The following is a 120,412-nucleotide window of genomic DNA, read 5'->3' on the forward strand; positions in this document are numbered from 1 at the left end:
CCCCAGCATTTTCATTGCCAACATATAGCTGAGATGGTTGACTTGTCCTGTCCTCTGTCATTTGATGGTTAGCGTTCTGATTCTGAAAGCTCGACTGGGGGGATCTCCAAAGAAACTTTGTGTGAGGTGTTCTCAGACCAGATTCTTGTATGCACTGGCGAGAACCGGGCCTGGAACAGTCCATCACCCAGATCAGCTGGTGGTTGCAATTGCTGGGTTGGTTCTGTTTCCATCCCTGTCTTCCACTGGAATCAATGGGTGTTTGCAGTCCAGCCTGGTTCTGCCCAGCACATACTCGGCCCTCGCTTAAGCCAGTAGGGGCTGCAGCCCAGCCGGAGCGACCCACAATAACCCCCACCAGGCCCGCCCCCTACCCTGGTTTGCCAGTATGTGTGGCAGACTAGTCTAGTCTGTCCCGCAGCCCCTTCTGATCTCATACATGTCAATGCATATGAGAACCATGTCCCATCTAAACAGCTCAACTATCCAGCTTTCACGGATGTTGTTGGGTCTCTGTCTAGCCACCCCAACCCCTGTCCTAGTTTTCGTGCCCTCCCATGGGGGGGTGGTAACCTAAGAGAGAGGAGTCCACTATTTCCCTCCCAGGCCACTCCCACTCCCGGATTATGCACTCTCCAGGTGGTTCTGTGGTTTAACTTGACAGAACTAGCCCCCAGTGCCAGCTTCTGCCAGCTGATGCCTAAACAACCCTCACCCACTCTAATTGTAGATTGCACCAGTAGGAATAATCAGCCCAGCCTGGTTCTTCACTGATCTGGTCTACATGAGGCCCACAGGTGCTGTAGCCCTGCCTAGTCTGGCTACCCCATCCCAGCCCACGCTGTCCAGTGGGAGTAGCTGTTCCGCAAGGGAACCACCCCTTATTCCCCTGCTGGTACTGCCCCCTCCCTTCCTGGTTCTCACGTGTGCCGGTTGGGTGCTGTAGTCACATCTGGCACAGGCAACCTCACCTTGGCATTCCGTATTGTGTACTGCTTTTGTCTCGACCGAACCTGGCTCCACTCACACTCTGTTCTGGTGTTCGGATTTGCCAGTGGGTGACATGAACTGATTCAGCCTGGTCCGCCCCCGACCCATGCCAAATGTATGCCAGTGGGACACATTCCATGACCTCTTGGCTGTATCCTTCCATGCTTCTTGTGCTTACCTGCAGGGTCTGTGTCCTGACAGAGGAGTTGCCCAGGCTCTTCCACCAGAACCCCTCCAAGTGCCAGATTTTGCGCATACCAGTCGGTCCATGAGCCAGCACTATTCAGTTCACCTCCTGTCCTAGCAGGAACAGTGGCTTTTCCTAGCTGGTCTTCAACCCATTCTGGTTCTTGCTGTTGGATGTTTCAGCCCAGCCACGGCTCATCCATACCCACATATGGTTCACAAATGCTTCAGTAGGGGTTGAGACCTAGCCTAGTCCATCCCACATCTACCCTGGTCCTCCAGAACACCAGAAGGTGTTGCAGTCTGGTCCAGCCTGGTGCGTCTTGTCCCAGTCCACACTTGTGCCAAGGGAGACTACGACTGCATCCTGGCCAGAACGCTGCCCCATTACAGCTTGTGTGCCCCTTGAGGGGGAACCTCAACAAAGCTAGAGAGTCCCCTAGGGACCCCCAACTGGGCCTGTTCCCAGCCATAGATCGCACACATGCCAGTGGTTGCTCTGACTCAGCTTGGCATAGCCCGTCACCTGTCGCGACCCCTGCCTTAGACACTGTGGCTCGGCATCCGTGTCTCATGCAGACCAGTTGGTGCAAAAACCTAGCTGGGCATGACCTGTGCTCCATCCTGGTTTCCAATCTTATTTGTGGCCTAAGGTTTGCCCGGTACTGCACGGTGCATCTGTTCCATCGCCTTTTCATACACACTAAAGCTAGCCTTATTCCTGTAAACCTTTGAATGTTAAGACCTCTCTCTCCCTCTTTGTAACTTTGCCTTTCAAATAAACAAAGTAAATCTTTTTTTAAAATTTGTTTATTAATTACATTGTATTATGTGACACAGTTTCATAGGTACTGGGATTCCCCCCACCCCTCCCCACTCCCTCCCCCCATGGTGGATTCCTCCACCTTGTTGCATTACCACAGTTCAGGTTCAGTTGAGATTCCTTCATTGCAAGCATATACCAAGCATAGAGTCCAGCATCTTATTGTCCAGTTAAGTTCAACAGCTTCTTAGGGAGACCTTCTCTGGTCTGAAGGTAGAGCCAGCAGATATCATCCAGATCAATTAAAAGCTCCAACATACCATCAGCAACAATTTATAACGTTACGGAAGTAATTGATGTAGTATTGAGTAACCAATATGTTAAAAATACATGCGAGTTCTTAACCACATCTTGTGTCTACTTCATTGACATTTCAATTTTAGTTTATATACAATGGGTTCTATACATCTCTGAGATCCTTGCTCAGGTGGTTCCGATAGTTCGCCAGTCATAAGTCCCTGCCAATCTCGCCATTCCAGGTACAATGAGGCTGGTGCAGAGTCCACTGACTGACATTGCAAACGCTGGGTTGGTTCTATTCTCAGCCCCGACCTCCACCAGAACCAATGAGTGTTTCAGTCCATCCTGGCTCTGCCCATCACACACTCGGCCCTCACCCAAACCAGTGGGAGGTGTGCTGGTTGGGTGCTGCGGTCCCATCCGGCACAGGCAGCCTCACCTTGTGTTGTGTACTGCTTTTGTCACAACCGAACCTGGCCCGACCCACACTCAGCTCCGGCGCTCAGACTTGTCAGTGAATGACACAAACTGACTCAGCCTGGTCAGCCTCCAACCCATGCCAAATGTATGCCAGTGGGACACTTTCCATAACCTCTTCTGGGTTGTTTACTTCCATGCTTCTTGTGCTTATTTGTAGGGTCAGTGTCCTGTCAGAGGAGCTGCTCAGGTTTCTTCATCAGACCTCCTCCTGGTGTCAGGTTTTGCGCATACCAGCAGGTCCATGGGCCAGCACTATTCAGTTCACCTCCTGTCCCGGCAGCCTTTCTTAACTGGCCTTCAACCCATTCTGGTTCCTGCTGTTGGAAGTTTCAGCCCAGCCACGGCTCGTCCATACCCACATATAGCTCATATATGGCTCAGTTGGGGTTGAAACCCAGCCTATCCGTTCCACATCTACCCAGGTCCTCCAGAACACCAAACTGTGCTGCAGTCTAACCTGGCTTGGTGCGTCAAGTCCCAGTCCACACTTGTGCCAAGGGAGATTACAACTGTGTCCCGACCAGAATGCAGCCCCATTCCAGCTCCTGAGCCCCTTAGTGGGAAACTCCACCCAGCCAGGGCTTCCCCATAGCCCCCCATCTGGGCCTGTTCCCAGCCAGTGTTAAGCTTGCCAGTGGTTGCTCTGGGTCAGCTCAGCACATCCCATAACCTGTTGCGATTCCTGCCTTGTCACCACCAGCCCTCCTAAGCCATCCAGTGGGGTCGGAGTTCCCACGGGGTTTGGCCCACACATCCCCAACACATTCTACCCCCGGATATGGTTCTCGAATGCCAGTCAATGTCATGGCCCTGCCTACTGTGACCACTCTGCTGATCTCTCATCATGTTAGGCAATGGGGACATCCTGCTGGACAAGCCCGGAATCTTGGCTCTTGAATGAACTGGTGTTTGATAGTCTGCATTGTAAAGTGATTACACGTTCTTCAGAGGAAGATTTACTGCTATTGAGAATCTTTAGGACTGATTCACGTCCCCAAAGCACTGTGGATTCAAAATGGAGCTACCCAAGCAGCATATCAGAGAACCAAAATCCCAGAATTCCCCAGCCGGGTGGCTAGCAGGCGGAGCCTGGCGCCAAATGGCGCATTGGCCCCCCGGGAGCCGCTCACCATGTGTACGTACGTGGTAGCAGGCGTGTGTGTTCCAGGCTTGAGATGCGCCCATCCCAAGGCCTTAACTCCCCAGCCCCAGGACTGTTCCTCCTGGCCCCTCCCCCAGCTCAAGCCGCATGGCGAGCAGTGGGAAGGCCCAGACCCGCTTTACATACCCCTGAAACTCACCCCCAAAGAGGGCAGTCGCCGGGGCTCCGGCAGGCCCTGGAGCCACTCACCGCGTGTAAATCTTTTAAAAGAAATGTTTTATTTGAAAATTAGAGCCTGGCACAATGGCTCAGGAGCTAAATCTTCACCTTGCACGTGCCAGGATCCCATATGGGTGCCAGTTTCGTGACCTGGCTGCTTCACTTTCCACCCAGCTCCCTGCTGATGGTCTGGGAAAGCAGCAGAGAATGGCCCAAAGCCTTGGAACCCTGCATCCATGTGAGAAACCCAGAAGAAGCTCCTGGTTCCTAGCTTTGGATCAGCTCAGCTCTGGCTATTGTGGTCATCTGGGGAGTGAATCAGTGAATGATGATCTGTCTCTCCTTCGCATAAATTTGATTTACCTTTCCTATAAAAACAAATAAAATCTTTTAAAAACCATTAATTTTGTTTGTTCAAATGCTGAAATAACTTTTCTGATTAGTCTGACTATAGTTCTAATGACTTTTTACGAAAGTCTAAAAGACCTTTTTCAAAAAGCTCAGAATTCCAGGGCCCGGTGTGATAGCTTAGTGGTTAAAGTCCTCACCTTGCACACACTGGGATCCCATGTGGGCACCGGTTCTAATCCCGGCAGCCCCGCTTCCCATCCAGCTCCCTGCTTGTGGTCTGGGGAAGCAGTCAAGGACAGCCCAAAGCCTTGGGATCCTGCACCCCTGTGGGAGACCCGGAAGAGGTTCCTGGCTCCTGGCATTGGATTGGTTCAGCTCCAGCCATTGCGGCTGCGTGGGAGTGATCGATCGGATGGAAGATCTTCCTCTCTGTCTCTCCTCTTCTCTGCATATCTGCCTTTCCAATAAAAATAAATGAATCTCTGAAAAAAAAAGAAAGCTCAGAATTCCAAACTGAGGCCCAAATCGAACATACCATTCTTTCTTCTTCTTTTTAATTTATTATTTTGGTTGGAAAGGAAGATTTACAGGGAGGAAAGATAGCAAGATCTTCTATCTGCTGGTTCACTTCTCAGATGGCAATGATAGCCGATCAGGAGCCAGAAGCCTGTCGGTGCAGGGTCTCAGTGACCTGGGCCATCCTCCACTGCTTTCCCAGGTCACCAGCACGGAACTGGGTCAGAAGTGGAGCAGGTGGGACCTGAACCAGAGCCCATGAGAGATGCTGGTGCTTGCAGGTGGACTGAGCCACTGTATCGGCCCCACATACTGTTACTTCTAAGAAGGCAACTATGGCTTGTCTGTCCTCATGATGGAGACGAAGGTCAGAAACATTTACAGGAAGCCTGCTTATATCCCACGGACTCTGCCAGGCACTTCCAAGTCATGGAGTTCAATTCAGGGTCCCTCATGGGTGGCTGGCACTCAGCTACTACAGACATGTTCTTCCAGGGTGTGCATTAGCAAGACACTGGAATTGGGAGCATGAGCCAGGAATTGAACCCCAGAATAGAAGTGTGTCAAGACTGATTGAACAGACAATGCGAAGATCCTTAATGGAGAAATGATTTTTATTAGACTATACTGCGACCATTATCCATGCTTTTAGCACGGCACACCTTGTCTAAGAACATAGACTTTTTTTGCTATGAGGTTATGTTTATTCTAAGATGTTTTTATTAATTACATTGCATTATGTGACACAGTTTTATAGGTACTGGGATTCCTCCTACCCATTCCCAAACCCTCTCCCCAACACAGATTTTTATATCCCAAAAAGCCAGGGTGACAAAGTTCTTGTTACTAAGGACAGAATATGCAAGCTTTTGTTAATCACTATCTTGGGTAGAACTAAGAGTATCTAGGGTTGGTTTTCCTGTGTTAATTATTGTTAAATATTGAAGAAAGCCAAAAAAGGAAGAGCAACATAGCCAAGCTGAACACGGGGAGAGAGATGGCCTTCGGGTTGGGGGTCTTCTTCCATCATTTACAGCCCATTTACAACCAGAGGGAGAAGGAGAGATAGCATTAGGACTTGGTTGCTCCGAGATACCTACCAGGTGTTCTTTTCCTGTGATTACTCTTAGTTCCATCACCTCCTCTGTCTTTTTCATTTTGCAGAATTACTTTGACTGCATGTCGATGATGAGTTGTGATTTGCAGTCACGCAATTTACCTCCAGACTACAGGAGAAAAGCAATACAAGCAAACAGAACTTAGTACAAAGTCTAAACAACAAAATAGAGCTAAGATTTCTCACAATCTAGTATGTCATGGGTTCATTTGGAAACCCCAATTTGAATACTTGAGCGTAAGAGCTTAGATGTGAAAGAACTGACAGGATTAAACCTTTGTCAGAGTAAACATTAGACCTGAGCAATTTAGTTAAAGTTTATAAACAGCTAACACAAAAAAGGCAAAAGAACGCATGAAGCTTCCCTGACAGCACAAAAATTGTAACCTAGATCAAAGAAACAGTGAGGGGCTTAGCACTAACATGAGGTTTGTAAGTCCACCACATGGACAGTTAAATACAAGCTTAACTTCAAATTTTCCATGGAGTGACATTTTGTCTAGCATTGACAGTTCTGAATTAAGGAGAATCTTTTGGGAGAGCATATGTAACATTTTAATCTATAATGATTTCAACTTACTTGAATTTAGGAAAGGCTAAAGCCATTTCTACATTTCGGGAGGTTGGATTCCCTGAAACAATGATACTTTATCAATTGATACAAACCCTAAGAGTCTCAGGAATACATATAGCCCAGAACGTAAGGCAGAAGAGCAAAAACACTGCTACAAAACTTACATGAATCACACTGTGGATGGCAAAGGATTTAAGTTAGTTGTGATTTACAATAACCTAGCAGTTTATAGCATTCTAGCAAACTTTCACAGAACTTTATGCACTTTAGAACAGTGGCAAGTAATTCAATAGATCCAAAGTTCTAACAAGCCATATATTGACAGTCGGAGAACAGAGGTCTTAGGCAGGTGAGCAGAGAAATTCCCAATAATTTAGCATGTGAGGAAGACTTAAACTGCATCAGAGCAGTTAAGATGTTCTACTCCTATAAAATCTGGCAGGAAACTTTAAAGAGAGACTGGCAAACACAGGCCTATAGGGAGCCTGACCAGTGTACAAGCTGAGCAGACAGGCCAACCAACTCTTTTTCCTGAGTACTCCAAACTTCTGGGGTCACTATCTGGACTCATGTGAGGCTCCTGAGAGATCATCATGGTCATTCTAAGAAAGAAAAGGGAGCCAAAACTAGAGCTGATGACAGAAAGCTGCTCTCCTGTGTCCATCCGGAAGGAAACTTACAGGCTTCCTTTTCATTCTGAGAACTACCTGGGGCTCCTGGGTACTGATCCAGTGCGTCACCAGACCAGGTGAGAGGGTCCTGGGCTGCTTCGGTGCCGTGTGGGAGACCCAACAGGAAATGGCTGACCCTGGAGTTCTCAGCCTTGGAGGGCAGTCAAATCTCCTGTGATCTCCTAGGCAGTTGGGACAGGGCCCTGGTGTCCTTTCTGACAATCCTTGGTGAAGTGTCCACCGTTTCTGCAGTGACAGCACTTGTGAAGCCACCAGGGGTCTCACTGGGACCAGGGATACAGACCTCCTCTTATCCTCCTGCTCCACTATGAGATCTCCTCCTGACCTGTGATAAAAGACCATGAGGCTACCTTTAAGAGGTTGTCCAGAGGTCTCAGGTCCTGCTGCAAGTCTCTGGAGCTTTCCTAAATGTCCAGGGCAGTTAAGAATCTGTTATCTATAAATGACATGTTAGAATCTTATTGGAGTATGCTGAAAGTTGGCTAAAGTCCTCGCCTTGCACATGCCGGGATCCCGTATGGGTGCCTACGAGTGTCCCATGAGGGTGCAGGGTCCCAAGGCTTTGGGTCATCCTCTACTGCTTTTCCAGGCTACAAGCAGGGAGCTGGATGGGAAGTGGAGCTGCCAGGTTATGAACCAGCACCTGTATGGGCTCCCAGCACTTGCAAGGAAAGGATTAGCCATTTGAGCCCTTGCAGCTGGCCCACAACCTTTCAGTCTTGAATAAATCTGCACTGAGAGGGGCCTCGCCAGGGACGGTGACCTTCACTCCGCACCCTGCGGTGCTCCAAGCCACCCACCGCGCTCGGCCCCGCGTGGGTGCGAGCAGGAGGACAGGGGCCCGTCAGGGCTTCCCGGGGTCGCGGACAGGGAGGTGGACCCGGAGGGGCGGCCAGGTCCGGGTCCAGCCAGGAGAGCGCGGATGCCCTAAAGGTCAGGCAGGGCGCTCCTCCGACACTGACGGACTCCAGGGCCGGGGCAGCGGACGCCTCTGGACGCTAGGTCACCGGCGGGACCCGCCAAGGTGCGCCTCGGAGGGAGCCAGGCTGGGCCCGTTACCTGCCGGGTGGTTGTACAACGGCCTCAGCTTCTCGGGCAGCATCAGCTCCACCTTATCCAGGAGCCGGTGGTAGGAGGCCCGCAGGCCTCGGGCGCCGGCGGCTGACGTGTCGGCGGCCGGGTGATCGCGGGCAGCCGCCTGGGAGCGTCGCCGGGTCCTCGTCCCTGACTGACAACGAAGGGCAGCTCGTCACCGTCCCCTGCCGCTTTACCGCAGGGTGCCCTTCCCGCGGCTCGCCTGGCGCTGGGCAAACCAGCCAGCGGCCCGCGCCCCGGGAGGGCTCAGGGGGCGGAGGCTCGGGGACGGCCCGCCCGGGTCCGCCTCCAGCCCTCCCGGGAGGGAGACCGGGGAGGAGTCCGGCAACAGGTGCCAAAAGGGGCCGCCTCCCCGAGTCAGGCCGGCGCCCCGCACACAGCGCGCGTGCGCAGGAGGAGAGGCCCGTTGCCATTGGCCCGCCGCGCGCTGTGGGCGGGGATCCGAAGGACCCGCCTCCTCCCCTTCCTGCCCCCGAGGCCATGTTGGAGAAGGGAAAGTGAAGCTGCACTCTCTTGCTTGACCCTTCGCCTGGGCTCTTGGCAGCCCGTAGTTAATATGGGCTTTTCGAACCTTCCTTGTCCCAACTAAGGTTGACGCGCGCAGCTCTGGCTTCCCTTGACTTGAGACGCGTGGAAACGACTACGACGCTCAGCGGCCCCCCTCTCTCTCCCGCTCTTCCATCCATAGGGAATCAAGGACTTGGCTAGAGGGACCCGAAGCCACTTTTCCAGGGTGAGGGCAGCCGTGACGTGCAGCCGCCTCAGTTCCCGGAGGTGGTCGTCCTCTCGCGAGAAGGGCTTGGCGGGGAGGGTGTCGGCCAGGGCAGAGGGAGGAGCTGGGCCGCCTCCTCCTCCTCCTCCCGGGGAGGGCGGCCGGGAGGGACTGTGGCTGCTCTCAGGCTGTGCGGGCGAGTCTGAGCCGGAGAGGATGAGGCGAGCTTGGGCCCCGGCGCGGCCGGCCTTCGGGGGCCGGGGCGCCGCCGCCGCCGTCTGACTCGCTGCGCCCGCGAGCTGCAGCGCGCGCATGGTGCCGGTGCGGCTCGGGTGTTGATCCGCCCGTCCCCTCCGCTCCCCTCCCCCCTCTCCTCCGGCCGGCAGAGCCATGTCTCGGGGCGGCTCCTGCCCACACCTGTTGTGGGACGTGAGGAAAAGGTCGCTCGGGCTGGAGGACCCGTCCCGGCTGCGGAGCCGCTACCTGGGTGAGCGGGGTCCCGGGCGGGGGCGCGTCCCCGGGGCTGTTGGAGGGGGGGACGGCGCCTCGGCAGGGCGCCCGGTGGGGCGTCCGCCTCCCCTCAGCCCGCTTCCCCCGCCGGCCGCGTGCCTCCCGCGGCCGAGCCCCCTTTGCAAGCTGCCAGCCGCCGCCCTGCCCGGGGATGCGCTCGGAGTCGGCGGCCGGGAGAAGGGTCGGGGTGGCTCGCGGCTTGGCACTGGGGAGCCAAAGTTGGCGCCCTCGCTCTTGTCCAGTGCCGGACACCCAGGTATGCGTGACCCGCCGAGGGCTTGGGGCGACCCGCCGAGGGCTTGGGGAGACCCGCCGAGGGCTTGGGGCGACCCGCCGAGGGCTTGGGGTGGCCCGCCGAGGGCTTGGGGAGACCCGCCGAGGGCTTGGGGTGGCCCGCCGAGGGCTTGGGGTGCCCCGCCGAGGGCTTGGGGAGACCCGCCGAGGACTTGGGTGTCGTCTGCGCCGTGTTGACCTCACGGCCCACAGGGATCGGTCCTGAGCCCTCCCCGCCCCCGTGCCCAGCGCCTTCCGACCCTGTAAGGTCGTGTCGGGTTTCGCGTTCCCGTTCGCACCCCTGGAAAACACACTCGGCATGTACTGTTTTAAGCGTTCTAAAAACAACCTGAGCGAACGCTGTCTTTGGGCTGTTTGGGACAACATGCTTGTCTGAGGATTCTGGGTCACGCCCGAGGCCACTCCTAAGTCACAGTTCTTTCCCTAGTGGACCCAGTAAGGGAGTCTTTCGTTGTTTTTGTCGCTTTTCTATTTAGAGATGTGGCAGGCAACATTAGATAAGATTTTTTTCTTCCCAAATTTTGTCGCTTCTTGCTTGGTAAGAAAGTATTTGTTGTTGTTGTGTTTGAGTTGGAAAAAACTGAGAATAGGAGAAAGTGAAATCTCTTTACAGCCAGCAGTTCTGGTTTGTCAATTTTTTGAAAGAGTTAACATTGATATATAAAATCCTTTCTGTTTTCCTAACATATGAATACATGCTCTTTGTCGAAACAAAGCAACAACAACAAAACCCCGATAAACATGAAGCAAAATCCCTGTGATCTCTTCCGTTCCTGCTTCACACCCCTGCCCTCAGAGGCAGGGCCTTCTGTTTCCCGGATAGTCTTCAGGATGTTTTCCTTTCCGTTCTGCAGGTGCGTCTGTGTGTGTGAAGAGGTAGAGAAGGTGCAGCTGTGGGTGATGGGCAGCCCTGAACCCACTGCGTCCGGTGGGAGCACTGCTTGGCTGCTTGCTGTTTACACTACACGTTAGAGATCCTTCCATGGCAGCAAAACTAGATCCAGGGTGTCTTTTAAGTTATTACACAGCATCTAATGGTACTTCTTAACAGTTTGTGGAAAATGGAATCAAAACATAATTTTGGTACAAAAAGTTTTGAAATTAAAAGCTCTGTGTCTTAGTGTAACATGAAAGCTGTGCTCATGGGGTATCTTCAGCAAGTTCCTGGAGAAGGCACCTCGTGAATAAAGGCCACAAATGTCAGGGTGTAACAAGCATACGTTTTTGACAGGCACAGGCAGCCAGAGCGCCCATCTGCTGGTTCATTCCCAGGCGGGGCCAGCTGGAAGCTGGGAGTGGGACTCCAGCTAGGTGCACTTGGGCACAGCCACTGGCCTGCGGGAGGCTGGCTTAGTGCTGGACGGGCCTAAGCCCAGGGTGCTCTCCTATGGGACTGAGTCGCTGGCCTGCGGGAGGCTGGCTTAGTGCTGGATGGGCCTGAGCCCAGGGTGCTCCCCTATGGGACTTGCTAGTGCTTGAACTGGTGGGTCAAATGCCTATGCCAATGCCTTTTAAATTGTGAATTCCAACGGTGAAGATTTTACGTAGGAAATTGTTTTCAGCACTTCATAGTGTAGGTGTTGTAATTGCTTTGTAGCTTGAATGAAATTCTGATGTATTTCTGTTTGCATTTCTGATAATGAATTACTGCTAAATTACAGAAAAATTGAGATGGAATGAAGGGAAAGATATTGCTGGTAACACATTTAAAATTTTTTTTGCCGTAGATTGTGTCTCTCTAGTAGTGCAGATTGAGTATCCTCGTTCTTGAAATCTGAAATGTTCTAGAATGTGATACTCTTTGTATGTGTGCCGCATTTATCTTCAGAAAGTTTTAGGTGTGGCCTGGCACGATGGCTCAGTGGCTACATCCTCACCTTGCAAGCACCGATATCCCAAATGGGCACTGGTTGATGTTCTGGATGCTCTGCTTCCCATCCAGCTCCCTGCTTATGGCTTGGGAAAGCAGTCCAGGATGGCCCAGACAGAGCCTTGGGACCGGACCCTGTCTGTGTGCGTGTGGGAGGTCTGGAAGAGGCTCCTGGCTTTGGATCAGCTCAGCTGCGGCAGTTGTGGCCACTTGGGGGTTGTGCCAGTGGATGGAAGACCTTTCTCTCTCTCTCTTTCCTATAAATCTGACTTGCTTGTCTAGTTAAAATAATAAATAAATCATAAAAACAGAGTTTCGGGGTTTAGATTTTTGGGTACAGGGTATTCCAGAATTGGTAAAATTCCTGAAATCGGAAACACCCTTCTTGTTTCTAACTGTCAGAGAAGGATACACAGTTACATTCAGGTTTTGTATTTAAGTTTATTAAATACCTCTTTTCACATAAAACAAAAATTATAGTGTATACAACTTTTTGTGTGTTTTGTGGGAATGGATTTCAGTAATTTCTTATATGTTATTTATCGAGGAGATGTGTGTTTATGACTGAAGTCCACAGGTTTCCCTAGTCCAGTAGAGTGCTACTGTAGACTCAGATGGATTCAAAAGCTAGTCGGGTTTCCAGGTTTTGTGAACTTGATCTGAATTCCAAAGTCGATTTAAAAAAAATTTTTTTGTTGTAAGAATCCAAGTCCATCTTGTAATCTAGTTGTAATGTGCTTTTGGAATTTAGTGCTTGTCATAATATGTTATAATTACATATTTCATTTCTATTTTGTAAAGTTTTAAAAAACAAACATGCTTTTTTTTTTTTTTTAAGGATTTATTTATTTGAAAGGCAGGGTCAAAGAGAGAGCTTACATATGCTGATTCACTCTGCAAATAGAAAAAGCAGGGCTGGGCTACTCTGGGCTGGGCTGGGCTAGGCTGGGCTGGGCTGGGCTGGGCTGGGCTAGGCTGGGCTGAAACCAGGGGCTTCTAGGTCTCCAACTTTGGGTATAGGGGCCAGAGCAGTTTGACCATCCTCTGTTGACGTCACCGGCACGGGAGCAGGGAGCTGGATGGGAAGTGGAACAGCTGGGACAAGGACTAGCTTTGCAGGTGGCTGCTTAATCTGCTGCCCTCTTATCTTTGCCCCAGATAAACATTCTTCATAAAAGAAACAGTTATTTCTATACATTTCTCATTTCTACTCCTTATTTCTCTTCTTTGGAACAGAACTGCCTACAACTAGAATACAATTTCTAACCCTTCTTAATTAACAAATGTGTTTGACAAAGTAATTTTAGGGAACTTTAAGAGAATTGTTTGCTATAATGTAAAAATGCTTGAATTATGGTTAGTCAGCCAGTGAACATTTTTTGCTGGAGCCTGAAAAGTCTTCCCATGTGGGGTGTAGGAACTCCTTCCTTTGAACACCATTAGAAGTCCGTATGTATGGAAATGGATACCTTTGTTTTAAATTACCCTCAGTGTGTTATGGCTGCATGCGCATTCTGAATGATAGAGTGGGGTGTTGCCAGGTTGCAGTATGTTCTAGAAGGTTTGTCTTCTGTCTTCTTGTAGTCACTGGAGAAAGCTACTGGAACATTTGTTTTTAGTTTCGGGATGTCAGTCCAGATTTTAAGAGGTGCAGTTTTAGTGGTGAAAAAGAACTCAGTTATAACAAACATGGAATAGGATGTGCTGACAGTCACTTCAGGAAATCCCATGTTATGTGTATTAACAGCCATAGACATGATGATAGGTCTGCTATGGACATTTTTTTTCATTTTGATATAAATTGAGAGTGCCCAGGAACTCCAGAAGCTTCTGGTAACATAGAACTTCTACAAAATGTTATAGTGTTATTTCATAGTGTTATTTTTAAAAAATATATGCATTTTGACTACGATCCACAGAAAAAATATGTTGACATGGCATCCCACGATACACACAGCTAAAATAAAACATTTTCAGATGTGAATTTTCTTTACTAGATGGAGTACATTTTATTTTCTGACTCTTCATGTTCTTTAAAATACTGGTGTTGATCCAGTAAATACCCACCAGGTCTAGACTGTGGTCTAGACTGTGTGTTGTTGCTTAGTGCTTGTGAGTGTTACTGACTTCAGGGTTAGGGTGGATAGTATTCACAAGTATGTGAAGCAAATTGAGGAGTTCTTAACACTGCTGGTGGCTGACAAAGTAGATATAAATAGCGAAACTATTTGTACTTTGGAAAAAATAACTAGAGTGGGGCGCTTTTAAATCCTCACGTGAGTAAATCCTTACAGTGGGCTCGCTGGGTTGTTTGGTAAGTGTTTATAAGCAGCTGCCAGGCTGTTTTCTAAAATGCTTCTACCACACTGCATTCCCACCAGTCGTGTCCGAGACTTCCAATTTGAGTTGCTCAGCTTTCTCATCAGTATTTGGTGTAAGGAATGTTCCTAATTTTAGCCTTTGGGGGAGGTGCATAAAGGTTTATCTTTGAAAAAATATTCATTTATTTGAAAGGCTGAGTTACAGAGAGAGATCTTCTATCCTTTGGTTCTCTTCCCAAATGGTTGCAAGGACTGTGACTGGACCAGTTGAATCCAGGAGCCTGGGACTCCATTCTGGTCTCCCATTCTGGGGGAGTGGGGGGCACAGGGATGCAGGTACCTGGACAGTTTTTTTTCCGTGTTCTGTCATTAGCAGGGAGTGTGTGAGAATAGCTGGGACTGGAACTGGTACCCACAGGAATGCTGATGTCACAGGCAGTGGCTTTACCTGCTGTGTCACAGCACTGGCCTGAGGACTGTTGCTTTCATTTACATTTCACTAATGATTACTTCTGTTGAATATCAGTTTTGGTCATCTGTATACATTGGTTATTGTTCAGGCGTATCTTTTTAGTATTGCAAGGAATTTTTATGTTTTTGGTACAAATCCTTAGGAAGATGGGTGTTCTACAATGATTCTCTCCCTGTTTGTGTCTTGTCTTTTCATAACAGGCTCTTTCATAGTTAATATACATTGTGTCTTAAGAATATTTAATCCAAGGTCACGGAATTTATAACTATGTTTTTTTTTTCTTGGAAATTTGCTGTTTAATTGTTTATACTTAGGCCCATGAACAGTTTTAATTTTTACTTATTGTGTGGCAGAAGGATCACATTTCATTTCTTTGCTTATGAACATGGAATTCATCTAGCACTGTTTGTGAATGAACTATCCTTTTCCGTTTGTGGAAAGAATCCACTGGCCTTATATGTGTAAATCAATTTCTCAGGCACATTGCATTGATCTGGGTGTCTTCCTCAGCCTGTATAGGTCATATTTCTACAGGGAGTGTAAAAGCCAGTTAGTCTGTTTCTTTGAACTGGTCTACCTGTGGTATTGTTCCTTCTCTTGTCCGCACTGTTGTGATTATTCTGTTCCTCTCTGTTTCCACATAGATTGGTTATTTATTTGAAAGGTACAGTTAGGTAGAGAGGGAGAGACACAAAGAGATCTTCAGGTGCTAGTTCATTCCCCAAATGGCTGCCAAGCTTGAGCTGGGCCAGTCTGACACCAAGAGTTTCTTCTGGGTATCCCGAGTGGATGAAGGGGCCCAAAGGCTTGAGCCATCCTCCCCTGATTTCCCAGTTGCATCAGCAGGAAGCTGGTTGGAAAATGGAGCAGCTGGGACTTGAACTGGCAGCCTGTATGGGATGCCAGCATTGCAAGCATCAGCTTTACCTGTTATGCCACAATGCCAGCCCATCCTGAAATATTTTGTTTTCAGTAGCAGTTTATTTTTTTATTTTTATTTTTTAAAGATTTATGTATTTTTATTGGAAAGTCAGAGATACAGAGAGGAAGATCTTCTGTCCGATGATTCACGCCCCAAGCGACTGCAGCAGCTGAAGCTGAACCAATATGAAGCCAGGAGCCAGGAGCTTCTTCCAGGTCTCCCACACAGTTGCAGGGTCCCAAGGCTTTGGGCCGCCTTGACTGCTTTCCCAGGCCACAAGCAGGGAGCTGGATGGGAAGCAGGACCACTGGGATTAGAACCGGTGCCCATATGGGATCCTGGCGCATGCAAGGCAAGGACTTTAACCACTATGCTATTGTGCTGGGCTCTAGCTTATTTTTTCAAAATCATATTTAATTGCTTTTCAGTTAAACATACCATTTATATATTTTTATTTTCACTTTATTTGTAAGGCAGAGTTAGAGAAGGAGAGACAGATCTTCTATCTGCTAGTTTAGTTTTTCTTTTTAAAGATTCACTTTATTTTAATTGGAAAGTCAGATATACAGAGAGGAAGATCTTCCATCCATTGATTCACTCCCCAAGCAGCAGCTGGAGCTGTGCTGATCTGAAGCCAGGAGCCAGAAGCCTCTTCCAGGACTCCCATGTGGGTACAGGGTCCCCAGGCTTTGGACCGTCCTCTACTGCTTTCCCAGGCCACAACAGGGAGTTAGCTGAGAAGTAGGGCCACTGGGATTAGAATTGGCACCCATATGGGATTCCGGTGCGTGCAAGATGATGACTTTAGCCGCTAGGCTCTCATGCCGAGCCCTCGTTTAGTTTTTGTTTCCTAATAGTTCTCAGAACTTTGGGAATTTTACATAGATGATTATGTCAGTGTACATCTTTTTAAAATGAATTTAATTATTTGAGAGGCAGAGCAACAGCTCCCATCTGCTTGTCCCTTTCTTCAGTGTCTGTAGTGGCTGGGTGGGCCGTACCAAATCTGGAAGCCAGGAACCCAATCCAGGTGCTCCGTGTGCGTGCCAGGGGACCCAGTACAGTCAGCACCTGCTGCCTCCCAGGACACACATTCACAGGCAGTTGGACTCAGTACCAGAGCCTGGACTTCAGCCAGGTGTTTTGGGCATCAAACCAACTGCGAGTCCCCAGCCGCCATATTGTGTTTGTTTGGAAGACTGACATGGAGAGAAGGGGAGCCGTAGGCAGAGATCCATCCGCTGGGCGCTCTCCAGGTGGCTGCAGCAGCTGGGGCTGGGCCGCCCCAACCGGCAGCCAGGAGCTTCTTCCCCATCTCCCATGGCGTGGCAGGGACGCCGGTACTTGGGCTAGCTCCTCCTGATCTTCCCAGGCGATTACCAGGCAGCTGGATCAGAAGCGAAGCAGTTAGAATGGGCGCCCGTGTGACGCCAGTGTCACAGGCAACTCCAGCCACCTCTTCAACAATTTGATTTTGTCCTTTTCACCTCTATTTTCTGTTTGTTTGTAATTGTACTGGGCAGGACTCTGATAGAATTGGATGAAAATAGTATGGATGTCTCTGTTTTATTCATGTTTTAGGAGGAAAACATTGTCTTTCACTGGTAGCTGTTATTTTTCTTACAGGTTTTTTTTTTTTTTAAGGTATTTATTTATTTAAAAGGCAGAGTTCCAGAGGGAGGGAGAGAGATTTTTCCATCCTATGATTCACTCTTCAAGTGATGCAAACAGCATGCTGGTCCTAGCTGGAAGGTTTTTGTGGATGCTTATTTTTTAATATCAGACTCAAGAATATACTTTCTATTCCTAAGTTTGTGGCTGTTGAATTTTGAGAAGGTTTTTTTCTGTGTCTGTTGAAATGATTTTACTCTCATTGACTGTTAGTTATTTGTTAACATGTGGGTTGGCCTCTTTGTGTTGAGTCAAATTCCATTCCTGGTCCGAGTCCCATTTAATTTATGATAAATCATCCTGTACATAACATACATTGTCAGAATATTTTATCTGTGTTCATAAAAGATACCAGTGAATACTTTCTTGTAATATTTTTTATCCATTTTTGGTATCAGGATAATGCCAGTCTCAGAAATTAGTTGGAAAGAGCTGCTTATCTAAAGAGTTTGTATAGAATTGAAATTATTCTTTCTTGAAGGCTTGATAAATTAATAGTTTTTGTGGAAAAATTTTATTTTTATACTTAAGAAAAATTTCTGTCATAAGGTAGTATATAGTGGGGTTGGGGTGGTGGCTTGGCAGGCCAGTTCTCGGCTTGAGGCTCCAATATCCTACATAGAAACCAGTTTTGGTCCTAGCTGCTGCTGCACTTTCCATCCAGCTCCCTGCTAGTGGCCAGGGAAGGCAGTGGAGGATGGCTCAAGTTCCTGTGCCTTTGTGCCCACAGGGGAAACCTGGAAGTGGTTTCTGGCTTTGGATCTACTCAGCTCATCCGTTGCGGCCATTGGGGAACAAACCAGTAGAAGGAGGTTCTGTCTGTCTGTCTGTAAATCTACCTTTCAAATAAAAATAAATAAACCTTTAAAAAATATGTGCAGCAGTTACAAGCAGTAATACAAAGAGATCCCATGAATCCTGGAGCCAGGACTTCAAATGGTAACGTCTTCTCTCAATGCGTGGGCAATCATTGTTGCTGGCAGGTAAAGCTGCGGCCTGTGATGCCATCATCCCGTATCCACACCAGTCTGAATCCTGGCTGCTCTCTTGTGATACAGTTACCTGCTAATGGCCTGGGAAAGGCAGTGGAAGATGGTCCAGGTGTTTGGGAGCCTGCCATCTGTATGTGGAAGACCTGAAAGATGGTCCTACTAGTTCAGGCTGACCCAGTACTGACTGTTATGGCTACTTGAGGAAGTGAACCAGCTGATGGGAGATTTCTCTCAGGCCTGGGGTGATAGCTCAGCTGGCTAATCCTCCACCTTCATGTGCTGGGATCCCATATGGGTGCCAGCTCATGTCCTAGCTGCTCTGCTTCCTATTCAGCTCCCTGCCTGTGTCCTGGGAAAGCAGTAGAGAATGGCCTAAAGCTTTGGGACCCTGCACCCACATGGGAGACCCTGCACCCACATGGGAGATCCAAACGAAGCTCCAGGCTCCTGGTTTTATATCAGTTCAGCTCCAGCTGTTGTAACCATTTGGTGAGTGAACCAGTGGATAAAAGATCTTTCTGTCTGCATCACCTCTCTGTAAATCTGCAGTAAATCTGCTTTTCCAAGAAAAGTAAGTAAATCTTCTTTTAAAAAAGATTTCTTTCTCCGTTACTGTGACTCTTACTTTCAAATAAATGAATAAGTCTAAAAAAAAAAATTACAAGAAGTAATAGTATTTAAATAGAGATGTTTGAAAAAAGAAGAAATAATTTGTAATTCATTCAGATTTCACTAGTGTTACATACACTTATTTTTGTGGACTTATGCTTTTATTACAGTGTGATTAGCCTAATAGTTTTAATTGATTTAAAAAGAGTAATGTTCACTTTAATTAATGTATTTTAATTTGTGTGGTCGTTGCACAGAAAAGAGGGGCTGGCAATGTAGCAAAGCAGATGAGGTGGCTGCCTGCAATGCCAGCATCCCATAGGAGTGTTGGACTGTATCCTGGCTGCTCCACTTTCGAGTCAGCTGTTTGCTACTATGTCTGGGAAAGCAGTGGAAGAGGGCCCAAGTGCTGTGCCCCTGTCGCCCACGTAGGAGACCCAGTTTGAGTTCCGGGCTCCTGGCTTCACTCTGGCCAACCCTGGCTGTTGGAGCCGTTTGAGGAGTGACAGGATGGAAAAAATCTCTTTCTCCCTGGAACTCTTTCAAAGAAGTAAACCTTTTTTTCTTTTCCCTTCCCTTCTTTTCCTTTGAGATTTATTTATTTTACTTAGAAAGGCAGATTAATAGAGAAACAGAGACACAGAGAAAGATCTTTTCTCCAGTGGTTCCCTCTGCAGATGGCCACGATGGCTGGAGCTGAGCTGATCCAGAGCCAGGAGCTGGGAGCTTCTTCTGGGTCTCCAACGCGGTTGCAGGGTCCCAAGGCTTTGGGCTGTTCTTGACTGCTTTCCCAGGCAGCAGAGTTGCAAACTTAACCCATATGGGATCCCGGACTCTTGTAAGGGGAGGATTTAGCCAATTGAGCCATAGCACCATGTCCCTGAAATTGACTTTTAGCAACAACTGAACTTCTGTTGAAATCCATCCAGATTGTTGGATGTATCAATAGTGTATGCTTTTTTACTGTGGACCAGTAGTATAGCATGTAATTGTTTCCTCTTTGTTTTCCCTAAAATTTTGTAATTTTACTTTTATGTGCAAGGTTTGCTTAGAGTTAATTTTTTTTTATGAGGTGTGAGGTGTGAAGCTGACGTTTAGGCTGATGTTCATTTTTGATACTTTGGATGTCCATTTACTGCAGCTTCATTTACTGCCAAGGCTGCACTTCTTTCATTGAATTGCTTTTACAACTTTGAAAAATTATTTGAGTACATAATAATTGTAATTCTTAGTTCAGTTGATCTGTGGTATCTGTTCCTCTGTAAAAACCATGTCTTTTTTAAAAGATTTATTTATTTTTATTGGAAAAGTGGATATGCAGAGAGGAGGAGAAACAGAGAGGAAGATCTTCTGTTCGTTCGATGGTTTACTCGCCAAGCAGCCGCAACGGCTGGAGCTGAGCCAATCTGAAGCCAGGAGCCTCTTCTAGGTCTCCCAAGTGGGTTCAGGGTCCCAAAGCTTTGGGCCATCCTCAACTGCGTTCCCAGGCCACAGGCAAGGAGCTGTATGGGAAGCGAGGCCGCTGGGATTAGATCCCATGTCTATATGGGATGAGGATTTTAACTGCCACACTATTGCACCAGCCCCCCCCCTTTTTTTTTTTTAAGATTTATTTATTTGAAAGACAGAATGATAGAGAAGGAGGGTTGAAGAGCTCTTTCACTGTTGGTTTGCTGGTTCACTCCTCAAAGGGAAACAGTGGTTGCGGCTGGCGCAGGCAAAGCCAGGAATGAAGAACTCCATAGGGGTGTCCCACGTAGATGGTAGGGGGCCAAGAGCTTGGGATGTCATCCACTGACTTCCTAGGTGCGTCAGCAGGGGGTTGGATCAGGACAGGAGCAGCTGTACTCAAAACTAGCTCTCTTATGTGGGATGCTTACATTGTGGGCAGAGGTTTAACCCTGTCTGTAGCTTTTCACAGTAGCTTTTCACAGTAGCTTCTCACATTGGAGTAGAGTGATTGCTTATACTTGACTCTTTCTCAACATTGTTTGAGATATTCTAGATCCTGTTCCTTTTCATGTGATTTTTAGGATGAGCTTGTCTGTATCTCCAAATAACTTCCCCAGAGTCTCACGGGTATTGATTAGATTAGAGGTTTCCTTGGAGGGGTAGAGATGGGGGCGTTGATAGCATTGCCATGCTGCATTTCCTAGTCCATGAACATGGTACATCGGTCTTATTTATTTTGTACTTTTTTTTCATCACCATTATGTAATTATCAGGCTATAGATCCTTAACATGTGTTGTTAAATTTATGCCTTATTGTTTAATTTTCTTCAGAGCAATTGTAAATAATACTGATTTTAAATTCAGCTTCCACATGTTCATAATATGAAAATGTGATTGTTTTTTATATTGATTATGTAACCTGTGACCTTGCTGAACTGCGTTATTAGTTCAAATAATTTTTTTCAGGTGTATCCCTGGGGAAACTGTATCTAGACAGTAATGTCACTTTCCAAAAGAAGCAGCTTTGTTTCTTTGTATCCAGTCTGTGTGGGTTTAGTTTCTTGGGTTTGTATTGGCCAGAACTTCCTGTATATTTAATTGTATTGTTGAGGTAGGCATCGTTGACTTGTTCCTGCTTTTATGTGGGGAGCATTCAGTCATTCACTGGTAAGTACATTGTGAGCTGTGGGTTTTTCATTTTTATTCATTTGAGAGGCAGAGAAAGCTCTCATTCTGTGGTTAATGCCACAAATGCTTCTCGAGAGCTGGGGCAGAGCCAAGCTGACGGGAGGAGCTGAGAGCTTAGTCCAGGTCCTCCCCTTGGTGGCAAAGAATCTAATGACTTGAGTCACTACCTGCTGCCTGCCAGTCTGCACTGCCAGGAAGCTGGCGTCGGGCTGGAGGTGGACATTGAACCAGGCCCCACAGTGCCGTGGTGGTACCTTCACTGCTGTGCGCTTTTTAATATATGTTCTTTATTAGGGTGAAGGTGTTTCCCTCTGTTCTGAATTCAGAGCATCTTGCTGAGGAATGGGGTTATTACTCAGATAAATGGAAGCCACACAGAGGTGTTATAGGGAGTTAACTTTCTGTAATTGTGGGAACTCATTAAATAGACTTTGTGAGGCTGTTTGCTTCATATCTGATTCTAGGGTCTGACATCCGCATGGCAGTTGGGAACGGGAGGAATTGTTAAGTTGGGGAAGTACGGGTAGGCCTGAACGCGAGAAGGTGAGTTGAATTCTCCTGGGACACGGAATCCTTGTCAGTTCGCGCTGACTACAGCATAACCGATGTAGCTATTCTGGAGGAGAAGTCAGCATCGTTTGCTGACCGAATGCACAGCAGCAGATATGCAGTTAGCCCGGTAATTAAGGAGGCCAAAGGGGGATCCAGTGAAAAGTGAGACAGGCTTAGGTGCAGCTTGTTCCAACAAGGCGCGGCTGCAGATAAGCAGTGATGTTTGGGGATGTTTGGGGTTCCCCACCCCTACCTGGAGGACAGGCAGTTTGTGCCCCTCCCTGGGAGCAGTCAGCCTGTCTGAAGCAGGACTGTGAGGGTTTCCTGCTTGACTTTGCGCAGACCCTGCTTTGCAGGGTTTCCGTTGGTGGCTTACAGCTTCGGCTTCTCTGGGAGAATGGCCTGAATCACGAGTGACGTCTCATCCCTGTGCTCTCCCAGACCAGGGCCTTCTCGAGTCTTCTGCCCTGTTCTCACTGCCTCCTTTGAGAACTTGGAATTCATCAAAAGGGCTGGTGACTGCCTGCGGCCAGGCAGAGATTCTAGATTATCTCTTTGCCATGTGGGCTTTTGGCTTTTATTTTAACTTTTGCTGTTTTTTTCTAACATTCTTCATTGGTAGTTACTTCTACATCCTCTGTCAAAGATGAAAATTGCTTTCAAGAAGAAAGCAACTGACTGTGATAGGTCATAAAAAAAGATGATTGGATTTGCTGATCAACCAAGATGTTTGCAAACAAAATCAAGGGGGAGGTGGGAGAGCAGAGACTGCTGTGGTTGGGATGTCCACGTGCTCCAGGACTGTCCATGGAAATCCTTGTTCCCTGAGCGCTGATAGCGAGATTAATTGGATCACAAAGTTAACGCATTATAAAAGCTTGTTTGTTGGCTCCTGCCATCTGAAGGTACAGCAAGAAGGTGCTTTGTAAAGGAAAGACCCTCTCCAGGCTCTGAGCCTGTTGGTTCCTTAATCTTGGATTCCCTAGCCTCCTGTACTATGAGAAGTAAATTTCTGTTGCTTATTTGATACCCAGCCTAAAATATTTCATTGTAACGATCTAAACGAACTGAAGGACAGTTCACAAAAGTGAAGACCCGGGGGTGAGCTAGGGAAAGCAGCGTATGCAGCTGACTGGGAAGTTTGACATTGGATAGTATCTGAGGGCAGAAGGATTAGGTAAAACAAAATAAGAATTTTGTGAAAGTGCCTTTCCATTTCTCCTTCTTAGTGTTACTAGCCTGACATTTTTTTCTTTGACCAGGAAGACTTTAATGAATTTATAGTTTTTTTTTAAATTGTCTCTTTTTATAAAGTAATAACTTAAAAGAATCTCACAGGTACATAGAGAACTGTTTTATTTTTTAAAGATTTATTTATTTGAAAAAGTTACAGAGAGATGGAGATCTTGCCACCTGCTGGCTGAGGCTGGGCCAGGTAGAAGCAAGGAGCCAGGAGCTCCTTCTGGGTGTCCCCACGTGGGTGGCAGGGGTCTGAACACTTGGATCATCTTTTCACTGCTCTTCCCAAGCCTTTAGCAGGAAGCTAGATCAAAAGTGGAGCAGTTGGACTTGAACCTGCACCCATATGGGATTCCAGTGTTGGCAGTGGCTCAACTTGTTACATTGCCTGGGACCCTGAGACAGAAGGGCCCAGTGTGGACCCTGAAGTGCACAGTGCCTGCTGTGCTGTGGACAGAAAAATCCTTTGCCTCCAAGGAGTCTTGTGTCTCCTGCCACCATCTGCAGAACTGTGGTGGGCTAATTGGCTAGCTTTGCAAATAGGCCAGACCCATCGTAGTTTTTAATAGCATTGGGAAACTTACAGTTTTTACCTATGTTGTCTTTTAGCTTATAGAAGCACACTCTGTGGAATGTGTGGATTGGATAGTTTTATCTCCAGAGTCACATAGAAAAATGTTTTTCAGGAGTTTTTGATTGTGTCATATACTTGAGATCATATGTACAGATCTCATGTATTCTCTCATGTTAAACATCCCATGTTCCCCAGACCAGTATGACCAGAGCCAGATTGTCAAATCTAGACTTTAGAAATTGGGGACAAGATGGGCCCGGCAGCGTGGCCTAGCGGCTGAAGTCCTCGCCTTGAAAGCCCCAGGATCCCATATGGGCGCCGGTTCTAATCCCAGCAGCTCCACTTCCCATCCAGCTCACTGCTTGTGGCCTGGGAAAGCAGTGGAGGACGGCCCAATGCTTTGGGACACTGCACCCGTGTGGGAGACCCGGAAGAGGTTCCAGGTTCCTGGCTTTGGATTGGCGCGCATCGGCCCGTTGCGGCTCACTTGGGGAGTGATTCATCGGACAGAAGATCTTCCTCTCTGTCTCTCCTCCTCCTCTGTGTATATCTGGCTATAATAAAATTAATAAATCTTTAAAAAAAAAAAAGAAATTGGGGACAAGAAATGTTTCTAATATTCAGTGTTTTAATGAGTTATAATTGCTGTTAACTTGTTAGTTTGCTGCTTTGTTTATTTTCATTCTGTAATTTCGCAGGATTGCCAAGCTTATATTTGGCCAAAAATAATTTCATCAAACTTTTTATCTGTGTGGTGCAGTTAGCGTATTTTTAAACCTATAAATCAGATTTGAAAGTTAATTGTGCACCACCTGATTGAAGAAGAACTTTGCTGACTTCTTGATATTTTAGAAGCTCTTCGTTGGCTGGTTTGCTCCGCAGGCAGCCACAATGGCCAGGACTGGTTCAGGCTAAAGCCGGGAGCCCAGAAGTCCATCTGAGTCGCCCGTGTGTGTGGCTGGGGCCCGGGGTTTGGGCTGTCTTGTGCTGCTTTCCCAGCACAGCAGCAGGGAGCTGGATTGGAAGTGGAACAACCGAGACTCAAGCCAGTGCTGCACAGAGTGGCTTGTACTGTGCCACAGTTCTGGCTCCTGACCTGGTGTATATATCTTCCATCACAGAGGGTGGAGATCTTGCCTCATCTTACCGTTGTATTTCTAGCTCCTGGAATGCTACCTGGAGGAGTGTACTCAGTACGCGCGTTGAATGAGTGGATGGATGAAGCGCTGTTGGATGTTCACTATGGTTCAGATTCTGCTAAGCCTTTTCTGTCCTTCAATCATTGAATTCTTACATTAGCCACATGAAGTTAATACTCTTGCAGGGAAATGAAGCCCCTGGAAGTTAATTTGCCGAGTGTTGCTCAGTTTCTAAGTGGCGGAGCCGGAGTTGGAGCCAGCATTTGCCTTGTTTTGCTAGGCCCGGGGCTCTTCAAGTGTTGGACTTTGCTCAGCATAGATTGTGTGGTTTGTTTATCTTGCTCTCTCTTTTTTGAAACAGGAAGAAGAGAATTTATCCAAAGACTAAAACTTGAAGCAACCCTAAATGTGCATGATGGCTGTGTAAGTAGTAGTTAATTCTTTATGAACTAAGAAGGCCTTCAGTGTTTAAAGTTTGGTAAATTGCTCCAGAATTTACAAAAGAGATAATGAATAACTAGTAAATTGGGAGAATAAAGTTTTACATGAAAATATGGAAGAGTATATGCAAGAATGTTTGAAGTACCGATAAGTTTTCTAACCTTTCAAAGGTTTCTCTCATTCACTGCTCGGTGAGGTCTCTGGTGAGCGCATCTCTCTAGATGTAATAGTCATTTCTCAGAGACTGTAGACGTCGGTGAAGCACAGCATTGTATTATTGTTAATGTTGTTAATGTATCTGAGAGGGAAAGAGTACTCCCGTGTGCTGGTTCATCCCTCAGACGCCCAGAGCAGCTGGAGCTGGGCTGGGCAGAAGCCAGGATCTGGAAATTCATTTCGTATTTCCTGCATGAACGGCAGGGTCCCAGTTACTTGGGGCATCACTGCTGACGCTCAGGGTTTGTAATAATAGGAAGTGAGCGTAAAGAGCCAGAGCCAAGTGTGAACCTGTGTACCTCGATACGCTGCATGAGGATGGCCATGGTGGATGCCCCGTACCTACATGGAGACCTGGAATATATTTGTTGATATCTACAGAACTTGAGGGGATTTTAATTGGAATTCACTGAGTCTGTACCAGGTTGGAAAGAATTGACATCTTGAAAACATTGAAACTTCCTAACTTTTAACATGGAATAGCTCCCTATAAAGTTACTTCTTTGACAGTTTGGTAGTTTTCTTCAGGGATCCTGTACATAGAGTATTGTATTTATATCTAAGTATTTAAGTTTTGCAATGTAAAAGATAATGGATTTTTGTATTTAAAATTCTTCTTCATTTTCTATATAAGAAAATGATTGACTTTCGTTTATTAGCCTTTACCTGCTATATGGCTGTCATCACTTGTACCGGAAGTATTTTTGTCTTTATATTTCCTAGTTTGATAATGTTAGCATCTGTGAGTAAAGGTTTGATTTCTTATTTCCAAATCTTCATACCTTTTCTTGTCTTAATGTGTTCGTGAGAGCTTCCAGGAGGACAGTGTTAAAAAAAAGATGTGTCTTGTTCCTAATGTTGGTGGCAGGCTCCTAGTTTCTCACTGTTAAGTATGATAATTATAGGGTTTTTGTAGAAATTCTTTATTGAGTTGACATATCTACTTTGTTCCTAATTTGCTTTTTAAATCAGTCACCAATGGATGTTAGATATGGTCAGATGATTTTTCTGCATCTGTTGATAATGATTGTGTGATGTTTCTTCTTCGGTTTGTTGATGTTGAATTGGCTTTGTATGCTTGGAAGAAAACCAGTTGGTTGTGGTGTATGAATCTTGTTACACAACGCTCGGTTTGATTTTCTGATATTTTATTAGAGGTTTTTGTATCCATGTCCATGAGAGACACTGAGTTATAGCTTTTTTGTAATGTCTGTGGTTTTGTTATTAGGTTAATGATGGGTTCATAGGCTGCATTAGGAAATAATTCCCTCTGCATCTCTTCTCAGAGATTGTGGACAACTGGAATAATTTCTTTTAACCTGCGGTAACCTTTGCCAGTAAATCCACCTGAGCTTTGTACTTCCTGTTTGGAAAGGTTCTTAATTGTTAATTCCACTCTTCTAGTGTGCATAGTGCTGTTCAGCTGGCCTATTTACTCTTTTGTAAATGTTGGCAGGTTGTGTCATTGAAGGAATTACTGAATTAGTCCATTGTGTTTAGGTTATCAAAAGTGCTTCTTATTTCAAAAGATTAATCAGTAATTCTATTCTTTTTTTAAAAAAATAGTACAGTGTGATTTTTATTTTTATTTTGAAAGGCAGAGTTATAGAGAAAAGAGAAAGAGAGCTTTCATCTACTGGTTCATTCCCAAAATAGCCAGAATGACTAGAGCTGAGCTAGTCTGAAGGCAGGAGCCAGGAGCTGCCTGAGTCTCCCTTGTGCGTGCCAGGGGCCAAGGACTCGAGCCATCCTCTTCTGCTTTCCCAGTCCATAAGCAGGGAGTCTGACTGGAAGTGGGAAGCTGGGATAAAGCCTGCACCTGTATGGGATGCTGGCACTGCAGACAGCTTCTTCTACTTTTTTTTTTTTTTTTTAATCTTAAAGATTTATTTATTTGAAAAGCAGAGTTACAGAGGTGGGGGGTCTTCCATCTACTGGTTTCTCACCCAAATGGCCGCAGTAGCTGTGGCTGGGCTGAAACTAGAATCCAGAAGCCTCAGCTCAGTCTTCCCCGTCGGTGCTAGGGCCCAAGTACCCTGGCCATTGGCCGCTGCTTTGCTTGGCTCAGAAGCAGGTAGCTGAATCCGAAGTGCAGCTGCTAGAGTTTGAACCGATGTGCACTGAGTTGCCTGTGTTGCAGGGAGCAGCTTAACGTCCTGTGCCATAGAGCCGACCACTAGTTCCATTTGCCAAGTGGACATGGTCTTGTTCAGATCCTTGATCTAGTGTTGAAGGTTTGACAGATTGCATTATTCCTGGAATTAGTGAGTTAGTCCAGTGTGTCTGGGTTATTAGACAGCTGGGGAAGAGAATTCTTCCTTTTAGGGCCCATCGTGATTCCCTTTTTTCACTTCCAGTGCTAGTAATTTGGCCCTTTTTCTTTATTTTATTTTGTTTTTAATATTGTTTATTTGGTCGAGAGGAATGGCCATGTGGACCTTTGCTTAGGGTGGGGAGCGTCAGGTATGAAGGAAGGTGGGTGGGACAAATGTCAGGTTTTTGTTTTTTTGTCTTCCTGTGTCCGCAGGGGAGGAAGGGGAGAGAGCTATTTCTTGCTGTCAAACTATGCCAGCACCCAGGGATGGAGGACAGTCATTTGGTGTCATCTTAGAGACCCCTGTGTGGGGAAGAGTGTTCCGAGGCTATTACCCGATGGTTGCTGTAGCCCTGAGATGGTGTCAGCTTTGTTGCTCCAGGGTTGAGAAAATCTTGTCGAGGTCTACTGGTTGACAAAGTCCACCTTAGTGCATCCGCAGACCCAGGAACAAGCTGCAAAGGGTGGCCGGAATTGTCCAGCCTGTCCTGCTTTCCAACCTCTGACGAGGCTGTTGATGTCCTTGCTGGCCAAGATTTGCTGGCCGTCATGCCCCCCATGTGTATCTGGACCTGCATCTGTGCGTGACACAGGCATTAGCAACTGAGGAGGCCCAGTCCTGATACATGCACTCCAAGGTTGGACCACATATCCTGTGATGTGTGGGACAAGTCCCCTACAGAATGTGTCCCCAGATCTTGTTCTCTCATGTTCTAGTGGTGCTGTGGCCCAGCCTGACATCGTGTGCTCCCTGCTCTGACACTCAAGGGTGGGTACTGTGGCCTAGCCCAGCCAGGCATGCCCACCAGCCCGATGCAAGCACCAGTGGGTGGCAGGTGATGCTGTTAGCCCAACCCAGGCTCCCATGTCAGAGGTGCCTAGCCCTGACTCAGACATGCCCTCAGTTTACCAGCTCTAAACCACTTGGTCTCAGCTCCCTTGCTTACCTGGGAGTGAAATGGCCTGGTCTGTGGAAGACCCCAGAAATAATTTCTTCCCTTTCAAATGTCCTGATTTGCTCTCACTCTAGTAAGTCCTCAGGTCCCACTACTCTGGGCAGGCTGCTGCCCCCCACCCCACCTGGGGGCCGGTGTGGCATGTCCCAGTCCAGAGTTCTCAGAGTTCCTGCCTTCCACACTTATTTTTAAAAGAATAAACAAATAAACAAATGAAAAGCAACTATGCTAACATTGGTATAGCTAACAAAAATTTGGCGTTAACCAGGTCCAGAATTCCCACCACTATTGGCCACTCGTCTCCCAGCAGGGTAACACTTACCTAGGTACAAGGCAACTTAGGCAGCTGCCCGCAGCTGAGGCGAAAACTAATATAAACTTATTATAGTTTGTAATGCGTATGTCCAACTAAACCAGGTTCTTTTTCTTTCAAGTAATTGCACCAACTGCAAGGTAGTGTACGTATAAGATAGTCCTAAGTCTTCCTTCTTATACCTTGTATTATTGCTCTCACTCATTTCACTGATTTGGAAGAATACATATAATTGTATTTTTATATGTGGTATATTTATAAGCAACCAAAATTGAATGCACTTTTGTTATTAGCATATTAACAGCAATCACTGATCTTTTAGATTAGTTCAGTGCAGTACCGTTACTGGTTCCTCCTTTGGCACACTCCTTTGTGTAGATCCAGATATCTGGTCTACATTTGTGGGAGGTGGTTCTTTTTTTTTTTTTTTTAATTTTTTTTTTAATTCATTAATTACATTGTATTACATGGCACAATTTCATAGGTACTGGGATTCCCCCCCCTTCACCCCAAACCCTTCCCCCCAAACCCTTCCCCCATGGTGAATTCCTTCACCATGATGCACAACCACAGCTCAGGTTCTGGGATTCCCTAATTGCAGGCTCACACCATACAGAGTCCAGCATCCCACTGTCCAGTCAAGTTCAACGGCCTCTTAGGGAGGCCCTCTCAGGTTTGAAGGCAGAGCCAGCAGAGCGTCACCTCTATCAATTAGAAGCTCTAACATATCATCAGCAACAGTCCAGGTAGGATGAGGCTGGTGCAGAGTCCACTGATTGACATAGTCCATCTTAGAGTTTCCCCTTGTCCAGTTTTCCGCTGGAAGCATATAGCTGAAGTGGTTGATTGATCTACTCCATCTTCCATCTTTTCTTTTCTTTTCTTTTTTTTTTTTAAAGATTTATTCATTTTATTACAGCCAGATATACACAGAGGAGGAGAGACAGAGAGGAAGATCTTCCATCCGATGATTCACTCCCCAAGTGAGCCGCAACGGGCCGGTGCTCGCCGATCTGAAGCCAGGAACCTGGAACCTCCTCCGGGTCTCCCACGCGGGTGCAGTGTCCCAAAGCATTGGGCCGTCCTCCACTGCCTTCCCAGGCCACAAGCAGGGAGCTGGATGGGAAGTGGAGCTGCCGGGATTAGAACCGGCGCCCATATGGGATCCCGGGACTTTCAAGGCGAGGACTTTAGCTGCTAGACCACGCCGCCGGGCCCCTTCCATCTTTTCTTGGTTAATGTTTTGATTCCTCCATTTTGTTCAGGGGAATCCCCAAAGAAACTTTGAGGCATTCCCAGTCCAGGCTGTGGGAGGTGGTTCTTACGAATTTCCTAAGTGTGTGTTTGGCTGAGAAAATGTTTATTTCTCCTATTTTGAAATAGAGTTTTTCAGGGTAAAGAATTCTGGATTATATATTTTTTTCTCTCAGTGCTTTTAAGCATTTTATTGTACTCTCCTTGTTTATATGCTTGCTGAGGACAATTCGCATGTAGTTTTGTTCCTCTGTAGGTAAAGGCTTTCCCGCCCCTGTTGGTTTCCTTCAAAATACTTTCCTTATCTTTGATTTTCTGCAGCTTAAACATGATAGCCTAGTCAAGTCTTTGGATGTTTATTCTGAACGTTCCCTGAATCTGAAAACATGTATTCTGAACATTTTTTCTGAATCTGGTTTGGTTTGTGACATTAGTTTGGGGGAAATTCTGTCATTGTTTCGGATGTTCTGTTCTCTTCCCTGTTTCTTCCCCTTCTGATCTTTCCATCGCCCGTGGTTACACCTGTCCTAGGTTTCCCACATCCTGGGCTGTTCTTCTGTGCTCCAGCCTTGTTTTGTTTGGGAGGTTCCTATTGATGTGTTCCTGATGTTGGAGATTTCTTCCCTCGGTCATGTCCGGGGGGCTCATATCACATCAGAAGCATTCTTCAGCTTTGTTACAACTCTTTTTTGTTCTTTCTTAGAATTTCCATCTTTGTGCCTGCCCTTTCGTGCTGTTGAATTGGTCCATTGGAGCCCTTAGCAGGTCCCTGTTAGTTGTTCACATCCCCAGTCTGGAAGCTCCAGGAGTCCTGGTGTGTTTCATGCTGATGCCTGTCCTGTACCTTCAAAGTGTATTTTTTGTCTTTTAGTATTTCTTGTGATTTTTTTTTTTCGCTTAAGGCTGGGTGACAGACCAGATAAATGGAACTGATACAAATAAATCTTGGAAAAATGTATAATTAAAGGTAAAGAGGTAGTATTTTATCATTTTGTTTCTAGACCTCTGTATGTTTTATTTTTAAAAATTTATTTTATTTATTTGAAAGAGTTACAGAGAGGGAGAGATGTAGAGAGAGTGAGAGGTCTTCTACCCAAGTGGCCACAACAGCCGTTGCTGAGCCAGGTCAGATCCAGGAGCTTCTTCCAGGTCTCCTGTGTGGTTGGCAGGGCCCACATGCCTCGACTATCTTCTGCTTTTCCCAGACCTTTTGTACGGAGCTGGAATAGAAGTGTAGCAGCAAGGACTGGAACCGATGTCCCTATGGGATGCCAGCTCTGCGGGTAGTGGTTTAATTTGCTACGACACAGTGCCAGCCCACGGATCCCTGACTCTCAGTGACCCTGTGCCTCTGGCCTGTGAACCTCACCATGAGTTTTCATTGCCTCCCACCTTCTTACCCGGGAGAGGGTGGGGACGTGGGCTGGAGTTGGGAGGGCTGGAGCAGGTCAGTAAGGCTCTGCACATCGTTATAGGTTAAGCTGTGGCTAAACAGCTTCTCCTGACAGCAGACCTTAGTAAGTGTAATAGATTAGTGGGTTTCAAAATGGCTCCTTTATCCTGCTTGAAACACAGGGTGTTTTTCTCTGGAACTGACTGTGAGAGCCGCTAGAGGCCCTGGAGTTAAAGCAATACGGACCCTCGCATAATCCAGAGTTGTCCTTTGGGCCCTCCCCCAGATCCCCAGTCACAGCGCAGAGCTTGCTGTGACACTACTTCCCGCAGAGGTTTCTACATTCTCTTCCAGGAGGCCGAGCTTCTGTATTGATCTGTCGCACTCATTCTTTTTATTTCTTTTTGAAGATTGAGTTATTTGACAGAAGAGTGACATGGAGAGAGGGAGAACAGAGAAAGATTTACATCTGCTGGTTCACCCGCAGATGGTCCCAGGAGCCAGGACTGGACTGGGCTGGACTAAAAGCCAGAAGCCGAGAACTCTATCTGGGTCTCCCACTGGGTGGCAGGGACCCAGACTTGGGCTGTTTCCAGTCTTGCCAGGTGGATTAGCCGGGAGCTGCATTGGGAGTGCAGAGTCTAGGACTTGAATTTGCCGCTCCATGCCAGTCCTATTTGCTTCATTTTGGTAGAAACGGTGTTTCTATGTCGTTATTGCTCCAAGGGACGTAATAGGAATTTTTGATTTTGCAGTTTGTTCATTTTTTTTGCTTGTTAGTATGGTGTGGTAACTTCTAGTCTTTATACATGTATAACTACTAACCAGAAGTCTTTTTTTTTCAATAAAGAAACTTAAGTGCTTTTTATTGTAATAATAACCTTCTTAATGATATGAATTTTGTACTGTCAGGTAAGTGAAATATGGCAATCTCCCTTTGATGCCTAATTTGCTCATATTTCTTTTTTTATTTTTTTTGCTTCCCTTTTAGGTTAATACAATCTGTTGGAATGACACTGGAGAATATATTTTATCTGGCTCAGATGACACCAAGTTAGTAATTAGTAATCCTTATAGCAGAAAGGTAAAGTAATTAAAAAAAATCTACATTTAATGAAAAAAACCAAGAAGGTAGAGAAAGCTTAAATGATTGTGGAATGGGCATTTATAATGGCTTTTTATCTTTAATAAAGTTAATGATATAAATATAATTCAGAGGTTAATACATGGAAATTCCTTAGTTTCCTTAAGGAAACAGTTTTATTCAGCTTTAGTTTCCAGAAAATTAAAGCATGCTTTATTTTGTCCAAGTGGTTAACAGTGGTCCCAAGTGACATTGTCTCTGTAACACTCTTTGGGGGAAGAAGACAATGTGATTTTTTTTTTAAAGCTCCTGGTACCCAGCTTTGGAGGAGCTCCGCTCTGTCCATTGTGGCTGATCCAAAGCCAGGAGCCAGGAGCTTCTTCTGGCTCTTACATGTGGGTGCAGGGTCCCAAGGGTTTGGGCCGTCCTCTACTTGGTTTTCCAAGCCACAAGCAGGGAGCTGGAACAGAAGTGGAGCAGCTGGAACACAAACCAGCGCCCATATGGGCTCCTAGCAGAGCAAAACTCTAGCCACTAGGCTATAGCACCAGACCCCCTTTAGAATAAAGGTTGCTCGGTAAATGAGTTATCTTAGTACAGTAATTTATTTATAGAGTGATATGAATAACTTTTTCATGCGAGGATGAGGGCTCTCTCCGTTGGACACTTTGTTTTTGCATGCAAGAGCACTTAGATGGAAATACTCATACTACACGGAAGAATTAATGGCATGCACTGTTTTGAGTGTGAGTCATAGTTTTCTAAATAGCTCGAGTTTGAATCTCAGTGAGCCTAGTGCAGTCTTGGCTGTCGTGGTGCATGCATTCCTGTTATGATTAGGAACACAGTCATTTTTCTGTATCCAGGAGGGACTGGTTCTGAAATGATATCGTAGTTGCATATAACTTTCAAAAAAATTTTAAATGTCATTCCTTCTCTGTAAATATGCCTTTCAAATAAACAAATAAAGGCATAGCAACAGAAATGGAGAGTTCAAGAGATCTTCCGTGTGTTAGTTCATCTGCACATATCCATGGCAGCCAGGGCTGTGCCTGATAAAAGTCAGTAGCTAGGAACCCCACCTATTGGGGCCGTCCTTCACTACTTCTCTAGGCATTTTATCCAGGAGCTGGATCAGAAATGGAGTAACTGGGGCTTACACTGGTGCTCCAGTATGGGATGCTGGTGTTGCGGGTGGCATTTTTCGCTCGCCTGTGCCCCAACACAGGCTCTTGGTAAATTGAATTCTAAATAGGATTATGTTTTGGTTTTCATTGGCTCTTAGCTTCTGAATTCATGTTGTAGAGGGTATATTTAACTATTTTTATGTCAGTCAGAACATTATACATTGGCAACCAGAGTCTTTTTTTTTTTCAAATTTATTTTATTTTTATTTGAAAGGAAGAGTTGCAAGGAGAGAAAGATCTTCCATCCGCTGGTTCACTCTCCACATGGCCAGAGCTGAGCTGATTGGAAGTTAGGTGCCTGAAACTTCCTCCTGGTCTTGTACGTAGGTGCGGGGCCCAAGGACTTGAGCCATCCTCTGCTGCTTTCCTGGGCCTTACGTGGAGAACTGGGTGGAAGTGGACCAGCGAGAATTTGAAACTGTGCCCCTATGGGATGCTGGTACTGAAGACAGAAGCCTAGTTTGCTAAGCCATCGTTGCCGGTCTGCTCAAAATCTTTATTAAAAAATATTGGTCTTGCGGGATCAGCTGTTTATGTAGTTCTCATTTTTCATATTTTAGCACTTAAGATGCTTGAGCATTTGTTCTTCACCTTTGAAAGATCACACTGAGACTGATTAGTAGGTCATCCCTTTGTTTCAGTAGCGGTTGTACTTACTTTCCCTCGATGCTTTAAAGTTCTACTTTTCTTGGGTCAGTGATAACTAGGATAACCTTTTTCTTACAATAGAGAAAACTTCCTGGAGTCATGTGTAGGTAAAAGGCTTTTTGATAGTCATAGCATCTTTTTTTTTTAGGATTTATTTTATTTTTATTACAAAGTCAGATATACTGAGAGGAGGAGAGACAGAGAGGAAGTGGAGCTGCCGGGACCAGAACCAGTGGCCACATGGGATCAAGGCGAGGACCTTAGCCACTAGACCACGCTGCTGAGCCCGATAGTCATAGCATCTTAACTGTTAGCGGTTTATAAGGCAGTCATCTTGGTGTCAAATGCATGATGTTTGGAAGACCTTGTTTTCTCCTTTACTTATTTTCTAAAGAATGACATCACATTGATTGATGGATGTAGTTCAAATACATATATTTAAATACATCTTTAAATATGTAGCCTGAGGCAGGCTAGCTTTATAAAGAAAAGTGAGGAAGAAAAGTGGTTCCTTTTGGCTGCTGTTTTCTGGAGGTTTGCAGTCCCATTCTAGGCATGCCGCATTTGTGGGTTGTACTTTTGCAGACAGGGTCCTCCAGTGGGAAAGGGCATCCCATGACTTAGGACTCTTCAAACTCCTGCATGCTTTTGGGTGCCATATCGTATTCAGATGACAGCAATGTGTTTGATAAATCCAAATTTGATATAGGAAAGAAATTTGAAGTATTTTAGTGTTATTATTTGAGTGGGAGAGACACAGAAACAGAGGTCAGAGGTAACTTCCGTCTGCTGGTTCACCCTCCCTATGTGTAAAAGGTGGAACTGGTCTTAAGCTGGGTCTACGAGCCAGGAGTTGAGTCTAGATCTTTTGCATGGCTGACAGGAGCCCAGTGACCAGAGTGATCACTGCTGCCTTCCCTCATTGCATTGGCAGTAATCTGGAGTCAGCAACCAGAGATGGGAATTCAGCCTGGACATGGGAGTCTTAATTGCTAGACTGAATGCCTGCTTCTAGAATTTTTTTTAGATTTTGGAACATCAGTAGTACATTATATAGGAAGGTAAGTCTTTTGCTTATGATTCGAAGTTACTTAATTTTTTAAAGACTTTTTTTGTTTTTTTAGAAAGGCAGATTTATAGAGAGAAGATACAGAGAGAAGGTTCTTCTGTCTGTTGTTTCATTCCCCAAATGGTTGCAATGATCAGAGCTGAGCTGATCCACAGCCAGGAGCTAGGAGCCTCTTCTGGGTCTCCCATGTGGGTGCAGGATCCCAAGGTTTTGGGCAATCCTTGATTACCCTTCTGGGGCACCAGCAGGGAGCTGGATGGGAAGTGGAGCAGCCAGGACATGAACTGGCACCCGTATGGGATCCTGACACCTATGAGGCATGGATTTAGCCGGTGCCAGGCCCAAAATTACTTAATCTTATGCTTTGTCTTCATTTTTTAATCCTTTGAACTAATGTGAAAATTGATTGCACAAAAATTTTTGAAATTCTTACATTATAGATTTGAGTTTGGGTGAATCACTGTTAATGTGTTTAATTATTAATATTTAAATGGAGATAACATTTATTTATTTATTTATTTAAAAGGCAGGATGATACAAGGAGAGCAAAAGAGAAACCTCCCATCTGCTCTTCACTGTTGAAATGCCTGTAGCAGTTAGGGTGTGTCAGGCTGAAGGCCGGAGCCGGGACCTCATCCGGATCTCCCACATGGGTACTGGGACTCGACGACTTGAACCATCATCTGTTGCTTCCCAGGCATACTAGTCGGAAATGGGATTGGAAGTGTAGTAACCAGGACTCAAACCACCACTCTGATACGAAATGTGCGTGTCCCAAGCTGCAACTTAAGTTGCCGTACCATGACATTGGGCCCTAACGTGATTATATTTTAATTATGTGTAGTACAGAATATGCACAGCACACTAAGGTCCCCAAAGTACTGTCCTTTGTGGACTCTTCTCTTGACTTTTGTTCCCCAATATTGTCATATTTAAAACTCATTTTTTATGAGCTTTTTTAGATATATGTTGTTATGTTCTTTGTAACTATTATTACATTTATTTACATATTGTGCTTATACTGTTACTGCTTTGAGATAATGCCAGTTTTATTTTGCCTGTTACGTAATTGATGCCCAATAAAATGTTTTTCTTTGTCCCTACCTCATTTTTTAAAAATATGGAGCCTGGTGCTGTGGAATAATGGATAAAGGTATTATGTCCAATGCCAGAATCTGAGCTGGACCCCGGTTTGAATCCTGGCTGCTCTATTTCTGATGCAGCTCCCTGTTAAGCACGTAGGAAAGCAGTCGAAGATGGCCCAGGTGCTTGCTTGGTCCCTACACCCATATGGGAAACCCAGATGATAGTCCTGGCTCAATGAATTGGTGGATGGAAGACTGTCTCTGTCTTTCTGTTAACTCTACCTTTCAAAAAAATAAATCCTTAAAAATTATGAGCCTTTAGATTTTATTGATTGTATAACAATGTATCACTGTTAATATTCTTTGTGGTGTTCATATGTATCCCAAATTTGTTCTGTGGAACATTTCAGGCCAGGCTTGTGTTCTGAGACATGTCTAGTGGTTTTTAATTCATTTGTTTTTAGTGCAGCTACTGAGCTGCTTACCTTGTAGTGGATTGTGGAGGTATTCTATAGTTTATTGAGCTAGCCTGTATTTTACTACCTAAACAGTAACTCACTAAGTATCACTTACTTATTTTATATGTGTTATTGGAATTCATGCATACATACATATTTATTTATATTTCAAGGTATTCCTGGGAATATGTGTGTGATCGGAGGCTATAAATGTGTGTGTATTTTTGTGATATAGTACTATATTATCTCTTTAGCACTTCCACAAGCACTGATGAAGAGCCTGGTTCCCTAAGAATGATCTGGTTTTTTTTTTAATCTTCTATTTTTTAAATTTTTTAATTGGAAAGTTGGATATACAGAGAGCAGGAGAGACAGAGAGGAACGGTCGGAGCTGAGCCAATCCAAAGCCAGGAGCCAGGAGCTTCTTCCAGGTCTCCCACACGGGCCATCCTTGGCGGCTTTCCCAGGCCACAGGCATGGAACTGGATGGGAAGTGGAGCTGCTGGAATTAGAATCAGTGCCCATATGGGATCCCGGGGCATTCAAGGCGAGGACTTTAACCACTACACTATTGCGCTGGGTCCAGAATGATCTGTTTTAGTCTTGAAGTTTTTCTAAGTCACATTAAGTAAGGATTGATTTCTGAATTCAATTTGAGTTTGTATATCGTGTAGGAATAAAATAAGACATTCTTTTTTTTTTTTAAAGATTTATTTATTTTTTTATTACAAAGTCAGATATACAGATTGGGGAGACACTCCCAAGTGAGCGCAACGGCCAGTGCTGAGCCGATCTGAAGCCAGGATCTAGGAACCTCTTCCGGGTCTCTCAGGCAGGTGCAGGGTCCCAAGGCTTTGGGGCCATCCTCTACTGCTTTCTCAGGCCACAAGCAGGGAGCTGGATGGGAAGTGGAGCTGTCGGGATTAGAACTGGCATCCATATGGGATCCCAGGACGTTCAAGGCGAGGACTTTAGCCCTAGGCCACGCTGCGGGGCCCAAAATAAGACATTTTTGAATATTTTAAATGCTAGTTTGTGAACTGTCTGTTAGCTACTTTGCACATTTACAACAAAAAATCAGGGCTGGGTCTATGATGTGGTAGGCTAAGCCTTTGCCTGCACCACTAGCATCCCATATGGGTGCTGGTTTATGTCCAGGTCCCTGCTAATATGCCTGGGAAAGCAGCAAAAGATGACTCAAGTTCTTGGGCCCCTGCACCCATGTGGGGGACCAGGAGGAATCTCCTGGCTCCTGGCTTTGGATTGGCTTGGCTCCGGCGATTATAGCCGTTTTGTGGGGGAAGGGTGGTGGTGGAATGGCGGATGGAATCTCTGTCCTTTCTGTAACTGTGCCTTTCAAATAAAAATAAATTGTAACAGCAGCAACAGAAACAGATTGTGCCAGGTACTTTTTGCTCAGTTGTTAAGCATTGCAATCGGAACTAGTCCTGTATCTGTGGGATATTATTATAATTGTTAAGAATATTGGGGTTTTAATTTATTATCTTAGAATAAATCTAGTATCTAAATATAATCAAGGAATTAGATGCCCTCCTCTATATCATTTTATTAGATTTTGTATGTACAGTTAATTTAATTTTAATCTTTTGTTGTAGCTCCGTAATTTTTTGTGTATTTGAAAGAGCACTGGGGTGGTGGGGAGGAAGAATTAAAAAGAGGGAGGTCCATCCGTGGTTTCTGCTTGCCGGTTTTTAACTGCTTTTTCCAGGTCATTATCAGGGAGCTGTATTAGAGGTGGAACAGCCTAGAGTCAAGACAGCTTTGCAGGCTGATTTATTAGCTATGTACAACACTGGCCCAATTCATTTTATTTTTATTTCTTCATCTTGAAAGGGAGTAACTTGATTATTTATTATACAGTTTGAAAAGTCCATCAAAATAGTTCTTAGTTATTGAGTGAAATCAACCAAATGGATAAAAACTGTATATTTGATTTAATGGCATTATTTCATGCATTTTTTTCAGTGGGTGATTCTCCTCATATATCAAAGGGAGCAAAATAAAAACATGTGAGATTTGGGTTTTCTAAAAAAATGAGCAATAGGTTAGAATCAAATGGTAATCTTTAATTGACATAAAAAAGCAAATGAGAATTTATTGCCTGATATGATCAGATTAAATATGAATTTTTTTTCTTTCTAGGAGACAAATTACGTGAAATCATTTTTCTGTGTGTTTTAGGTTTTGACAGCAATTCGTTCAGGGCATCGAGCAAATATATTTAGTGCAAAGTTCTTACCTTGCACGAATGATAAACAGATTGTGTCCTGCTCTGGAGATGGAGTGATATTTTATACCAATGTGGAGCAAGATGCGGAAAGTAACAGGCAGTGCCAATTTACGTGCCATTATGGAACTACGTATGAGGTACAGTTTTATGTTCACAGATAAGATTCGATTTGTGTAAGTGTGTTTGTATAGGTAGGAATGTATGTATAGATATGCATATACATATACATATACATACAGATGCATGCATAAAGATTATTGATGACTGTTTAGATTTTAGCATGACACTAAATGTTATCTTGATAGATCTGTGGATGAAGTTAGGAAGATGCAGGTGGTGGAATTGGTGGAGCAGCCGGACTTGAAGCAGAGTTGTCAGCCTTCGAAGATGCCTGCTACTGAAATGCAGGGCTGTGTATTAGGTGTCTCCCTTAAACAGTTTTATCATTGACCTGTCTGAAGACGTTGCTGGCATGCTTACCAGATTCTCAGCGGGAGCACTAATGCACAGGACAAGACAGTCAGCTTCCTGAAGGATGCTCATTTGCCAAAACCTTGAGTTGAACTGCATGAAATGGAGTGAGCAGAGCTCAGTTATACTTCATTTGATTTAAAAAAGCTGTTCGTCCTACCAAGTTCTCTTACAGTGTTTGCATGTTGTTCCTTCCCATCAAATGACTGACTGTGTTGATCTGCTTACTTGCATTTCAGCTCCTCTGTAGCCCCATGTTTGGATGTGTACTTACATGAATAGTACATACTGAGATTTTCCTTTCTTGTCCTTTCTCTGTTTTTGGTTTTCACTGCTGAGTGCAATCAATTTACATTTGTTTTGAGTATTAATATATTTGGATCTACCTATATCATGACTTGAGAAAGCTCATGGCGAAGTGGAATTAAATCATATTTATTTTGCTGCAACAAAGATGTATCTCCTCATCTCCTGTTCTGTCTATACTGTACACACACACAAACATACATTTTATTTCTTTGAAAAAGAGTGCAAGCTCCCATTGTCGGTATTACTTCCGAAATGTCCTCAACAGCCAGGCTTGGACCAGGCCAAAGCTGGGATCCAGGAAATTCATCTGCGTCTCCTCATGGGTGGCGTGGACCCATGCACCTGCTCCACCTCCCAGGGTGTATGCATCACCCGGAAACTGGAACTAGAAGTGGAGACCAGTACTTTGAACCCTAGTCCTCTGCTGAAGGATGTGGCTATCCCAAGCAGCATCTTTGTTTAAAGGTGCAGGTGCAGGGTCCCAAAGCTTTGAGCCTTCCTCTGTTGCCCTCCCAGGCCACAAGCACGGAGCTGGATGGGAAACGGGGCCGCTGGGACAGGAACTGGTGATCCCATCTGGGATCCTGGCACTGCAAGGCGGAGTATTAGCCTGTGAGCCTCCATGCTGGCCCCTAAATGATGCCTTTTGGTAAACAGAAGTACTACATGTCGTCTGATATATTGGTTAGTATTTTGCAGTTAGTACTTTTTCTTCCTGTTCAGGAAGCGTTTTCCTATGTGAGAGTTATTTTTTCTTTAGGAAATTTTATTTTTTTGAGACCAGTGCCGTGGTGTAGTAGGCTAAAGGCTCCATCTTCAGACCTTTGATAAGACTCTTCCCTATGCAGGTCATTCAAACTGTTAAACTTCCCCCAGCTGTCGGTATCTGCACCTGCTGCTAGCTTTCTTCTGCTGCAGACCCTGGGAGGCACAGGGGACACCTCAAGTCATTGGGTTGCTGTCCCCTACATGACTAATACACGTCAGGGGCCAAAAGGTTACTTTATGTTTGAAACACACAAGGAGCAGAAAATTGAAAGTAGTTGATAAAGTTAAACATTACAGTTTGCATTAAGGTTTTTTAGTAATGAAGAATAAATTCATTGTTTTATGCATTTCCATCTGTAGTTTTGAATCAGCAAAGCTAAGTCATAAATGATTAAAATGCATGTTTTGTGTTAGTTTTGTGAGCAGTAACATGGTGTTCTGGAGCCTTCTGTTTGAATGTTCACTAATTACCCGTACCTTGTTTTCGTCCTCAGATCATGACTGTTCCAAATGACCCTTACACTTTTCTGTCTTGTGGTGAAGACGGGACTGTCCGGTGGTTTGATACCCGCATCAAGACCAGCTGCACCAAGGAAGACTGCAAAGATGTAAGAATTCAACTTTTGTACAGTATGATGCAGAATAAGCTAAGATTATATTTGGATTGTGAATTATTTCTTAGTGATGAAATTGTGAATTAATATTTTAGGATTTATTTTGATAATATCTTCAATAAGTATACATTTTATAGTCTCAGAAATTATTAAAATGCTAATATTGAAGTTTGAAAATGTATATATGGATTGTATATTAAAACATTTGTAAAAAATTACATGCTTAATAGTGTATTCTGTTATAAAAGCTTCAGTAATTCATCAATGTGTCTTTTTTATTCATGACACTGGCTTTTCTTCCCTAAAGATCATAATTGGCTTCATTTTCAGTTTTAGAGCTGGGCAGCGTTAGAATAGTGTTATGGGCTAAGGAGGAGAGGTTGGTTCTATCCTCCCAAAAAGGCTAAAGAACAAAACAGAACAGAAACTTCAATTTAAAAGTTACTTTCCTTGTTCTTTGGTAACTGGCTGACAAAACCATAGGAACATAGCTAAATAGAAGCAAGCTGCTTTGTTTAAAGTGGAAGAGACTTTGTCATCACGCGCGGTGAGGGTGGAGCCTCTGAGCAGCTGGTGGTGCCCCAGGCCTGACTTCCCAGGAGTCTGAGCAGCTTGGCTCCACTTTGATGAGATGGAACTTGAACATGCGTTGACGTCATATTAAGTTTTAGCCTGATTTGCCTGGTGTCTAGTACATCAACTTTGGTCTAAAGCAGTTGTCTCTCCAGTTTTTATTTAAAAGTATCCTTCGTTCTTGTCATCTGATTTAAACTCCAAATTTCCATCATATTAAGCTATTAATGAAGACAGTTGGCTTATTAAATAGGAGTGATAAGCTTGATGCCTAACCCCGTGAAGCCAAGAATGGCTACAAGATGCAGGCTTCTAGCAACATGTTTATCCAATTTTGCTCACTTTTCTTTCCTTTTTTTTTTAAAGATAATTTTTAATTTTGATGATTCTTATGTAGTTGATTAGGGTGCAAAGGGTCAAGGTCTATAGGAAAGTGGACGAGACCATTATTTCCACATTCTCTTTTTTTTTTTTTTTTCTGTATCTGGGGGAAGGGAGGAGATAAGGGGAGAAGCCACACACACCTCCACACTGCCTCTGCACCCTGGGATGGAGGACAGCCACCCGATACCACACCAGAGTTTCCGATGCATGCTCTTCAGGTCCTGTCCGTGAGGTTTTGATAGTTCAACACTTCTGAATTGCTGCCGATCTCGCCACTCCAAGCATGATGAAATCTCTCCAGAATCTACTGATTAACATAGTCCACCTTAGAGTCTCTGTTTGCCCAGATATTCACTGCCAATGCTTGGCTGAAGTAGTTGGTTAATTTGTTCTGTTCTCTGACCTCTGTTATGGTACCAAGTGTCCTCCGCAGGCTCCAATGTCCTGCCATATCCTCCACGTGCATCTGGATATGCTGTCCACTGTTCTGTCTGAGCCTCTGAGGGTGCCCAGCTTTGATACTTGCATTGCACGGTCAGACCATGGAACCTGCAATTCTCTGCATGATTAGGGTTCTGAGTCCAGCGATTCAGTTGGGGGGATCAAAAAAGAAAATTAATCTGAGGTGATCCCAGGGCTACCTAATTTTTGTGTGTGCTTGCCAATACGGGGTCCAGCACAGTCACCCCATTCAGCTTATGCACATGCTGATGGTTGCAGTTGCTGGATCCGTTCTGTCTCCAGTCCTGTCTTCTACACAAACCAGTGGGTGTTGCAGCCCAACCCGATCCTGCCCACTATACACTTGGCTCTCACGTAAACCAATGGGAGCTGCAGCCTAGTTGAAGTGACCTGCAAAACCCCCAACAGGCCCACTTCCCCTGCCCTGGTTCCCGTGCGTAGCAGTATGTAGACTGGTCTAGTCTGCCCCACATCCCGTTCATGTCTTACATATGTCAATGGGCATTGAAGCCTAGTTCAACACACATATGCTGGTGTGTGCCTCTCTGTCTAGCCGTGCCTGTCCCAGTCCTGGTTCTTAAGCTGATCAGTCAGAGTGACAACCCAAGAGGGATGTCCCACTCTTTCCCTGATGGGCCCACTCCCACTCCCAGATCCTGCACTCTCCAGGTGGTACTGCAGTTTAGCTTGACAGACTTTTCTCCAGTGCCATCATCTGCTAGCTGATGCTGCAGCAAAGCCCAACTCACCCTCACCCACTATGGCTTATGCATGTACCCGTAGGTAATGTCAGCCCAGCATGGCTTGTTCTCAATCCAGCTTACATGCAGGCCAACAGGTGTTGTAGCCCTGCCCAGCCTCTTCTACTGTGATTAATATATGTTAGGAGTGAAAAGGTCACTTTATATATTTGAAATAGACAAGAAACAGAAAATAAAAAGTAGTTTTAAAAAGTTAAGCATTACAGTTTATATTAAGCTTTTTAGGTATTAATTTTTGTTTTATTTATGACAGAGCTATAGAGAGGGGTGGGGAACAGATATCTTCCATCTACTGGTTCACTTCCCAAATGGCTGGGCCAAAGGAGGACAGAACTTCCATCCAGGTCTCTCCCATGGGAGGCAGGGCCCACGTACCTGGTCAGCCTCCTGCTGCCTTCCCAGGCACACTAGCAGGGAGCTAGGTCAGGAAGGGAGCAGCCAGTGCTCACTGGCGTACTGGCACCACTGCACTCTTACGTCAGCATGTGAATGAGCTTTTATGTTTATTGTGTGTACACACATACACACATACACAGAAATCAGAAAGCATTGAATTAAATGTAGAAATAAGTTTAGGATATAAGGTTCTTCGGGGTGTTTGGCATCCTTGTTCCTCAACAGTGGTATGTACTAAAATTAGTTATTCCAGTTTAAAAATCCTTTATTTATAGCATGTATCTGAACGGCAGTGGCAGAAGCATCGACAGGTGTCTTCCATCTGCTGGCGCACTCTCCTAGTGCTTACACTGCCAGGACTTGGCCAGCCACTCTGCAGCTCCTGTGTGGGGGCGGGGATCCAAACACTTGACCCGTCCCTTGCTGCCGGCTCAGAGGAACATGAGTAAGAAGCCGAATCAGAGCAGAGGTGCCTGGAACTCAAACCCAGGCTTGCCAGTGTTCATGCGTGTATGAAGTGGTATCTTCGCAACTGTGCTAAATGTTCACCCTCCAAAATCTTTAATTTTAGCACACAGTATTGCACAATTTAATCGTGCTTTTCTCAGCACAAAGCCCATGAAAATCAGAAATGGATGTTAAGAAATGTTTTTCTTTGGTTTATATATGAAAGTGAATAAACACAGAGACTATCAAGAAAAATTGATAATTAGAGTAATTTATAACTGCTAAAAACGGGAGTTACGGAAGATATGGTAAATTGGGCCCAGCGCAATGGTTCAGTGGCTCAAGTCTTGTCTTGTATGCGTGGGATCCTGTATGGGTTCTTGCTTGTGTTCTGCTGTTCCACTTCCCATTTGCTCCCTTCCTGGAGCCTGAGAAAGCAGCAGAAGAAGGCCCAAAGCCTTGGGACTCTGTACCTGCATGGGAGACCTGGAAGCAGCTCCTCACTATAGCTTGGGTTGCCTCAGCCCTGGCCATTGCAGCCACTTGGGGAGTGAAACGGTGGACAGTCTTTCATCTCTCCTTCTCTCTGCAAATCTGACCTTCCAATAAAAATAAATCCTAAAAAAAAAAAAAAATTCTACGCACTTTGTAAAGTACTTACATGTTTTTAAATTTCTAAAAAGTTTATAAGAAAAGTACATAATGGTAAAATCAATTTGTAATATTTTTATTATATTTTTAGTAGCAATTGTAACTGAAATGCAGTAAGTACCATATAAAATGTTAATTAAAATCATAGATAAAAGTGGAATATACCTCAGGTTTACTGGCACATGGACCAATAATAGCATGCTATCCTAATGGTATTAATGATCATTATGCATTGCAGTAGTCATCCATTACATTGCTGGTAGGTGAGTTTTTACATTTCTAAAGAAGGTGTTCATCATTCATGACTATGGGAGTATTCAGCAGGCGCTTCTGAGAAACGGCTCAACTTGTATCAGTATCAGGAAATATAGCTCGTCTTGAAATGGGGTTTAAATTGTGGTAATACCAGTAATGAGTTTCTTGAATTATTATCAGCTTTAATAGCTGCCACTAATCTGGCATAATTATTGAATATTTTAGTCTTATATTTAGGAATCATTTTTATTTTTCTCCCCAGAATGAATTTTATATCACTCAAAATTGTCTTTAATCAGATTTAAAGTTTCCATATTTTTTTTTTTTGCTTGCATCATAAGTGGGCAGTAATTTAGTGAAAATCAGTAATTTTGGAGTTATATAGCACATTTTAAATCTTTAGTATGACAAATTGTTAAGGAGGAATATTGACTCGGTATAATTGGTTTGGTTTCACAGAGGCACAATTTTTAGAAACATTCTGATAGAAACCTAAAAAAGTTAAAAAAAAAAAAAACATAATTTTTCCCTTCATTGTCTTGTGTCTTAGGATTTTTTTTTCTTCTAATGAAAGGGAATAATTGAAGTACAGCATCAACTGTAGTGGGCAGTACATTTGTATAACTGATCCTGTGTTATCTTTTGTAGGATATTTTGATTAACTGTCGCCGTGCTGCCACGTCTGTAGCCATTTGTCCACCAATACCATATTACCTTGCTGTAGGTTGTTCTGATAGCTCAGTACGAATATATGATCGCCGAATGCTGGGCACAAGAGCTACAGGTAAGGTGATAGTATTAGAGAAAAAGTAAGACTGCTCATCCAAAGACGAAATCTTCCACATTTTCAGTTTTAAATCATATCAGTAAAAAGGGACATGAAGTGTGGTAAGGGAAAACTACAAGAGATCTCGTTGAACTGGATGAAGTATCCTGTGGGTTTAGATACTTACACTTATGGGAAACAATAATACTATACGGTGAAACTAGACTTATTATAGGAAGGACACAATTGTCATTTTGAGCAGCATAACAATTCATTGTGCAGGTTTGTGGGATTCCTTGAATTTAGGATCTCTAGAGCTTCCTACACTGAGGTGCAAAGTGTTGGACCCTTTCCTATCTAGCAATAATGTCAACGAAGAACAGAATTAATTAAAATTGGCTAGTATTCTAGCTAGTATGCTAATAAGCATCATCTTTTAATCTTTCCTGTCATAGAAATTAAATTACCTTAATTTGAGAGAGGGTTTGGAAGATGAGTTATTTTGATTATTTTAATGTATTACTTATAAAACATTTACATAATCTTGAATTCTGGACAATTTTGTTTTATTTGTTATACAACATTACTGAAAACTTGGCTTTTGAGTTCCACAGTAAACTGCATATCTCATACTTCAGGTTGATTCAATTTTTAAAAATATTCCAATTTTTCCATGGTGGGAAGGTTTGGGGAGGGGTGGGGAGAACCCAAGTATCTATGTAACTGTGTCACATAATACAATGTAATTAATGAAGTTAAATAATAAATAATTAAAAAAAAATAGCAAAAAAAAAAAAAAAAAAGAATTTTGGTCAAAAAAAAAAATATTCCAATTTTTAAAATTGTTTTCCATGATACAGTTTTGCAGATATGGGGATTCATCCCTCCTCCTCCCCTTCTTATTTCCCCATTTTCCCCTCCTGCCATCCATCATGTTAAAGAATACAGTACTACTATACAGTTTAAATACAGTGGCGTAGTTGCTTAATATAAATTACAAATGTATCATGACATGGTAAGTACAGGGAAATATAGAAAACCTAGTATAGTGATGAAGAAGTGTGTGTTTAAGTTTCATCGAGAGTCCTACTTTAATTTTTCAGTGACTCCCTGTTTCTTTATAAAGGGAATTATGCAGGGCGCGGAACTACTGGAATGGTTGCCCGTTTTATTCCTTCCCATCTTCACAATAAATCCTGCAGAGTGACATCCCTGTGTTATAGCGAAGATGGCCAAGAGCTTCTCGTGAGTTACTCTTCAGATTACATCTATCTTTTTGACCCAAAAGATGATACAGCACGAGAACTTAAAACGCCTTCTGCAGAAGAGAGAAGAGAAGAGGTGGGTTTATTCAGAACCACATTCTCCATTAGGTGTGGAAAACACTGATGCCGTAGCTGCCAAGTGTTTTGAAGATCCAACAAATGTTAGTTTTTGAGGCAGTTAGGGAATAAGCCAGAGCATGCATCAAACAGCGGGGGCTGATGGCCTAAGAGTAGGACTCTAGAAATGAAGTATTATGAATGGTTTTTACATGAAGCCATTTAGGAATAAAATATTTTTCTAACTTTAGGCAAGCAGCGAAACGGTAAGAAAGATCAATAATTCAATGCACAAAAGACAACTATTATAATAGGAAATGTAAGGATACACTTTCTTCTTTTTGTTTTATTTGAGTGAACACTTTTATCAAGTTACATGTGTATACATGCCATGCCATTCTTTCTTTGATATTTCTAACTCTTTATATTTTTTCCTTTATTGTCATTATTTTTATTATTATGTTTCTTTCCTCCAACATTTTTGTCGTTCTCCTCCTTTGATCTATCCCACTTTCAGACTTCTTTATTGAATTAATTTTATCATTTCCTCTTGATTTTGATACCTTGTGTCTGATAGTATATTCCAAATCTGATTACTGTTTTCAACCCTGACTGCTCTACCACTGTTCCTCAAAGCATCAACAAATCATAGATTGTTAAGGTAGCTTTCCAGCTAGTTTTCCTGTTTGTCCTTAACTACAGTCCTTAACTATAGCTATGCCAGCCAAAGTGATCCTTGAAGTCATTGAATAGCCTCAATATCCTGAAGTGATTCCTCATTTCACAGCAAAACAAAGCTGAGGCCTTTAACAGTGGCTTATAGTGAGGCTGCTGTTACCGCAAGGTTCTGTATCAGACTGCCTGTTTAAACTCTATTCTGCTTCGAAGCATGCAATATTGGTAATGCACCTGGGAAGGAACAAGCGAGGACTCAGTTGCTTGAGGCCCTGCTCTCTGTGAGAGATAGCTGAATTGAATCATGGGCTCCTGGCTCTGATCTGGACTCAGCTAGTCTGTTGTGGACATTGGTACGTTGGTGGAGTGAACCAGCAGATGGGAGGTAGTGCACGCTCTTTCTGTTTGCTTTTCCATCACTCTGCCTTATGAAAGAATGAATCTAACAACACCTTTTAGAGGCCGTGTATTTTGCAGTCCTCAGTAGTACTTCTGTGCTTCTCTCTCCTTTAGACACATGTCCTTAATAACTCAGACCCACCAGGCTTGTTTCTGCCTTAGAGTTTTTGTATTTTCTCCACCCAAAATGTTCCTCCATTGAAGCCTGGATTTCTGAAGTATTTTTTATCTTTTTTTGTATCACTTTCTTAGTGAGGATTTGTCTCAGCACTCTATTTGCAATTTCCAGTCTTAACTGTCCAATGCCACCTATCTGTGTATTTATTCTGTTGTTCTTCATGACACTTATTACTGTATATGTTGATTCTGTTTTTTAATCTTCATATGCAAGAATAATTCTAAAAGTTCATGGAAAAATTAAATAGAAAAATAAATGCATTTGCTGATCCCCAGAATTGGAGTACATGTATAGTTCGCTCATTGTTTGCGCTGTCAGGTGTGTTGGTAGTTTGCCTAGAATATATTTGGTATCACTGTAGAAAACTAAGGCTTAAGATGGAGAAAGAACTTCCTGTTTCAGATGGAAAGGAATAGGTCATATTTGCATTCAGACTGTTTAGATTGAAGATACTAAGTGAGGGCTGTTAATATCAATGGATATTTATCATCATTGTGAATTTTGCAAAAGACTTAGCTTTTCTCATTGCCTTTCAGATTTTGATCTAGCATCTTCTTTGCATACTACATAAAGTTGGGAAAGGGAAGTATTTATTAATGTATTTTTTAAAAGATTATATTTATTTTCATTGGAAAGGCACATATACAGAGAGGAGGGACAGAGAGGAAGATTTTCCATCCAATGGTTCACTCCCCAAGTGACCACAATGGCTGGAACTGAGCTGATCTGAAGCCAGGAGCCTGGAGCCTCTTCCAGGTCTCCCACAAGGGTCCAGGGTTCCAAGGCTTTGGGCCGTCCTCGACTGCTTTCCAGGATACAAGCAGGGGGCTGGATGGGAAGTGGGGCTTCCAGGATTAAAACTGGTGCCAGTATGGGATTCCGGTGCATTCCAGGCGAGGACTTTAGCCACCAGGCTGCCGTACCAGGCCCACTAATGTATTTTTAAAAAATATGTATGTGTGTGTATGTATGTGTGTTGTGTGTGTATGTGTTTGAAAGGTAGAGTGACAGAGATGGGGGGAGCAATGCAGAAAGGGAGGTTTTCTATCCACTGGCTCATCTCCAGCCAGGTGTGGGCCAGGAACCGGTAATTCCCTCCAGGTGTCCCATGGAAGTCTCAGGGATTCAAGTACTTGCGCTGTTTTCTGCCGTTTTCTGCTGCCTTCTCACGCGCCTTAGCAAAAAGCTTGATTGGAAGTGGAACTACCAGGACTTAAAGCAGACATTCTGAAATGGGATACTGGTGCTGAAGTACTTGTTTTAGGAGTTGAGAGCAAATACTTTCGTTTCTGATCTGTGTGTCATCTGCCTATCTTTATCTTTTAGTTGCGACAGCCTCCTGTTAAGCGTTTGAGACTTCGTGGTGATTGGTCAGATACTGGACCCAGAGCGAGGCCTGAGAGTGAAAGAGAACGAGATGGTAACTATTTTTGTCAGCTTCTTTTGGTGTTTGACAAAATTAAAATAATCATTAAAAATCATTAAAAATAATGATTTTAATGTTTCTAATTTTTCCCCATTGTAAATGATATTGGTGAACATTCTTATACATGTACTTTGGTGTACTTGTGCAAATGTGTCTCAGCATACATTTCTACAGGTGGAGTGACAGTCGCTGCAGAAGTAAGCTTTCTTTTTGCCTTTTTTCTTTTTGGATAGAGAGAGAGAGGACTCCCTTCTGTCTGTTCACTCCCTAAATGCTTGCAGTAGCTGGGACTAGATCCAGGAGCCAGTGTGGGACTCTCAGAAGGGTGGCAGAAGCTTAGCTACTCGAGCCATCATTTGTCACCTCTTGGAGTCTCTCGAACCAAGAGCTAGTGCTGGAAGTCAGACCCAGCCACTCGTAGCCACAGGCTGCATGTGCCCTGCTGGGTTTGATAGTCGCCAGATTACTGTTGGAAAAGGGTAAAATCATTTGTGTTCCCACTGAAAGGATAAAAATACCCGGTATTATCAAACTTGTTGACTTTTGCCTTTTTATTAGATGTAAAGAGAAAGGAATGCTGAAGTTTTGTAACAGCTTATGAAAAATTGTTTCCTTTAAAGTGCATTTGACAGCCATAAAAAATTGCCTTGGGAGCTTTAAGGTGGCACATTTTACAATAGAATTCATCTGATTGGTTTTTACTGACTGGGCTTGTAGCTAAAATTGTTGCTCCAAGGAGTCTGAAAGCTCTTTTGGTCAAAAACATATTCCCTATTATGTTATCATTGGTATTATTTCATAATATGTACTTAAAATATTAAGCTACATTATGTAAAGGCAACAAAATATAAGATAAATTTTGATTCTACAGAAATGTTGAAAGAAAGGATCTCCAATCTGAATTATTTAATTATAGAATATTTAGTTTTCACATTTTAAATTTGCTTATTTCTAATATTAAATGTCTTTAAGGAAAAAATTCCTTTATCTGAAGGAGAAAAAGGAGTGAGAGAAAAAATGAAATTCTTTCTGGTGTCGTTTAATCTCAAAAACCAGAACTGGCTTACATAGATAAGTGAGGTTAGAAAAATTCATTTTAAGGGGAATTCATCCAAAAATCTAAGGCTATTTCGTGTTTTTCTTTGATCGTGATGATTTAATGAGAAAGAACACTTTTATTTTAATTTATTCATAAACCCTTCCTAGATGGTCACAGAACTAAAGAGGCAAGTTGGGGAAGTGTGGAAGGCCGTAGAATAGGCAAAGATGAGGACACATGAACATACTTCTTGCAGAAATAACATATAAATTATCAGTTATGTAAGCACTTATTACAAAAATGTGGGGCTAAGGTGTTTATATACATTCATGTAATTTGTTTAAGCAGTGCTACTTGTTAGTGCTTTCGTTTTGAAGCACTTTAAATCTGAACATTCGCATTACTGATAGATCCTAATGACTGAAGTCACTGATGAAGCTTACGTTTTCCAATAGGAGAGCAAAGTCCCAACGTGTCGTTGATGCAGAGAATGTCTGACATGTTATCAAGATGGTTTGAAGAAGCAAGTGAAGTTGCACAAAGCAATAGAGGCCGAGGAAGATCTCGACCCAGAGGTAATTTTTCTTATTAATTAAAGCTGTCAGAAAGCTGGCAAAAACTATGTGTTGAAGCCAGTTCTATTTATGTCACCTGAATGGAGCCACTTTTGTGCCACCAGGTTTCTGTTGTGTTGTGTGAAGCACTAGAGGATAGAAAGTGTTGGATAACTTGTCCCCTCTGATTCCACTGGACATAGCCTGTCTTCAAAAAAGAGAAAAACTCTGAGATTTCTATTCTAATCCTTTTATTTGTACATTATGAGCATGTGAGAATAGAAGTAGGCAGAATTCTATAAACAGTTTTTATGTAATTGGAGAGATTATTCTAGGAAGAATGTGTTATAGATGTATTTTTACTTCTTTTGTTTAGCTTCTTTTGTTTAATGGAACAAACCACCAGTGTATGTTATTGATATCTTCTAGTTATTTCTACATGCCTGTGTGTGCATCCCAAAAACACCTCCTTAGAATATTTGGTTTAGCAAGATGTTTAAAGTTCAAATTTGCATTAACATGTATTTTTTTTAAAGGTGGAATGAGTCAGTCGGATGTTTCAGCTGTTCCTGCTGGCCCGTCAGGTTCTGATTTGGAACTGGGTGAAACTGCAATGGATGTAGATGCTCCGGCGAATCAATTCCTCCAAGCTTCTCCGTCCTCCACTGTCTCAGCTCAGGCGCCTGTGACCTCATCTCCCACAGAAAGCCAGCATTCTACATCGCCGCCAGATACTGAACAGAGACATGCTGTTGAGGCATCTGGCCGCCAAACACATCGTCAGTCTGGTGAGGATGTTTCCCATTAAGAACACTCTTGTCATTTGATGACCATGAGAACTTTCTTACAGGGTATTTTGAAAGCTACTGAATCACACATAAAGTTCATAAATAATGACATGTAATATGTGAACACGTAGCTCACTGTTTTAAACACCAACTTCCAGTGTGCCTAACTTGCATGACTTTTAACAAATAGCAACAATGTAAAATAATTCTTTTGCAAATACAGATAGAGTTATGATAGTCTAAAACACTTGACTTACAGATCATTTTACACACCATTGTAGACCGATATCTTTCTAAATTCTCTTGTGTGTCTGTATTCCTGATAGTGTTTACTATTATTAGCATCTTTGTATTCTTATTTTTCTTCAAATTACAAAGTATTTTAATATGTTCTATATGATGGAGTTGACCTCTGTCAAAAATATATGCCCCATATCAAAAGAATTATTTCTTCAGCACTGACATGAAAAAAGAATTATTTAACAAATCCTTTTCCTCTTGGTACTTGAAGCTAATGAAAACAAAAAACAAATTCTGTTAAAATAGCACTTTCCTGTCAATGTTAGCTTCTCATGTTCAACTTGTTCTTTCAAATATGGAATATACTAATATTTATATTAGTAATTTTTCATTGAGACATCTATAGTGTACTCTTCCTTAATGTATTTATTCATTTTTTTAGGTTCCTCTAAAGAAGCATTTAGTTAATACAGAATCAAAAATAATAGCGAGAAATATCGCTGGCAGGCCCAAGCTTAAAGCCTATCAAAAATACTTAAAAGCTTAGTTGCCAGACTGTCACTTCTTTGGATTCTAACCAGATCACCAAATATGTAGTGGTTTAAATTAAGTACTCTTTGATTAGTATATTTTGTTAGATAATTCATTTTCCATGTGTTTAAGATAGGAGCTTGAATCAAGCATGTAGACTGTTAACACTGTGTGCAATTTACTCATAGTAATGAGTAATGACACAAAGTCAGATTTTCTACATATAATCAGTATAGCACTTCCAACTCCAGTAAGTACAGACAGAAATAGTTAAAAGTTTGTTTTTTAAAGCAATCAATATTGGTAAAAACAAGAAACTTTTTTTTTTCCAAAAATTGATTTATTTTTATTTGCCGCAATTGCCAGAGCAGAGCTGATCCAAAACCAGGAGCCAGGAGCTTCTTCTGGGTATTTCACACGGATACAGGGTCCCAAGGCCTTAGGCCATCCCGAACTGCTTCCCAGACCACAAGCAGGGAGCTGGATGGAAACTGGAATATCCAGGACACACACTGGGTGCCCATATGCCCATTGCCTTGGGCCTTAAAAGCAAGAATTTTTTTGAAGGTTTTTTTCTTTTTTAAAGTATCACACATTTTAAAAATATTTTTAGATTTATTTATTTTTATCGGAAAGTTAGATATACAGAGAGGAAGAGAGACAGAGAAGATCTTCCATCCGATGATTCACTCCCCAAGTGACTGCAATGCCTGGAGCTGAGCTGATCCAAAGCCAGGAGCCTGGAGCCTCTTCCGGGTCTCCCACACTGGTGCAGGGTTCCAAGGCTTTGGGCCATCCTCAACTGCTTTCCCAGGCCACAAGCAGAGAGCTGGATGGGAAGCGGGGCTGCCAGAATTAAAACTAGAACCCATATGGGATCCCAGCGCATTCAAGGTGAGGACTTTAGCCGCTAGGCCACTGCACCGGGCCCTGAAGATGTATTTCTTTTTTTTGGAAAGTCAGATTTACAGAGAAAAGGAGAGAAAAAGAGAAATCTTCCATCTGCTGGTGTACTCCCCAAGTGGCTGCAGTGGCCAGAGCTGAGTCAATCTCAAGCCTGAAGCAGGGAGCTCCTTCCAAGTCTCCCTGCAGGTGCAGGGTCCCAAGGCTTTGGGCTGTCTTCTACTGCTTTCCCAGGCTTGAATCAGGACATGATCTGGCACCCATATGGGATCCTGGTGAATGCAGGGTGAGGCTTTAGCCACTAGGCTATCATGTGGGCCCTGTTATTTTTAATGATATATATTCTCTAAAATATTCTTGGAAATTTTTTTCAGGAAAACTTGTTTAAAAAAAAAAAAACCTATGTATAGCCCATCTGCAGGTTCCACTGATTGTTAATTTCATTTGTTTCTTTCTAAGCACAATATGTTTATATTTAGTATATGTAATACTGTTTCAAATTGATGAACTCAGTGTTTAATACAAATATTCAATCTTAAAGTTATTTGAAACATCGAAATAGAAAAAATAGTTATAATGATAGCATGAATCATTAGTTTAACAGTCTTGGCACCTTTGCCCACAAATTTTTCAGACATGGAGATTTTGAAGTGGAAAAATTATGGAAAACTTGGCTAATTAATCTAGCACTAATTGGAATATTTCAGTATTACTCAATATGATTGGTACTGAGGAAAATGATTTGGTGTTAGGTGTGATAATCTAAATGGGATGTCTGTAACTGTTCTGACGGTAGCCTTTTCATAATCTGAGAACCCTTCAGTTCCTCAGTAAGGTCTTAATTTTTCTTGCTTTGTTTGGTTATTTTTTTTCCAGTCTCTTCTGTACTTACCATGACCCTAAATGCAGATGAATTTGTATAAAGTGAGAATTGTTCGTTGGGTGACTATAATAAGTGCGAGTGTCACCTAGAGCCTTAATTATTATTGTCCTGCATAGAGGCAGAAAATAAAATATGTTTGTATATTCTTTCCTTGCTTTGGATATCCCTTCAAATTGCTTATGCCTTTCCTTTATATTCCTTGTCTTGCCTCTGTCCCTTTTATTGGCTGGAAGGAAAGACGATGGACGTGTGAAAACCTGCCAGGCAGGACCCCATCTATGGTTGAATCTAAGCCTGCCATTTCTTAGGTTACAACTGAGTCCCTGAGTCAAGGAACACATGACCCTGAGTTTCTGTGGGTTCTCAACACTGTGAGTCAGAGTGGTCTCTTAGTAATGCTGCTGTCCAGCTGTGCAAAATTGTCTACTCTACTCTTTCAAGCCTTTAGAACATTAATACTTTTCTCTTCCGTACCCTACTCTTAGCTGCTAAGCCCTGGTGCACAGTGAAAAGCAAAGCATTCATTTTCCTACTGTAGACTCACAGTTTTCCAGGATCCTTATTCCTACAATGTCTGAGATAGAAACAGAAACACATTCTGGAAGAAATGTATCTGCTCCTATCAAAAACTAGCCAGTCCAGTTCCCATCCCTTTCCAGTGTCTCAAAGTTTACTGTTTTTCCAGTGTCATTGTCATTGCATTTTCTGTGAAACTATTGCTTTGGACTATTTTCTTTTGTGAAAAAAAAAAAAAATGTAATTATCCCATGTTCCTCTCTGGCTACTGTCTTAGTTTTGGTGTGGTTAGCATCATCAAAAATAATTCCATGCTTATATTGTCTATTCTTGTGTCATCTTAAATTTATTTTTGACCAATCCCAATCTACCTTTAAACCTCTTTTCCCTTGACACTTGCCAGAGTCACCAGTGGTTTCCATCTTGCCAAATTTAGAGACTTAATTTTCATTTGTTCTTTCATTAGATTTTTTAAACCCAATTACATGTAACATTTTCTGCCTCTCTTAAAACATTTTTTCCTTCAATGCTGGCTGGTTTTCAGCAATCATTATAAATTCTGAGTATTACAGTTAAATGCTTTAGTCCTGGGTGTCTTATCTATAAGTATCTTGTCCCTGAGGAACTGTATCACTTGCCCATAGCTTTTAGAATCTCTTCTTAAATTCATGACCCCTAAATATAGATAGACAATCTTATCTTTTACCCTAAATCCCAGATTGCTCTATTCAGTTGCTATTTAAATATTTTTGTTTGGTTTCCTTGATATTTCCCTTAAGGTGTCCAAGTTAAAATTTAATTTAGCCTCCTGCCCTTTGTGTGTCTTAATCTGTTTATCTGGGTCCTTTTATGACTTAAGGAATGGTGCTACTCATTCACTTGCTTACTCTGATTACCTGGGCATTTTTCTTGATCCGTCTCTTGCCATCACCTCTTAGGCCGGAGTTAGAGAGTCATACTGGTTTGTGTCTACAATGTAGCTTGTTTCTTTCCATCTCACCATCATTTCTTGTCTCTTGCTTGATTTCCTTCAGCTGTACTTGTTCCCCTGTAATTTATTTTTCAAGGAGAAGGCAGAATGAGTGTTTTAATCATTTAAATCATGTAACTTTGTTGAGTGTGTTGTGCCGGTTTCTGAAATCCCCAGATAATCATCAAGTCTGAAGTCGGTGCTAAGGCATAAAAGTGGTTTATTCAGATCTGCCCAGGTCTCCCAGCCACCTGCCCCAGCCCAGCATGGCTGGGCTGGGGGAGGGGCAGCCGCTGCAGGATCCGCAGGGCTAGCTTACAGCGAACGCGCGAGCCATAGAGCGAGAGAGCGAGAGACCAAGCCCCCCCCCAGTTTTTATACATTTCAGGCTATTAATTATACAGTCATGATCTAGCAGGCTTCTATTGGTGGGTTTGAAACTAGCAACTTTTAAAAAGTACAAATCGATGAGCTATAGGGCGGTGGATATTATCAAACACCAGGTACTTCCTTCCTGAGGAGTGGTCTGCCTACGTGACCTGCCACATGTCCTGCTGGGTGTCACCTAGGCTATCAGGGCTGGAGTTCACACAGCCCCCAGTCAAGCCATTAAGGCGGAATCACAAAAGGCAGAAAACTTCCAGGTTCTTCAGGTGAAGCCCTTCAGAGGTTTCTAGTCTTATTTAGAAATACAATTAGAAAAGAAAAAACCCGTAAGTACTAGCATGCCTGACCCTTTCCCACTTGTCTAACCTCATCTCCTTCTTTCTCAGTCCCTGTTGGTCATTACATTCCAAATGTGCTGGTTTCCTGTCAGTTATTTTAGTATGCCACATATCTTTTGCATCTTTTTTCTCACTTTTTTTTTTGCCTGCCTCCCTTCTTTTTATGAGCTTTTCTTTGTATCATTCATGTACCTCCCCCAGTTTGTCACATAGCCAACTTTTTTTCTTGGCTCTCATTTCAAATGCCACTCAAGAAAGGTCTTTTATAAATCCCATAGGAAATCTTTTCTTCCTATTTTGAAATCTACGCGTAACCATGTTTCTTGTAAAAAAAAAAAAAACTCGTAAAAACCTTTAATTTGCCTTGTTTATTTAACTATGTAAATTTGAGAAAGAGACAGAGGGGGCTCCCATCAGCTGGGTCATTTGTCCAAATGCCTGTAGCACCAGGACTGAGCCACATCAGAGCAGAACCTAAGAACTCCATTCAGATCTCCCCTAAGAGCTTCCAGGACCTAAGTGCTTGAGCTCAAATGTAGAGCTCATGGGTGTGGGCCTCTTAACGCCATGTCTTAATGTCTAGGTCCAACACTTGTCTTCTTCAAATTTTCCTTTTGCTTTGAATTGTTTATAACTCATTACTCTTCCTAGAATCAGTGAAAATCAGTGAAGGATTGACAAGTTTTAAGACAAAAAAAAAATGCACAAAGATCATGAGGACAAGAAATACAAAGAATGACAGATCTGTACAAGGTAGACAAAGTACTTCCGAATCTAACGTCCAGGAGGAAGCCCCTATGTATTGTAGAATCAGAATATGAAGTTAGAAGTAATTAGACCTTTGTAGTGTCAGCATGAGCTGTTTTATTTTTCTACTACAGAACAATTAAGCTGTTAAAATAGTGCAGAGTCTTTTCAGAGAGCACAAGAGTAGGGCTATTAGTTTCAGGGGGTGGAAGTACAAATTTCCTGATACTCTGTTGTATGTGTTGCTTTCAAAATTCAACTCAGCGTATCCACTGTGTTTACATTTTTCAATTTGGCTAAAGTTAGCAGGACCTGCTTTTCCAAATTTACTCACACTTAATGAACAATGTGTTTGTATATGCATTTCCAAAGAGTGTGTATAGCTGCAAGCTGCTAGCAGAATAGTTTGCTAATTGATATGTTTGATTAGAGGTTAAATTCTATACTTGCCTTTCCTAATTAATTATGTGTTAAGGTGTTTTCCTGGCCTCTTCCCCCCCCCCTTTTAAAATTAAGTTGAAAAAATCATCATCGAACTAATCTTTAAAGGAGGCAAATTTTTCTTGAAAAGCACTGGCAACATTGAATAGATGGTTCATAATAATTTTATAACGAAATCTTATTTTTTTCTAAGTTCTAGAACATCACTGCATACAGCTAAAGTCACTAAGTGTTTCTAGAATAAGGACTTAGGGTACATTTGGAATCGGGGGCTGGAAACGTTAATGAAACTGGATGAATTGTTTATAATATTGCACTTTTTTTAAAGCAAAATTGAACGTTATGTATTTTTATGGTAGATGGATAAAACAGTGGACCTTATGGCTGTATACCAGCGCTTTATGTTGCCACAAGCACTGCTGCTGTGCTGACTGTAGAGAAGGTGTCAGGCAGCGTGCTATCGAGCATCACTGTCCGTGAATGCCACTTGACTCGATTCTGCAAGTTTTTCAGGAAGTAATCACGTATGAGAGATTGTGATGCTGCTTGGGTCACATAGTAAATCTTAACCACCAATTGGCTGATTTAATCAAATTCCTTATAACTAGAGATCACAGTAGCAAGAGTTTACCTGTCTCTGACATCACCGATTCCCGAAATAGTACGCCACAACTTATGCCTTCACAATCTATATATGAAAAGCCAAGAATTATTTGGTAGTTTTGGGAATTTACTGCTAATGTTCCTGAGATACATTTTATGTATTTCTGACCCAAGTCTACAGTTGTTGACCTTTCTGCCCATATTCTTTGCCTGTTCTTTGTTTATAGTTGAACCAAAACCAGTTCCTCCTGTCATCTAATCCATCTTCTTTGGTCCGCTCAAGGACATCTTTTCTGCAGTTAGCTGTTTCTTTTCTATCGGGGTCTCCCGTCCCAGGGAAGAAATCACCTGACACTCCAGGCTCTGTTTCAAGAGGCACTTTATTCTTCCAACCAGTCCGTTTCCCAGCCGGTCGACTCGACTTCTCCCTCTTCCTCCCGTTTCTCTCTGCTTCATTCCCCAGTCTCCTTGTCGCCCCCCAGTCTTCTTCTGTCCGTCCGTCCCAGTCGTGCCCTGTCCTCCGTCTTCGTCCGTCTGTCTCTCCGTCTCTCTCTTTCTTCTTCCTGTTCCTGTCTCTCTTCCTGAAACCCCCACCGCTTATATACAATCCTAATCCAATCAGCTTAAAGGACACCGGTGCGCGTGGCAGGCGCACCAATCATAACTCTGATCACGCCAGCACACGCGTCAGGCATGCGACCACGGGCCAATTAGAAGGCACTTCCTGAAACCTGTTTATCGCCAAGCCTCCGAGAGGAGGAATGGCCTCGGCGCCATCTTAGGGCAGGGCACACGTGCAGTGCTCCCAACATTTTCAAGCACGATCCCTCTCCCTCTGCCCCCAATGAAACATTCTCCATGAGATGGCAAGTTTGTGCATTTCCCCACAACTGAAGCACACACACCTCCTTTGGCCCTTCACCCCCACAACTGTCATCCAGCAAGACTCCTGCAGAATATCTGTGCTGTGTGTCTAGTTCAACACCTGCCCTTCTTTTGCACTTATTGCAGTTGGGTTTGGTCCCTGCTGTTTCACAGAAGAATTCCTGTCCAGGTGTCAGTAACTTGATCTGTGACTAGAGCTGTTACCTGGCAGTGTTTGAGCAGCATTTGAGAAAACTCCTTCTGCCAGCCTTCTTGACTCACTCTCATTACTTAGCCTGTGAAATTCTGTTCACATACTTCTCCAGACCCTCTTACACTTCCTGGAGGTTTTTTTTTTTTCCCTCTTAAACGTTGAGTAGCTGTTAGACCTCTTCTCTGTCATTTATTCATCTTTAGGAGTCTTCAAGTGACATCCACATTTATTGCTCTGAATTCTAGGCTCTTTTACCCAAGTCCCTACTTAATTTCTCCACAAGAATGCCCATTGATTCTTTGCTTCACCCCATCACTACTTGTTTTTCCTACATTTTTTGCCATGGCAACAAATGTCTGCTGTGTTTTCTTTTACCTGACCCAGAATCAGTGGAATCACTATATCCAAGCTATCGATGAGTTCTGCCTCCCTTCTCTTTGAAATCTGTTTGATGTCCTAATGCACATCCCGCTTGAACAGTCACACTTGTTCTTCCCTCAGCTGGTACTGTTTGCCTTCAGATATCCAAGTGGTTCTCACCTTCATGTCCCTGAGGTATAACAACTGTTTATCGTCTCTCTTACTTGGGCAGTTATCCCCACAGGACACTTTGAAAGAATAGCTTTTTGCAGGATTTCTTATTACTTTTAATTCTTTTTAGAAATACCTGTGAGCTTTTTTTTTTTTAAGGACTTACTTATTTGAAAGGCAGAGTGACGGAGAGGAAGAGAGAACTTTCACTGCTGGTTCATTGGCCACAAGAGTCAGTAATAAACCAGGCCAAACTAGGAGGCAGGAACTCCCTGCTGGTCTCCATGTGGTGACAGGGGCTCAATACTTGGGCCATGTTTTTTTTTTTTTTTTGCTGTCTTTGGAGGCACATTTGCAGAAAACTGGAGCAGAAGCCAAGGCTGGAATCCACACTGTTAAATGGAATACCAACACTGCAAATGATTGCTTAGCCTATTGCGCTACATCACAGGCCTCTGTGATCACTTCTTCAGATGTGATATTGATTATGTAACTTTTTTTCAGTTTAAAAATATAAATGACAATTCTAACATCAAAAGTGACATTTATCTGAAGAATGTGTAACTTCACAGCTTTTAAGGAGCTTTCTAATACATTCTAAGATACTTCCAAATGTATAATAACCTCATAGTTTTAACAATTTTAGTAATTATTGATTGGAATTGGTGAAGTAGCTTAAAGTTTTCTATATTAGAGTAGAATATTTAGGTGATGTTTTTCAACGTTTGTTTTTCCCTGCTATGATTTTGCTTTTAAAAAAGGTTAATTTAGTGACAAAATGTTGACTTTAAATTTTGCTTATACAGGACTTTATTTTTATCCTGTTTGCTAAAATATCCCTTGAGAAATTTTTATATTTGATTCATCATAGTTTAAGGATGTATACATATAGTGTATCTTTTAATGATCAAGTTAAGATTTCTTTTGGTAATTTTCTTTTTCAGTAAAATCTGTGAGACATGTTTTATTTGTATCTTTCCTCTCTTTAATGTGTAATCACGTACTTGTTTCTTTCTGTTTTCTTACTGGCTTTCTCACCTTTCTTTCCCTATTTGTGTCAGAGTTTTTAAGGGGGCCTGAGATAGCTTTGCTCCGTAAGCGCCTGCAACAACTGAGGCTTAAGAAGGCTGAGCAGCAGAGGCAGCAGGAGCTGGCTGCCCAGGCCCACGAGCAGGCTTCTCCTCCTGGTCAGGCTCCGCGTGAGGGCTCTCCCCAGGACCCTCATGCTGCAGGTTGTTACTGCCAAGCATCCTTAAGCAGCTGCTAGAACTGCTCGTTAATACTGCTACTGTGCAATAAGCTTCCTTTCCCCACTTGAAAACAGAAAGCTAATGTGCTTGCAGCTTCTGCCACCCTTCCTTGCACATGATGGTTGTTCAGCCTAGCTCTTAGAGGGTCAAATGGTAGTAGCATTTCCCAGAGAGATGAATATATAGGATGGTTTTTTAAAATAACTTATTTGAATACACATTGACTATTGCTATAGCCAACATATTAGTTTTAATATATATGTGTATCTTTGAGAGTCAGAATAACAGAGAGTGAGCTAGAGAGGGCTCTCCATCTGCTGGTTTAGTCCTCAGCTGACCACAACAGCCGGGTCTGTGCCGAAGGGAGGAGCTAGAAACCCATCCTCTTCCCGCTCCCCTGCCCTCCGCTCACTGAATGTAGGTAGGAGTGGGGAGAGAAGACACCTGCTGCGGTTTGCTGCAGGTGCTGATGCTAGGGGTGCCCAGAGACCAAGTACCCACCCTCAAGTGTACTAATGGGCATCAGGGCCAGGGATCCACTACCTAAGCCGCTGCCCACTGGCTGCCTAGAATCAGGAACTGGGCCTGGAACTTAAACCAGGGCTCATAGTGGGTTAAGGGCATTTCAGCTGACCTTTTATTTGTATGCCAAAATGCCTGCCCATAATAAAATAGTTTTTCACACTCCTGTAGTAATGCTAGAGCCTACATGCATGCTGATATTCACATTTCCTTAATGCTTAAATGAATCTGTATCTTATGGCTGCTAGCTGTTTATTGTTACTATTACTATCATCATTGTTATTCAGAAGTTAGCCAATATGCCTATATGAATCTTATAATCTAGCATTTGGGCATATTGATATTCTAACTTAATTCTTTCTCTGTCAACATTTGAAAAATTTCACCATCTTTTAGAGTTACTGTTGAAAGCTGAAGTTACAGAGAGAGAGAGAAAGAGCGAGACCTCCCATCAGTTGACTTACATCCCAGGATGGCTGCAGCTGCTGGGACAGGGACCAGGCTAAAGCCAGGACCCAAGAGCTGCTTCCAGGTCTGATGGATGCAGGGACGAAGCACTTGGACCATCTTCCACTGGTTTCTCAAGTGTCTTAGCAGAGATCTGGATCACAAGTGGAGCAACTGGGACTCAAACTGGCACCCAAGTGGAATGTCAGTTTCTCAGGTAGAGGATTTACTTGCTGTGCCACTGTGCCAGCCCCTTCTTACTCTCTCTCTGCATATCGGCTCTCTTATATGTAGGACAGATGAAGTACTCATGATCCTGTCCTGATGTGATCACATTGTGATCAGAAAGTAAAAATTTGTGCTATTTTTATTGAGCATTTTAATGACCCTGTTCTTTTATGACCAGAAAGCTCATGATACTCAATATAAATTTGTTGAAAAAAAAAAATAAATGAACACAGCAAAACCCAAAATAATGTACCAGCTTAGTTATTTCAAGATGGAGGTTAGGTACTGTAAATCCTATAGTTTAGATATTATGGTAGGTGTGTAAATCTTGTATTTAGGAGTGGAAATGTGTCAAGAGGGTCTCACACCAATGAATGTAGAACTCTGCCCCTGAAATGAGTATGGGGCTTGGGCATTATTTACCTTGAGAACTATCAGTTATTTGAAGTTAGTCTGCTAGAACTTGACAGAACTGGAAGGCCCCGTCATCAATCTGTTGTTTGTAGTAAATGCTGTGGTAAAATAAAATAAATGTAAAACACTGTATTATAGGTATGATATCTGAGGCAAATCATGAATGTGATTTTAGTGGAGGAAACACAGCCAAGCAAGGCATCTGATTTCTTCTTTTTCTATGGGGAAATACTTTTTTCTGTGCTTAAAACTAACAACCAGAAAATTTGATCAGATTACAATGATGTTTCTTAATGAAACACTCTGATTTTGTGTTATATATAACGCTAGCCAGAGTACTTTGAAAACAAAAACCGACCTAAAAACCAATAAAAAGGAAAATAAAGCGCCTCTGAATCAGTATTTTAAAAGATATTATTCATTTGAAAAATAGAGTTACAAATAGAGTGTTGATGGAGGGAAGGATCTTCCATTGACTGGCTCATTTCCCAGATCATTGCAATAGCTGTGGAGTGGGTTAGGCCAAAACCAGGAATCAGAAACCATTCTCTGGGTCTCCCTGGTGAGTAAGAGGGGCCCAGGCACTCGGGCCTTCTCCCCCTGCTTTCCCAGGCGCACCCACAGGGAACCAGATCAGCCGTGGGGCAGCAGTAGGGAGCTGAACTTGTGTTCATATGGGTTGCTGGGTCAAAGGTGGTGGCTTTATTAATCTGTCGTGCCACAATTCCAATACAGTACATCAGCATTTAAAAAATACTGAAGTTGAGTGGGTAGAAAACCAAGAATTATCGTCTTTGTTATTAAAAACATTCTTGAACCTCTGAGACTGCCTGTATAGACCAGTTATTAGAAATGCCAGTGTTGACACTTGAAGAATGATGCTCCTTCAACCTGCAAGGTGAGGTACTTTAGCTATATCTTACACTGTTAACATGTGAAGTCCCAACCAGACTGTTTTCATTTGCTAGTACTACTTCTGTTTAAAAATATATATATATAAATATAAATATATATATATATATATTTTTTTTTTATTTGAAAGTCAATTATAGCGTCAAGTAAATACCACAATTAGGATTTTAGATTTTAGTGTTTTAACGGAAGAATGTGGAATAGCTGTAAACCATACTACAAAAAGTGATTTTTAGATTATCTCCCCATCTACTAAAGTATTTCTGGATTTAAACTATTTGTAGGAGATACTACTGTTTATGAACTAACAAAGTTAAATTTAACATTGTCTGGGAAACATTTTCTTTTTAAAATGTGGGACTGATCAAAAAAATTTAAAGATTTATGTATTTATTTGAAAAGCATAGTTATACAGAGAGAAGAGAGAGGTCTTCGATCCCTGTTGACTCCCTAAATGGCTGCAGTGGCCTGAGCTGGGCTGATCTGAAGCCAGGAGCTTCTTTGATCTGAAAGCAGGAGTCTCCTGCATGGGTGCAGGGACTCAGTACTTTCCTATTAGCACAGATCTGAGTGGGAAGTGGAGCAGCTGGAACTCAAACCAGCACCTTGATGGGATGCTGTGCGTCAAGCAACAGCTTTGCTTGCCACACCACAGTACTGATTTCTTCACACAAATCTACACGTGTTAAGATGAATTGATAGTACCTGCTTTCTGTAGAATAGTGTGATCGAACCCTTCTGCAGACATAGTTGGCCTGTTGTGGTATCAAATGGGAAGGAGGCTGACGCAGTTGTTGATACTCCCGGATGGGACATTGTCCATTCAGTGCCAGTGTTTCTTGGCAGTTGAAACTAAAACATCACTCTAGAGCACCAGATGATATCACCCTTGGTTTCAAATTGCAGTTTAAAACTAACTATATAAAATAGACATTAAAAGATGTTGAGACAATGATTTTTCTTCCCCAGCCCTTGTTTTGAACGCTTTCATTACTCTTTCGCGAAAATTCTGACAGAATATTTGAGAGTGACACTGTTCACATTTCAGCGTGAAGGAAGATAATGAGTAATAGCCCACCTACTTGCTGACTCATGTCACTCCCAAAGCTAGTTGCTAGTTGCTTTGGGAGTCTGAATTCTTGTTGAGCTTTAAAAGAATTTGCAGGCTCTTAGAAATAAATGATTATCTTCAGAACCACATATAGTTGTTCAAACTCAGGTTATATTGCCTTAACGGATTTTTACCTTACTCATTAAAAAAAAACACAGTGAGATGCTTCGTTAAAAAAAAAAAATATATTTACCTTATCTACCTGAAAAGCAGAGAAGAAAAGAGAGAGGCAGTTTTCTGTCTGCTGACTTCCAAAGTGCCTGAAACGGCCAGGACCAGGCCAGGGTGAAACTGAGAGCCTTTCCCATGTTGGTGGCAGATACCCACGCACTAGAGCCACCTTCTGCTGCCTCAGGATGCAGTAGCGTGGAGCCGGATTGGAGTGGAGGAGCCAGGAACCAACTTGGGGCTTTAATATGGGATATGGATATCTCAGGCAGCTGCTTAATTTACCATGCCGCACTTTCACCCCTTTTATATTTAACTGTTGCCAAGTACATCTTTATAGACTTCAAGGAAATATGTCATAACTTTTTTTTAATAGTTTTTGGAAATACATTACAACTCGTAATAGTCTTTTAGGATTTTTTTTTTTTCCTCTGCAAGGTGTTAAATTTACTTTCATCACATTACTGCAGTGGTACATCAGCCTAGGGCCTATTACTAGATACTTTTGAACAGGTCATTTTTTGATTACTTTAAGCCTCAGTTTCCCAATTCTTTAAATAAATCTGCCAAGATTTATAGTAAATGCCTGGGTGAGCCAATACTGTGTATGTATCATTTTTTTATATTACAGAAAGCAGTATACGTAGTATATTCTTACTTATATTTCATTTACTGCTTCACAATGCCCTTATTTTAAAGCCATGTAAGGTTGATAACATTCAGAGTTTTGAAAGAGCTGAATGTACATTTATCAATAAATTCCCTAAAAATCTATGGCAAAGACATTCAGCATATAGCTGGCTGATTTTAAGCCCAACTTTTTTTCCATTGCAGGTCCCCAGAAGTCATGGGTTGCTGGCTCCTGCTCAGAGTGACAGCACCCTGTGGAGTCAGCTGGTACTGGCCCCCCCATCACCACAGAGCCCCTCTGGAGCATGGAGCCAGCCTAGAGAGGGTCAGGTAGGAACTGTTTTTTCACTTTATGGCACGGTTTTGCCAATTGGCAAGAAAAAAAGAAAGAAAGAAACTTTTGTACCCACAAAGGGTATAAAACTTTGGTGATTATTTTTGAAAAAGGGGTTTTTCAAAACTGAGCCATATTGGAAAAAATCAGCACTTACCCAATCCTGTACAAGCAGGCTTTCTATAGCATCAAATTCCCTCACAGTGTCCAGAATGACAGTCACATTATGAAGGACTTTGCAGAATGAGAGTTGGACCTGTGTTTTTAGTGCTTAAGAGCAGTTAGTGCATCAAGTGGGATATATTCTGTTTCTGCAGACACTCCTTACTGGCTTGAATGGCAGAGTCCTAAGCAATACAGCAGGGTGTCCTCGAGAGTGTTAACCATTGTAATATTCTGCATTTTTCCAGAACAGCTTTATACTTTTATTTTTCTTTTAACATTACAGCTCAGAAAAATAGACAAGAGTGATATCAGTTGTGTTATCTAACTCGTTTATATGGATTATTATTAAGTTTTCATTAGAATACTATGTGATAGATACTGGAATTATCCCCATTTTGTAGTTGAGATAATGAGACTCTAAGTCAAATAATTTTTCCCGAGTTGTATGATTACCGAGTCGAAAAGGCACATTTGAATCAAGGAAGTGTGACTGAAGAGTTGTTATTTATAAAAAGAAAATTGACCATGAGACATGCTGAGTTTTGCACTGAATGTGCTTTTTCTTAAGGTTTATCTTTACTTTAAAAGTAATACTGTATTTCAAAATACTTCCTGTAGACTGCCTGGGCCCCATTATATTTTATAATAAATTATCATTGGACCGTATATTCAGGTTCATATTTTGTGATTTCTAGAAGATACTCACAGAGAGATGAGCTAGAGTAGGCAAATAACTGCAGCAGTCCAGCTGAACTGGTAATTTCATTTTTTGCGTATTAGCTGTTCTGACACTTAGTATTAGTTTTAGATTTCTGTGTTGGAAAGAGTTACAAAGAGAGAAAGAGAGAGAGAGCAAGAGAATGCTTCCATCCACTGGTTCTCTCCCTAAATGACCACAACATGCTGGGACAGACCAAAGCCAGGAGTTAGAAATTTTTTCCAGTTATCTCACACGGGTGCAGGGGCCCAAAGACCCGGACCATCTTGTGCCGGTGTCTTGGCACATTACCAGAGAGCTGGACTGCAAGTGGAGCAGTGTGTAGCTGGGACCATGTGAGCTGCTGGCACCACAGGTGGCAGCTTCACTACTGCGGCACATCTCAGGTCCGATCTTACGGTTATTGTGCTGGTATTTAGAAATATTGTTGTAAAATAATAGTTGTGGGCACTGAGTTTTTGAATAGCCACTGATCTAAAAACATGTCACCTAAAATCTTCATGTGACAGAAGATAAAAGCAGTTGCATGCTCCCTAGAAGCAATGACCATGAAGGATTTCTTCCCAAAGAAAGGGAAAGAGGGAAAGAACAACAAGCAATTTCCCCGAAACAGACAAAATATATGCCAGATTGTAAAGTGAGAAAGCAAACCTTTCCTGTTTAATGCTCTCTTTTTTGGTAAATTCTCCAAGAGTTTGAAAGTATAGTTTCATAAAAGCAGCATACTAGTAGCGCCTACGTCACTGTATATTTTCAGTTTCTTTCTAAATTTTTGGAAAATAAAATGAGGTGCATTTTACTGTAGTAATATTTGTATATTTCATGGTAGTTCTGGAGAAGTTAAATATTCAAAGGGAAGGTTTCTTGGAGAGTTTATAATATTTAGGGATTTTAATAAATGAGAATGCAGTGAACTGGGTTACAAATATAAAAGGGTGGAAATATTCTTTAAGCTACTTCTCAGGAGTTTTTTCCAATATTAATTTCATTGAGTTATATTCCAGTTAGTTTTTCTCTATATAATTCTGTTTCTAAAGACCAGCTGATCTAGTGTTCGAAAATAGCATTGATGGAAATATTGAATCTAACTCTGAGACGAATAAATAGGAAGTCTTAGAAAGGAAAGGAAAGCTTGCACAGACTGGGAAAGTGGCTGAGATGCCATTGTATCCACTTTGTTTTTAGTGTGGAAACGATTTGTTTTACTGAATGTTGTGCTAAAGAGGTGATGAGTAAGGTAATAAAAGCTATTATGTAATTAAATGTTATCAAAATCCTTGAAGAAAAATAAGCTCAAAACTGTTGGTATTAAAAGAACAAGTAGTCCAGTGACATTAAATTGATTCAGGGTGTATCAGAATTCAGGATATAATCCCAGCTTCACTTAGCTGTCTGGTTCAGGCAGGTTTCTTGAAAACACCTGTTTGAGAGGAGTGAATTTGATGAAATGCCATTGTGAGCTGAAATGTAATTAGTCAGAAGTATTTTATTAACATAATTTACTAAGAACTGTAGCAGAGGATATTAGAAGCTAAGTATTTATTTTTACATTTGAGGGAGAATTATGTTTGTTACCCACGTTTTTCTTTTACCACGTCCCACTGGGACCTAAGCAGGAATTAGAAGGAGCCACTTCCGCCCACAGGTTCAGTGTCTCGGCTCCAGAATGCTGAGTAGTAGTGTGTCAGGTTCCACCTGTTTTCTGACTTTGGAACATCTGCATAAATATGATAAAATGTCTTTGGGTGAGACCCACACCTAAACACAAAATGCATTGGATGTCTCAGTATCTTACACACAGCCTGGAGGTCATTTATCCAGTATTTTCAGCATACCTGTGTTTGGATTGCAGCTTGTCATGATAGCAGCTTTGGGATTTTCTGCTTGTAGTGTCATGTGCTCAAAGTTTTAGATTTTGGAGCACTTCAGATTTTGCATTTCTGTCTTAGAATTGCTCAGTCTGTAATTCCTAGTGTCTTGACCCTTAGGCTGATCAGAAAGAAGAAAAGCAGCTTGGGCCTAAAAATGTTGCTAATTATTTTCAGAATCAGATTTAGACTCAAAGCTTTCAAATTCCAGACAGTTGTACTACTTTCATTTATACCAGTATTCTTAAATCACCGGAACCTGTTTATAAAATAAATTCTTAGAAAGCAAACGAGCATTTCCAAACGATAAAAGACAAAGCTATTCTATTTGAAGCTGATGCAGAAAATCTAAAGCCAAAACATTAAGCCTTCTCCTTGCCTCTCTTTACCTTCCACCAGGTGCTCTAGAAAGAAATCCAAGCCTTCATAATATTATCTCACTGTGCACAGTATACCATAGAGTTTTAAAAGCTATGTATGTTTCTGTAAGGGCAATTACACCATTGAATATTTTCCTAATAAATTGCTTTTGTTGTCTAATCGGTTTGAGCACCTCACTCAGCTCACAGTGCAGCATACATCCCACCAAGTGGAGTGAACATCTCATTTCATGCTGGGAAGCCTCCAGAGCTGAGGGACACTGAGCCTTGACGAGCTGGAAAGGAATCTTGAGAAGGGCAAGGGGTCTTCTGTAGGAGATTTCCCCGTTTCTAATATCTGCCTTACACTTCGTGCTTGTGCTGAATGAACTTGAAAAAGGATATATGCATGAAAGTAGAATATTTTCTCATTCAAAATTGCTAAATGCTTGCCTGGAATAACATTTTAAGCACGTGGCCCTGCTTACTCACTGCTTGGGAAACATACCACAGTGCTTACTTCTGTTCCCTATCTTACGTATTTGTTTCTAAAGCTTAGACATGATCATGACATTGCTGTGCAGTTTTAAGTTGAAATCTCATTTTTGTTTCAGATTCTCCTTCTTCTGTGGTTAACAAACAGCTCGGATCCATGTCACTTGATGAGCAACAGGGTGCGTGCAACAGGAGATACGCTATGCCCATCCAGCCATAGCTTTATTGCAATGCATAAACAGCTCCTTCTCGCTTTCTCATAGCATTCCATTTTGATGATGGTCTTAAAGTCAGTATTTTGTGAATTAAAATACACAAAGTAGTATTGTGCACAAAGGACTTTTTTGACCTATACAAATTATAATGCAAGCTAAGTTAATTACTACCCATGGCCATTCATGTCAGTTTTAAATTTGCTCTCTCTACAGTAGTATTGTAATGGATATGAATTATATCCATATTTAAGTTTTAGGTGTATGTCATGAAACTCTTGAACTCTAAGTGTGAGGTTAGCAGTTGTTACCTCCTTGGACACTTAGGAAAAATTATTTGAACATAGTTATATTTCTGTGTTACAAGTTGCTATGGTAATGGTGTTTTTGTTTTTTTTTAAGGTTATTTTTAGTTTAGCAAGTGAGAGTAACAGTGAAAGAGAGAGATCTGCTGTCCACTGATTCATTCTCCTGATGGCCACAGTGGCTAGGGCTGGCCAGGCTGAAGCCAAGAGTCAGGTGGCACAAGTCTTTTCCCGGTTTTCCATGCGGGTGGCAAGGCCCAAAACTTGGCCACCTTGAGTTACTTTTCCCAGGCCACTAATGGGGGAGCTGGTTTGGAAGTAGAGCAGATGGAAACTAACTGGGCCCCTTATGGGATGATGTCACAGGTGGTACCTTTACCCATTACACCACAATGCCAGCCCCAGAGATTCTAGTTTTTATATCACATACATGGTGATTAAATTCTTGGTAGATTTAACTGTAAGGAATATAGTTATGGACCCAGTTGTAAACTTGAAAGCCAGCAGTAAGAGGGGAAAATGGTTTCTACCTCCCCTGTACTTTCTGAATTAGGAAGGGTATAGCATCAGACTAAAAGCCTTCCGTGTAACCAGAAGATGGGTTGCTTGTTTGCCAGGCCTCCTTGCTATCATACTAGCCATAGCAAGGAGAAGGGCTGGCAGAGGAGGGCATTCTGAAAGCTGAGACTGGAACAAGGAAGACTGTACCAAACTGTTTTAGGCTGTTTGGAATTCGGGCAGATGGCATACTAACTTATTTGGGAATTTTCTGAGCTAGTTTAAGTACATTTTGGCCCAGTAATCTTAGTAATATTAAGCCAACAAGAATAGCTTAGAATGATACTGATTATTTTCCTTCATTTAAAAAGGCACTTTGGTTATTGTATTTTACAAATACTTATTTTCAAAAAAAATTTTTCAAAGAGTTACTTATTTTTGTTGGAAAGGGAGATATACAGAGAGGAGGAGGAGAGACAGCAAGCAAGATCTTTCATCCAATGGTTTACTCCCCAAGTGGCTGCAGTGGCTGGAGCTCAGCCAATCCAAAGCCAGGAGCCCAGATCCTCTTCCAGGTCTCCCACGCGGGTCCAGGGTCCCAAGGCTTTGGGCCGTCCTCGACTGCTTTTCCAGGCCACAAGCAGGAAGCTGGATGGGAAGTGGAGCTGCTGGGATTAGAACTGGCACCCATATGCGATCCTGGTGCGTTCAAGGCAAGGACTTTAACCTCTACACCATTGCACCAGGCCCCAAAATTTTAAAAAACAGCATGAAAGCCCCAAGATTTGATTGGCTGAAGTTTACCTGTGTTGGATGGTTCATTAGTCAGTAGTAGTGTTGAACTTGTTATTGTTGTGTAGTACCTCCTAGGTGTGAAATTGATGTAATTTAACTAGCTTTCTAGAGCAGTAGATAGAAAATAATTTTAAGGCGAATGAGAAAACTGCTTCTGTAATCCTGTAATCCTGATTTGTTCTTGTAGGCCAGAAATAACAACTGTTGCTTTCAAAGTACCTTGATGCATTGAATTACAGTTTCTGAGTACTCTAGTCATTCTTTTTATGGGTTAAGATTTATGTCCTGACTAGAATGTATAGCTAGATTTTATATTCAGTTCAGTGACATAGGATATTATTATATATAAGTTAAGGAGCTTCTTAATTTATAGATGTGATAGAATATGAGAGGAAAAATCAAAATGAATGCTCACATGTTTGACATTCATGCCTGGGAAAATGATGATGTCGTTTACTGGAGTTGACTCGTTTGAAAGCAGATATCCAGAGGTGATAGGTTATTGTGGACTGTGCAAGCTGCGATAGGCCTTTTTGTATGTGCAAGTAGAGATAGTATGAAAGAGCTCAAATACTGAGTCGGGTTGGCAGAAGTTACATTAAAATACATCATCGTAAATTATTTTTGTGATAAGACCTCTGAACAGAAACATTCTGTGTCCAAAATTTCAGAACTCTTACTTGTTTGTTTTGAAGACTTACTTAATTGTATTTGAAAGGCAGATTTACAAAAGGAAGAGATGAGAGAGAGAGAGAGAGAGATCTTCCATATGCTGATTCTGGTTCGTTACCCCAGGTGGCCACAATGGTCAGAGCTGAACTGATTAGAAGCCAGGAGCCAGGAGCTTCTTCTGAGTCTCCCATGTGGGTGCAGGGAGCCAGATGAGAAGTGTAACAGCAAGGACCTGAACTGATATTTATGTGGGGTGCTGGCATCTGCAGGCGGAGAATTAGCCTGTTGAGCTCCTCAAGTCCTGAAGACTTCACATTACAGGCTTATAATACCTAAAATAACTACTTCTGTGAAAATTAAGAGAGACGGCCTGTTACTGCCTGCCTCTCCTGCACTAGAGTAATAACTTCTTAAGTGACAGGTTAGATCTAGTCAGGCTATACTCTGTTTTCAGCTAGCAATCAGAGAAAAAAACTTAAACAAAAATCATAAATATAGTTGTGTAAATCACTTACCTGTAAACCCAACCCGTGCCTTAGCTTACAAGCCTGGTAACCTGACTTTATCTTGTGAACTTCATCCCAGACCACTGTCTCCTCACTAAGTTCTCAAATAGGCGCACCTTCAGTTCCGCTGGCACTCTCACTTCCCTGTGCACGCTGTCCCCTCTACACAACACACTTTTCCATTTGCAGCAGCTTTCTTGTCCTTCAGATCTCGTTACATCAGAGATCATGTGACCTCCCAGCTGCAGGCGTTCTCCCCTGCTTCTTTGTTTTTCTGACTTGCTTTATCGCTGTAATGTCATCATATGTGTAGGGGATTATTTAATATCTACCTTCCTCCTCCCACATTCTCTGTTAGATATTTAGTGCCTAAAGTTTTATCAGTTATTTGGGAAACTTTTTTTGAATAAGTGAGTAAACAAATTGTTTAGCAGTGGAGAACTATAGACGTTGTTTTGCCTTGAGAGAAACCTGATTAGATTTATGAATTAGTTCATTTTGGTAGTGTTGGATGATTGATTACAAGGAGGTAGATTATTTCTGAGTGATTTAATGAGATTTGAAGGACAAGTAAGAAGTTGCAAATGGAAAAGCATGTTGTGTAGAGGGGACAGCGTGCACAAGGGAAGTGAGAGTGTTAGTAAGAATGTAAACAGTAAGCGCTTGTAAGTAGCTTCTGAAATAGCCTTGGTGAGAGGTCATGAGGAATCCAGTCTAAAGTGACATGGATGGGAACTGATCGTGAATGTGTTTATAAAATGTTGGAGAGGTGGAATTAATGGAACGTTGAGACTGGCTAGACATGAATGAGAGAACGATGAGGTGTTCTAAAAGAGTGGTATGGTAGATGGTGGTTGATTAAGATTGTGATTTCCAGAAAAACAACTGTTTTCAGGGCGGGAAGGAGAGAAGGCATGTGAGATCTCAAGTGTTGTATTTGAAGTGTGCCTTAAGTCTGTTTTCTATGGCTCTAACAGAATACCTGAAGCTGAGTAATTCATAGAAGTGAGAGACTTGTTTTGACTCGCGGTTGTGTGAGCTGGGTAGGTGCTGGTTACACCTGCCTCCTGTTGGACTCTGCCGTGAGCTGCCTTGTGTCTGGCAGAACACTGGATGGAGACGTCGGATCATGTGGCAAAGAGATCACATGCTCAGCTCCTCAGCATGGAGGTGTTGGAGGTGGGGCCCAGAGGGGTCTGTCTGAGTCTGCCCTCAGGGGGAGACTAACACCCTCTTCCAGAAGGTAGTTCTGTTGCCAGAGTGGGTTGGTATTACGTGAGCAGAACTTCAACATTTTCTTTTGCCAGGTGTCTTAAGTCTCCTTCAAATCTCCTTTTTACTTAAATTATACATTTATTTGTGGTGCTTTTGGGAGGTACAGGTGGCGCTTAGCTGGTGACTTTCCCTGCCTCTGCAAGGTTAGCTTTCATTTTTTTTTTTTAAAAGATTTATTCATTTTATTACAGCCAGATACACAGAGGAGGAGAGACAGAGAGGAAGATCTTCCGTCCGATGATTCACTCCCCAAGTGAGCCGCAACGGGCCGATGCACGCCGATCCGAAGCCAGGAACCAGGAACCTCTTCCGGGTCTCCCACGCGGGTGCAGGGTCCCAATGCATTGGGCTGTCCTCAACTGCTTTCCCAGGCCACAAGCAGGGAACTGGATGGGAAGTGGAGCTGCCGGAATTAGAACCGGCACCCATATGGGATCCCGGCGGATTCAAGGCGAGGACTTTAGCCGCTAGGCCACGCCGCCGGCCCCAAAAGTGGCTTTCTTAAAGTTTGATGATTCTTGATAATGATTAGAAGACTGCAAGCTGAAGTGTATGTGCTATGTCTGAATCTTAGGCATATTCATGGAGATAAGGAAAGAAATGTTTTTAAAGGTAAACTGGGGGTCATACACATATTTCTTTGCCTACAAGGGTGAGTAACAAGGGTAGCATCGGTTCAAGGTTGAGTAGGAGGTTGCTGAGCTGGTGGCATCTTAGAATTCTTTGTGTCAGGGTGTAGTGGTGTTTGTGCAAGGTGGTCTTACCAGAGTCCTTCTAAGAGTTTTTATCCTAACTGTGCATGAGAACTCTTTATAGTCTCCCAACTGCATGCTATTAGAGTTAGGCATACATGACTCCATTTCAGTTTTGATAAGCTCACATTGTGTGAAACTCAGAAAAGATGTCAGAGCTTGAGAAATCAATTTGGAAATTGGTTGCGTCTAGGTGATAATTAGAAATGTGAAAGTAGGTGAAACACAGTTAAGACAAAGTAGAAAAAATTAAATTTGCGATACCAAGAGAAATCGACAGCTCCCATCTACCAGCCTATTTCCCAGGTGCCTGTGGGACTGAAGCAGGGAGGTGGACCCCCGTCCAGGGCTCCCGGCTGGGTAGCAGGGTCTCCATGAGTAGCCAGCACTGCCGCCTCCCCTGGTGCACAGGAGCAGAGCCAACACCAGCACTTCAGCAGGTGATGCAGCATCTTAACTGGTAACTGCGAGCCAGAGTACAGCTTTTAGAAGTGTTTGCTTATCCAACTTAAATAAAATACGTTAAGGAAAATTTAAATAATTATGGATTTTTTTTACTAATAAAAATCACAAATTTTTTAGTTTTTAAAAACTTTTTCTCAGATATTTGACTCTTAAAACACACATTTTGTCAAAAGCACATTGCATTTGTACTTATCCAAGAGCTCCACATTTCTCAAAAGTGGATTATATATAATCAAGCAAAGGCTGGAACTAGAAAGAGTGAAATGAACCTAGGCTAGGAAATGAATTCTAAACCTTAGCTACGGAGTCTCATTAATATTGCTATAAAGGAAGTTTTCTGTTGTGTGGTTTTCTGCCAGAGATACTGTTTATGTGTAGTAGGAAATAATGACTTGGGAGTGTTATAACAGAAGAGTCCATTCTATTTTAATAATCATGGGCCAGTTTTATACAAGGTCGAACTCATTAAATGAATACTATTTTGTATAAGGTTTATAAACAGATAATATTCCTATGAGATTCAATAACTTTGTAGTAGATATTTTGTGAAGAAAGCTTCAATTATTAGTGTAATTTAAGGAAACTTTTAAAGCTTTCTTGGGGTGGGGAAAATAGCATGTAAATTTAAATGTTTCCTACACTGTTCTGATCTCTTATTAGCTCTTTATTTATTATATGCTTATATTCATAAACTGTAAATATCCAAAAGTTCGTATTTAGTTTTTTTCTACAGGGGGGACTTTAATACGACATTTAAATTCCATAAGACTTCTTTTAAGTTATGCTTCTGTTATACGTTAGATGTAAGAAATTCAGTCCTGCGTTTCTCTCACATCTGCTTTAGCAGCATTAACACCATAAACTGTTGTGGGAGTTGATGGATGAACATGCCCCGGCCTGCTCTGCCCCTGAGTTGTCTTGGTCGTTCCCTCTGTAGCTAGCTAACTCCACGAGTTCTAGAACCCTGAAGACGACATTGGCTTTGGCAGCAGTGAAACAAAGGTCTCAGCAGCAGAACAGAAGAAGAAGAAATTGTGTGCGGTCAGATGGCTGGCAAATACAAAATTTTGCAAAGATGTTCAAGAGCAGGACAGATATTTTAAGTTTCATTCTAGGTAATTTTATCTAAGCTAAAGGTCTGCTAATTCAGCCGTGTTATCAGAATTACGTTTGATAAACATAATTCCAAAACACTGAATGTAATACTGAGTCTTTGAAGGTAATAATGAGTTATTAATTTATTTCCTCCTACTGTTTATATGTCAAGTCTTATAATAATAGCAGTACAAAAATATTTTTTTTTCTATTTGGGGCTACCTGCTTTATAATTCATTGGATTATTTTCAAATTGGAGTTAATTCTACAACACAGCATTTTTCATGGGTTGGAAGGTAAAGATATTAAGGATTGATACCTCTCAGTAGTGTTAGTTTTGTTGCCAGTTTGACTCCTAATCTCTGGAGGGGACTTTTTTCTTTCCGCAGTAGTCCTGTGGTTTGGAGGTCTTGCTGATTGCTAGGTCTCATTCCATGGGATTCTGTTGTAGCAAGTGCTCCTGTGATTTAAGAGGATTGAAAAATGAATAATCCTTAATTACAATATAAAGTGGGCCTAATGAAAAGCCCGAGTGCCTTCATGAATACTGTTACTGTTTTGTAAGAGAAGTAGTGTGTTCAGTAGTGTAGTCTATAGTATATAGAAAATTGTTGTGTGACTGAAGTATTTTCTTCAAGCGAATGAGAAAAAGTCACATACTTATTATCTTTTATATTTCCCATTTTAATGTTTTCACAAGCTGTTATTCATTATGAAAGGAAAAATTGATAAAACCGTATTTAACTTTGAATGGTCTGAATTTCTATAGTCTTTAAAAATTTTATTTGCCATTTTGAAAATACTATACATTCACATGGCTATGTACCATGAACATTGCCTAATGGAGTCTTAAGATAAAATTGCCATTTCCATTGTTAAGAAACAAGTTCCTTAGCATTTAAAATGAACCAAAATATATTATCTAATCTTACAGTCAAGAGAGTTTTAGCAGACAAGGCACAACAACCCTCTTCTTTCATAGAATGCAGGCTCTAATTCTTCGCTAAACTATAGATCTGAGTTTGAGAGGACGGGAAGACAGGCAGAATTGAATGGCCACAGAAGTTTTCCTGAGCAACCTGACGAGTGTCCTCAGTGTCTGTGAAGGAGGCAGTGTTAGCTAGTAGAAACTGAAGAATGGTATCATGGGCATTCCTTTTAAGGAATAGTTTAAGATACCAGTGTATGATGTGTGTCATTGCATGTTACTATTTTTTGATTCCCTAAATATGGTTCTCAGTGTATTATGTGGTTTTATGTGAATCAAAGGGAGTCATTTCCACAAAGCTAGCCTGATGCAGTGCTACTTGGAAATATGAAGTGTTTCTCTGTCACTTGCCTTTGAACTTTAAATGAGAGCCATAACAGATGTAAAAAAGAATTATGACAAGGGCATCCTAACTGAAGTTATATAAATTTTAGGAAATGTCATCTTTTTACTGCTTTCAGAGACTTTTTCAAATGTTTTAAACGCAATTTTCAGATAACAATAATGAAAAGCTGAGCCCCAAACCGGGGACAGGTGAACCAGTTTTAAGTTTGCACTACAGCACAGAAGGAACAACTACAAGCACAATAAAACTGAACTTTACAGATGAATGGTAAGTTAATGTTTTTGTAAAGATGTTCTTAACAGTTTTTAGGATTGTATTAGAAATTCGTTTTTAGCAATCAGCTTTGTGTTTGGTTTTGCCAAAGTACATTGGTTCTTTAACTGTGGTGTGACTAAGAATTACTCTGGAGAGTTTGTTAAGCACAGGTTTGTGGACACCACTCTGAGTTGGGTTTCAGTGGGGGCTTGGGGATTTTCATCTGCGGCTTTGCAGATAGTGCTCGTGTTGCTCATTCGGGGACATTTCTCCTGTTACAAGTTGCACAAGATCATTATCACCTCTCGGTTATTAATACAGAAGGACCTAACATTTTGAAACTTTTTGCAATCTTGGTCCTATGTCCAGGTGTGTGTATGTGTATATATATCTTTAAAACAATTTTTAGAACATAAATTTAATTCTACTGAATGTATTCTGTTTTCCTCTGAATTTGTTTGACACATTATGCTTAATTTTAAAAATATTACTATACTAGCTATACAATAGCCCATCCAGTAGGTGTACCTTAGTTTAACCATTTCCTTCTACTTGGGCAGTGAATTTGTTTCCATTTTTTCAACTAAGCAAAGCTATGATGAATATTTATGAATACTGGTAAAGCTGAACTTCAGTGTAGTATAAATGATGTTTCTGATTATGTTTAGTCTATTTGAATTTAACATTTTTAAAGCAAGTTATGTGAGCAGCTTCTATTCTTTCCTAATGCCAAAATAAAATGCCTTTTGATTGAGATGGCAACTAACAGTTATATTTAAATTTACCAATGATACCATTAGTATTACTATTTTTGTAACATTAATATTAATATATTGACAGTATAGTATTTACTTAGAGCTGGTTTAATATTTTATATATGTAGTTAACTATTGCTATATTATGAAATGTGTATAAATAATATAGTTATATACTAACAAGTCAATATATAACTATGTTGATACATGTTCATATCAATTTCATTTATTTAAATTACTGGTTTCCATTTGTGTTTATGTGTTTATGTAGTTTATACTAAAATCTTTGAATAAAAATTTTGAATACTATTGAAATCTTCTGTGTCCCAGGGACTATTCTAGATGCTGAAGATGTATTATTGTAGAGGAAACGGGTGGTGAACTAATAGTATGTGTCCTATACAGTGTATTAGAAGGCGCTAAGTACTGTGGGAGAAAATGGAGCAAGTAAGGGTGATGGGGAAACATAGGAAGGGAGAGGCGTTTTCATTAAGAAGGTGACATCTGGGCAAAACCTTGAACAGTGAGAAAGAAGGGACCATCATGTATCTGAAAGAAAGTTCTGGGCCGAGAGAAGACCAGTGCAAATACTCCTAAGCAGAAGCAGCCCTACTGTGATTAAGGATCTTTGAGAAAGCCCGTATGGATGAAGTGCAGTGACCCAAGGAGAGAGTAGAGGCAGGTACACTCAGCCAGGAAAGAGGATAGTCCAAAGGCAAAAGGGTATTGTGAGTAGTAGTGTTGAGAATATACACAGAAGCCAGGACGCATCAAAAGGCTAAGGGTAATAAAAAGGATAAGAAGAATAAACAAGATGAGAGATGCTGACAGTAGGGATAGGCAGAGAAGGTGACTGGACTCCAGGTACGTGTATTTGAAGGTGCAGTCAGCATTATTTCCTTATGTGTCCTAGTTTTTTAACATTTTAAAATGTTAATAACTAGGGTCCTTTCTTCTTCCTGGGCAATTTTAACATTGTCAACAGATTGATCATTTTAAATTTTCTGCTGTCAAGTTTCTGTACAAAAGAGGTTGGCTTCTTACAAAGACTCTCATTTGAGCCTTTTTTAAAGAAAAAATATTAATTCCATTCTTTTAAATTCTCCTTTTCCTTCTCTGTGATTGACTATGAATTATATCCCTTCATTTTCATTTTTTGTCAAATTACCATTTTATTTTCTGATTTCTGAAAGGTTTTGATATTTGTTACATGCACACAAAGGCAACAGAGCATTCGGGACAAGTGTGCATCCTTTTTCTATCTGTTGCAGTGTGGACTGTAGTGTGTAGTTAGTTCTTCGATGACAGGTGACTCAGTAATACCCTGAGCTTGGATTCTGACGGTGACAAGCGGTGGAGCTTTTCTAAAGTTGTTTCCCTACCTGAAAATGAGCAGTAAATGAGCAGAAAATAATTGTTACCTAGTAACAATCATCTTTTATAAATTGAATTACAAATACTTTGCCCACTTTTTTTTTTTTTTTTTTACCGTGGTGGTTACCCTTTTTGATTTATTAAAGCTATTAGTTTGTTATAGAATTAATGAAGGACAGTAAACTATGTCTTTCATCTGTTCCAAGTATAATTGTTAGCTGGACGTTTGTTTTTGAGTTTCCTTAGTAGAATCTTGTTTTATTTTCAGACTGTGGCCACATGCTTAGAAAAGTCCTGTCTTCCTGAGGAGGAAAATGTCGTCTTATATTCCTCTTGTTTTCTATATTTTTTGTCAAAATTGTGTGTTTCTGTGATTCACAATGCCATATTAACATGGCAATATATATGTCTTTTCTGTTAATGGTCCTCTGTGCTGTGGTAACACTGTAAAAGTTTGTTGTTAAGTACTACACTTGAATATTTTACTTATGCCTGTGTTGCAATTTTCTCCATCAAAAGATTTATGTATCACATTTGCTTCTCTCTACCAAATACCTACACACTACATCATTCTGATTAAGAAGAAATCACATGTTCATTGCCAAAAAATTTTGTTGAGATGACTCTGAACGCAGTACAGTGTTCTCTCCATTTGTCTTTGCACATATAGATAGAAATGTGTTGCATTATGGAAAGTTAAATTGGCTCCTGCCATTAGCCTATGGGAGTTTTTACAGAATACCAGCAAAGAATCTATGATAACTTTAGTATAGACTACCGAGTTACTGGGATTTGTGTGTGTACAACAGTATGTTTTTGGTAGCAGGTTTCTTTTTCTTGTTCGTGTTTCTTCCTCCTCCACCTCCTCCTCTACCTCTTCTTGCTTCTCTAGCTCATACTGTCTCTCTTTTAAATGATATATTTGTTTGAGAAAGTTTGTGCTAGAGAGTTCTTTCAGCTGCTCGTTCACTCCCCAGATGACTAGAGTGACCAGAGTAGGCTGGTCCCAAGCCAGGAGCAGGAGCCAAGTCTGGGTCTGACATGTGGGTAGCCGGGCCCCAAGCACTGGGACCATCTTCCAGTGCTTTTCCTAGGCCATTGGCAAGGAGCTGCATCCAGAGGGAAGTAGCCAGGCCTTGAACTGGTGCTCATTGGGATGTAGGCGTCACAGGCAGCGGCTTCCCCCTCTGCACTGCAGTGTCAACTCCAACATTGAAATGTAAGGAATTGTTGCATTTCTTTGAGTTCACTTCTAATTTGGATCAAATGGTGGTTTTCTGAGTCTTGGTTTCCTCTTTATACATATGCCATGGTTTCTCATAGAATCATTGACAATTATTTATGTAAATAAATATGAAGTTATTTATGTAAATTGATCTCTTCTGGTTTATCTAGAAATGCTAACACCACTATGGTCATCATTAGGTTAGTATTTTTTTTTTAAGATTTATTTATTTCTATTGGCAAGTCAGATATACAGAGAGGAGGAGAGACAGAGAGGAAGATCTCCCATCCAGTGGTTCACTCCCCATGTTGCTGCAACAGCTGGAACTGAGCCAATCTGAAGCCAGGAGCCAGGAGCTCTCCCGGGTCTCCCACGTGGGTGCAGGGTCCCAAGGCTTTGGGCTGTCCTGAACTACTTTCCCAGGTCACAAGCAGGGAGCTGGATGGGAAGTGGAGCAGCTGGGATCAGAACCAGCGCCCATATGGGAATCCTGACGTGTTCAAGGCGAGGACCTTAGCCACTAGGCCACCACGCCTGGCCCCATTAAGTTAGTATTAAACAAACAGAAAGCAATACTCCTGTTGTACACAATCGTGACACTCAGCCATGTGCTGCATTTGGATAACAAACCAGAACAAAAGTGATGTACTAGGGACAGTACAAGAATCCAAAGTAATAGACAGGCTTATGTGTAAGTATTAAACAGTCTTGAATGACGCAGTCTAAAAGGTCATGTTTGATAAGTCTAAGACAGGAATTTGGATATGATGTGGTATCTGTGTGAAAAGGGAGATAATGTAATGTACTTAAAATTTAATAGACATAGGGATACATATTAGATAAAAGAGGCATCAGAAAATTGAAGCAGTCTTTTATATCTTCCAGTCTTTTTATAGGTTAATGTGTTAGAATATTTCTCTTAAAATGGTCTTTGCAGGTAATATTAAAGTAAAAATTCTTTATCTTCTTTGCACTATGAATTTTTTGTTTACCTGTCTAGTCATAAAATACAAAAATTATCTTAAAGTTTATTAACTTCTTGGTGGGACTGCTTGTCTTATTTCACCATAGGAGCAGTACAGCTTCAAGTTCTAGAGGACATGGGAGCCATTGCAAATCTGAGGGTCAGGAGGAGTCTGTGATTCCCCAGAGCGCAGGGGAGCCACCAGAAGGAGACAGCACAGGAAGTAAGGCACTACTTTACACTTGTCATTATAAGACCCCCATGTTGAATATCTACCTACTTTTGTTCCTTCCTTTATTTTTGTTGTTTATTAAGTTATTTTGGCTGCTACAGTCCAGTTACTACTTTGATAAACAACAGGTCTAAAAAGCTGGAGTCTTTAACAGTTAAAATGGGGAGACCCAGTGGGCAGCGGATGTAGTTACCATACTGTGAGCGTGGGAGCTGTAGATGTTAGTCTGAATTGTCTTTGCCATTTTGTACCCATCAGTGGAATCCACAGAAATGGTCTTGATTCTTTAGATGGAGGTAGTTTATTGATTGGGAGGAGAAATAAATATAAACAGCTTAAGAGTGAATCTGTATTTCATACATGAAGTGCCATTTGGGCAATTTTTCAGAACCCTTTCCTAAAGGAATATTTTATGTGGCCATTAATTATTTAAAATGTATTACCCAGCAGAGACACTGGAACATAGTAGGTGCTTTATAATGCTTGATAAATGAAGAAGCGCATTCATTCTTCTATAAAAGATTATTTTTTAATTTTATTGGAAAGCCAGATTTACAGAGAAAAGGAGAGACAAAGAGAAGGATCTTCCATCTGCTGGTTCACTCCCCAAGTGGCCGCCGTGGCCAGAGTTGAGCTGATCTGAAGCCAGAAGCCAGAAGCTTCTTCGGAGTTTTCCACATGGTGCTCAATCCCAAGGCTTTGTGCCATCCTGTACTGCTTTCTCAGGCCACAAGCAGGGAACTAGGTAGGAGTTGGAGCAGCCAGGAGGACATCATTTAGCCATTGAGCCATTGCACTGGGCCTGAGGAACACTTTAATTTGATATTGTTACTTAATGAATAGAGACATAAATATAAAAATTAAAAATTGCCTATGTTTAAGACAGCTGCTTAGGCACAGGTACAGTTAGGAATAAAAAAGACTGATTCTTCATGGATTGTGCACTTGAACTCTAGAAGTGTTTTCAGTGTGAAAACAGATTTCGTAGTAGAATCGCCTTTACTGTTTTATTCATGGTGGTTTCTACCAAATGTATACTAAAGGAGTAGAGATAGATTCCATTTTTTCATTCAGATTTTGGGAAAGTTAGCAACATGCAGGATTAAGTACTGACAGCTGTGTGGCTAACCTGGAGAACTGGTTTTGCACAGAGTTGATGAAGTTTGATGCCTAGCCTTGGGGAAGAGTCTGCAGGCTCATTGTTCTGTTAAAGTTCATACAATGTTCTGTGCATTTCATCATACTGGGGAGACCTTTTGTCTGAGTTGACCCTGAAAGGGTTAAGAATTACTCAGGAAAGATATATGGTATTAAGCAAGCTGGTGCTCATTTTTATTTTAAAAAATTAGATTTAATTTATTTATTTTAACTTGTTTGTTTCTATCAGCTCTTAGAGAATCATCAGAGGATGTGACAGAATATCAAGAAGGTTCATATGCGGAAACTCTAGGGCAGAACCCTACAGATAAAGGTAAGTTGTCTTTCTCTCTTTAGATATTAGATTTACATGTGGGAAAATAAAAGGCCTTAATATATATATATATATATCAGTGTCTGCTGAGTTAGAGGCTATTTCCTAGTAAATGGGTTGTGAAATTTTCCTTTTCCTCTCAGAGGAATCAGACATAGTGGCAAATATCAGTCCCTTAGTTAAACAATCGATGTTGCCCACCTAACCAGCTGTTTCTGCTTTAATTTCTGACAGCACAATCAAATACATTTACATCTGAGCCATTGGATTCCAACTCAGGAGACAAGAGTGACCTTAATCTTGGTAGCCCTTGTGAGGGTCCAGAAGCATCCTCTCTGTGTGAAAAGGGCAAGGAGCCAGAAACCTCAGATCCGACTGGCACTCAGAGTCCTTGCAGTCAGAACAACCCGAATCCTGAGCCTCAGTCCCACCCAGAAGCCATCGAGCCTCCTGCTCCTGAGATGTCGGTCAGGGACGCCACTCTTCAGGACACTGATGACAGTGATGATGACCCAGTCCTGATCCCAGGCGCAAGGTATCGAGCAGGACCTGGTGATAGGTTGGTAACTTTTTTAATAATCATGAACTGTAAAAGACACATTTCAAAGGATTTGTTTGAAGTCACAAAAGGAGTCTCTCCAGTTTTGACAGGGTGTGAGGGTGTGTCAGCACTTTGAGAACTGTACATGACTTCATTTTGCATTCTTTGAACAAACTGTGCATTGAAAAGAGGAAAAAAGAATGTTTTGATGCCTGTCCAGCGCTGAGGCTTGCTCCTCAGCTTACACTTCAAGGGAAATGAATGTTGAGAATAATCAGCACTACTAAGGAGATACTCTCAGGGTTGTTTTGTATGTCCTGCACTTTATCGGTGTTATCTTTAGTGTTTTCTGCTTTCCTGTGTCCCTGGAGTAATATAGCGTGGTAGTAGTTTTCTTTAAAAACGTGTTTTCATCCCTGATTTCTCATAAGCTTAATGACTGAAAATTTTAAATAAAAGTTACACAAAATAACTGATACTACAGCTACATAAAAAAATGACAGCATGTTCATCTAGTTATGAAACAGTTTTCATGACCATTTCAATGGTAAATGGTTTTCATTTTACATAATCCCATAGTGTATTTTAGGAGATTAAATAAATAAATTTATATTTCATACTTAAATCTTACGTAATTATTGATATTACACCATAAATTCTTATTGCAGAAAATTAAAGGTAGGTTCTATTTGAACCACTTTGCATATATCTATATTCTGTAAACTGTTTATAAAATATTCTGATGTTTCTATTAACTGAAAATGTACTAGAAGGACTGATTCACCTTTAATAAGTGGTAATGTTTCACATGGAGAAGAGCATAGTAACTAGGTTTTGAATCCTCACATCACTACATACCAGCAGTGTTTCTTCTTGCATATTGTTTAATGACACTAAAATACAACTATAATTATTTGGGATTATTACAAGCGTGTAAAATGCTGCCAATAAATCATGGGACCTAGTTCACAGTTTAGAGCACTAAATAAATGATTGCTATGTTAAGGAACTAGTGTGTTCTGTGTGGCTACTTAACATAGCTCGAGGAAATGAAATCTGAACACAGAGTAAAAAATCTTAACACTGTAGCTTTGTGTCTTTAATCGTATTTGGGAAATATTTATATTTCCATGGCACTGTTTTAAATGTGAAGCCAATAGTCTTTACCTATAGTTGTACTATAGAGACTAACTAACCATATTTTCCTTACATCTGTTAGTCCTCAGCATTCTAAATGTGTATTTTAGATAAGTAAAAGATAATTCTGTTCCCTTCTGTACCCAGTAAAAGTCCTTTAAAGGCCATTACCTGTTAATGTATGTAGATATAATTATCAGGTATAGCACAGTTTGAAAATCAAACTGGGTTTCCCAGAATCCAGAGTGAAGGGTTAAATTCTATAATCATCCAACTTACACATTTAAAAATATACTAGAAAAAAATACATATTAAAATTGGAGGAAATTGTCATTATTTGGCAGGATCTGTTCAGGCTAATTATAACATCTTTATCCCAAGGCTGCTTAAGCTGCTTAGCTGAAGAAACTGAAGGGCTCAGCAGTAGTTTTGTGTATTCTGGATCTAAGGTGGGTTGTTAAAGAAACACTATTATAGTGTCATTGAGAAAGGAGGATTTGGTGGAAATGTAGGCCTTATACAGTCTTGCAACTATAATATTCTCTAAAGCTGTATCATTTGCTCATCACTTTCATAATTCTTAGATGATGTATGTTTGAGAGATTGTCTTAGGTTTTAGAGCCACCATAAAATCGACCTTTGATAGCCTTATCGACAGGAAACCTGCATGCTGAACTGAGCATGATCTTTGAGAAGATTGCTAATCAGCAGACAGCAGCCTGGACACAATGCCACATAGGCATAATCTCCTGAATTCATGGTCCCATGGCTAGATCAGGCTTGTAGTCACTCTGGATCTATATTTCCTTCTATCTTTTTCTTAAAAAAAAAAAAAAAGATTATTTATTTAGTTATTTACTTGAAAGTTAGAAGGACAAGGAGAGGCAGGTCTTCCATTTATTTACTTAGCAAACCATTCTTGAGCTCTATTCAGGTCTCCCGTGTGGGTGCAGGGTCCCCAGGACTTGGGCCATCTCCTCTGCTTTCCCAGGTGCGTTGAAAGGGAGAATCAGGACTTGAACAGTACTCTGCTATGGGATGCCGGCTCTTCCGACTGCAGCTCAACCTGTTGCATCACAGTACTGGCTCCAGCTTCTCTGCCTTTCTAAATGCTGTATTTTACATGTGTAGTTTGGATATTTCGAATTAGTTTGCCATATATATTGTTTTGTTTTATAGGGAATTGTAGTAAACTTATAGAATAATGACAGAATAATAAACATCTTTAAAGAAACCTAGGCTATATTGAAGAAGAAAAAAATATTTACATTCTTATAACTTAAAGTACCACCTGGAATTTCACTTACGGGCTAAGATCAAGCAAGCAAAGGCATTTGTCTTGGAAAATGAAGGCCTTCACAACTAATGTAGATATTTTAAGATAGAGCTACCGCAAGTCTCTATGAATATCTCTGAGGTCAAGTGCTTTTTTCCTAAAGGAGCAGACAGTGAATATTTTGCACTTGGCTGACCAAGAAATTACGTGGAGGCTTTTTTGTAGTTTTTATATGACCCTTTAAGATGTAACTGTTTCAAAATATGAAATGGTTCTTAGCCTAAAAGTCATTATAGAAAACCAGCGGTGGGCCAAGACTTTGCCCGCGTGCCTTAGTTTTCTAATTCCTGCTGTCTGCTAAGTCAGTTTTGTATAGAGAGACCATGTAATAGTCCATATGGTAACATGCTTCTACTGTCCGAAATCCAATGTAAAACAATGAAATCTTTGAATTTGGGTGTCCTTTATCTACGATAAAAAAATAAGATTAAATGGAAAAAAATTTTTAAAAAGCACACTTCTAATCATGATATTAAAGAATATTAAATACAATGAGTATGTATATCCCCTAGTGATGTTATGTGAATATGTGCTGCCGTAATCGAAAGGAGAATGGTTAGGTTTTTGTTTAGGTGACCTTTATGTAAACTCTTCATGGTACCATATTCATTTTAGAGTAGATGGTATGATGATCTGGTAGGTAGCTTGTCATCTTGACAAATTCGAGGGAAAATTAGGTTACTGCCTTTAAAGAAAAAAAGGACAAGCATCTAAAAAAAAAAAAAGGCTACTAGAAAATGGACAAATGAGCTCTCTGAAGTCCTCACGTTGTCTTGAATTGTCTCAATTGCAGTGGCCTAGCAATTTTTTTTCCTAAATATGAAGAATACTAATCCTATTTTCCCCATTAATACTTAATAAATTATTATTTACATAAGAATTTGTTCCATTTACCTACTGTGGACTTCGGAACATGGTGTGTATTTTTAAAGTCAAAATTCTTTGTATTGTGAATTTGCCAGCATCTCTTCAGTCATCCTCATATTTCTAATGACTCAAATGTAGTCTTTATGTTAATTGAAAGTGTAGGAGAAAAAAGAATGATCAAAGCAAAGCAGTGGGTTCCTGGGGAGTTAAAAGCCCTGTTATTTGCTTGCTTGTTATGGAGTCTTGTATGTAGGCTAAGTGATTCAGCTCAGAATGTCTTTCCCTTGGGGAGCATCATGCAGGTGTTCCCGCGGAGGCGCTCTGGTGAGTCACTGCAGGTCCCCCACTCTGTGACTGCCTTAGGTTCTGATTCATTTACAAGGTCAAAGGCAGTAAGTGCTGTGTCTTCCTTTAGTTTGTCTTCATGAGTAATTGTTTCCTTAATTTCTTAATACATTTTAAATTAGGTGACATTTTTCTGATTTAATGCTTCAAGTCAGAAAGGGAAATAATTTTAATTAAAAGATTGGTGAAAGAAATTGGTTACCTTAATGTTTCACATATTTGGTCCTTTGAAATTTTGTGACTTCAGTTATTGTGTTCCTTTCACTAGATTTAATATCAGAGGAACAACAATAGGTGATAGAATAATGAGGTAATTCAGTATGTTCCTTCATTTTTTCTTTATGATGGATTTGCCAGGATTTCTTCCACAGCTAACTACCTTTGCTATTAACAGTTAATATTTCCTTTGAACTTACTGAACTCTTAAGCAGGTTGCCTTTCACAAACTACATTTAGCTGCATGCACTGCATGGGAAGAGAATGGAATTCTCTGTGTGTACATGGAACTGATGTTCACGTCAAGTGTGTCATATGCCAAAAGAATTATAATCTGAAATGATGTCCTTTAGATGCTGTTATTTGCTTTGATTATTTTGTTGAATAATGCAGCTTATTTCTTTAAAACTTGATTGGGATAGCAGTTAGCAGGGCTGTTTTTTTTTTTTTTTTCTCAAATAAATACATGCTCTTTTTGTTGAGACCAGTGTCTAAAAATGAGCTTGAACCTAATTCTGTGCATAGGTTTAAGATTCTGAGTTTGGGGGTTGGTGTTGTTACACAGCGAATTAAACCATGCTTGTCATCCTAATCCGGTGCTGGTTCACATCTTGGCTGCTCCGCTCGGATCCAGCTCCCTGCTAATGGCCAGGGAGAACAGAAGGTGGGTCTAAGTTGTTGTGTCCCTGCCACCCACATGGGAAACCTGGATGAAACTCTTGGCTTCAGCCTCGCCCAGCCCTGACGGTTGTGACTGTTTGGAGAGTGAAACAGCAGGTAAAAGACTTATTTTCTTTAGTTTAGAATCTTACAATGAAATACATTTTTGGTAGAACTTTACAGTAAGGGGCCAGTGCCATGGCTCAGTGGGCTCAGTCCTCCACCTTCAAGTGCAGGCATTCCACATGGGAGCCAATTCATGTCCAATCCAGATCTTTGCATATAGCTTGGGAAAGCAATAGAGGATGGCCAAAGCCGTGGTACCCTACACCCATGTGGGAGACCTGGAAGAATTCTTGCTCCTTGTTTCAGATCAACAGCTCTGGCTGTTGCAGCTATTTGGAGAGTAAACCAGTAGGTTGAAGATCTTTCTGTGTGTCTCCTTCTCTCTGCCTATCTGCCTTTCAAATAACAATAAATAAATCTTTAAAAAAAAAAAAAAAACCTTTACAGCAAGCATCAGCCAAGTTGTTTACTGAAAATCTAGCTTACTGAGAGAAGCAACTTTGTTCTCCCATTCTAACAGCATGTGTCTTCTTAGTGTCAGTTTCTAAAATCAAGTAATAAAGTGTGACTTACAGCAACAATCAGAAATGAATGGTTGATAGATATTTAAGGTTCATTCTTAAGATTTCCATGTGAAAGCCTCCGATTTTCTTCTGTACTCATGTGGTCGGTATTTCTTGGCTGTTTTAACATTGAGTTACATTGGAAGCAATTTTTTGCAAGTACTAGTTATCACTTTGTAGCGTAATGACAATAAAATGAAATTTGTTTTAGAGTTTTTGATTTTGTGATTCACATTTTTTATCCAAAACACTTAAAAGCTGATTTCTACTTTTACAGTGAAGATTGTAACTAAGAAGTAACTTGTTACGTTAAGTGAGTGTTACAAAAGCTGAAAGACTGAAATAAAGAACTAATGTAAAGAAAATGTGACAGTTACTTCCTATTTGAGTGAATGAGATTTATTGTTTTCTACTTCAGTTAATTTTTTAGTATGGAGATTATTTTTTAGAAGGCAATATTTTCTTCATCCTTGCACATTTGTTCTGTCTCCATTTTAGTAGTTCAGTATACAGAAGTGTACAAGTTACCTAAGGTAAGCAAAACCAGAAAAATAAAATTGTCACAGATTAATATCTCTATTGCTTGTAACTGGTCTTCATTTGGGACTGTTATAATCTTCCCAAACTCAGGGGTGGAGAAGTCCTACCCAGGGACCACATAATGCCCCTGAAATCATTTGGTTATCACTACCAGCACAATCAAAGGCAGGACTCAAAGTGCACTGCATATAAAGCAGGCTAATTTTTTTAAAAAAGATTTATTTTTATTGGAGAGGCAGATTTTCAGAGGAGAGACAAAGATCTCCCATCCACTGATTCACTCTCCAAATGGCGGCAATGGCTGGAACTGAGCCAACCCAAGGGAGCCAGGAGCTTCTTCCACTTCTCCCTGTGGGTACAGGGTCCCAAGCTTTGGGCCACCCTCTGCTGCTTTCCCAGACTGCAGTCAGGGTGCTAGATGGTAAGTCAAGTGGTAGGGAAGCAAACTGGCGCCCAGATGGGATGCTGATGCTTGCAGCCGGAATAGCAGTGGAGCTAGCACACCAGCCCCATAGAGCAGGCTAATTTTTAAGTTGATAATATCCTATGGATTGTGAATAATGTAAGATTATCTAAATGGCACTTGGCAGTAAGAAAATTTCCTAACTTGGATGCTAGATGACATGTTTTCTGCATATGTTTTTTTGGGTTGTAAGCGTAACAGTAGCCATCTCCTCTTTGTTTTTCACATCTCAATAGTATCTTGAGATATTCCGCCCATCTATATTGGTAGGAAGCTAGAATTGGGAGCTAGCAATCAAACACAGACACTTTAATAAGGATGCATATATTGAACTGGTGTCTTAATTCCTTGGCAAAAGGTTGCACCCTTGCAAATACATTTTCAGTTAGTAATGTAAAGATAGATTTTAACTCTGATCAAAAATTTTAGAAAGTTCAGATTGATGAAATTCTTTTACCAAAACCCATGAATTTAATGCAAGAAAAATTTATACAGGGTGAATGAGAAGAATTGATGAGATTGAACAGATAGGTATTATAAAAAGCAATAGTATTCAGGACTAAAGTGAACATTCATAACAAGATACAGAGAAAATTTAATTTTTTTCTTTGCTTCTAATGTGTTTCTTATCTGTGCCAAGGGATGTTTCTTTGACACACACCCATAACAGCTTGTGTTAAGGTACCAAAGTTCTATAGCTGTAAGGAAAGTAGATACAGAAACGTAATCATTGTTGCCGAAACTCTCCTATTGACGGAAAAGAAAGTCAAACTCAAGCTGTTTTAATTGGGAAAATGCAAACTCTTTTTTTAAATGAAATCATTTGATCACGTAACTGGAAGACGGGGGTTATTGTTTAGGGTCCTAGTGTACTGCAGTGTGTACGGCTTTGAGATGAACAGTATGCATTACGTGGTAAGGTCTCTGAGAAGACTTGCATCAAAGCAACCCATTTAACTTTGTTTAATTTGTCGCTTCCACACCTACTTAACCACAAGTTATACAAGATGCACTTATTCCGGACCATTATAACTGCGTTCTGGACTGAGTATTGAGTGCACTAGAACCTGACACTTGGGGTTTCCAAGCTCACTTTGGTATTTCACATCTGCACAGTAAGGCATTTCTTTCTATAAAATTCAGATTATGTAATTTTAGTCATGACCTTGTATTTTATCCTTAGTAAGTATTCTTTGTATGCTGACCTTGTTTGGCCGTTTGAAGGACCTCTTAGGCCATTTTATTCTGGTTGGAATAAAGTAGATTTCTCCTAATCCTTAATTATGCCATTTTTTTCCCCTAAGCTATCCTCCTCCAAGTTATTTTAATACCAATTGTGTCAGTTAATTTGTGTCACTCTTGCTTTGTGTAATGACATTTTTTTAAAAAGAATTACCACTGAAGTTAATATTATAACATCCCATATGGAGGTTGGTTTGTGTTCTGGCTGTTTTCACTTCCGATCCAGCTCCCTACTGCTTGGCTAAGAAAACCAGCAGATCTTGGCCAATTGTCTAGACCTCTGCCATCCAAGAGGGAAACTGGCTGAAGCTCCTGGCTTCATCCTGGCCCAGTGCTGCCTGTGTCATCATCCCAAGAGTGAGCCACCAAATGGAAGAGCTCTGTCTTTGCCTCTCCGTCTTTCTTTGTAACTCTGCCTTCCAAAATAAATAAATCTTTTAAAATAACAAAGGGCCTCCCATGTTGAAACCAGTATGCTAAACAATTCATAGCTTGTTTTTTGTGCTGTTTATGGAGTTTTACCTATATTTTAAGGAATACTGTAGTAAAATGTGACATTTCAGTGTTTCTAACTTTTTGGTTCATAATAGCTTCGCAAATCTTAAATATAAAGCTCATTAGATAATTTCAAAAAATTGTATTTGAAAAGCAGAACCCTAGAAAGAGGGAGAAGCATGTCTTCCAACTCCCACTTCTATCCCTAAATGCCCACAACAGCCAGGGCTGGAACAGACACAAGCAGGAGCCAGAAACTGCACCTCTGTCTCCTGCAGGGGTGGCGAGGTCAGGCACTGGAGCCTTCAACAGCTGCCTCCCAGGGCGCACATTAGCAGGAAGATGTCAGAAGTGGAGAAGGAGCATGATCCCAGGATGTAGGTGTTCCACTTGGCAACTTAAGCTACTCTATGACAAAGCCACAGTGCCCACCCCCTGCTTCATAATCTAACCTTAGAATTTTCTTGAAGTTTTTCTGACCAGTGAGATACGGATTTTCATGTTGAAAAAATAAAATGTAAATTCAGGGATCTAGGATTTAGCTCAATTGAATAGCCTTCATATTCATTCTTGTGTGTGTGTGTTAATGTGTCTCCCAAACAGAATAACAACTGACTCCTTGAGCTGTTTGTTATTGCTTTGAAATTGCTGGATGAATCATTTTATATTTATTACTCAATCAAATAAGTGCTAGATATTGTGCTAATGGGTGCTGGTGATACTGAAACACAGTCCCTGTTGTCAGTGAGGTCTCCATTCCCTAGTATATGCACACATGTGCACGTAATTACAACACAGTAATTATGTTGATAAGACTCTGCATGAACAGTGACAGTGTTAAGCACTACTGACTTTAAACTCAGGAAGAAGAAGCAGAATTTTTGTATTTCTTGGTTTGTGACAAAATCATTGTTGGTTCATACAGTTCGTTTTCTTTCTGCTTCCCCACAACACTAGTGGTCATCACTCTCGAATGTTTTGTTTATCATAGATTGCTTCAATAAATGCCAAGCTAGTGTATTATTTCCCTTGTTTGTTTGCTTTTGAATTTTAAAAAACAGAAACTGTCTATGGAACTAGGACTGGCATTTTTTTTCCCCCAGGAAGTATCTCACCAAGATATATGCCCATTGTTAACTGTAGCTTTCTGTTCAGTCATTTTCGCTTCTATCTGATAATCCACGTGTGACTGTACCACAGTTTAACAATTTTCCTGTTGAGGGACATTTGAGTTACTTCTAGTTTTTGTTATTGTTTCCAGTGCTGCTTCAAAAAAAAATCCTAAAGTATATTTCTTGATGCAAAGATTCTCTTGGATGTATACAATAGAAACAGAATATTTAATTTTACGTAATCTTGTTTCCACAGAGGAGAGGCTAAACTAAAAGAATTCCTGGCAGTATATTTTAAATTGTATGTAGACATGTTCTAAATCTTGCTGCTTATTGTACTTTTTTTTAAGATTTATTTATTTATTTTTAAATTTTTATTACAAAGTCAGATATACAGAAAGGAGGAGAGACAGAGAGGAAGATCTTCCGTCCGATGATTCACTCCCCAAGTGAGCACAATGGCCGGTGCTGTGCCAATCCAAATCCAGGAGCCAGGTACTTCCTCCAGGTCTCCCACACAGGTGCAGGATCCCAAAGCATTGGGCCATCCTCAACTGCTTTCCTAGGCCACAAGCAGGGAGCTGGATGGGAAGTAGAGCTGCCGGAATTAGAAACGGCACCCTTATGGGATCCCGGTGTGTGCAAGGCGAGGACCTTAGCTACTAGGCCATAACGCCGGGCCTTGTACTTCTTGATTTTGATAATTGAGTGACCAATAATATCTTGTGGTATTTATATTCATTTCCCAGTTTACAAGTGAACTTAGGCTCCGTTTATAACTATATTTAACTTTCCATAAGGTTGCTAATCAGGCATTTTTTTTCTCTGATTTATTGGAATCTTTAGAAATATTTAATAGGGCCCAGCGTGGTGGCCTAGTGGCTGAAGTCCTCGCCTTGAATGCACTGGGATGCCATTTGGGCGCTGGTTCTAATCCCGGCAGCTCCACTTCCCATCCAGCTTCCTGCTTGTGGCCTGGGAAAGCAGTTGAGGACGGCCCAAAGCTTTGGGACCCTGCACCCCCGTGGGAGACCCGGAAGAAGTTCCTGGTTCCCGGCATCGGATTGGCGCGCATCGGCCCGTTGTGGCTCACTTGGGGAATGAAACATCGGATGGAAGATCTTCCACTCTGTCTCTCCTCCTCTCCGGATATCCGGCTTTCCAATAACAATAAAATCTTTAAAAAAAAAATGCATGGAAAAAGGATTAAAAAGATAAGTTCATTAAAAAAATAAAAAATATATTTTTTAAAGATTTTATTTATTTTTATTGCAAAGTCAGATACACAGGGAGGAGGACAGAGAGAAAGATCTTCTGTCCGATGATTTACTGCCCAAGCGGCCGCAAAGACTTGTATTGCGCTGAGCCGAAGCCAGGAGCCAGGAGCTCTTCCAGATCTCTCACGCGGGTGCAGGGTCCCAAGGCTTTGGGCTGTCCTCGACTGCTTTTCCAGGCCACAAGCAGGGAGTTGGATGGGAAATGGAGCTGCTGGGATTAGAACCGGCACCCATATGGGATCCCGGGGCTTTCAAGGCGAGGACTTTAGCCGCTAGGCCACGCTGCAGGGCCCAAAAAATATATTTTAATACACTCTAATGTACAAATGAACAAATATTTTTCCAGTTTTTTTTCCTTTCTTGACATCATCTTTTGTTCTGCCATTCTGTAATAATTTTTTATACTTATCACTTTGCTTTATTTACAAATTCTCTACCTTTCCCAGAATCTTAACCGTTTGCATTTTAAGGCTTTTGAGGTTTAAATTCTTAATTCACCTGGAATTGATTGTTTGTGATATGTACGTATGTCTTTGCCCAGCCCTGGTAGAGGAGCGTTTCTTTGAACTTCCCAGTGATGTGCTGTCCACTTGTGTCCTGTTTCACGGTTAGATGAACACACAGGCCCTTCTAATTTTAGATTTATAGTCTAAATATCTGCAAAAGCAAGGCTCTGTTCTTTATTCTGTAGAAGAGTCTAAGCTATTCTTTGTCCTTTGATCCATTTCGTAATCTTTTCGGTTTAAACATAATTAATCAGAATATACTACAGTTGTCATAAAATCTACAGTAAACTTGAGTGAAAGTTGACTCATCTATATAATACAAAATAGTTCTCCATTTACTTAATAAATCTTTTGAAAATGCGTTTGATGCATTTAATGATTTTCCACAGGCAGATTTTGTTTTGTTTTGTTTTTCCACAACCAGGTTTTATAGATCCTTCTTTAACTTATGGATGCTTGCTCTTTACAAATGCATTCTCTTTAAATTTTATACTCATAATTGTTGCTTATTTTAGAAATACAGGCCGTTTCACTAAGCATGTATGTAGGCGCATTTTTAATTGGCATGTAAATAGTGAGACTTTGTTTTAGACAGTCATATCATCTGCAAATACTTGCGTTTTTTCCCTCTTCATCGTTGCTATTTCCTTGCTGTGCCAGCTGGCCTTGGTAGTAAATGGCACATCCCATTTTGAAAAGAATGCGCCTCTGTTGGCTTACTTAGGTTGGTGCTTAGGGTTTTTATGGATAACCTGGCATCAGTTTAGGGATGTTCCTTTTTGTGTCATAGTTTAGTAACAACTTTTAATCGTAAATGTGTACTAATATTAGTGCACTTTTTTTCTGTTTCAAGCTCTGGATTTCTTCCTCATTTTGGTAATGTGCAGTAGATACTGCTTATCAACATTTTAATGGTAAATCATCTGTGTTTCCTGGAATAGACCTCAGGTGCTAATGGTGTAATTTTTTGATACACTGTTAGATTTGATGTGTTAATGTTTTGTAAAGAATTTTTGCATATATATTTGAGAAAATTTATTTTCTGTACCGTAGTTCCTCTTTGTCCGTGGTTTTGCTTTCTTTGACTTCAGCTGCCCACAATCTACCAGACTCCAAAAATATTGAAAAGTCCAGGAGTAAACAGTTGAGAAGTTTTAAGTCATACTTCACTGTGAGTAGCATGACCCACCGCTCCCAGCTGGGTAACTGATTTAGTCCGTGGCCGTGGCCATGCTGTGTACTCTGTTCACTTGTTAGTTAGTTGCTTAGTCTCTGCCTGTCACCAGGTTGACTGTCAGAATATCACAGTGCTTGTATTGAACTCAGTACTTGCCTAGGTAGTTATGCTGGCAATTCAGATTTGCCAGAGTAGCTGTAAAGTCATTTTTTTAAGTGAAAAGAGCAAAACCACTTTCATACAGGTTTCACTACAGTACGTTGTTGTTGCTCATCTCCTACTGTGCCTGGTTCTTAAGTTCAGCATTGCCATAGGTATGTATGCGTAGGACAAAATAAAGCCCAGGTAAGGTTTGGTACTATCTGTGGAATCAGGCTTCCACTATGTCTTAGGACAGGGCCCATAGAGCCCTTAGAGATAAGGGGGAACTACTCTATTCTTGGTGTGTTTTTGTTAAAAGTAGTACGACTCAGACTGAATAGGAAAATGGTTCCTCTTTTTCTTTGTCCTGGTAGAGTTTGTATAAGATTGGGATGATCTTTCTTTTGAGAGTTTAGTAATTTCAATGTATTTAAATTCATCTTGGGCTGGAGTTTTCTTTTGAGGAAGATTTCTAAGTATTATTTCAGTGCATTAATAATTGTAGGATTATTTGAATCATTCTCTCTCTCTCCATCCCCCTTTTCCCTCCTCACCTTTCTTCATTTCTTCTGGGTAGAAAAACCAATCATTCCCATCCTCTGGTTCACTGCCCCATTGCCCAAAACTAGGAACCAGACTCGTTACCTCCCGTGTGGGAGGGACCCACAAATTTTAGCCAGTAGCTGTTGCCTTCCAGGGTGTGAGTTGTGAGCTATGACTGGGACTCCAATAAGGAACGCAGGCATCTTCAGCAGCAGCTTGTCCACTAGGCTGAAGGCCCACCCCTCTGTATTTCTGTTTCAGTTACTTTAGGATGCTTTTGTTTGTTTGGGGATTGGGATTTGTCAACGTATATGGATTTTCTTGTTTGTTTTAATATTTATAGGGTTTTGCTTGATTTTTATTATTCAGAAAGCAAATAAAGAGACAGGAGGTTAGCAGCCAGTCTCCCACATGGGTGGCAAGGATACACGTGCCTGAACCATCATCACCTGCTACCTTGTGTGGTATGCATTACCCGAAAGTTGCAATTGAGGCTTGATTGCGGGTGCTGCAGCATGAGAAAGCAGGACTCCTAAGTTATATCTTAGCTGCTACACTTAATGGCTTACTCCTATTATAGTATTTCTATTGTCATTTGAATTTCTGTTGTGTCTTTAATTATAGCTAAGTGTTTAAGATCTTGTTATTTTTCTCTATTATAGAATTACTATATGTATATATATATTTTTAATCTTAAAGCATAATTTACTTTACTTGAAAGAGTCACAGAGAGAAACGAATAGGATAGAAAGATCTTCTACCTGCTGGATCACTCCCTAAACGATTGTGAAGGACAGAGCTGAGCTGACCTGGAGAGGGGAGCCAGGAGTCTCTTCCAGCTTCCCCACGTGTAGGGACTCAAGGCCTTGGCCTTCCCAGGCTGTAAGCACGGAGCTGGATCAGAACTGGAAGAGCTGGGATGCAAAATGGCATCAGTATGGGATGCTGGCTCCATAGATGGCAGATTAGTGTGCTGTGCCATTGTGCCAGCTCCTGTAACTATTTTTAAAGAAACACCTTTTGTCTTAGTTGATCCTCTTACGCATGTTAACCATTTTGTTTTCCATTCGTGGGTTTTAAATTCCTCCTTTTTTTTTTTTGAGATTATTTTATGACTCATTTTAAACTTATTTTTATAAAATGTATTTTTTTTTTTAATTTGAAAAGCGGATTTACACAGAGAGGAGAGACAGAGGGATCTTCCATCCACTAGTTTACTCTGCAAATGGCCACAACAGCCAGAGCTGAGCTGATCTGAAGTTAGGAGCCAAGAACAACCTCTGGGTCTCTCACGTGCATGTTGGAGCCCAGGAACTTGGGCCATCCTCCGCTGCTTTCCCAAGCCACAAGCAGGGAGCTGGATTGGAAGTGGAGCACCTGGGACATGAACTGGTGCCCATATAGGATATTGTATGTGGAGGCTTAGGCTACTATGCCACAGTCCTTTTTCCTTTTGACTTCTTAGGTTGTACACATTCAGCATTGTTGTCATTAACATCCACTCTCCAACGTGTGATCAGAGAAATTGGTTGATATAAGGCCTGTTTTTCCAAATGTGTAGGAATGAGCTATGTGCTCTCATATAGAACAATGATATGTTTGACATTGTTTCATATATGTTTGAAAATAACTCATTACGGTTCTTTAATGCAAAATTGTGTGTATGACCAATGGATTAGATTTTCTAATTGAGCTGTTCAAATCATCTTTTTGATGATGCTTTGTGACAGCTTAATTTGTATAAATTGAGAGAAATGTGTTGAAATCTCTGCACGAATGGTGATTTTGTTTAATTTTTCCTCTAATTCTACTTTTTTTTAAAAATTTCTATTTTTATTGGAAAGACAGTTACAGAGAAAGGGAGAGACAGAGGAAGATATCTTCTGTCTGCTGGTTCACTCACCAAGCACCCACAACAGCTGGAGCTGGGCCAGTCCAAAGCCAGGTCTCCCATATCAGTACGAAGGTTCAAGAACTTGGTTCATCCTCTGCTGTTTCCCAGGCCATTGTCAGGGAGCTGGATCAGAAGTGGAACAGCCAAGACTGGCTCTGGTACCCTTGTGAGATGCTGGAGCCTTGGATGGATGCTTAACTTACTGCACCAGGGCACTGGCCCCCATGTGGGATGCGGGAGCCTTAACTTACACCAGGGCACTAGTCCGCATCCTGCTTTTGAAGCATACTTTGGAGCTGTTTTCATTAGGCGCTTTCACGCTTAACTGTTTTACCTTCTTGGTGAGTTGAACTTCAGGATTTTCTTGAACTTTAATGCTGTTCTTTAACTTCAGTCTATTTTTCAGCACAACTCACTTACGTATTTGTAAAGTAGAGCTAAAGAGAGCTCTCATCCACTACTTGCTCACCAAATAACCACAGTGGTCTGTTCTGGGCCATGCTAATGCCAGAAGCCAGAAACTCCATCCTGGTCTCCCACCCGCATGGATGGCAGGGACTCTTGCATGGAGGTCCTTTTCTGTCACCTCCCCAGCATGTTAGACAGAGGAGGAGCTGAAATGTGATAGCAGTGTCCTGGGAAGAACCTTAATCCGCTGTGCCACACCACCAGCCTCCCTAGTCTATTTTTCTGATTAGTGATACTGTGTTACCTTTCATTTTTATTAGTATTTGCATGACAACTTTTTTTATTGTTAATTACGTTGCATTTTGTGACAGTTTCATAGGCTCTCGGATTCCCCCAACCCCTCCCCGGGCCCTCCCCTCATGGTGGATTCCTCCACCTTGTTGCAGCATTACAGTTCAAATTAAGTCGAGATTCTTTCTTTGCAAACATAAACCAAGCATAGTCCAGCATCTTATTGGCATGACAACTTTTGTCCTCAATCTTTGCTTGGTCTCAATCTTTAGACTGATCATAAATAGTCTTTTTTCCCATTACCCAAATTCCCATTTCACTGTACATGAATTTGATTTAAATTTATTTTGACTATGGCTATATTTGGACTTGTTTTTGAACTTTGAATTCTAATTTTCCTGTCTTTTTTTCTGATTTTTGCTTTTCCCCTTATTGTATTTTTTTTTCTCCTTTGGGTCAGAATTTATACTGCTAGTATTTTTTTTTTACTTGCTTCTGAAATTTCCCTTTCAATTAATTACACAAAGCCTTTATACGCTTCAGAAATCGTGTACCAAATGAGTAAATAACATTTCATGAAAGAATAATCAAAGTTCTCAAAAACAGCTTTGCAAATGTTAGCTTTTAATAGATGCTTATTTGCTAATTGGTGTTTTTCCTATGTGCATTATTTTAATATTCATATGATCAATGTACAGTGTAGTAAAGTACAAATTTATTTCCAGGGACCTATATTCTTCCAGCATTTGTTATGAAATGTCTTCTAGGAAAGTAACTTCATTGTAATAATGATAAGTATATTCATTTCTTTAGAACTGTTAGCAAGGGAGGCCATTCACATGGTTGTGTATATTGATACAGCAGCGGCAGCCACATGACAGCTTTTTAAATTTTGTACGTAGTTTCATTTTATCTGAAAGGCAGAGAATGATATAGCTACAGGTTCACTCCCCAAACGCCCCCAGCAGTCATGGCTGGGCCAGACTGAAGCCAGGAGCCAGGAGCCAGGAACTCATTCCAGGGCTCCCATACAGGTAGCAGAGACCCAGCTGCTTTAACCATCATCTGCTGCCTAGCAGGGTGTACATCAGGAAGCTGGATTGGCAGCTGGGTAACTGGAACTTGAACTAGGCACTCTGCGATGGGTTGCAGGTACCTATAGGGCATCTTAACCTGGGTGTCCAATCCATGCCCCCTTTAATTTTAACCTAAAACATGTGCACATGAAGCTTTTTCTTAGATTGACAAATGATCTAATCTCGGATTTAAACTCTGTAACATAAACTGTATGTCTTAAGATACAAACTTTCAAATGATTACTTATTAGGACAGTTAAACCAAACAAATGCTAAGTGGAACAAATAGAACATTTTCTGGGCCAAACTTTCTAAATGAATATTTATGCTTTGGTGTAGTTCTCCTTGATTCTTAATTTTTATTACCTCATTACAGCCTTAGTTTTGTTTACATGTTGGGTTTTAAATTATTTGAGCTGCCATCTAAATTCTTGTCACCTAATTTCTTTTGTCATCTGTAGCTCTTAAGGCGTTTGGCTTAACAGAGATAGCGAGACAGAAAAAGAGCGAGCCAGCGAGCGCACGCCTCTCAACTCTTCTGTTCTTTACCTCCCAGTCAGATGAAAGATAACAGAGAAAACTCTGCTTTCTGTCTGGGAATTTTTATAACTTAAAAATTTAGTGTAGACTCCTTTTTAGCATAGGAAACTAAAATACTTTTTAAATTAATGTATATGAAAGAATATGCCATTTTACTTTATGAAAAGAACTTTTTTTCATTATAGAAGAGAGAACGTGTGTAATTCTTACATATCTTTTAAGAGACCCCTTTTTATGTGTTTGTTTTTTTTTTTCTTTTACTTGAAAGAGTCAGGAGAGGGAGTGCACAGAGATTTTGCTGCTGATGATTCATTCCCTGGATGGCCGCAGGGTTGGGACTGCGCCCAACTGTAGCCAGGAGCCTCCTGCAGGTCTCCCATGTGGATGTCAGGGGCCCAAGTAACTTGGACCACCCAGCACTGCTTTTCCCAGGCCAGTAACGGAGCTGGATTGGAAGTAGAACAGTCGGGATACAAACTGTCCTGCTTATGGGATGCTGGCATTGCAGGCTGCAGCTTTACCCGCCCTATGATAAAGCCAGCTCCTCAGAGTCTTCTTTAAACATAAGAGTCATTTATTTATTTACGTACTTGCTTGAAAGGCAGAATTAGAGAGGGGTAGGTAATGAGAGAGCAAGGGTCAGGCTTGGCAGTTTCGCATGCTAATACTAGGTGCCGCTATGTGTCCTTGCTGCTGCGTGTACTTCTGCGCACATTCTGCTATTGCTGTCCTCTGGCTTTACCAAATGGCATTGCACCTCGTTATGGACTATGAGCCTCCGGAACCAGGAGCCAGAGACCCTGCTTGCCATCATAAGTAGGTGGTTTTGCACATTCTGTTGTAATATAGTGAAAGACCGATAGAGTGCAACAGTAATAGAATGGATTACGTTAGCAGCGAACATGAAGTGAACATCCTATACTCAAAAAGGGGCAGTGAGCTACAGCTCAGTGAGGCCACGTGATGCTGTATTGTGAGGTGTCATTTGATTGAAGTTCACAAGCAGAATTAATCCTTGCCGTTACAATAGGGTTTTCATAGAATAGGGGCATTTAGAAATTCCTGGGATCCTGGTTATGTTGTGTTCCCTCAGTACTGATATATGAGCAGTTCCTTTGGTAAGAACTCATAAGATTTATCATGACTTTGAACTCTGTATATGTGTCATTCCTCAGTGGTAAATTTACACCTTACATACTGGACCACTTTCAAACTCCCACCAGTGGGGCTTATTTTCCCAAACTCTTGCCACTCTGACAGACATAAATATCTTTTCAATATGACAAACATAAAAATAAGACAACTTGTTTTTGTCATGTTGTTGGTGAAACTGAGCATCTTTTCTATAACTTGTTCCAAGATTCATTTTTCTTAACTCGTTTGCAGGCTTTTCTTGGTTATTAGATGCCAAATTATATTTCTAATAAACTTGAATTAATAAAGTCATTAATACGGGTAAGGAGAAGTTTCTCCTAATAGTGCAATCAGTTTTTTTAAAGAAGGCTTAAACTGTATCTAAGCGACATTTTACTTTCAAAATTGTTTCTGCACTGCTACTATGTGTTAATTTTAATTTCACTTGGTTTCTCAGTGTCTTCACTTTCCTTGTTACAGAGAGGAGCAGAAAGAGCGTTGACTAAACTGTTTTATTTGTAGTGACATTGCACATGCGTCTTGTCTGTATCGTGTTTTATTAAATAGCCCTTTAAAAACCCGTGTGCCGCATGCTTCCTTTACTGTGTCAACCAGGATCACACCTGTGAGTGATCTCTTAACTACAGTGTTTTGTTGTAAGTGACTCAGCTAGTCGGATGCAGCCTCACTGTTGCGTCTTCCTCTTTATGCCTTTGGTTGGGGGTTACCTCACTGCGATAGGTATGTTCTGAATTTGATGCATTTTATAAGTCTTTATCATTCTGCAGTAGGCTGTGAATGTTTTTTATTTATTTTTGTTTTTTTTTTCTTTCAATATGTAAAACGTAGACGCTCTGCCGTTGCCCGCATTCAGGAGTTCTTCAGGCGGAGAAAAGAAAGGAAAGAAATGGAAGAATTGGATACTTTGAACATTAGAAGGCCACTGGTTAAAATGGTTTATAAAGGCCATCGCAACTCCAGGACAATGGTACTCAACACTCATGGCATTCTGTGGTGAAATTGCAGCTTGACATGTTTTTTCTGTACTGATTGCCTTCATGTATTGCCACTTCAGTTACCTGTTTCTTCATACATGGTTCATTTCGCTCTGTAACACAGTGTGAAAAGCCACTACTTTTTACAAGAAAACTCTACCATGATGATGGAATATATTTTAATTTTTAGAAATTTTATGCACACATCCACTGCTCCTTTTCTTTCACACTTGCCACTGTCTAGCTGAACAGTTCCTAGTGCTTTTGTTCGTTTGGGAGAGAAGTATTTGTGTTTATGAAATACAGGTTGATAGCAGAATATAATCAGAAAGTCTACTTAGCAAGTAAGTATTTTTGTTGGTTATTTCATCTCGCTACACTTCAGTTATATCTGTAAAATAATCATATCAGACCAAATGAACTTTTAAGATCTTGTCTAGTATTCACCAGTTATGTAATTAGAGCATCTTTTCAGATAATTATTGTTATAACTGTTATGAACAATTTATATATGGAAAGTGCTACTCTTATATATTCATTGAATGAGAAAAAAGTATCTACAGAATCTGTTTCAACCTGCTCTCTTTGGGGCAGGGAAATAATTAGCTGACTTTATGCTTATCATTGACAGCAACAGTGGAATTATTTTGAAAGCTACTCAGTATTAATAGATGCAGCTAATTTACACTTGTTGCATTTTTCTAGTTTAGATTCTGGAGGCGATGGGCATCTGGCCTGGCATGTTGAAGTGCCTAGCTTTGGTTCCTAGCCCTTGTTCCTGACCCAGCTTCCTGCTGCTGCAGGCCTTGAAGGCAGTGATGTGGCTCATGTGACTGAAGTCTTGTCACCTGTGTGGAGGATTTAGGTTGAGTTCATGACTCCGAGCTTTGGCCCAGCCCACTCTCTGCTCTTGGTGGGCATAGGGGAAATGAACCAGCAGAGAAGAGTTCTGGGTTTTTTGGATGAAAATCATTAATTGAAAGGATAAATGAAAAGAAGAAAGAAGTAAACGTAATAGTAATTCTTAGAAATAAAACTAGCTCTACTAGAGTAGCACCTGCAGATAAAACGATGTAAAGCATCCAGAAATGAAATATAAAGGGATTTTTTGATGGTTAATTCATTTAAAGTTGTCATCATAGCTATTCCAGTATACCACATTCCTTGTCTGATTTCTTCCTAAAAGCAAATACATTTATATCTTTCCTCCTCAATTGCGCAACTAATTGAGCTAATTAGCAGCTAATAAAAAAATTTACTATATTTTGTACTTTCAGCAACAGATACAAGATAATTCCTTTCTTGAGTGAAATATTTTATTGTCTTAAAAACTAAAATGACACAAATATTGGAAGGTTCAGTGACATGTATATAGTAACGTGTGTATATATATATACACACATATATATATGTACTTTTTCTCTCTATATATAGATAGATGTAGTAACATGTATGTGTGTTTTTTTTTCCAAAATCCAGAAGCTGTCCATCTATTTATAACTTATAAATTAGTGGGGCTCTGCATTGTGGCATAAGGGGTTGAACCACTGCCTGTGATGCTGGCAGTTCCTGTCAGAACAGTTATTAATAAGTACCTGCTAAATGCTAGGTACTCTATCGGGCTATAAATGTAGTATTAAGTATAGTAGGGTCCCTGTCCTCATAGGGAACTTTTCATTACTGCCAGCACTTTATTCTGTTATGATATTACGATACTAGAAGAGAACATCTCTCAATTTTAATTTCTTTTTTAAGGCAGTTCATTTTTAAGTGTAGGAATAGCAAACATCTTTGTCTTACTAACTTGGAGTTGCATTTTCATTTATTTTTCCTTTTTTAAACTCGCCTTAGATAAAAGAAGCCAATTTCTGGGGTGCTAACTTTGTAATGAGTGGTTCTGACTGCGGCCACATCTTCATCTGGGATCGGCACACTGCCGAGCACTTGATGCTTCTGGAAGCCGACAATCACGTGGTGAACTGCCTGCAGCCCCATCCCTTCGACCCAAGTGAGAAGACCTTTCAGAGAATTAGAGGGGCACCAGCTCTAAGTTTATCCTACTCGTTAATATTATAAAAATGTTCCAGATTTTCTTTTTGGAGTCAGTTATAGCTCTACTTGTACTTAAAATCAGAAATACCTAATATGTGCTGTTGACAAAAGTATATAGAAACAGTTCAGACATTTCTGCTTGTAAGTTTTATCAACTGTAAGAAGTTTAGCAGGACAGAACTTTGCAATACTTCACCTCCAGGCCTTTTTAGCACTCATGTTTCTGAATCGGTTTCCCAGAGCAGAGGAACACTGGCTCGCTCTTGCCTTCTGTTTGAAATGTCCTACGTATCTCATAAGAAAGCAAGAAATAAGACAAAAACTTCCACATGGTTTTAAAATTGTATTCTATGATGTTTAGAAAATCTTTAATAATATTACCGATTAGTAGATAAATGGATAAATACAATTTCCATACAAACTCTTGGTGTGTGTGTGTACATGCATAATACATGTTTTCTTGTGTTAGAGACATTTTCCCAAGCTTTATGTTAATGCGCATACATTTTATTTCTAGTTCTAGCCTCATCTGGCATAGATTATGATATAAAGATCTGGTCACCACTGGAAGAGTCAAGGATTTTTAACCGAAAACTTGCTGATGAAGTAAGATTTTTATTATACTTATCACAGACCACATTTCATTTTCTTCCTAAAATACCTTTCTCAGAGTAACCAAAGAAGGTTATTATTAGATGCTAACATGAAGCACATTTATGCAGCTAAGGAGGTCAACTTTTAAGACAGAAAAGTTATGATAAAAATATGCCTGTAACACTAGAGAGATCAAACCAGCATAGTTGCTTGCCAATTATAATATTGATTATTAGAAATATGAGCATATACATATTGTAGTTTGGAAAATAGGTTTAATTATCTGTGCTTATTATAAAAAAGAAGAAGAAAAAGAGCTTCGCAACCAGGATATGACAACAGGCTTCCTGTCACCATGTTGGAGACCTAGATGCTGCATTTCTGGCTCCCAGCTTTGACCCCAGATGGTGTCCTTGTGGGCATCTGGGGAGTAAACCAACAAACAGGAGCTTTCACTCTGACTCTTAAATAAATAACTCAGGCTAGGTTCAAAAAGATACAGCCTTAGGGTTTATAATCTAATTGGAAAGATAGTCACATATAAACAAGCAACTGGAATTTAATGGGATTAGTGTCAGGGAAATATGCATATTGTTTGGGAAGCCCATACAGAAGGAACAACTGTGTTTCTAAGGCATTAGATGTGATGGGCAAGTCTTCACACAGGAAATAAAAATTGGACTGAAGTTTGAATAATTTCTCAGACAAGGAGCAAAGGAACATTTGAGACAAAAGGATCAGCATGTGTCAAGTTGCATGGTAATTTGTATGTTCAAAAGTAGCTCGGTTGTAATAAAAAGCAGATGTGGCAATATTATAAGATCCTTATGGGGCAACCTGGTGAGTTGGGATTTATTATTATGTCATTGGGAAACCTGTTGGTTAGGTTAGCATCTTTCTCATGTGTTACCTTCTCTCTTCATCTCCCTGGTTGCTTTTCTGCCTTCTTTTGTTTTTGGCTCATTACTACCCATTAGATCTAGGTGTTCATGAATATTCGTTTAGTCCTATTCTTGAAACTTCACACTTAATTCATTGCCAGATCCACTTGTCCCAAAGTGTGGTTTTCAAGACAACTTTGCTTCAAAGTAGAATCTTCTCAAGGGAACCAAGTGATAATAGTTCAGCATTATTGTATCACTAAACACACTGTAGATGAAAATAGTAAGCCAATATAACGTGGACTGCTCTGACAAACTACTTTAGTAGAATAATAATAATAATAAATAAAACAACTACAGGTATCATATATAAAGAAAAAAATAATTCCTCCTCAAACTTGCTAATTTTTTTAACTGCTTTCCTAACCCTCAAGGGATATATACACTTAGTCTTTGCTCTCTAACCTGGTTGTTTAACTTACTTTATAGGTTATAACTCGAAATGAACTCATGTTGGAAGAGACTAGAAATACCATTACAGTTCCAGCCTCTTTCATGTTGAGAATGTTGGCTTCACTGAACCACATCCGAGCCGGTAAGTACTCCCACCATGCTTGTAAAACCATTACTCCATGTGAGAAATATGTAGGTATTTAAAATGTACTTTAAAGATTTCATGTAATATCTTTGGTCACAAAGTGAAGCTAGCTTAACTTCTGACTAGCATTTCTCTGAACACTTATAAATTAAATGTATTGAAAAATATTCACGATGAAAAGAATGAGTCACGTGAATCCTTTCACCAGCTGTTCTTGGCTTCTGGGTGCAGAGCTGTACCCAGCCCTGAAGAACACCTAACTAGTACTTGGTCAAAACCAGTCATAGCCTGGACAAAAACAAGTGTAATGTGCTAAGGAAATAGAAAGAATATATTACATACTTTTTCCAAATATACATGTATATAGAGATGTTTCCTTTGCTTTTAGGGTGATAAGCTGTGGAAGTTGAGTACCACAGATGCACAAAGATGCATGGGTTACAATTAATCTTCAAGAAAGAATTCAACTGTCCATATTCAAACAGTAGAAAAGGTCTCATGTTCACTATAGACAACATAATTTTATCAAACAAGAAGTGTTTATCAAACTTCACTAATTTCATAAATAGGAATTCTGTCCTGTCTAACTGCTCCACCCTTTCTGGCTGGCTGTGAATTTTGGAGACACACCAAGCACCCCCCCCGCCCCCGGAGTTTTGAAATTGTGTAGCTCCTTCATCTTGCCTTTTCATTAAGCTAACTTATACCTACCCTGCAAGTCGATATCACTTCCTCTGAAAGGATGGGAAATGGAAAGACAAATGTTCCTTGCAAAATAAACTGCATGTACCATTTCAAAGTCCCATGTGTTTGTACGTAAAAAGAGAAAAAGTAGGACCCTGCATAGTAGCCTAGTGGCTAAAGTCTTTGCCTTGCATATGCCGGGATCCTGTATGGGCGCTGATTTAATCCCGGTGGCCCCGTTTCCCATTCCGCTCCTTGCTTGTGGCCTGGGAAAGCAGTCCAGGATGGTCCAAGGCCTCAGACTCCTGGCTTCAGAACGGCTCAGCTCCAGCCATTGCGGCCATTGAAGTAAACCAGTGGTTGGATCTTTCTGTCTCTGCTTCTGTCAGTGTGATCTGCCTTTCTAATAAAAATAAATAAACCTTTTAAAAAAAATTTCTCACTGTAATATCTTATGATCTGTTTTCCTCACAAGCACTGAATCACCCTTAAAATTCATCCATTTGGATTTCAGAAATAGGAGGAAGGATTTTTTTTAAACTAGTATTATTTATTTTTTAATTGGAAAGATATACAGAGAGGAGGAGAGACAGAGAGGAAGATATTCCTCTGTCCAATGATTCACTCCCCAAGTGGCTGCAGTGGCCGGAACTGTGCCGATCTGAAGCCAGGAACCTGGAACCTCCTCTGGGTCTCCCACACAGGTGCAGCATCCCAGGGCTTTGGGTGTCCTTGACTGCTTTCCCAGGCCGCAAGCAGGGAGCTGGATGGGAAGCGGGGTCCCCGGGATTAGAACCGGCGCCCATGTGGGATCCCGGCGCGTTCAAGGTGAGGACATTAGCCACTATGCCACAGCGCCGAGCCCTGGAGGAAGCATTATTAATAATTTATGGTGAATGTCTCTTTCTCGAGTTTTCCTATAGAAAATTATTTCTCCTTCCAATTGTGTAAGAATCTGTTTTACTGTGGTAAATGGTTTATTAGCAAATAGTGTCATCTTGTTTTAGGATCCACTAACATATTTTGTAGTATAAGAATTTCTCTTCCATTTCTCTTTGCCAACAGTCAGAAATGCACAATTTCTGGTGGACTTAGTTCATCTTCTTGCTGCTTTTAGGCAGAAGGCAAGATATCGTAAGGCTCCCCAAGAGTTTGTCTTTCTGCTGCTTTTAGCCTTAAGACAGCCTGGATATCTGACAGATTACTCAGTCAACCACTGCTTTCTTCTTTCAGTATGCAGCAGTCCAAGTACAATAATGCATTCCTGTTCAGGAGGGTTGGGGTGAACTTGACCAAATAAAAAAGCACAGGTGCACAAGATACCTCCGGCCATGCGCCATCTCAGAGGCTTCCTGGGAAGCCATGGAGTGAATGAGAGATGCGTCCTTCTGCTAGAACGCTGTTAGTGAAAGGCCTACTCCACGTCACCTGTGGGGATTTTATTTTGTTTCATTTGTTTGAAAGAGCACACACTTCCATCTGTTGGTTCACTCCCCAAATGGTTGCAGAGGTGGTCTGGGCCTGCCCAAAGCCAGGGCCCAGAACTCTATCCTGGTCTGCTGTATGGGTGCAGGGACCCGGTTTACTTGGTCCACCTGAGCCATTGCTAGTATCTGATGCTTGCTCTGATGTGTGTGTGGGGGGGCCTACATCATAAAGGCTCCTCTCCACCCCACCCCATTTTTTTTACATGATCAACTTCCGGGGTTCTAGAACAACAGTTAAGCCACTGCTTGCAATGCTAACATCCCCTATGGGCATCGTCTCCTTTCCTTTCATTCATTCTGTTCATTACCTTCCTTTTCCTCGATCGTGTAACACTCGTTTTGTTTATTTGTTTCCTTATTACATATTAGAGGGAAAGATGCTTTGTCTGTTTTCCTGCTCCTGAAAGTAAGCTAGTTTGTCTTACTCACAGCTATGTCTTTAACCCTTTGCACAGAGCCTAACACATAAGGCTGGCTCAATAAATGTTGAATAAATGGGTAAATGCATGCACTTTGAGCTAACAATGAGTTTTATTTATCATTTTCGTTAAGAAAATAAATATTGTATAGTGGAAAGCCTGGAAATTGAAATGGTATCTTTTTGCAATACAGGTTTCCTTTGAGGAATTTGTTTTTATTATCTCATTTGCTCCCCCCCCAAAGAAACTTAATATCCCTTCATATCATATGTTCCCCAGACAGATTAATCTCTTAGAGGCTAATGAAAGGAATGAACAGAGTGAAAGGAGCCTTTCCACAGCTGTGGATCTTCTCTGCAGAGGTGATTTGGTGTCGGCTGCTCTGCAGGGACACGGAAGCAGTTCGCACTTCGATTTTCCTTTCCAAGGTCCTGCAGACCTCCTTGAGCTGTGGTTGGCAGCCAAGCGTTGAACTGCTGCACAGTTTCCTGCTTCGCTAGCATTCTGTGAACACAGCGTTCACTGTCTCTTAGAAATTGGATTTACATTCTGAGCAAGATTGCTATCTGGCAGTTAAAGGACTTGGATTTGAGCACAAAACAGCTATTGTGCCCTCTTGGGTCCATAAGCGGCTGTCAGCTCTTTTGTGTCTGTCCTAGGAAACTCTGGCCTCACCCTGTCTCCTTGTGGCATGTTTTGGACTACAAATTGTGTCCTCTATGCTAGACTTCCTGATTTGGAAAACTTTGACAGTTCTTCTTACCTGTATTTCCCCTCTGTGTTTATAGTGTAACAACAACAACAACAACAAATGGAGTTGCTGCCTGCCAACTAAAATGGGCTGATTTCTACTTGCTCGTGTTCTGCTAGTATGATAGAATAGGTTTCTTTTTTTTTTTAATTAATTTATTCATTAATTACATTGTATTATGTGACACAGTTTCATAGGTACTGGGATCCTTCCCACCCCTCCCCAGAATAGGTTTCTTAAATGTAGTCCTATACAGGATTCCCATTCATGATGTGTATTTAAGTGGAACAGCAAGAAGGTATTTCACCCAGTAATAATACAGTGTTGAAGCAGGGTCTCTCTCTCTCTCTCTCTCTCTCTCTCACAGTGGGTTAAGCTGACACTTGGGATAGCCAAAGACCATACTGGATTTCTGGTTTGAGCCCAAACGACTCCTGCTCTAACCCCCTGCTAATCCATCCTGGGTGGCAGTATCCAGGGGCAACTCCAGTGGGTGGGTCCCTGCCACCTGGAAGGCCTGTAGTGGAGTTCCTGACTCCCGGCTTTGGCTTGGCTCTGTCCTGGCTGCTGCAGGCCTCTGAGGACTGAACCAGCAGATGGAGGCTAGCTCTCTTGCTGTCTCTTTCCCCTTCTCACCCTCCCAACTCTCTTCACCTCTTCCTTCCCTGTCTCCTTCCCTCCCACCCGTTACTCTGCCTTTCAAGGAGATGAGAATAAACATTAAAACAAACAAGATATAACTACAGTAAGGCTAAAAAGGAAATTGAAGAGATACTATGATTTTCTTCTGCATACTGACATCCCTGTGGTAGCTCTTTATTAGAGATTCTTCCACTGTGTTTAGATTCCTTTGTGATTTGTGAAAGTCTATTCGAATATTATTTTCATTTATCTTATAAATGTATTATGAGTACTTACATAATAATAGCTAAAACTATAATTACACCAATAATTCTTACACATTACCTGAGTTTTCTGGTATTGGAAGTGGCGTCTGCTGAGAGGAGCATTAATTTAATTCACTTGGATAATTAAGCATAGAATCCATGTTGTGTATTCTTGGTGCTATTCACGCTAGGGTACAGCGGGAATATTTTAGTCTCTTTACATAATAAATTAGACTTCAGTATTGCTGTTGAAAGTGCTATGAATTATTTCTAAGCTTAAGATCTCCTAAGTTACTTCGGGCCAGTGTTTCTGTAGCAGAAATACCCTAGTTTCCATTCGAGTAGTGGTAGTGATGTTATGCTGTTGTCTTCCTCATATGCCCTCATGTAGTGTATCTTATCTTTCTTTGTTTTAAGATTTATTTTATTTTTATTGGAAAGTCAGATATACAGAGAGGAGGAGAAACACACAGAAAGATGCTCTGTCCAATTGTTCACTCCCCAAGTGGCCATAACGGCTGGAACTGCACTGATCTGAAGCCAGGAGCCTGGAGCTTCCTCTGGGTCTCCCACTTGGGTGCAGGGTCCCAAGGCTTTGGGCATCCTTGACTGCTTTCCCAGGCCACAAGCAGGGAGCTGGATGGGAAGCAGGGCTGCCGGGATTAGAACCGGTGCCCGTATGGGATCTCGACACCTGCAAAGCAAGGACTCTAGCTGCTAGGCTGTCGTGCTGGGCCCATATCTTACCTTTCTAAAGCTCATATTCAGCATGCCTTCATTGCTCACCCTGTACTAAGCTCAGAGGATAGAAGCATCAAACAGAATCCTGCCCTCCAGCAGCTTCCAGTCTAGTCTGCACAAAGACAGGCATTCAGCTGTCACTGCAGTTAGCATTCATCATTTTGCAGTTGTATAAGATTTTTTGGAATGTGGAGGAGAAAATTTCATGAAGGAGATAGTAATTATATTGAGCAGAACCTCTGTAGCTAAGGAACTTTACAAAAGTGTCCCGGGCAGAAGAACAAAAGCATAAACCGTGGAAGTTTGAGAGAACCTGTGTGCTCCCTTACCAGTCTGTAATTATGTGTATTCCACCTGGATACTCTTAGAGGACAGTTACTTCATCTCAAGAGATTTTTGCCAGCATGTTTCCATAGTCCTCCACAGTGTGGTCCTGTATCCTCACACAGCCTTCCTGCCCTGCCAGAGCACCTGGTACACCCCCTTTACTGCTGCTCTTGACAGTGCACATAGCGGGGGCTTCCTGGGGCAGTTTTTGATTATTTTTACTTTTTAAAATTACTTATATACTTCAAGCCAACAATGCTGTGTTCTTATTTTTTTAACTTAAACGCAATAACAACAGCAAAAGAAAAAATTTGCCTACCTGTAATAGTGTACTGATTTTTACCCATGGATGCATTGAATTTTAAGTACTTTAATAAGTTTAAAATAAAAGGCATTGGTAACCATTTGTAATGCTGTAGGTATTTCTTTTTATGACTTTCCTACCTGCTTGTCTGTTTGAACCCCAGACCGACTGGAAGGTGACAGATCAGAAGGCTCCGGTCAGGAGAATGAGACTGAGGAGGAGTAACAGCCACCTCTCCGGGCAAGCACTGAGACGTTCTGAAATTTGTATAAGACAATTGATTATATATATATTTTTTCCTCACAGAATTTTAGTGCGATTTTAAGGCTATCATTTTTTGGAATTTTTCCCCTTTTTGGGGATAATCTAACATTGGTTTGGAATGAGTGTGTGCATGAATTGTGGAGAGTATGTTGAACAAAACTAGCAAAATGTTTTTAAAACCTTTTGCGGGTATGAGAAATGCTAGAAACTGCGAAGTGCAATATTCCCCCGAACCTTCAGATGTGGGAGCTTGGATCAATGTTGAAGTGTAATTTTCATTATAGTGAAAATGTTGGTTCAAATAAATTTCTACACTTGCCATTTGCATGTTTGTGACTTTCTGATTAAAGAAGATGGTTGTTTTAAGATATCCTAAGTTTGACTTTTCATTTAATGCTTTGGTTTGGTTTTGTAGTTTTTCAGAGAGACAGAGCTCCAGTCTGCTGGGCAGTTGCTCAGATGGCTGCAGCCGCTCGGCCTGGGCCAGTCCCAGTCCAGGAGCCAAGAAAGTAGCCTAGGTTTCACACGTGAGAAGCAGAGACGACCTCTGAACCAGTAGGCCAAAAGCCGCCCCTGCCTTACTGTTGTGTTGCATGTTTTCCTAGCCTTTTCTGGAATGTGAGAGGCCTTGTTTTGTTCTTTCTAGATTTAATAACCTTATCTGTCTGGACTTCTGTGTGACACAATCACATAGAAGAGCTGTTTTCATTTTTCTTTCCAAAGTTTATCCTTACCTGTAGTGATTTTTTTTTAAAGATTTATTCATTTTATTACAGCCAGATATACACAAGAGGAGGAGAGACAGAGAGGAAGATCTTCCGTCCGATGATTCACTCCCCAAGTGAGCTGCAACAGGCCGGTGCACGCTGATCCGAAGCTGGGAACCTGGAACCTCTTCCAGGTCTCCCACGCAGGTGCGGGGTCCCAATGCATTGGGCCGTCCTCAACTGCTTTCCCAGGCCACAAGCAGGGAGCTGGATGGGAAGTAGAGCTGCTGGGATTAGAACCGGTGACCATATGGGATCCCGGGGCTTTCAAGGCGAGGACTTTAGCAGCTAGGCCACGCCGCCGGGCCCACCTGTAGTGATTTTTCCTGATTATTGGTTCCAGTCTCTCAGGTGTGGGAGTTGGTCGTGAAGCAGAAAGCACTAACAGCACTGTGGAAGCCTCACTTGTTATGGACTGCTTCTGGAGACACTCGTCTCTGGGCTAGTTCTCTCTCAATTCTAGGTTTCACAACCAGGTACTGACCATCGACAGTCTTCAGTAAAGATTTCTGTACATGCTTACCTCTAATGTTTGCTTCCACTGAAGCCATCTGCACCTAGAAACATGTTGTTTCAAAGTGAGGACTTAAAACTACGCCAACAAGCCTAATCCCGCAGTCATACTCCTAAAACGTTCGTTGTGCTGATGTCTTTACATCAGTCTAATCACATGCTTATATCTCTTCAGCCCATCCATCAAATAAGTAAAATATCTTCTCGGTGCCCATTTATTCTCTATTTATACACTTTTTTTTTCTTTACAAGAAGGTTTATTTACTTGAAACGCAGAGCTATGGAGTGAGAGAGAGAGACAAATGGCCTCAATGGCCAAAGTTGGGCCAGACTGCAGCCGAAAGCCTGGAACTCTGAATCTGCCTCCTAGGTCAGGGGTCCAAGGACTCAAACCGTCTCCCCTGTGTCCTCGGGTTCAGCAGCAACAAGCTGGATCCGAAGCAGGGCAGCCAGAATTCAGGCCAGTGGTTCCATGGCGTGCCAGTGTCACAGGCAGTAACCTAATCCACTGTGCCAAAACACCAGTCCCTATTTACGTATTTTTGTGATATCTCTTCATCATCCAAATGAGCATAATACACATCCCTGGCTTTTCTCTCTCTCTCTCTCTCTCTCTCTCTCTGTCCAAAGTCTCCTTCAGAAGCCAGATCTGCCAGGTGGGAAAGAGACAGTTAGTTCACTGCCTTGGAAGCTTGATACTTTGAAGGCAAAAAAACAAGTTGCTGTGTCCAGTGCTGAGTGGGCCAAAGGATAGTTTCAAAGGCATGTAGCCCTACCACCATCCCTCTTCTCTCTTTCATATACCCTCACTCGTGTACATGCGCATGTACACGTACACATTCATACACTTGACATTGCAGATGTCTGAGAAGGCACATTGATTCTGAGATGCATTTGAGTTTACAGTCACTGAGTACCTGGGAACTATCCTGCTTGGGGACATCAGCTACTGACCCTGGGGACTTCTTTGTGACCTTTAGTTCACTCTGTCCCCTTGCCAGCCACTAGGTGAAGAAGTGGAATTAGACATTTGGAGTATTCATTGAATCTGCCCTGGAGCAGATATCTAGTGCAGGCAAAATTGTAAGACTGACGTAAGAAACAGCTGGAATCGTCAGGGTCAGAGCTGCAGGCTGGGATAACTCACCCAGCACTTTGAGCATCAGCCTGGAGCAGTGGCTCTTCGCCTCACTTGAGGTGGACAGCAGACCATCCGTCACCATGGACACCACTGGCAATGCAGATCCCAGTTCTGCCCTGGTTACCTCAAGCCTGGGCTCCTCTCTGGTGATGACTTTTTAATGTTTTTGCTGGAACAGCTGCCGCCTTTTTGAATAATATAACACAACTAGTATGGTTTTATTAGCAAATAGTTTAAATGTCCTGGAGAGAGGGGCTGATTCAGCTATTGAGAGTAAGGCCTAACGTGTCTCGAGCTGGGCCGCCGACAGTCTCAGGGTGGCGAGCAGGGCTCTCTGTCCTCCTGGGAGGCCGCAGGCCCAGGGACACTGCCACATGGAAGAGCAAGCAGAGTTTTGTACAGAGGGTAATCACTCTTCATTTGGCAGGTGCGCTGGGCTCGGCAAGTTACGATCAGTTGGGTTTCAGCATCTGGCCCTTGCCACGGACAAGCGGACATGCAAATCCACATTAGAAAATGAGATGAGTGGCTAGGGGGATAAAGACACCGAGCTTTAAGCAAACAGCTACTGCGGGATGGCTGGACAGCACAAGGAACTATTATTGGTTCCCTGCTCGTGCCCTCGAATCTCAGGATTTCTCTTGGCTCCTCTTCAAAGGGGTGATTGCATTTACCCTTTCTGTGTCACATGGGCTGATTAGAACCAAAGCCCAAAATGCGATGCTGTGATAAAACATTGCAGATATGCCACAGACAGGTGGTGGCAAGCTGACAGGATGAAGCTACTGGAGGACTCTGAGTCAGGGAGAGGTAAGAGAAGCAGCAGAAGTGGCATTGTTCACAACGCCACAGCTCTTGATAGAGGACGGAAAAGGAGGTGTGAACTCTTATTTTCTGCTTATTTTGCTGTGAACCCAAGGCTGCTCTCAAAAAATAAAGTTGTATTTCTGGGGCTAGTGCAATGTGTAACAGGTTAATCTTAGGTGGGTCCAGCATCCTGCTTGGACACTGATGCAAGTCCAGCGGTTTCACTGCTAATCCAGCTTATTGCTAATGGCCTGGGAAAGCAGCAAAGAATGGCCCAAGGCCTTGGGCCCCTGCACCTGCATGGGAGACTTGGAAGAAGCTCCTGACTGCTGATCAGCTCAGTTCTAGCTGTTGCAGCCCTTTGGAGAGCGAACCAGCAGGTAGAAGAATGTCTAGCTCCCACTTTCAAGTAAAATAACTCTTTAAAACAACACAAAACTGTACTTCAAGGTACAAACCAGTATCTCAGAGTTACAGTTATTAAAAAAAAATGTGTATTCCAAAATATTTTTAAAGTTTTTATCAAAGAATAATAGCCCCTACAAGTGGTGATTTTGCAGAGAAATTTTGGTGTTGAGTATTTATTAGGTGGGTAAGCCAGAAAGGCAGCAAAGACAGAAACTACTCTACAGAAGAAGAGTACCATGTCCCAGCCACTTCGAGTCCACAGGGGAGGACCCCAGAAAGTTGGGTCACTAGTGCTTACACACACCCTTGGGACGAGAGGCCTTCCGCGGTGCTGCAGAGCGGGTCAGGCATGGCTAGGGGACTTGGTCCTGAGCTTGTCCTGAGCCTCCAAGTAACGACCTGCCAGTCGTCCTCTGGCTTTATTAGAAGATGGGAAACAAGGATCAATAAATGCATGGATAGATACAGCATTCATGAAGTCTTTAAAGACTGAGTTTAGAGTATTTTTGGACATGGTAAGAAGTAGGGCATTTCACAACACTCCATGAATTTAACAGCCTTGGAGGAATTTCAGAAAAATACGTGGGTAATTGAAGTCCAGTGACTTTGATATATCCCTCCTCCAACTCAGCCTGTCTGTCTCCATTGGAGAAAAAAAGGAGGGGGAAGAGACACCCCAAAAAGCCCACAGACCCCAAGTCCAAATACAGAGTCACAATTTCCACAGCGATACACATCCTAAAACCATATTGAATCAGGCAAACAAAACTATTCCAAACACACTTGACGTTTATAAATATTTATTATAATCCTAGACAATCTTTTTAAAATGTCATCCAAAAACTTCAAGTTAAATATATTTTAGCATTAGCTTTTTTTTTTTTTTTTTTTTTTTTTTTTTTTTTTTGTCCTTTTTGATTGGCTTTTCACCTCTTCTGCTTCCTGGGGCCCAGCAGCCCTTGACAGTCCTGCGTATGAACAGCTGTATCTTGCTGTACTCCGTGTGGCCCAGGCCCGGGGACTCCGTGAAACACTCCCTCCCCCAGAGGCTGTCTCCTCTCATTTCTGGTGTTTCCCAATGGTATCAGATAGAAACACAAATGGCTTCTAATTCCTCAGTGATTGTTAGCTGCTCAGGAAAATGCTTTCTGAGGGAAATGGATACAGCTTTGTGTGTGACATTCTAAAAACAGCACTGACCACAATGATGCTCTTTGAAATCTCACAGAGAATTGAAAGCGTGTGCTTTCGATTCTTCTCAATGAATCCACTGTCCTTGGGCCTTCAGTTCACTCAGGTCTGGCCAGCAGATTTTATTATCTGCCCCGTGCCTTTGTTCAACCACAATAGTTCTTCCTGCCTTGTCTAATAATGACCACTTTTAACTCTTCCTCATCCTACGGAGCTCCAAGGCTGGCTCCTTTTTCTCTCAGCCCCATGACCGAGTCCTGGAACTTGGCCCCCTCTGAGCTTATCTCACTTTGAGGACCTGGACTTTTCCCACAGGTCTCTTTGGACTCTGTCCTTTCTGTGCAACCCACAGGGACAGGATGCCCCTGCCCCTCCCTGCGGGGCCCTAAGGCTGGCAGAGCACAGCCATTTTCCCCTGGACTCTGCAGGCACCGTGTGTGGTCAGCCAGATTCAAGCCCTAGCCTGCCTCTTCCTCACAAGCTTGGGGGACCAGAGACACTGTGAGCCCCGAGTGCAGGCAAACAGTCCCTCTGTCACTGCACCGTGGAGCTCTTCTCAGCACCTGGATTCTTTTTCAGGGGGAGGATCCTGTTCCAGCTGAATTTCTGTTGTGGTGTGAGACTTAACAGGCCACAGGAGCCAATCACGTAGGAAAGCTTAAGAGCAGTATGGAGGATATTCTGACAGAAAAGCTCCCCATTGGCCCCCTTGAGCGCTGGTTCTCTTTAACCTTCCTATCCTGCTCTCTGTTGTGTTCCCTTGGTCACCCCATCCCATGCTCCCAAGGGTCCTTTTGGGGTGAAGAGACCCACAATTCCTGTGGAACACAGCACCTCTAATCTGGGGAATGGTTATCTTTGCAAGCTTTTCACTTGTTCCAGAATCCCTATAAAAAAAAAAAAAAAAAAAGTGTGCCCCTCACAGAGTGAGACAATGCAAACGACTCGGCTTCTGCTACACCCCAGATCCCACAGTCAGTGTTCCAAGAGCTTCCCACAATCTCTTGTTGGAATCCAGTCGCCATCAGGGAGGTCTCCCTGAATTCTGTGTCTGCACAGGAAATGACTACAACACTGTAGCTTACACAGTGGGAAACTTGTGCAACACACCCAGCCAGTAAGTGGCAGCTGGGGATCCGAACTCAGGAATTACCACGTCCACGCTTGCACTATTCTCTGTGTCACTCCTGTGCTGGAATGAAATGAGATCAGGCTCCGGAAGTACCTAAGTGGGTGGGGCGGGGGGTC

At 41.7% G+C, this 120,412-nt stretch overlaps 1 protein-coding gene across 7 annotated transcripts; it reads left to right on the forward strand.

Moving 5' to 3' along the window:
* Window positions 1-9,148: 9,148 nt before the first annotated feature.
* Window positions 9,149-114,707, forward strand: DCAF6 (DDB1 and CUL4 associated factor 6). Of its 7 annotated transcripts, XM_058660602.1 has the most exons (22): window positions 9,149-9,584; window positions 25,264-25,325; window positions 32,781-32,873; window positions 39,523-39,708; window positions 41,614-41,727; window positions 46,311-46,446; window positions 47,555-47,769; window positions 50,329-50,422; window positions 51,923-52,042; window positions 52,558-52,809; window positions 62,039-62,209; window positions 70,718-70,777; window positions 78,657-78,774; window positions 83,188-83,303; window positions 84,700-84,783; window positions 85,018-85,342; window positions 89,278-89,319; window positions 104,203-104,341; window positions 106,200-106,356; window positions 106,918-107,006; window positions 108,365-108,470; window positions 114,237-114,707. In XM_058660602.1, the coding sequence occupies exons 1-22, from the start codon at window positions 9,488-9,490 to the stop codon at window positions 114,296-114,298; spliced, it is 2,838 nt and encodes a 945-aa protein (XP_058516585.1). In that variant the 5' UTR covers window positions 9,149-9,487; the 3' UTR covers window positions 114,299-114,707. The 7 variants fall into 7 exon arrangements, with proteins under 7 accessions (XP_058516585.1, XP_058516583.1, XP_058516579.1 ...); XM_058660596.1 differs by lacking the exon at window positions 62,039-62,209 and having other exon boundaries at window positions 9,153-9,584; XM_058660600.1 differs by lacking the exons at window positions 39,523-39,708; window positions 62,039-62,209 and having other exon boundaries at window positions 9,152-9,584.
* Window positions 114,708-120,412: the final 5,705 nt, after the last annotated feature.

Source organism: Ochotona princeps, chromosome 2 (genome assembly GCF_030435755.1).
Source record: "Ochotona princeps isolate mOchPri1 chromosome 2, mOchPri1.hap1, whole genome shotgun sequence".
Classification (NCBI taxonomy): domain Eukaryota; kingdom Metazoa; phylum Chordata; class Mammalia; order Lagomorpha; family Ochotonidae; genus Ochotona; species Ochotona princeps.

Bases quoted from the DNA above. Each gene is read 5' to 3' on its own strand.
- DCAF6 (XM_058660602.1), top strand. From the start codon at position 9,488: ATGTCTCGGGGCGGCTCCTGCCCACACCTGTTGTGGGACGTGAGGAAA. The intron at 85,343-89,277 runs GTTGGTAACTTT...TCCTTTCACTAG, and splicing joins CGAGCAGGACCTGGTGATAG to ATTTAATATCAGAGGAACAA. The intron at 89,320-104,202 runs GTAATTCAGTAT...TGTAAAACGTAG, and splicing joins ATAGGTGATAGAATAATGAG to ACGCTCTGCCGTTGCCCGCA.